The 108,057-nt window shown below is 57.5% G+C and overlaps 1 protein-coding gene across 1 annotated transcript; it reads left to right on the forward strand.

Annotated features, from left to right (window-relative positions):
* The first annotated feature begins 12,560 nt into the window (after positions 1–12,560).
* PHF21B (PHD finger protein 21B) lies at positions 12,561–94,490 on the forward strand. The gene is made up of 13 exons (XM_044228142.1): positions 12,561–12,698; positions 13,615–13,680; positions 70,885–70,977; positions 73,345–73,695; positions 75,797–75,937; positions 83,422–83,473; positions 84,634–84,710; positions 86,030–86,084; positions 86,822–86,844; positions 88,855–89,013; positions 90,678–90,753; positions 91,091–91,194; positions 93,254–94,490. The coding sequence occupies exons 1-13, from the start codon at positions 12,645–12,647 to the stop codon at positions 93,470–93,472; spliced, it is 1,470 nt and encodes a 489-aa protein (XP_044084077.1). The 5' UTR covers positions 12,561–12,644; the 3' UTR covers positions 93,473–94,490.
* The last annotated feature ends 13,567 nt before the right edge of the window (positions 94,491–108,057 follow it).

Raw genomic sequence — 108,057 nt, forward strand, 5'->3', positions numbered from 1 at the left:
GGGGTGCTGGCCGTCCTTGCCGTCCCCCACATCTGTCACCGCGTGGCCTTCTCCTCGCTGGGTGTGTCTCTGTCCCATTTTCTCCACCGTGGAACCCCTACCTTCCCAGGTGACAGAATCAAGGCAGAGCTCGAACAGGGCGGGTCCCAGGAGGCCTCGGCTGGGGCCCCCCACCTTTGCATTCAGGGACTCTGTGGATTTGAACTTTCCTGGGTTGCGTTTTTGTTTTTGTTTTTGTTTTGTTTTTTTAAAGGAAACAAAGCTGTGTCGAGGATTTACTGCCATGTCGTCAGGTGGGTCTGCCATGCTCTGTGACTCTGGAGAGAGCAGTGCCCCCCTCCCCCAGGTGCTCTGCCGGCCCCCACACTCTCGGGGGATGCGTGCTCGGGGTGCAGTCAGACATGAGCGGTGAGCTTTGCTGAGGTGAAGGGAGCTGCCGGGCAGGCCTGGCCCTGTCTCTCCAGGGCCCCATCTGAGCTGTGGGCACAGAGCTGCAGGACACTTTTTTTTTTTTTTTAAGGTTTTATTTATTTATTTGACAGACAGAGATCACAAGTAGGCAGAGAGACAAGCGGGGGTCGGGGAGAATTTTCCCCGCTGAGCAGAGAGCCTGATGCGGGGCTCGATCCCAGGACCCTGAGATCATGACCTGACCTGAAGGCAAACACTTAACCCACTGAGCCACCCAGGCGCCCCTGTAGGACACTTTTTAATAACTCTTTTAAAAATAATACTAATAATAGCAATAGTAAGGACACCGGACATTGGACTTGGGGCTCACCCTCCCCTAGAATGACCTCATCTGAGCTTGGGCACATCTTCAAAGACCCTGTTTCCAAATCAGGCCACATTCTGGGGTTCTGGGAAGGATGTGAATTTTGTGAGGACCCATCCAATCCCATACACGGGGGAAAATGACCACAAACCTCACTTCCCGCTGCCTGCCTACCCCAGCACTGGAACTTGGCCCTTTATGGGTCACCACATGTCCCCCGGACAAGCCCTTTATGGGGGAGGGCAGGGCCTTAACGCCCCACCTCATCATCTCTCCAGCCTCCCCTCCCCCACCCCACTCCCAAGCCCACTCCAGCGTCCAGTCACCCAGGCCAGAGACCGGGTGCTGGCTGCCCTCCTCCTGGGTACCCCAGGGTACCCTCCTCTCCCTTGTCCCCCACCTCGCCTGCCCGCCGGTGTCACCGTCACCCATCCTACCCCATGGGTCCCACTGCTTCCCTCTGTCGTGGATACTGTCCCGTCCCAGCCGCCGGGGTCGGGGACCACCACCCCTTCATGAAGACAGCGCAGGACTGGCAGGTCCCCCTGATGCCAGGCCCTCTGCCAGGTGGTGGCCTCCCAGGTGCGTTACCCGCACTCCGGGAGCCAGCCGAGCCCTGTACCTGCGTTCTCGTGTCGCCAAGGGTGAGGCTCTCCACTGACTCATGTTCGCTCCGGCACGTGGTGCGCCCTCTGCCACCATCTCCAACCTCAGCCCCCCGGCTGTCCCGCTCTTTTACCTCTCAAAAAGTCCAAGTGCAGCGTCCCGAGGGACATCACGGGAGCAGCAGCATCAGCCCCCGGAGAGGCCAATGTCCAGGGAAGATTCAGGGAGCATGGCAGGGACAACCGAGAGCCACCGGGCTCGTCCCTTGGCGCTCCAGACTAAGCTTGCAGCCGTCCGCTCCGCCTCCCACCCAGATGCCCTACCCGTCAGCGCCTGCTCGCGGCCACAGCCCCCCTGGACCGGCCTCTCAGCCTGCCCCCAAGCTGGTGTGGGACGACCTCATCAGCCACTTGGTTTCACAGGCCCGACAGGCAGACGCATTCTGGAACCTCTCGTCCCCGTGCTCGTGTCGACCCGGCCTTCACTCTGCAGCTCCTCACCCTGTCCTGTCCACACCACCAGAGCGAGGCCGGGTCTAGACCACCCCCCACCCCAGCCCACGTCTGAACTCCGCAGACAATAACCCCAGCAGAACCCTTCCCCACTCCGCCGTGTCTACCGACTGTCCTAATGCTTTCGGGGGCTTTCGGCTCCTGTCTCCATTCCCGGCGTGTGTCTAACCCTCTCTCGCTGGGCCGAGGCTGCCGTGCCCTGCCCCATGCCTCCCGCTCTCCTGCCTTCCTCCCGTGTGCCCCGGAGCTTCTACTGGGCACCTCTCCAACTCTGTGGCCTTGGGAGCGGGTATGAGGAAACTCTCCCCCCAGAGAGGCCCTTGACCAACGACGGGCAGGGTGTTGGGGAAGAACTACCCCCGCTCTCTCCCCTTGAGTAGGACAAGGCAGAAGGGAGGCCCACGTGTTCTCCCGGGTAGAGCCCTGGGGCCCACCCTTGTGACTTGCTCCTCGGCTCGCCTGGCCTGGGCTTCCTTCCTCCCCCCGGGGCACGTTCCGTACTTGCAGGTGCTCCCATGAGCACCTCCCAGCTGGACTCCTCCCCTCGGATCCTACTCGGGGCCAGCTTCGGGCTCACATCTGAGCCAAGTCACCACCCGTCTCCTCTCTCGGCACGCCGGTGCCCAAACCCACCTGGACATTCGCACCTGTGTCTCTAAATCCTCGCCGACCCCCACCAATGAGGTGACCAGTTTCAACCAGGAACAGTGGAGGTGACAGCAACACCCCACTTCCTTCTCCTCGTGTTGCAGGGGCCAGCGGAACGATGGTGCGTGAAGCCTGCCAGCGAGAATGGGCACCTCCTCCTGGGTGCTCTCCAGCCCCCGTTCGTACCTCTTGCCAGCATCTACTCTGGGCCCCCCTGTGAGGTGGTGGGAAGGAACCTGTTACCCCCATCAGATTGGAAGCCCCTAGAGGGATCCCATGTCCCCAGAGCCTCTGGCAGGACGGCCGACACGTAGTAGGACCCACACACAATGCCCTGGAATGAAATCCCACTTTCCCTCACTCTATTTCCCAACACGTACTCCCCCGGATGCCCTTTGGCTTTGTCTGTAGAGAGAAGAACCAGGCGTGGGGCGGATAGGGAAACGTCACTTCCGCGATGACTCCGCTGAGAGGTCCCAGGGTCAGAGTCCCCGCGTGGTCAGAAGCCTGGAGGTAAAAACATCACCAAATGTGAGAAAGAAAATCAGAGAAGCAATTCCACTCTTGCGACTTCTGGAGGCTTCCAGGCGTAAAGGTGAGAGAGAAACAAGGCTTAGCCCACCACGTGTTCTGGAGGAATCCTCCTTCTCCTTGCACAGGGCATTCTACATGTATGTGCAACACATTGACTCACTCTCAGAAGAGAATTGAACCTCTAACTTGGAGTCTAGGATGTGGGCGTAAAAGTACTAATTAGGATGGTTCTGCTAATAATAGAAGCTTTGGGACCGAAGCATTCTAGGCGGCACCGGAGCTTGGCTCCTGCGGGGGGACGGCTTCTGTGTCTGCGGCTCCCGCCGTGGGTGCCAGGCCATTTTCTCACTCGATGTCCACATCCACCACTTTCACCAGGAGGAGCCCAAACTCCCCCCTGACCCCGAGGCTGTCAGCATGGTGGCCATATCTCCCAGAAGAAAGGCTGAAGATTTCAAACACCGGGCTCCTCCGGTCCCCTTATCCGCCGCTGCCACTCCCAGCCTGGGGGCCCAGAGACCTTCCCTTTGGTTTCCCTTTGGCCGGGGCTCCTCTTGACTCGACGGCCAACATTTTGGGATCCGGCAGACCTGGACTGAAATGTAGGGCTCCCGCCCGACCTATAGACTGGGTGACTCTGGTTGCTTGGTTCTCTCCTCTGTGAATGGGGCTCTTATGGGATCATCAATCAACGAGCACGTGTGGACAGGCTTCATGCTGCCCCTGGAAAGTTCTCTGTACCGGCTGAGTCTCATTTCCCCCTCTGTCCAGCGCCCACGTCGCAAGTTCTGAACGTCTCTCTCAGCCCAGTCCACATCTCTGTTCCCCATTTTAGGGCTGATTGCATGAGGGAATAGAGACATTCACAGGGGCTGAGGCAGAGGAAGTGAGCTGGGGGGGGCGCTGTCCCCCACAGACCTGTAGTTAGAGGTACCAGGCTGAGTACTCAAAATTCCGTTGAGATTCTAGATCTTACGGGCCCTTACCATGAAAGAAAAAAAGGAAAAAATTTAAAAGTCTTAAATATGAGGTGCCTGGATGGCTCAGTCCTCAAGCGTCTGCCTTCAGCTCAGGTCATGATCTCAGGGTCCTGGGATTGAGCCCCGCATCGGGCTCCCTGCTCAGCAGGAAGCCTGCTTCTCCCTCTCCCACTCCCCCTGCTTGTGTTCCCTCAGTCTCTGTGTCTCTCTGTGTCAAATAATAAAATCTTTGAAAAAAAGTCTTAAATTAAAAAGGGCAGCAGGAAATGTTTGGAGATGAAGGACAAGTTCATGGCCTTGACTGCGGTGATGGTCTCATGGGTGCACACTTACCCCAGCTCACCAGGCCGTGTACGTTGAGGACATACAGCTGTCTGTGGGTTGGTCTTGCCTCAGGAACAGGATTTCTCTGGGTTTTGACTTCTGCCTTTGAAAACTGTACTGTTGTTGGCAGGAGAGGTAAGAAAATGCGTTGGGGGAGAGAAAGTCCCCAAGTAGCTTTTTGACCCTAAACTTGTAATGGCACCAGGATGGAGACCCAGCTAGCAGGGGAGGTGGTTGGGGGCGGTGGAACCATTCTGGGTTTGGAACCAGACATCTCTGAGTTTGAATCCTGACCCCAGCCCACACTGGCCAAGATCTGGGACCACTATTTAGCTTCCCTGGCCTTGCCTTTCAAACATTGGGCAATCACATCTGCCATGCAAGGGGCAGGGCCCAAGGTTGATGGGAATAATGATGTGGTGAAACAGCCCAGTTAGCCTGGGGTAGGCACACCCAGTGAGGGGTGACCCGTCCATGCGGGCTCCTGCCTCATCCTCTTCCTCTCCAGGTACACAGGGAGCCTCAGCCTTGGACCAGACCCACGGAACCTTCCCCAGTCTGGAAAGGGGCACCACGGTGCTCTGCGGGCATTCGCTCAGCCCCCAGGCCGTCCCATTCGTGTTTGAAGGGATTTTGGACGACAGGACCTAGCCGTTCTCCAGTTCATTGTCAGCATATAATCCGTACGTGGAGGACTTGTCCTTCCGCTCTAGCTGACGTAGCAATAGGTATATAGTTTGGAAATGCCCCGTGAAGCCACGTAACCTTTGAGATTCCTGGGAATAACTCTTTGGGGGCGGGGAGTTGAACTGTAGGGGCACCCTGCTGGCTCAGTTGGTAGAGCTCGTGACTCGATCTCAGGGTCATGGGTTCCAGCCTCATGTTGGGTGTAGAGATTACTTAAAAATAAAATCCTGGGGCACCTGGGGGCTCAGTTGTTAAGCCTCTGCCTTCAGCTCGGGTCATGACCGTGATGTCAGCCAAGGCCTCCCCAGCAGCCTCGGTTCCACGTCTCCTCTGTCCGGTAAAGGGCTCCCAGAGCACATGGACGGGCGTCCTGTCTTTTCCATTCACAAACCAGGTGGGACGCGTGGCTCCAGAGGGGAGGGCAGGGAGGTGGGGTGAGAAGGAAAGGAGCAGACTCCCTCCCAAATTAGCAAAACGTCCAAGCTGAAGTCCTGCCAGAGTCCCTGTGCACGCCTGCTAGGTAGGACTAGATACGCAAATCAGGAGCAAGGACTAAGAACTCACAGCACCCGTGCTTCATAGATACGTGGGGAATGAACGGAAACTCAGTGTTCCCCAGAGAGAAATCTCCCGATAAGCCGTTGTGTTGGACCGTGTTCCCCAGTATTCCCGCGTGGGAGTCCTAATCCCAGTACCTCAGCATGAGACCTTATTTGGAAATAGGGTTTTTAGAGAAGTCACCAAGTTAAAATGAAGTCATTACAGTGGCCCCGAATCCAGGGTGACTGGTCCTGGATAAACAGGGGAACTTTGGACACAGGGGCACGTCCACAGGGAGTCTGTCATTTGGAAGCAGAAGCAGGTATTGGGGTGATGTTAAGAATGCTAGCAAACCCCAGAAGCTGGGAGAGGTCTGAACAGAGTGTCTCCCACAGCCTGAGAAGTAACCCACCCTGCTACCCCCTGCTCGTGGCTTCCGGCCTCCAGTCAGCAAGAGCATAGATCTCTGCGGATTAAGTCCCCCAACACGAGGAGCTTTATAAGGACCCTGGAACGAATACACATGGACCCTGACCTGTCCCTTGCAGGTGAGCGGATGCTTCTGGTGTTTAGAGGGGATGGGACTGTGGTTGGGGGCTAAGATATGGGGGCTGTGCTGTGATGGGCTCCTGGTGACCATGAGTGGGTCCTGTTAGAGCATCTCCTTGCCTCAGTTTCCCCCCTGGTAGCCAGACAGCCATTATTCCTGTCCTCCCTGGCCTGGGAGCTGCTGTGTAGATGGAATCAGTTAGAGACATGGAGGGGCCCAGGCCAGCCTGGCGAGGAAGGGAAATCAGAGTTCCCAGTGGGCGGACTGTGTGCGCTGTCCCTTATGTAGGGTTCTGAAGTCCCAACCAGGCTCAGTGTTACACCGATGAGTCTGATGCTCACGCTTGTTTGGCCGCAGAACCTGATGTGAGCTGACGGGAGGTCGTCCAGTGGCTCTCGTTCCCCTTCTGGTGGACATTCGCACATTTGACAGCAGGAATACTGAGGGGTGTGATTGCTGGGTGATGCACTGGTCCCCGGGGGCTGTCGGGAATGTCTGGCAAGTGCATCCTATGACTTCTAAAACCTGACAGGTTCTGGATCACTGTGGACCTGAATACGACCAGCCCTGGGCTCCTCTCTTCTCCCTGGGAGATGCAGGAGTGAGGGTCTGTGTGTCCGCAGGACTGGGGGGGCCGTGGGACGGGGACCAGAGCCTGTCTGCTCATCAGAAAGGCAGCTCCGACCGAGTGTGGGTTTCCCGGGCTGCCATAACGAGGTACCACACACTGGGAGCTTAAAGAAATAGAAATGTATCCTTTTACAGCCTGGAGGCCAGAGCCCTAAATCCTGGTGTTGGCAGGGCTGGTCCTTCCAGAAGAGAGAACCCTTCCCAGGCCTCCTCTCTCTCAGCTTCTGGTGGCTCTGACAATCCTTAGTGTTCCTCGGCTTAGGGACACCAATCTCTGTCTCTGTCATCACGCAGCATTGTCCTGTGTGTGTCGGGTCCTCCTCTCCTCTTCTGATAAGGACGCCAGTCATAGGGGAGATCGGGTCCAGCCTAATCCAGTATGATCTGAACTTGACTAATTACCTGAAGTGCGTGTAACATGGGACATCAGAGAAGAGGCTGACTCTAGGGTCAGTGGCGGTGTTGCTACCCCTGGGGCCTCTGAGCTTAGATCAGGGCTTGGTCAGTGCAGGCGCCCAGTGACCTCGCAGGAGATGCTCCGGGTCAGCGGGCTCCAAGCTTGAGCCTGTCCGTGTCTGGCAGATTCTGCAGCCAGGCTCTGAGTTTGTGGGCAAGCCATGGCACAGGCCCCGACCACCCATGTTCAGGGAGCAGAGTAACAGTCTGTGACGCTGAGGCTCTCCTGGGGCTCGCCCCCTTGAAACTGAGTCCCCTGCACCAGTGCCCCAGGCTTCAGTCCTGACCTCTGGCCACTGCTCCAGACGACGGGGCACCGTGCTGGGCGAGACAGAGCAGAGTACTGGGAAGACGAGGCTCTGGGGCCATGAGACCTGGGTGGGGGTGAATTTTGCCCCAGTCCCTACGGTGAGCTGACCATACAGTTAGCCATCCAGGCTGGGACACATTGCAGAGTAAAAAAAGGACACTTAAATATTACCCAGGACAGTAATCGTGAACGGGACTGCTGTAGGCAGTGTGTGGATACCGCATCCATAGCTATGTAGCTTGGGAAGGTTCTGGAACCACTTTGGACGTCAGTGTCCTTGTCTATTAAGTGGGGATAACTGTTCTCACCTCCACAGGATCACTTGACATAAAGGGTGTCTTCTCCAGAGGGCAGAGGGAAGGCTCTCCGTAAACGGGGCCCACAACAGCACCTAATGAAAAGTCAAGTCTGAAGCCTCCCCGAGAACTCCCCCATAACGGGTGCGTCCTGCACCAGACAGGTGAGTCCCTTCCTGCTGCTCCCCTTCCTTCATCTCTGCAGGAGACCGGGGTGGCCCCAGGAATCGGAACCTGCCTCCTTCTCTTCTCCTTCAGGCCAAGTATGGGCACTTCCTGAGTCTTGGCCTCTACCTCCCAGCTTCCCCCACCTTGTCCACATCCCTTACATCACCATGCAGTAATCTCAGAGCACAGACTCCACCAGAACCCTGCAGAAACCTCGGGCAGGTCCCCCCGCCATCGTGGCACATTGATACGCATGTGATCTGGTCTTATGAACTTTTCTATCCTACTCCTCTCCACCATTAAAGCAGAGCCTTGAAAAGGGTAAAAATTTGAGAGGCTTCTGATGTCTCTGCCTCAGGACCTTGGCTTTCGCTGCTACCTCAGCTACAGTACCTTTCCCTGTCATTAAAACTCAAGCTGTCGTCAGCCAACTTGCCCAAGATCACACAGCTCCTGAGGGGAAGAGCCCGGGTCTCCTCTGCCTCGGTCTGTGCCTCCCTCCTAGTCAAGCCAGAGCCCTCTGCACTGGTCCTTCAACCTTCAAAACTGGGGTACCCGACCTACGTCCTGGAACTCCGCTGAGGGTCAGTGAGATCACAGATTATGGAGAATGCTTCGTGAATGGTAAAACCCAGAACAAAGCTATTCTTACCTTTTCAAGGCTCTGCTCAAATTGCTTCTGGACAAGCCCCTTTCAGACCACCCTTCCCAGAATTAACCCTTCCCTCCCCTACTACCCCCATTCCCTCACTCTGTGCTATCTTTAATGCAGGGTCCCTGGGATAGTCATTCCTCACGTCTGTGTCTTCTCTCTTGGAGCCTCACCACACACCACGGTCCCCCGAGGGCTCTGAGACCCATCTAACTGGATGTCTGTCATACAGCACCCGGTGCAGGGCCCTGTACAATGCAGGTGCATATTAAATGCTTATTGAGGAGCTTTCGAGGTCTTCTTTCAAGATGCACCTTGGCTTTTTATGGGAACCTTTCATGCAGGGGAGAAACTGAAGACCCATTCTTTAGTCCGAGAATTATCACCAACACTTTCAGTTCGTTCTAATGCCCCAAGGTCTTTCTTAGATGTGATCCCATGAACCCTCATCAGAACCCTGTAGCTCTTCCCCATCTTAGCTGGGGGTCTTTGAAAACAGAGACAACACAAACCTTACAGTCTCTTTCTTGGGGTACAACCCTAGGGCAGCAAGATGTGGGGAAAGGGAGGGAAGGCAGGAAAGCAAAGTCAAGGTGATGGATTCCTGCAACGCCCGCCGCTTCACACAAGGTGGGTCCCACCCAGAGCATCCAACCCGCCAAGGAAGGGAGTGATACTGACTTGCTGGCTCCTGCGTGAATCAGCTTCTGGTTGCTTCAAGTTCATTTGATGGAGTACTAGCCAGGTCCCCTGGACTTCCCAGTCTGTGTTCCTTCACCCTTTGTCCAACAAAGGGTGGAGGCCAGATCCATGTCCAAGGTGCAAAGCTTCACTCAGAAACCAGCAGGGGAGGCGGGGAGCAGCCAGGCCCCCAGGGGTCCATAGGGTTGGAGGAGCTGCAGCTCCTGCCGCCGTGGCAGCCAAGGGGTGGAGACCACGCTGCAGGCCGGCCTTCACCTCTGCCTGGTTAAGGCAGCAACGGACCGGGACTGGGGCTCCCCACTGAGCTAGTAGCCAAGGTCTGGGGCTACAGGAGCTGAGTGGATCTGGGGGTGACTGTGGTTGGCCGGATAATTCCCATTCCCATTTGACATCCGAAGAAACAGAGGTAGGAGATGTGGAGTAATTGCCCACGGTCTGAGACTGTTAAGGGACGGACCCAAGTCTCAAACTCAGGTATTCAAGCTCTAATCCAGGCCCCCTGTCCACTGATGCAGGCGAAGAGAAACATGGATGATGGGATGGGATGTAGACACTGCTCACTTCTGTGGCAATTATTAATTGTCCATCTTTGCAGAAATGGACTGTATTTCTCCTAGCATCCAGCCAGCCAGCCAGCCCCCCCCCCACTCCTCCGTTAAGCACTTGCTTGGCTCCGGGCACATGGGGTCATCTGTCAGCACACAGATGCCGGGCTCTGCTCACAGACCAGACTCGGAGCTGGCCTGGGCACCCGTGGGGAGAAAAGCAATCCCCTTTCTTACGGGACAGAAAGCGCCTCACACTAAGGAGCTCCGCCGCCTGGCCGGTCTCCCCAGGGAGGAGTGAAAAACTCATGTGTAGAAACCAGAGTAAGTTTCCCGGGAATGGGGCATTTGAGGTGAACATGGGAGGATGAAGAGGCTTTTTTAAAGGTAGGATATGAGGGAAAGGGCACTCCACACGGAGGGCACAGCATGGGCAAAGGGAGGGCAGCCGGGAGAGCAGGACGGAGTCAAAGAGCGGGATGTCCGCGGTGACCGCACCAGACTCTGCACGTTTGCTCACAAGAACTTCAGCTTCAACTCCCTCATCGTCAGAGCGCGCCCCAGCCCTGGGCCTCCGTTGCTTGCTCAGGAATTAGGTAGCTAGGAAAACAACAGAGGGCCAAGCAGACATCATTACTGCGCCCTGAATTAATTAACAGAAACTTGCAGACAGCATTTCAAAGGCTCCACAGCAGAAAGCGCTCTCCTCTAGCCGGCACCTGCCGGAGCGCGCACCTGGGTCACGGACGCCCTGAGAGTCCTGTCTGCTGATTTAATTACATACATGGCCAATGAGATTATTATGAATTTTTACCAAAAAGCCAGTGACGTTTACAGAGATTACAGTAGAATGCGCTCACACTGGCCAGCTGCCCGGGTCTCTCGCAACACACTGCTCCCCGGGGCCGTCCACTTTACCAGGCTGGGGCCAACTGGCGCCCGGGGCCAACGAAAGGCCTGAAGCAGGAGGATGCCATCCTGAGCTGGGCTGAACCCAGAGTGGAAGGAGCCAGAACTTCTTTCCAGCGTCAGACCTTTTGTTTTGCATTCGGTGAACCGTGCTTGTCCCTGGTCCGTGCTAGACCGAATGGATCATGACCATTTCGAACACACGTTAGTTTGGCCTTGGATGACGAAGCTCACAGACTCACCCACGATTCATTACTGAGTTTTTCCTAAAGGTTAGTGCTGGGGTCAGAGATGAGAGGCCCCTGGCGTCTGGGGCCCAAGGCACCAACACGTAAGTCACTTTTGGCAAAAGCCTGAACGGAGGCCAGAGCCACGCTGGGGTCCTGACCTGAAAAAACACTCCAACAACTTCTGATGGTACAAGTGACATGGGACGAGGGCCCTATGTCGAATGGGGCTTTGGGGGATTGTGTGAGCAGAGGTATTTCTTGGGCTGTGCAGGAATATGAAGTTATAATGATTTATCAGTTTAAACGTTTCCTTTGAGAGAGGACTGCTCAGTCCCCCCAACCCCCAGCGTCTTCCAAAGGTACCGGGACACCGGGGCAGGGCACAGAGCACTGGGATGTTCACTGCGGAGACATCAGCTCGGGGACAGTCCCCGCCCGGCCGTGGGCTGGGAGTTTGGGGATACGACCTCGGCGGCTGCTCATACAATGTCACAACGACCGGGCGCGTTTACGATTTTTAACAACAGCCTTAAAAAGTCTGGTGACATCTGTTGAGAGTTTAACTGTGAGTGTGAAAAAGCCACTACAGGGACAGTCAGGAGACCCGTCTTCATCCCGTCCAGACACTGCGGCGGCCCTGGGGCGCAGGGGGACCCCGGCCACCGCACGAGCGCCACCTCCCCGGGAGCCGCGGGGCGTGCGGGGCGGCGGGAGGGCCGGCAGGCGACTTGAGTGAAGTCGGCGACGGAGCTGCCCGAGGCAGGGAGAGCGGGCAGAGAAGGGCCCCGAGCGCCGGGGCAGGAAAGAAACGAAGAAACGGACATTTTATCCTCCCTCCGGAAAGTACCCACGACCCGGCCTCGGGCTGCGCCGCCCGTTCTCCCCGCGGGCGGCTGGGCTCGGGGGCGGAGAGACGGCGGGGCGTCCGGCCCGAGCGGCCCCGGGGCCCGAAGCCCCCCCGCCGCGGGCCAGCGAGTTCGCGCCCCGCTGCGCCGCCACTTTTGTTCTCGGGTCGGGGAGCCGGGCCGCGGCGGGGCCGCAGTGCGCACGCGCGGGCGGGGCGGGGGCGGGGCGGGGCGGGCGGCGGGCTCCGGCCCCGCCCCCCGCCGCCCCGGCCCGCTCCATCCGGGCACTGCCGAATTAGCATCGTGCCGAGGCACAACTTTGCCGAGGCCCTGCGAGATCCAGGCGCGCGCCGGAGGAAATATAGTCCCTGCCGGCCGGCGGCTCGCGCGAGCGGCGGCGGCGGCGGGGCGGGCGCGCGCGGGGCTGCGCGGGGCTCCCGGGCGCCTGGGGGCCATGCGCCGGCCAGCGCGGGGGGCCCGGGGACCCGGCGCAACTTGCCGGCCGGCCTGAGGAGTTGGAGCGGCCGCGAGCTCGGCGCCGCGGCGGCCGGCCGCCTTTCTTCCCCCTCGCCAGACTCGCCCCCGCCCCGGCTCCCTCCGGTTCGGCCTCGGGGGAGGGGGCTCGTGTGCACCCCCCCTCCGCGGAGGCCCGGTCCGCCCCCGCCGGCTCCAGCCCCGGCGGAGTCGCGCAACTTCCCGGGAGCCGGGGCCAAAGTGAGCGCAAAGTGCTGCCCAAGTTGCCGGGATGGAGCTGCAGAGCCGGCCCGAGGCGCTCGCCGTGGAACTCGCGCGCCACCAGGTAGGCGGCCGGGGGCCCCGAGCCAGGAGTGGGGAGCTTCAGGGACCCGAGCCCGGCGTCCTCTTCCTCGTCGTCGCAGGGTCTCCACCGCTGAAGGTGCCCGGAGAGGGCTCCTCCTCCAGCCTGCCCCGGGGCCGGGGGGAGTTTTTACGAGCCCGGCCCCCCGCCCCCCGAGCTCTTCCTCCTCCTCCCTCCTTTCTCGCAATCTTGCACAGTTTGGGGGGGGTGGGGTCCGAACCCCGTGGGACCCGAGCCCCGCGACTTCTCTTTCTCCACGCAGGGTCTGCAGGACTGAGGGTGCCAGGAAGGGGCCCCTTCGAGAGCCTGCCCCGGGGTGTTTGTGTGGGAGCGTGGACCGACCCCCACCCGGCCCCCACCCGGCCCCCACCCCCGTGCAACCCGGCACAGTTTGCAAAAGTAGTTTTGGCGATTGTTGCTCGGGCTAGCGGCGGCGTGGCGGCCGGAGCCCGAGCGGAATTGCGGCGTGCGCGTGTGTGTGTGTTGGGGAGATTAGGACGCGACTTGAATATTTATGAGCTTTGCTCGACACGGACTCGCCGTGTTTACTTGGCTCTTTGTTCCTCCCCCCTCCCCCGGCACACAGTCACACTCACACTCACTCGCACACGCACCCCTGCCTGCAAACTTGCACGGCTCGGGGCGCGCCGCCGGGTGGCCGCGGCCCCCGCCCCGCCCCGCGAGCTGCCCCGATGAGGCGGCAGCCACAGGTAAGCGGCCCCGCGCGGCACTGCCCGGCCGCCGCGCGTGCAGGACGCGGCCCGGGGAACTTGGGGCGCGCTGCGGACAACCCGGTCCGCGAGCTGTCGGGGGTGGGGGGGCTGCGGCCCGCGGGGCCCCGGGCGCACTCGACCCCCCGGGGTGGCCGGCCTGAGCCCGCTCCTCCGTGTTTCCGCAGAACGGCGACCTCAAGAAGCAGCTCCACGAAAGGCAACCGCGGATCGCCGCGCTCAGCGACAAACAAGTAAGCGAGCCGGAGCCTGCGCCCCCAAACTCCGCCCGCGGTGGGGAGGAGGGGTCGCCCGGCACTTTGGCAGCACCCTAAAAAGTGCCGGCCTCGGCGCCGCACGCTCAGACTCCCAAAGGAGTCTGTCTGCAGCCCTCAAAGTTACCCGCCCCCTCTTTTCTGGAAAGAAAGAGCCGGGCTCTTGGAGGCCGAGGGGGAGAGAGCAAGGCTTCGGCAGTGGCCGAAAGAGAGAAGCTGCACTCAAAAGGCGGCGAGCAGCCCGGCGTCCATTTTGAGTTGGTGGACATGTTTTTGGAATGTGGCAGTTTCTCCCGGCTGGGTGTCCCCCACTTCACGCCGCTGGGAGGGTAGGGGTGGCGGGGGTCGCTATTTCAGGCCTGGATACCAAACTCCTTGGAAGCGATTTCTGGATTCCATTGCAAACCTGATTTAAAGCGTCGTTCCTCCGGGCTCCCCCCTCCCCTCCACTTCTCCAGCATCACTTTTTATTCTCGGAACCTGACGCCAGCTCGCGGGGAACAAAAGAAAGGCGCCCCCAGGACCCCCCAGTTCTGCCCCAACTTTGGCCCCTGGCCTCCAGGCGTAGATTGGGACACCCGAGGAGCTCCTCGCGGCGTGGGGCACGGCCGCCGACCCCCCTCCCGGCCCCTCCGGGGAGGAAAAGTTGTCCATTGTGACTTAGTTGCGCTGAGCTCAGCGCTCGGGGTTTCAGCACCACGAACAGATGCCGCCGCCAGAGCGCGGCCGGCCGCGCGCCCCCGCCCCCTCCCTCCCCGCCGCTCGCGCCCCTCCCCCTCCGCTCCTCCCCCTCCTCGCCCGGCTCCCCGCACACGCGCTCCCGCCCCTTCCCCGCGCCGCCCGGAGCCGAGAACTTTGAGCGGCGCAGCCAATGGCGCTCCCGGGGCTCCGAGGCGGGCGGGGGCGGGGGCGCCGGCGCCCCTCCTCGCGGCCCCTCCCCTCCGCGGGCCCGCCCCCGCCCCGCCGCACCCCCTGGCCATCGATCGCGCTTCCTTCGGAATGCCGGCCGCAGCCGTCAGCGCCAAACTTGGACAGCGTCGCCCCCGCCCCCGCCCCCGCCGCGGCCGCTGATGTGGCCCCCTCCGTCCTCTCCCAACTCCCGGCCGCGGAGCCGATGGCCCCTCCCCGGAGGGGTATTCGGTGGAGGGAGAGACGTGGACGAGATCGGCGGGGGTGGCGGCGACCGCGGAGCCGGAGAACTCGGAAGCCGGGTGTAAATTTCGAGTCTTTAAAGTTGAAAAGTGATGGGAGGGGGCGTGCGGAGAGGAGGGGGCCGGGGCTGCGGAAAGAAAGATGGCTGTCCCCGCGGGTCCGCGCCTGGTCGGGGGCGCCCGGCTGGACGGGAGGGTTGGGACGAATGCATTAACCCCTTTCTGTCGGTGCCGCGCCCCCCCCCCCCCCCCGGCCGCGCGCGCCCGCCCGCCCGCCCGCCTGGCCCGCGCCCCCGTCCGGGCGTGGAAGCTTCCATTCCCGCCGGAGGGGGGTCCGGCGCGCGGCCCCGGCGAAGTCGGGGAGTTCGCGGGGGGAGGGGACCCAGGCCCGGCATTACCATTTTGATTGCTTTGATGCCATTTTTGGAGGGGGAGGGGTTGGAAGACCCTTCGCCGAGCACAAAGATGTTTAATCACTGTGCAGAATCAAATCAGATACTTTATTTTTTTTTTTTTAAGAAAAAAACCCCATCATCAAATCCCGTACGGTGTGATAGCTGAGGGTTGCTAAGCCCTTTTTTCACTGGGTAAAACGGCAAGTTGTTGACTCTTAGGCTCTGAGTGGAAGATTTAAGAGAGAGAGGGAGGGGGGGGAGAGGGAGAGGGAGAGAGAATCCAGTAATCCCGCAGCTTTTATGGCAACAATGTCTTTATGTGTGCTTCTGCATGGCAGTAGTTTCACTATTTGGAGTGGCTTTTCAGAGCTTGGGTTTGATCATTTCGTCTGTATTGTAGCAACTGTTTCAAGGCTGTTTAAAATTTTATGATGATAGTAAATGAGTAGCTATTTATTATCTGTCATGCCGGAATTTAGATGAGGCTGAGGGAAACATTTGAAAATTCTGCTCGGAGGCTCCAGTGCAGCTTCGGGGAGGGAGCTGTCCGACTCCAGGCTGCCTTTGCCTTTAAATCTGAACTCGGGGAAGGAAAGATGCTTGCGAAAGGACTGCACCTCCATCTTTTTGTGTGTGTGAAGTGTGTGTTCAAAAAGAAAGGAAACAAGGAAAACTTTTGTTCTCTGGCCTTTTAAAAATGTTTCTTTTTTAAATGACTAAATATAACATCTGGTAAGCAGCCAGCATTGGGCCTGGCCATCGAAACTTGTGTTTGGAACTGTCTGTTTTTTTTCCCTTTTCCCTTTGTGGCATTTTATATAACAAGGGCTCATAAAAGAGGGAGGGGAGGGGGCTGAGGCCGTGGTGCGGCATGCTAATAAAGCTGCCTTGTCTCTCCCGAGCTCCGAGGTGAAATCTTTCAGAGGTCACCTATGAAATGAGTTGGGTAGACTTAACATTTACTCGTCTCTCCCTCCTTGGGAGAGTTTGGTGGTGATTGGCAGCTCGGCTGAGGAAAGGTCCATGCACAAGCCCTTGGAGGTGATTCTGGGCTGCACCCAGGGTCTGGAAGAGGAACAGTGGGGCTCTGCTTGGTGACTTCGGAAGCTTCCCTGGGAGAAGCAGAAATGTGGGAGCAGGTAGGAAAAGGCCAGTCTTTTCGAGTTTGTTTTTGACTCAACATAAAATGAAAGGTAGTGCTCATTTGTGGATTCGCTCAGGAAGAAACTCAGACCATTCACACTTACGAAGACGTGTTTTTGTGCTGCTCCCGCCTGGAATGGCTGGAAGGTGGGCTGTAAAGGTTAAGTTTCAATTAAAAGTGCATATGCGGGTGACGAGCTAGGTAGTAAAGGGAACCGAGGACCTCGTTACCCACATCTGTTAGAAACACGATAGCCGCTGAGTAATATCTTTTGGTGCCCAGCCATCAATTTCCCATTCATGCCCTTGACACTGGAATTATTTCAGTGATTTCTAGAAACATGAACAAGTGTTTAAAGATGTTTATCAAGGACTCAGAAGTAAATAGGTTGGTTGTTGGTCAGAAGTAGAGAGATACAAATCCTGTATAACTCTCCAGTGTGTCTCCCACCATCGGTGGATGAGGGGATAAGCAGGAAGCCAGCTTCCATAGGACCTTGCTGTTTGAAAACAGAGTTCATATTTTTTGCTTTTAAAAAAAAAAAAAAAAGGTGTGGGGAGTTGGTCAGAGCTGCATTAGTCCAGGCCGCCTTCCCAGGTGTGGCCGCGCCTGGCTGCCAAGGTTTTGAATTCCAGTGGAGGACGGACCCCTCGTCTTTAAGGAGATATGATGTGTGAAGACTCCATTAGTTGCTCCAGTGGTTTTACGCCATGAATTTGCAGCACACGCAGAGAGGCAGGAACATTTTTATCTAAATTGTCAAGCAACAAGCACTTCCATGTAAATAACAGACCCATCATAAGTACTGGGTTGGTTGGTTTTTTTTTTCCTTCCCTCTTTGGAGCTCTCAGCATGACATTTGGGTGCCACGTGTACCGGGCATCTGCAGACTTCAACTTCATGAAGTTCAGCTTCACCAGACTGAGAAGAGCCCCGTGTGTTAACTGCAGACTGCGCAGGTGTGGCCTTGTGAGAGAGGGACCCGCCCAGAGGGGAACTGGGGGCCTTTCGCCCCACTCGACCCATCGGTTTGATGGACTCTGGATTCTGAGGGGCTGTCCTGAAGTGCAGCAATAAAACTATGTCTTCTTGAAAGGTATTATGTATGTGGCACGTACCCCGGGCGCTGAATCATGTCCTCACCGTGATTCACTAGCCACGGTGGACACTGGAGGGACTGCGCCGGACAGAATTGCAGGCTGGGTTTTATTCCGAAAGCTCTCGATTGTTTGCAGTCCCACGGTAAAAGGACAGAGCCGTTTTCCAAGAGTTCCTTCAAGTCCGTCCCTATCCAGGAGGGTAAATTTTCGGCTTCCTGACTTCGATTGGAAGTTGTCACGCTTCTGATATCGCATCATCACATGCTAAAGAGAAAATGTCCCAAAGTTCCACATTCTGTCCCCTGTAGGGAAGAGTACGGACTAGGGTGGCAGCCCCCACCCTGGCTTGCCTCGCCACCACCCTTGCCCTCAGCAGCCCGTGTCCCTCCCACACTCACCGGAGCCCTGTTCCTAGAGTCCCTCTTCTGCTACCCCCTCCCCCCTCCACCACCCAGGCCCCTCCCCAATCATCTCTTAATTGGAAGATTACAGTACATCCCCTATAAAAGCCAATAAATAAATAAATAAATAACCAAACCGAAAAACAAACAAAAAAACCCACCACCAACAAAACCCAAAACAGTTTATTGAAGTATAATGCACCTAGTGTATCACTCACCCGTTTAAGGGGCACAATTAAGTGTTTTGTTTTGTTTTTTAAATATATTCCCAGAGATTTGCAGTTGTCATCACCATCAATTTTAGAACATTTTCATCTTTCAAAAAGAACGCTGTCACTGGCTGCCCACCCCCGCCCAGCCCTAAGCAGCCACTGATCTGCCTTCTTTCTCTAGAGAGTTGCCTATTTTGGTGTTTCCTGTGAATGGAATCACACGACGTGCGGTGTGTATGACCAGCTTCCTTCCCTGAGCGTAGTGTTGTCCAGGCTCATCCGAGCCGTAGCAGGTAGAGGCCCTTCATTCCTTTTCGTGTCTGAATAATATTCCATTGCGCAGAGAGACCACAGTCTGCTTGGCTGTTCACCAGCTGATGGGCGTTTGGGCCGTTTCCTTCCCTTGGCCACATGAATAACATACTGCATCTCCTCTTGCCCCTCTGGTATGTTCTTCTTGGTCTCCACTCAGGGCATTACTCCCATCTCCCTCCTACACATGCGCCGCTGTCTCCGTGGTTGCTTTCCAGCAGCTTCTCCGGCACCGTGAGCATTTCCTTGCCTCTAGAGAGTGCTGGGTGTTGTTTCTCTTTTCCTATCTGCTCTGTGCTGGACTGTAAGCTCTGTGAAGGGTGGGGGCCCGTCTGCTCTCCTCTGACCCTGTATTCTCAAGGCAGTTCCTCGTAGGGATTGATTGCACATTTGCTGAGCGAGCGGAAGACCTTGTAACAAGACAGGCACGAGGATTAGTAGTGATTCACCGAATGGTCCTCGCTGAATCCCCAGCCTGTAGTAGGCGTGCAGTAAATGGCAGGTTATTGTATGCTCGAGAGGAGCGGACAGAAACGAGCAAGACACACAGTTCCCTGCCCTTGGAAACCTCACCAAAGAGGGAGCCGTAGATAACTGTGTTTCCAGAAGAGCCCAGAAGAGTTTTGGGGAAGTCCCGCTGTGGGAGCACCTGTGTTGTTCCTGGCCTGGAGACTGAGGGGGTTGTGGGAGGGGTCCTCGAGGACACCTGGGGTTGTGGACAGGAGAAGCTGGTGGCCAAGCCTGCTGAGGGACAGTGGCTTGAAGAAACCTGCAGATGCTGTGAGCTTTCTGGCAGTAAAACCATGGCAGACATCAGGAGAGGGACATCAGAGAAGGCGAGCTGGGACCAGAGCAAGGAAGGCACCACTTGCCTGGATGAAGGCCTGGATTTTACACTGTAGGTTTTTTTTTTACACAGGCCGAGAGCCCCAGGAATGGTGCTGGGGCACATGGGAAGGGAGGAGGGAAAGGGAGGCCTGACCTGCCTCCCTGCTTGGCCCGGCCAGACCATATGAGCTCTTTAGGTATTTGTCACCTGCGCAGGGAGGATCTCACACGGATGATGGGGGTCCGGGCATGACATGGGGGAGGAGGCTGGGAACCTGCTGCCCCATAGCCCTGGGCAGCCAGCGCCTAACAGGCTGCGAGGGCCGGGGGCCGCTGGGCCCTCTTCCTCCCGCCTTCAGCAGAGTTTCTTCGAGCTGAGAGATTCGTTGGGAGCCGTGGCGCTTCTGGAAACCTAGTTGGCAAGTCTGGCCAGTTGATTTAAAAACAAATACATGTGTGTACGCCCATGTACATATGCACGTATCTGTTAGTCCTGTCTGTGTTACTGCTTTTATTTTGGCTACGGAGCATATGATAAGTGAAGTAAGGAATGAGTCTGTTAATTTGAACCAATAAATACATACACGAAGCATACGTAACCCGTATGTGATGTCAGTTACGGACTTTTCGGGATTCCACACTGAAGATGAGGGGATTCATTTTCGAGCTAAGAAAACGATTACCATTCTCCTGCAGTAAAACCTTAACGAAGTAAGGTGGTGATCACTGTTCTCATCATTAGCTCTCTTAACAGTGAGAAGATAAGAATTCCGCTTTCAGAAAAGTTTTCACTGTGAGAGCAACACATGCTTGCTTGGAGAAAGGCTCACAGTGTGAATCTGAAGGTCTCCCCACCCCGGCCCCCGTCTTGCCACCGCGTCCTCGATTGCGGCTGAGAGCAGGACGCGTTCTGTGCGCACAGACGCCCGAAACCCACGTAACCTGCACAGTGCGGGCACCAAGCGCACCAAGCTCACCGTGCCTCCGCATGCTTCCTACACTCGGCATCATACAGCGCACGTCTGTCTTGGGAAGAACTCGGTTGAATTCCATGAGCCTTGAAGGAGCAGCCACCAAGTGCTGGGGATGTGGAGGGGATGGTGGGTGGGGCGCTGTTATTAGCAACCCGGACGTCTCATTTTGTAAGGCTTCTTACACTTAGAAAGTGCCTTCATTGTCTGCAAACATTTCCACATATCCCTGGGGAGACAGGTGTCCCCAGGGTTTCCTATTTCTTGAAGCCCGGTGAGGCATCTGCTTGAGATACTCAACCGATGGACCAACGCCGGTGGCGGGGGCGGGGGTGCTCTGATGGTGCTTGAGGATCGTTCCAAGGAGGTGACATTTCTACCTGTAGGGAAGCAGAGAGACAAACTGCATAGAGATGGCCATCTGCTGCACCATTCTCTGCAGCGGGTCTGTCTGGCCCATCACCTCTCTGATACTGTCTTTTTATTTGATAGTCAGGATCATCCCATGAGTTGGGGCAGGCCGGGCAGGGGAATCTCTCCTGCTGGACCGATTGGAGAAGGGCAGCTTCCCAAGGTCAAACAGCTTAGGACCACCGAGACGGTGCCTTCTGTTGGTAGCCACTGCCTCATCTCCAACGGGCCCCTGCGTTGTAGAGTCAAATGTCCCGTAGCCACAAGAGCGGAGACCCTAAAGTTCCCCACCTCCGTTCATAACCCAGCTCCCTGCATCCGGCTGAGTTGCTCTGGACGAGTCATTTTGCTGCCTTGAGCTTCCTGTCCGTAAAGTGGGTATAGTAACAGGACCCATCCCAACCAGGAAGCAAAGGGGTTGATGGAAGGGAATTGTGGTCCTTGCATCGGAGACCACAGGAGACACCTACTGAGCCCTGCCCTATGCCTCGGGGGCCGCCACTTTTGCACCGCTGCTCACGACTGTTCCCTGATCCCCACATTCTTCAAGCCAGGGCGTCCTGTTGCCCCGTGGCTCCCGGTAGAGCTGGACATCGGCTGTGCCTTGTTCTCCAGCCAGTCCAAGTTTCGCTTTGATATTCAGCCTCTTAAAACAGCTGCTGACGGGGCTGTACAATTGATTTCAATTAGCTTTGAATTTTTTCAATGAGATGACTCTGATAATAACTTCGGTAATCCCACGATGCCTCATTAGAGCTGCCGGCTATGATGATTAGCCCTGTGATTTAGCAAGTTTTTCCTCTGACACTTTTGTCCAGGACCCGCATCACGGGCTTGCTGCTGCTTTTGCATCACTTGGACGAGCCCACACTGAAGGTGCCTCTGCCTGGTCGCCCGCCGGAGCTCGCGCTGGGCCTGAGCAAGCGCCCGCCTTCCCCGGCAGCCTGGGCTCCTGCCGCTGGGCAGAGTCTGGGCACGTGTCGGTGACACATGGAGGACAGGGAGGCCTGTTTGGGGGTGCAGGTATCGGTTTGCTCAGACTCTGAGGCCCTCACCCCACCCAGACACAGGCGGACTTTAGCGGAAGAGGCGGGTTTCTGCAGGGAATGCAGCGTGGCCACGCGGCTCAGAATGTACGTTGTTGGTGGAACAAGGAGTCTGGGTTTGATTTCCCTCCCAGAAGAGGGCCGCCAAGAAGGCTGTTAACTTCTGCCTCCGAGAGGCACGTAACGAAGAGGTTAAAAAGCACGAGCTTTCCAACTGGACGGGCAGGAGCTGTAGACCTCACACCACTCTCCTGTGGCCACTCCACGTTCAGTGGGTGTGACGCGGGGAGCACAGCCCCTTACAAATGAGGTCGCAGAGCGTGGCACAGGGTAAGTGCACAAGAAGTGACCTGGGAGAGGTGCTCGGAGGGTTCAGCAGGACGATGCGTTGCGCCCGGGGTCCTCAGCAGGTGGGACCTGGCTGTCCTCTTCTCTTCTCCATCTTGAGTCCCAGCTGCCCTGTTCGAGGCTAGCCTGAGCCAAGTCCCTCCGAGGGCTCTCTTGGACCAACCCATTCCCCATTCACATAGCTCATTGGGAAAGGCCTGCTCCTAATTTCCATTTTATTGAGGGCAGGCTGAAGCCCAGAGAGAGTCAGTGGCTTGTTGACATCACACAGACGGTGAGTGGCGGGGCTGCTGTCCAGCCTGGGCCTCATGGTCCTCCTCTCTCCGCTGGAGTGGCGGGGAGAGGGATGACCGCACTTCATACCACGACTTGGAGAAGTGGCCAGGGCGTGCGTTCAGATAGAACTTGCGTGGAGTTAGCACATCAGAGACAAGCGCTGGTGAATTTGAGGTAGCGGGTCCGTGATGATAAGCGGGAACTTTACTCTGGAGTACGAGGTCATAGAACTTTGGTAGGACCCTGGCTCTGCATCTGGTCTCTGCCGGGGCACCAGGATGGGGAGTGGGTGGCAGGCTGGGTGCAGGGAGGGGTCTCTGCAGCGTGGAAGCTGAGGTTCGGGTTGGCCCCTGAAGCATACTGTCCTCCCCACCCTTGGGTGGCAAGTCCCCGAGGTCATGCCCTCCACTCTCTTGGTGCCACCTTGGCCCCCTCTGGCTTAGCTGCTGGGATTCCGGTTTTCAGGGTTAGTCCTCACTGACATGAGGAGACATCTTCTCATTTTGAAACGGCTTCTGTTTTCCAGAGGAAGAGACTTGCTTCCTTAAGTTTTTGGGGTTTTTGTTTGTTTTTTTACTGTGGCTTATTGTTTGGTGGTAGCGGTTTCCAGAGCGCCGTGAGAAGTTGCTCATCCAGCTCCGTCCTGGTTTCAGTGTCCAACGGCCAACAGCAGGCATCCTGTGCGGGCTCAGATGGGCCACACTTCACTTTTTTTTCCTTTCGCTTGGCACCTGTGTCAGTCTTGTAAAACAGCAGAAAGAAGTGCTTCCCCCGGGGACTTTAGGGTTTTTTTGGTCCAAGGCTGAGTGGCTCCTGAACCTCCAAGTGATGACAATAGGAGGGGCAGGTGGCCGAGTCCTTATCTCAAAGTGGGGGTAATGCTGCTTCCCAGGCAAGGTTGTCCTGAGGATGTGCGTCCCAGGTGCGTGGTGTAACTCCCGGCACGCAGCAGGGCGGTGGAGTTAGACGGAGCTCTTCGCGGTATCGCTTGATCGACCATAATGTGCGAAGCCGAAGGCTGGCGGCACCCCATGCTATTGCCATGGAGCAGTAGGGGGCTTTTTGTCAGGACGGAAACCTCTGGGTTGCTGTTGTCTCCATGGATTGGTGCGGCCACAGCTGGGACCGGGTCATGGATTTGGGATTTTGTGGAAAGTTAGGATGTGTGTCCCCCAGACTTGGCATGACAGCTCAAAACACAAGATGGGAGAGCCATGGGGGGGCATTGCGGGGCACCTCTGCTGAGCCCCTGTGTCACATGTGGGAAACTGAGGCCCTGAACGGGGAGTTGGGGATGGCACCCAGGAACCAGGACAAGTCCCAGGGTATGGCGGTCTTCCCAACCACACAACATATTCGTGCAAGAATTGCATGTTGTTTTTGTTCAAACAGTCACATTTCCTTCATCGAAGTGTTTTTTGGGGAAGCATCCTGGTGGGGGTCCGCTGTGTAACGTGCCAGACTCTTGCACAAGATGTCCTTTCTGACAGCAGGACCGCCAAGGAAAGATCCTGGGGCAACACCTGGGGGGGGGTTCAGAGCCGTCCTTAGACTTTTAGAGCAGGTGACCCCCATTTGGCACAAGCAGGGGACAGGCAGCACCGGCAGAGCTCAGCCCATTCCAGGACTGCCGTTTTGTGAATCTCACTGAACCTGATCGCAGCTCTGTACGAGCGGGTTTCAAAACGCTGGTTCAGGCCGAGTCCCTGCAGGGCTGTCCTTGACCCGGGCCGCCCGCCCGCACTCGCGCCCACACTCCCGCCTTCAGAGACTGATGGTGGCTTGCGTGGGGAGAGTCACTCTCCCAAATGGAAAAGGTGCTAAGAAATTGTGAAATGAGGGGAGCCGTCGTCTTTAAGGGAAGCCATGATTGCCTTTTCATCTCTTGTGTGGAAGCAGCAAAAAGTTACTTGAAACAGCGGTTGGGAGAGGTCTGGGGGAGGTCCGTTGGGGTCTCCCTGGGGGGCGCCAGCAGGCTGCCCCAGGTGATACTGTAACAGATCTGGGGAGAGGCTTTTTGCCCCACAAAAGAGAAAAAGGCAGGATGGGGCAGGGGGGAGAGAGAGAGAGAGAGAAAGAGAGAGGAGGGAGATGTGTTTCTCTTTGATGTCACTCAGGCGGAAAGCCAATCTGCGCATGTAAATGAACTTGAAAATGCAATTAAAAATATATACATATTAGAGACTGTGATCCAGAATTTAACGTGAGATGCAAGTTACAAAGTGACGAGCCGCATCTCCTGCAATCAGTGATACCAACTCTTCTCTGTGATTAATGCGTCTCGTCTGGGCAGTAATACACACCCCACGGTCAAATACTAGAGTTCTCTCTTCGACTATAGTCTGACAGTCTCCCCGAATGCAGAGTTTTCATTGCCCGCGTCGCCAGCCCCCTCCCAGCTGCCACAGCCGAGGGGACGGGTGCTCAGGAAGGCCTCTCCAGGGGCTCGTCCTGCCTTGATGGGACAGGAGACCTGACAGTTGTGGGCATCACTGCGGGCAGAGGTCAGAGACCAGAGACCAGACCACGTCCTGAATGTGGTCACGGCTGTGGCTCCAGCCAGTGGGCCTGTCACAGGGAGGTCACAAGGAGCCACCCTATCTGAAGCCGGAGCTGGGATGTGGCGGTGGGGGGGAGGCACTGGGGTGTTCAGCTTGGGGAGGGGGCTTGAAGGGAGCAGGGTGACAGAGTTCTCCGTGACTTAAGGCCTTCATTGAGAAGGCAGTTGTGGGGTAAGGGCCTGCAGAAGCTGGAGCCTCGTGGTTCTCTGCAGGAAGAGTGTTCCAGGCAGAAGTCACAGCCTGTGCAAACGCTCTGAGGTGGGGCGTGCCTGACTTTTCCAGCGGAGGCTGGTGTGGCTGGGAGAGAGTGACAGGTAAGCGTGAGGGAGGTCAGGGAGCTGATGGGACAGGGTTGGGGGGAGGCTGTCCTCTCCAGCACCACTGACCCCTGCCCTTAAATCATCGACTGCCTGTAATGTGTAAGAGGGAGCCGCCCTGGGGCGCCTGCGTGGCTCAGTGGGTTAAGCCTCTGCCTTCGGCCCAGGTCATAATCTCAGGGTCCTGGGATTGAGCCCCGCATCGGGCTCTCTGCTCAGTGGAGAACACTCTCCCCCACCCCCCGCCTGCCTCTCTGCCTACTTGTGATCTCTCTCTCTCTCTCTCTCTTAAATAAATAAATAAATAAAAGAGGGAGCAGCCCTTCCATGGGGCAGAATTTTGAATAGAGACTGCAAGTTACCAGACGGGCAATTTTAACTCCCCAACTGTGGAGAACTTCCCTGATGCGCTGTCCCAGGATAGAACTGGTGGTTCTGTGTCCTTTGTCCACCAAACCAGCATCTAATCAGCCAAGGGAAGCAGCAACCAATGGCAATCGGAGGGGAGACCAGGCCGGTTCTCCCTACGCTGAGATCCTGTTCGGAAATGCTAAGGCTCATCACGGATTCCGTAACTGCCTCATTCCAGTCTGAGACGCTCGCTAACGCAGAATCACAAACTTTGACCCGCGGGCAGCGCGTGGTGCTGCTGAGGGCTGGGACCCCTGCACAGACCATGCCCTGCCCTCTGGTGGGGGAGACACTGTACTGTGGCCTGGCCCCGCCCATCCCCCATCAGCCCATGGCCTGGCCCCGGGCAGCCTTCTCCTTTGACACTTCCGGAGAAACCAGAAAGTCTGCATCTGTGAGATCTCGTGCGGGGTGGATGTGGGCTGTGCACACATTAAGGCCTTTTCTAAACGCTGCTGGCCCAGGGGGGCACTCCTGCAGCCAGCTCTGAGCCGTGTCCTCCGCCGTGCGTCCTCTGATCGCTTTTCCGAGCTCCCTCCCCGAGCCCCCCTTCCTTCTTCTTCATCACCCATGCCTAGCTGAGGTGGGCTGGTGTCCCTCCTCGGGGCCGGTGCCCCTTCACGACTCCGTCTCACTGGGTCGTGATCTAGCAGTGTCCTGCCTCCCTCTCCCCCGGTCACCGTCGCACGTGGCGTCCACGGACTGAGCGCTCAGCTTCTGTAACCTTCAGGGGCTAGGACAGCGAGCCCCGAGAGTCGGCAGTTCTGGACTCTAGAGAACCCCCCAGCCCCCGACCCAGCCCCTGTTAGGGGAAAACAGTCAGTTGCCCAGCTGGAGGGCCGTTGAAGTTCTTCAGGAACATTCAGCTCTCCTTTAGGTAAGGAAGTGGAACTCAAGTCTATGCCCGCAAATAAAACGGGCCTGCAGCGCCGCGCGCCCCGGCCGAAGTCTGTGCCTTGTTCAAGTTATTTTATTAACAGGTTCTGCTGAGTGGGCTCGGATGGGGACTGCCGCCCTCATATTGTCGATCTAATTATAAACACGAGGGACAGGACCAAATAAGTAGCCTTTAAAGGGAGAAGAGTCTGGCAGCTTGGTTTAAAGTGTCCTTTAATGAACTTCTTTGGCACTTGTCTCTTAGCAACACATTTTATTACATCCTGGTGCAGCTGGACGCGCGGTAATTCATCCCCCTCCCCCGGCGGCCCCGCGCCGGCGTGCTCGGGTGACAGAGGGAGGAATGTCCTGACCCGCTTTCCCGAGGCTCCGTGTGCATCTCTCCTGCTTTGTTTGCTTGATGAGAAAGGCAAACACGGCCCCGGGAGTGGGCACCTTGTGGGCGGCTGGAGCTGCCACGGAGGGGAGCCTGGCCTGGTCTGGAAGGTCGGCGGTCCTCTCGCAGCTGGGCTGCCCCCAGGCCAGATGCTGGTGCTGCGGGCTGCTCGTAGAGGTGCCCAGCCTCTCCCGGGTGCTTCCCGGGTTTGGGTATTTTTATCTGGACTCCTTCCCTGTAATGACACTAATTTGGATGTGGTAGAAGCGGGGACGTTTACAGATCTTTCGTGGTCGTCAGCGGCCTGTGAGCGGGGATGGGGAAAAGCTCTAGATGAAGTGGACACGGTCGGGAGGGCACCACAGGGGCGGAAGGAGGACTGAGACTCGGGGCCTGGGTCCACGGCTCAGAAGCCCAGGGAGCCCAGCCCGTTCCTGACCTTCCCGAGCTTACCCTTGTTGTCGGCTGTGTGCGCGTCCTGGGGCAGATGACCACGAACCGGGGGGCTCACAGCCACAGACGTTCACTCTCTCCGTGTGTGGAGCCAGCGCACTGAGACCCCGGTGTGGGCCGGCCGAGCTCCCTCCTGAGGCTCCAGAGCACCGTCCTTCCTCCTCTTCCAGCTCCTGGGGGCTCCTAGACGCTCTAGGGCTTGTGGCTGCTTCTCCCCAGGCTCTCGCCTCCAGCTCCGTGTGGCCATCGTCCCTGTGTGTCTGTCTTCTCTTCCCATAAGGATCCAGTCGTTGGATTTAGGGCCTGCCCTAATCCAGTGTGACCTCGACTTAACCAATCACATCTGCAGACATCCTTGTCCCACATAAGGTCACCCTGAGATTTTGGGTGGACATGAATTTGGGGGAGATCATTCAACCCAGTGCACCTGCCACTTGAGGTAATCACACTGACCTCAGGTGAGAGTTGGGGGACCAGAGTCGATGGTGGCCTCTTGGTGCTGGCCCAGTGCCATGAATGCCCTGGGCCCCCCGGTGTCTGCCCTGCCCACCCTTCCCTGCAGTCGGGAGCTGAGAAGGGAGCCGCCGAAACCGTGCTCGTCGTGAGAAAGTGGCCGTATTTTCTCAGTGCGTCACCCGGCAGTGGGTGTGAATACTGGACATAGGGACCATCCCCGGAAAACCTACGTGTGTCCTTTGTCATGGCTGGCGGCTCAGCAGAAGTGCAGAATTGGACGTGAAACTCCGGCTTGAAAACCAGCCGGCTGGCGGTTTCACTCTGATCGGTTCTCACTCGGTTGCAGGGAAAGGGCGCTCTAGCGCACAGTGGACAGTGAGCGGGAACGCGCGCCTGCCCGGCGGCACGGGAGCCCCTCTTGTCCTGTAGGAAGGTACGGGGTCCCCGGCTGGAGCCCGAGGCTCTCCTCCTGTGGGCTCCCACCTCCCAGGAGCTCTAGGACCTGTGCCAGGCATGCGTCTCCACGGGCCTCAACCTCCCCATCTGTGAAATGGCTGTGATGAGGGACCCTGCGTCTGAGGCCCCTGGTGGGGATGGAATTCACTACGCGGAAGCCCGCTGTAAACCGCGACCCGCCACGTGTGGGGGTTGGATGGGCCTTGCTGCCCCGAGGCTGCATCCACTCTCTTGGACGTTCGGGAGGCCCCTCTCCGGGCCACTCTAGGGCCATCGTCACCGGCAAGACGATGGAGCCAGTATTTCCCTGTGACCGGCCGCCTGCTCCCCGGCCTTCCTCCAGCGACCGTCACTCCCGCTCGCACTCCGGTCTGCCAGGCGAGGACGCCGCGGCTCGGGCGCGGGGACCCAGCCCAGCTCAGCTCTGCAGCTGCGGTGTGAACCCAGTCGGCCTCCGGTGCGAGCTTGAGCGCCGGCACGGTCTGTGTGTCACGCTGGCCGCCACGCGCCCCAGAGGCTGGGGACGCTGCTCGTGGGTGTGGCACTTGGGGTTCCTACGGGTCTTCCCTGTACCTGGTGCCTTGTGGTGGGAGTGGCGGGGGAAGGGGGTGTCCCAGGGGACTGAGTGAAGAACTGGAGGCCCCCAGCGCCCTGCTGGGTCCGGCGTCGATCGTTCCGCGTCATTTTCTGCGTCTGTGAAGTGAGGACGAGAGGTCAGTGTGTTCTCGGCAGGGTCATTGCAAAAGCAAAATGGGGACTCGAGGGGAGGTCTGGGGACTCGGAGGGCTGGGCGTGGGGCTGCTGGGGCCACGTGGGTGGGCTGCAGTGCCCGCTGTCTTCCCCTCCCCATTTAGTTTGCACCTACTGTATGCCAGGTGTCTTCCACGCTGTAGTGCTCTTACTCCCTGGAACAAAGCTCTGGTCCCTGTTTGCGGCGACAGGAAGTGAGGCCGGAGCCCTTCTGTAAGGGTGTGGAGGGCGGCACTGGGCCAGGCTCAGACGGAGCTGGTGTGAACCCTGTAGCCCTTCCGCACCTCCACAGGCGGCTTCGTTCCTGATGCGCGAGAGACGCTCAGCAGCGATCCCTGGGCCACCGGAGGTTTCTGGGGCTCCGTGGGGGGGCGTGGCCCGTCATCACCCTTGCTTTGCAGCCGCCCGCAGTGGAGCAGGACCCGGAGACGTGGCTGGCGGCCCAAGCTGTGGGGTGGCTGTCTCCCCGGCTCCCTCGGGCCGGCTGGGGGCTCAGGTCTGGCAGCCTCTAAGACCAGGCCGACGGGCGCGCTCGGGTTTGGTGGGGACCCTGATCCTGACTCCAGCTCCTGCTGCCTGAGGCCACAAAGAAGCAAAGGAAGAAACTGCTGCAGACCGTGGTTCTGGTCCTTTTGTTCCAACCCTGAGCACCATACGCCGTGTCTGAAAATTCTGCAAGGCTGGCGTGTCCGTGGCTAGTTGGTAGGTAACAGAATCCGGAATTGTCCCCTCACCGAGCGGGTCCGGAAGGGGCTGGTCATCCATGCTCTAATGGAAAGACGCACTGTGTTCCCACTGCGTCCCACATGGCTCCCGCCGTCCTGGGCGGCTCGGGCTGTGCTGCTCCGAGGGGGCGTGGGTGCTGTGAGGCTGTGGCAGTCAGGCCCCCCGGTGTCTGCCCTTGCTCAGCACTTTCATCTGGGGCCTCCAGCCCTTGGCCTGTGTCCCGTGTCACTCTAGCCCCCGTTCCGTTAGCCAAAGCCTGCCGCGTGGCCACATTTGCCAGCAGAGAGCCCTGAGAGGGCAGGACGGGGGACAAAGGATCATCCCTCCCAGTCAGGCAGCTGTCTGCCACACGGCCGCCTGCTCGTGTGGCCCCTCGCACACCCACTTCCCAGCACCCCTCTGGGGTCGTGGAGCCTACAGTAGGAGGCGGTGGGAGGGCTTGGGAGAGCGAGGCCTCTGGAGCCCCCAGACGCGGGTCTGTGTCCTGCCCCTGCCGCGACAAGCCGTCGGTCCTGTGGAAACCATCCCGGCCTTGCTCCCTGCGCCCTGCACACGTGTGCTCTCCCCGCTCCCAAATCCGGCTCGCCTGTCGGGCCGGGTGTGACCGTGTTCAGGCCGTGGCTCTGTGACCCCCCAGTGCCCGGGGCCCTGTTCCGCGCCGGCGGCTCTGCGATGACTGGTGGAGCGGGAGCTGCGGGAGGCAGGGTGGCCGGGCCGGCGGGGGACACGGCTCCCTGTCGTGTGTAAGGGAATCCTTGTGCACCCCAGAGGCGGCGAGCCTTTGAAGCTCTTCCTTAATTAAGTTTTTCATCGGGGCCCGCGGTGAACGTCTGCTGTTCCGTCGGGGCTCGTGTGAACCTCGTGGGAACCTCGTGTGCTCTGGCCGGGGCAGGGGCGGGGGCGGCTGGGGATTGGTGTCATTGTCCCTAAAAGTCTTCGCCCCGGAAGTGCTCGTGTGGCCTTTGCCACCTGCGCCCGCCCAGTCCGGCCCTCCCCGTTCGCTCGGTCCCGGCCACATGGCAGGGGTCGGCCTGCCGGCCTCCGAGGGGGAGACAGGGCGACTCGAGACGATGTGCTTCGGCCTCCCGGGGACGGTGGCCACTCCAGGGAGCAGCGCTCGGTTCTCTCTGGGAAGCATCGCGATGTCATTCTCCCCGTAGTGCAGATGAGGAAACTAAGGGCAGAGAGACGAGCGACCTGCCTGAGGCCCGTGCTGAGGGAGCGGCTGTACCAGGATTCTGGAAACATCTACTTGACCCCAGCAGGCACTCGTGTCCCCATTTTACAGATGAAGAAACTGAGCCCCGAGCGGTCAGCGACTCTCCCAAGTCACCCACCTCCTAGATGGCGGTGCTCAGGGCCGCAGCCCCGTCTCCCCTTCCCCGGACTGTGCGGCTCCCAGACACATGGGGGCGGAAGGATGCGGCGTGCGGCCCCGGGTCGTGACCTCTTGGCTGGCGGGCACGCTCCCCGCCCTGCCCCCGCTGGGTGCCCCACGTCCCCTGGCGGCCGAGCCAGAACGTACTTGTAGAGGGCTGAGCCCTTCCGTGACAACCCCTGGCTCAGTGCTCACCACGCACGTGCGGTCTGAGGACGAAAAGAGGGATTTGGTGGGAGAGGGTTTGGTTTCTGTTTCAGATCTGGGCCTCCTGTATTGGTTCCGGGTCCTCTGGGTCCCGTTTTCCTATCCGTCCATCCACCCCCCGGGGGAGACTGTGGTGAGCCACGGTGAAGTCCTGGGGGCAGTCCTCGTGGAATTAGGAGACAGCCGCCCCCCAGGAGCTCTGCTTCGCCCCAACACAGGCGTAGAGCAGCCCGGCGTGCGGCGTGGCAGCCAGCGACAGCAGCTCCTGGCCATCGGAGGAGGGGGACGCTTGTGGTTCTGGACCCTGACCCTGAACAGCTCTCCATGGGTTCAACCCTCAGGTCCTGTCTCTGACCATGTAAGTCTCGTGACCTTGAGCAAGGAACTGGCCATCTGGACACCTCCGTTTACGGCCCACGACAGAGCTCCAGAGCTCACGCGGGTGTCAGTCCCCGGAGTGGGGCTGGGGCTGGACCGCGGTGCAGCCGGCCTTCTGCCCAGCTGCAGGGCTGTAGCGAGTAGGGGCCACATGAGAGTCCAGGGAACACAGTGTGGAGGCCAGTGACTTGGGGAAGAAGACTCAGAAATTCTCTGATGGCGGGCGTCTCGTCTGACCTCAGATCACGTCTTCAGCCTCATCTCCCCCGACGGAGCTGCTGACCATGTCTCAGACATGTGAAATGCCTGTAGATTGCCCTTTTCTCCTTAGCAGGATCTGGCAAGATCCCCCCAAGGTCAACATCATCTCCCCGCTCCCGAGGAAGGCGCCTTTGGATTCACTTGGATTGGATTGTGGGGCTGGGGATGGCCGCGCTGATACGGGTGCGGAGAATGGGGACACAGGGTCACCGTGAACGGTGACGATGCCGAGGATGACCCCGGAATGACGAAGCCACTCCCGTGCGGGTGGGAGTGTTTCCGAGCTACCTGACCTGTCGTCACCCCACGTCCCTGCGGAGACGTCTTGTCTCCACCCTACACTGCAGGAAACCGCTGGCGTCCGGGGCCCGTGCGGCCCGTCTTGGCTTTGCTCCTTCCGGGCGGTCAGACGGCTCCGTAAAATGAAGGCCGTGCAGGGCGCTGTCTGCGTCTGACACGTCGGCGCTTAGTAGGTCTCTTTGTAACTGCCTGTCCCTATTCTGACCAAGCCTGCCATCCTGACGGTAACGCTGAGTTCTGGAAGGAAGTCCCAGGAACAGAAAATAATGTGATTTTTCTTGGAAGCTACAACTTAAAAGGAAAAAAAAAGATTCACGTATTTATTTAAGTCTTTTCTACACCCACTGTGGGGCCCAAACCCGCAAACCCGAGATCAAGAGTCGCACCCTCCCCCGACGGAGCCGGCCAGGTGCCCCTTGAAAATTAAAACTTTAAATGAAAAAGGACAAGATAAGCAATCCTACCACCCTACGAATTTAACTGATGGTTTACGGCGAGAGATTTAAATAAACACAAACATACATGCCCTTCACTGACCCACTTGCGACTTATCCCACTTAACCGAGGTTTTTTTTAACTCTCGGACGACTCTTTTCCTCTCCACAGCAGTGTTTTCGTGCTTTGTGAAAACTCGGGCCCTGACTGGACCGTTGTTCAGGGTCCGCTGGATCCCGGCCCCGTGACCGTCTGTCTGCGTCTGGATCTCCGGGGAGCCCCAGCGGCCGGCAGGCGCCTGGCGCGCTTCTCTGCTTGCGGAAACCGAAGCTCCCCACGGAGCCCAGAGGTGTGTGTGACGTGCGCCCCCCCCACCCCCGCCACGAGGTTCCGGAGCCTCTGAAGTGTGAGAACCAGGCCTCTGAGCGCGGATTGCCCTTCCCCTGGCCGCCTGACGCATGGAAAGGTGTGGACGGCGCGCTGCGTCCTCTTCCTCTTCCGCGGCGCCGGTGGTGGTGGTGATGGTGTGGGTGGAGCGGACGGCGGTGCTGCTGGCCGTGCTGGGACAGTGTGGTGACCATGACAGCGATGCTGGAACAGCCGAGGCCGTGTGGTGGTGACAAAGACGATGACGACAAGGGTGGCGACTGTTGTGATAATGTGGGTGACGGTGGTCACGGGGGTGCTGATGGGGACTTTTGTCAAGATGATGGTGATGGGGTCCTGCCTTGCTCCCCTCAGGGAGAGGCTGGGGCGTTTGGGGCATGGAAGAGGCGCCCGGTACTCTCCTGCACTCTGACGGTACGGAAGCTTCCGGAACGTCAGTTTCCCTGCTTCTAGGATGGAAGTAGCCGTATCTTTGTAAGCTCTCGAAGCCTGTTCAAATATTCCTGGTTTTATTATAATTAGAGGATTGGGCTCAATTTTACGTAAAGGGGTGGAGGAGGAAAGAGGACTGTTGTGAGAATGCTTTGTGGTGTTAGACTGTTTTCGCTTATACTTTATGTCACTGGTATTTAGACATTCGTGTCTGCGTTCATCTTTCTTAGGATGGACTTTAAAACCTGTGTCCTTAAAAATTTTTAAAAAAAAAAAAACACAGAAAGTAACAAAGGATCGGCAGCCCAGCCTCCATTGCCTGCCCCTCGGTGTGGTGTTGGGAAGGGGGAGAGTCCCCCCTTCCGTGGCCCCTCCCTGCAGTCTTCTCCCCGGTCTCCCCGCGGGGCACCTCGGCCGGGCGCCTCTGCCTCTGCAGCCTCTGCCCTCGTCGGCGCGCTGCCCACGCCGAGTGGCTTGGACGGCTGGACTTCCGGAGAGCTCCCGGCCGAGGCTGAGAAGCTCTCTTTCCCCATGGTAGGTGACTTTGCCTTTGCTCCGTCCAAATCAGATTTTGTTTTATCTGCTGGAGCTTCGTTTCATAATTCTGCTGGCTTTGATCTCGTTGTCACAGTTTAGACCTCTTCCTTTGCTGACTTTCCTTCTTAGCCCCAGGTGCCTCCTTCCTGACACAGGCCCTGCTGCTCCCGTAATACACACTTACCCCTAATGAGCTACTTAAAAAATAAGCATTGATTTCTAGATAAAAATCACAATTAATTTTAAATGCCCTCTGTAAACCTTGTTACAAATAATTGCCAGAAACACACAAAGTCTGAAACTAATTAAAATCGACAGCCTCATTTGACGCAGGATGTGCTTCTCATTTTTTAGTTATGTATGTGAGCCACATGGCTATTGCTTGGGCAGAAGCACGTGGCTATTGCTTGGGCAGGCGGTGGAGGCAGGGGTTGCTGGAGGAGCAGCTGAGCTGCCCATTCCCAGGTCTGGGTTCGTCCGGTCCCGGCTTGCTGGCCTCTCTCCTCTTTAGAGCAGCTGGCTGACTTTCCACGCCTCCAGTTCCACATCCGTGAAATGGGTTTACTAATGCCGGCCTCCCAGATGGCTGGTGGAAGGGGACGGCGAGCCAGTGCCCGCTCAGAGGCTGTGGTTCCTGCTTAGTCTCAGCCTTCTGTCCTCCCCACTCTCCCTGCCCCTGACCAGCCCTGGGAAGGTTACCCCACGCATCAGTTGTTGGGGTCATATCATTGGCTCATTCCCTCGCTCACTTGTGCCGTGAGATAAACGGAAGCTGATGGGCACGCATGGCAGCGGCACAGGGCAGGCAGAGATCCTGTCCTCTGGATGAAAACCCCAGTGCTGAGGGTGGGGAAGCCTGGCCGGATCAGGTGTGAACCTTCCACGCTCCCACACTGCTGGCCTTGGGAGGCTGGCGGGGTCGTCGGGAGTCGGCCAATGCCAGGGCAGAAGGAGCCAGCCGAGGGCCCCAGCTCTGCGATTCCCCTGCCCGCCCCACCCCTGGAGTAACACAATCCCCTTTCTCAGCAGTGGAGGGGATGTGCAGGGGTGAGTCCACCAGCATTGCTGTAGTAACAGGAGCGTTTCTGTCCCTCGCATTCGTGGCCAACCTTCTGTCAGTTTCCATTCCAGAATTCTCAGAATCACTCCAGCGTGTCCTTGAGCCCAGAGCCCCCAGCCCTTCCCAGTTCCTTATTGGTCCCTGGGTGGCTCTTGTCGAGGGCCACGGGGGAGCCGGGGCCACCTCCCCTGACCCACTTCCTGAAGGAGCACAGGTGCAGGGCCAGACCTGCCCAGGACTGGTCCTTAGGAACTGTTGTGCTGGTAACGGACACTGGGCGGTGACCCCATGTCCCTCAGCACCTTGGTTTCCTCATCTGCAGGCAGGAGAGTAACACTAACCCGGCTGTTCTGTTTGTTCACGTCTTAATCAAGGAGGGGTTGGCGTTTCCTGAGCAGCTACTATGTGCCTGACCTCAGGTGAGGGCTAGGAAAACAGACCAACTGCACGGGGCCCCTGCCCTCTACAGGCTCGTAGCCAGGTCTGGAAACACATCAGGGTACCCCATCTTGGGGAGTTAAGGGGGGAGCTCAGGTCTGAGGGGTCCCGGCCAGGGGACAGCATCCCTTAGAGTGGAGGTGACGGAGGAAATGGGCTTCATGGGTCGTGCAGGCTGTTGGGACAGTGTCTCGCCTCCCTCGCTTCCTCTCCTCCTGCCCCCCCCCCAGCTCCTGATATCTCTTAGCCCCTCTCTCCCTGGCTCTTTGGAAGCTTTTGGTCAAAACGGCCAGTTCCTCCTCAGATTTCTTCTATGCCTTGGGTCCCGGAGACAGATAAATGGATGCCCCCGCCATGTCCCCGCAGACGGCAGCTGCAGAGAACACAGAACAGAGCTCGGGAGTCATTTATTTATTTCTCGCTCTGCAAAAATGTGTATTTGGAAGCAGCTTGGCAAGGTGGATAGTCTGATTTGATTAGCAAGTCTAAATGTATTAGCAGCAAGACAGAAACGATATTACAATTAGTGGTAATTAGCGGTGCTGACGGCTGGGTGGTAGTGCGGGGTGACAGTTGTTGCCTCCTGGTCCTGGGAGGCTGGCTGGGAGGTCACCTTACCCTCTCGAAGGGACTCGGCTCCCTGGAGACATGGGACCCCGGCCCCGCCGTCGGCACGTCTGAGTCACAGCTAATTAGTCACTTCCCAGAGACAGGTGTGCCGGGCCCACTTGCGTAGTGACTTCGTGGTGTTTGTGGGGGGGGCAGTGGGCCTGACTTTTGGGGAACCAGAACCTTCCAGGCTGTTTCACTTTGGCACCATCGGTGACAACAGCAGTGAATTTCTTAGTACCCTCCTCCTCTCTCTGCACGACTTGATCGTGGCCTGGCCCCGCGTACCCCATTCACTTGGGTTTCCCCGTGGGCTTTCTCCCTGAGAGCAGGGCCCAGGCGGTGTCCCAGGCCCGGTCCAGGCTGCAGAAGATGCCCGTGGTTACATTTGCTGTGCATGGTGGGCGCGTGGGGACACAGGGAAGGTGCTGGGCGTGGACTTCAGAGACGCTGACCCGCGTGCCTGTGTCTTGACAAATTAGTTTATCCTCCGCCCTGTGTTGTCAGTGACTTGGACCAGGCTGTGGGGTGGGGCAGGAGTTCCCCGCCTCCCGGTGGGGGCCTCAGTCCTGATGGCATCCTGCGGGAAAAGCCAAGCGCTGCTTGTGGGGTAAAGAGAACGTTCTGGAGGTAGGTGGGTGTGAGTGTATTGAAGGCCGCTGAATTGTTCACTTTAAAATAGTTCTTTCTGGGGGCGCCTGGGTGGCTCAGTGGGTTAAGCCGCTGCCTTCGGCTCAGGTCATGATCCCAGGGTCCCGGGATCGAGCCCTGCATCAGGCTCTCTGCTCAGCAGGGAGCCTGCTTCCTCCTCTCTCTCTCTCTCTCTGCCTGCCTCTCTGCCTACTTGTGATCTCTCTCTGTCAAATAAATAAATAAAATCTTTAAAAAAAAAATAAAATAGTTCTTTCTGGGTTATGTGAATTTCACCTGAATTTTTTGAAACTGCAAATTGCTAAGACGTGTGTCTTGGAAGCCCAAACCCTGTAAACTGAGCACATCTCAGAGGCTTTAGGGAGATCAAGTTGCTGAAAACACAGAGCTGGTATTGGAAGTGATCACAGATACTGAGTGGCTTCCAGGATGGAGGGAGCGCAGGGGTGAGGAGGGGAAAACCCCCCACCCAAGCCCCCAGGGACATGGGGAAGACCCAGTGCAGAAGGTGCGATCCTTCAGGCAAGAGTGAGGAAGAGGAGGAAGAGGAATGAGCCCAGGTGCGACCATGTTAAGTTTCCGCCTCTGGCTGCTCTCCAGGGGCTGCAGGAAGGGGCAGCGGGAGCCTCCGTCATGCAGGGGATGCAGCCCCACCTGCTTGGTCACCACCAGTAGCTCTTGTGCCTGTTGGAGACCCCAGCAGCCTCTGGAGTGTGCTTGTCCTTTCCCTGGCCTCAAGGTGGACTTGGCCTCAGCAGTGGCATCCGCCAGGCCTGCTTGGAGAGGCGGCCCCAGACGGCAGCTCTGTCCCATCCCCCATGGCCTCCCCACGGTCAGGAGGATCCTCCAGGTTCCAGATCTGTGCCAGGCCTGATGTGGGCATGACAGGTGCAGCAGGGTGAGACAGGTGTGGTCTGCCCACGGGAGCCATCAGCCTAGAGCCACCCAAGCTTGCGTGGTGGGTTGTCTGGGGGAGCCGGCAAGGCATATAGCTCGAGAAAATGCTTTCTGAACTTAAAGTGTGAGTAGAGTTTAGGGACTCTTGTTACTGATGGGGAGGCAGCAAGAAAGCATTGAGGTACATAGTGGGAACATGGGGCTCTCCTGTGAGGTGAGGAACCCTGGGCCTGCCTCACTTGGGGGCCTCACTCGGGGACTCTGGGCAGACCCTGCACAGCACACCAGCCTGTCCAGTCCCTTAAAGGACATGTATTTGGTCCCTCGAAATGCACCTATGGTCCACAGCGCCTTTTGACAGAATCTTGAACCCAGTACCCAGGGGTGCCGAAAAGATGCTCAGCCCTGCCCATGTCCAGGAAATAGCGCCTGTAAGAACCACAGTGAGATTCTTTCCCCCCAAAGACGCTGATGGTGCCGGTGAGCACACAGACCAGCCCAAACTCCTACATGTGCTGAAGGGCTAGAAATTGGGGGATTTGGAAGACAATTGAGTCATCCAGTAAAGCTAAAGCTAGACACCCGTATCCTGTAAGCAGAAGTCCTACTTCTGGGTGCATGGCTCCAAGAAAGTCTGATGCTGGCGACCCAGGACGTCAGCACGTTCCCAGCAGCCCAAACCAAGCAAACAAACGTGTGCTGACAGTGGATGGGTCAGTAAGTACACGCGTGGGCCGTAGGGCAGCAAGGAGGGCCAGCCAGGCCATGTGCAGCAGCCGCGAGTCTGAGGAACGTGGACTTGCCTCCGGAATGGGTGTTGCAGAGCACTCTGGTAGGAATCCATCTATGTAAAGTTCAAAAACGTGTGGAACAAAGCTGTATCTTTTGATACCTCTATTTTGATACAAAAATGGAAAATTCACGGAGTGAGAAATACAAAATCACAGTTACCTGTACGTGGGCGAGAGTGGGGAGGGCACGGGGAGTGTTTCAAAGCTTCAGAGAGATTCCTTTTACTTGGTGAAGCTGGTACCAGGTACACAGATGCTCTGCTATTCTTTAAACAATACGTGTGCTTTACCATTTCTGGTGTATCTTCAGCGCCAAGCAATAACATGTGTACATTTCAGTAGTGAGCCTGCAGGTGTGGAGGGTCCTGCCTCAGAGTCACGGTGAGGTGTGCTTTAGAGCAGGCAGACGGGGGGCAGGGCTGTCCTTGGCCATAGAGCCTTCAGGGACAGGGCATTTCCAGCTTCCCAGAAGAGAGCTGTGTAAGTTTTGGGAGACCGAATGGTCAAAATGGCATCATTCCATATATGTAAATTGTGAAATGTAAGTCCTAAATCAGCTTTTTTTTTTCCTCCAGAGGTGGATTCAAGGCCACATTTTTTTTTAAAGATTTTATTTATTTATTTGTTAGAGAAAGAGAGAGCACAAGCAGGGGGGTGGGGTGACAGGCAAAGCAGGCAGAGGGAGAAGCAGGCTCCCCGCTGAGCAAGGAGCCCCATGCGGGACTTGATCCTAGGACCCTGGGATCATGACCTGAGCTGAAGGCAGCAGCTTAACCAGCTGAGCCACCCAGGCACCCCATAAAGGCCATATTTTAAAAGTTTTGTTTTTAATTAGGATAAATTCTGTGAACGCAACAAAACCGCTTAGCGCCATCTCCTGGGCAAGGCCCGGTGGAACCCCGTGTCCCGGGTGGAAGGACCGCGGGGCCCCTGTTGCTTCAGCACCACGGACAACACCAGCGCCTTTGGTCCCACGTTGCCCAGACTCGCCTCCCCAGTGGGGCACGATGACAAGCCTGGAGATGACGGGTTGGAATCCTGCTTCTTGCAGTTGTGAGTTGTGTGGCCTTGGACAAGTCTCTTAGGAGCCTTGTCGGGGAACATCAAACGAAGGAAGCTACTGCCACGGCACCCAGCACAGGCTCTGTGCTCCAGAAACGGTCATCCAAGTTAGAGAACCCTTTGTGCTGTTGAATGGGAAGGGGTGAAGGGTGGTCAAGGCGCCGGGATGGGCAGGCCAGAGCATATGGCGCCAGATCAGTCCTGCTGGTTGGAACCACATGACTTGTGAGGGACTTCTTTGTCACCACCGTGAGTGGTGACTCGTGTGACCAAGCTCTGCACATGCTTCTAGGCTGGCTGGTAGGGGACAGGGAGTGGACAGGAGCTCCACCGTGGCTCTGTGGGACCTGCCCCTCCACCACCTGCACTTTAACCTCAGGGCGGCCAGAGGAGGAGTGAGGCCAGGCGGGTGCAGGCATTGCCTTGGGGTTGTCTTAGTGGTGAGGCAGAGGGATCTCAGCCAGGAGCTTGGACCCTTGGTGCTCAGTCCCTGGAGAGAATGCGGTCTGATGGACTTGGGGAGGGTAGTGGGATCGTGGTGGCGGCGGCTTCTGGAAAGTCATTTGCTCTGTTCTCTTTTCTTAGTGAAATGAGAAGCAGGGCCCTCAGCTGAGTGTCGGGCTGCAGGGTGGATGGGGAGCAGGTGGAGGAGAGGGGTGAGCAGGGAGCAAAGGGCTCTGGGCTGCAGGAGAGGCAAAGGCGAGGGAAGATCTCGGGATTCTCTCAGCTTTAGATTCTAGGCCATTTGTTTCCAGCACAACACCACTCATTTGTAAAATCACATTTCTTTTTGATTTATTTATTCAGTGATTGGGCACCGAGCAGTGTTCTAGGATCTAAACTTTTAGTAACAGTAAGAACGTTATACCATTAATTGGAACGAATTGGTTGGCATCTGTTTCTCCGTATACCACCCTGATCTTATTAAATCTAAATCACTCGGCACTCGGCAGCTCTGATTTGAACGGTAAGCCCAGCATGGTAGAAGGCTACCTGCTGTTTGAGGAGCGATCTTTCTTTCTCCTCCGATTTCTGGCTTGATTCGACATACGCAGTGCAGCATCGGGGATGCCTGTGGGCACCCGAGGGGCAGCGGCAGGTCCCAGAAGTGATCTGCTGTTGGCACCGTGCGTTTGTCTAGTGCAAAAACTCGCCGTAACTTGGGTGAACATAGGACCTGGCGCTGTGGAGCCGCAGCTCGTTCGAGTACGTGGGTTGTGTATGTGCAAGTGTAAGCGTGAATCGCACATTGGGACATTCTTATGCAGACCGTTCTGTCCTTAAGCCCATTACGACTTCACACACCAACACTCCAGGGCTGAGAGCGGCGCTGCAGTTTCACTCCTGTCTGTTGTCGTGACTGCTCTGGCCCCAGCCCAACACCGTCTGTGGTCCTGAGCAAGGAGGTGGGTTTAACCTAGTCCAGGGGTCTTGGGACGCAGTCCCACCCCTCTCCCCACAGGCTCTAGACTTTGGACGGGTCACCCGTGTCCAAAACGTATGGAGTTAGTATTGTTTTTCTAATTCTGTGTTGTCTTTTCTTGCCTCTTCTCCTGGCTTATTGCTGCTAATCCTTTAAAAATTTATTTGGCACCTCCTCCTCCAAGAAGTCTTCCCTGACTTCACAGTGCTGGGCTTGGTCTTCCTCAGCTGGTTGCACAGCTCTGGGAGCAGGGACCACACAGTCTCCTCCCATCGTGCCTCGCCAAAGCTGGGAAAACAGTAAGTGACCAATACATGTTCATTATATTTCCGAATGGTTTCTTTCCCCCTCTTCCCCGTCAAGCACAAGAGGATTTCTCTCCAGTATTTACTGTGAGAACCTGATGGGGTTCCTGGAGGTAAACCCGCACGGATCCGAGGGCCCCTTTGGACTGAGCCCTTAGGAGACTAACTCTCGGGCTCGTCCACGGCAGTCCTCGGCGGTTCTCTGAACTCACCTCCTGAGTGTTCTTCCAGTTCCTGGCCGGCGGCTTCTGCTCGCGGTTGGCTGTGAAGATCCGTAGCTGCCCGTCTTCAGGCAGCCTCCCGCCTCCCTCTCTTAGCTTGCCGGATGCCAGGCCTGTGCCAGGGCGGAGTCTGGCAGCAGAGAAACAGCCCCTGCGTGGGAGGAGCTCCCTGTCCGGGGACCGACACATGCGGCTCTGGTGCTCACTTCTCTGGGCACAAAAGGGCTGGAGTCGAACTGGTTCCAGGACAAGGTCACTGCCGGGCCCAGGCACGGAGGAGCGCTCCTTCGGTGTTGGCCGACTGGCTGAGGGTTTGAGGTGCTGCCTCTGTGCCTCGCTCTGCCGGAGCACCCCGCGCTGACCCTCACAGTGGAGTCCCCACTCGGCACTCTGAGCCACGGGCGCCCCCAGTCTCCTCCTCCTGGTCCCCTCGGGAAGCTGCGTCAGCCAAGACTCCAGGATCCTCGTACTCACCCCTGTACCGCAGTGATGGAAACGCACATTCGGCCGAAATGCCCAAATCCGTAACTCATTGTACATTCTCCCAAAGTTAAAAAAAAAAAAAAAAGAAAGAAAGAAAGAAAAAGAGTTCCCCTTAATTACCTTTCATATTTTCATTAACAACATCAAAGCGATTAGCTCTGCAAAAACCAGTCTGAGTCCTAGTCATCTTGGAAGAAGTGGATGAAGAACACCACGGAATTTGAATTTCAAAGCCGAGCCTTTATCTCTCATTAATACTTTCCGCTCTGGGGGCTCCCCCAAGACCCAGCCGGTGTCATCCGTTAGGGGAGCTCATGAATTTGTGCAAACGGGGAATCTTCGCTCATTTTAAAGCATTCGGGGCCGACGGTGTGGGTAGCCCCACTTCCAGGCCCACGTGACCACCCCACTCCCCACCCCCACCTAGGGACCTGGGGACAGAGCTGCGTGGCCTCCTGAAATGGCTTCCTTAGTCTCACTTGTTTGTTAGAAGCCGTGGGCACCTGTTGCATGCCCCAGTCTGCAAGGAGCTGGGAGGGGTGCAGAGGGAACATGCTCCCGGGAGGCTCCCCGCCCAGTGGAGAGACATCCCCAGCCTGCCCTGGAACAGCGAGCACAGACTCTAGGCAGGACACGCCGTGACGAGGAGGATGTTGTCTGCCGGGAGCCTCTGGGCTGGGGGGTGGGGATCCTGATGTGGAGGTCCTAGCAGGTGTGCGCTCTCCAGGGGACGGGACAGCATCTGGAAGGCAGAGCTACCTAAGGGCCAGACCCTGTCCCCGCTGCACGGAGTCACTGCACATCCCAGAGTTCATTAGAGCTGCGCTGGGGCCTACGGATGTCTGCAGGGACCCAGGGACACAGTGGGTGGATGCACATAATTGACTCCACGTCTACCAAGGTCAGCCAAGCTCTGAGCGGAAAAGTGAAGCCTCTTCGTCCCGTGCCTCCGACTCCGGAACGTCAGCCCTGTGTGCATACCGCGTGCTCGGCACGCCGCCTCTCCCACCGGCCCCGATGGGCTCCTGAGAGAGCCCGGCAGCCTGCAGAACGGAGCTGCTTTCCAGCACGAGGGCCTTCTGTCCTCTGGAACGGGCTGGAAAACTCAAGGCGGGGACAGAGCCATCTCACCAGGTGAGCGGTACTGGTGAGGACATCGGGGCATCCCCACTGAACAGGCTTTGTCAGCACCTAGTGGCGGGGCTGGGGGTCCCCTGATGGTGACTTGCTGCGTGCATCTAGCCATGAATGCGGAGATGCCCTGAGGTGTCTCAGAACCCCCTGTGCCCCGTCACGCCCTGGAGGCAGGAAGGGGTTGTCAAGGCCAGATGCAGAGGCCTCAAGTTCCAGAACATGCTACTTGGACATGTGCCAAGGCCCTCATTCCTCAGAGCTGGTCTGAGTTGGCTGGAGGGGGCTGTGCGGCCGCAGATCAGCAGGGAGGGGGTGCGGCGGCTGCTCCTCGGCTCCGAGGGCTGGCTGTGCGAGGAGGCATGAGTGGCAGCCCCACGCCCACCCCTGCCCGCTGCTCACTCGCTGCCCAGGGTCTGCCCTGCAGCGTTGCAGAATGAACGCGCAGTTGCTAGAGTCTCTCCTGCAGAAACAGCATGTGTGCGGGAGAGGATGTTTCTGCCCTTCCTGCCCAGCAGGCTGCGTGGCCAGCCAGCCGGAAGGGGTGGGGCAACACCACCGGGTCACACTGTCCGTGGGCTTGGACAGGGGAGGGCCAGGACTTACCAGCATGCTTCCCCTCTGAGGTGGTTGTAATCTTTCTAGAAGTAGGCGTCCTGGGCGGGGAGGCAGGGATGTCCTCTTAGCTCTCTGGTGAGCTAGCTGTGTGGCCTTGGGCTGGCTGCACAGCCTCTCTGGGCTCTGGTGCCCTGACGTAGCAAACACTGGGGTGGTGCTGTGATCTCTGGGCCTTTCCAGAGCTCTCCGCCGGCGGTTTCACGAGAGGACGGTGCTGCCCGATGGCATGAGGACAGTGGAGCAGTGACTGAGGCTTTCCAGGGTTTCAGTCTCAGCTCCAACATGTACTAGCTGGTTGTCCTTGGGCTGGTTACTTAACCTCTGTGTGCCTCCCATTTCCTCATCTGTAAAATGGGTACAGTAAAGGCTCCTGTGGGATTGTGGCAAGGGTTGAGTGAAACAGTAGGGGAGCGCTTGGGTGGCTCAGTGGGTTAAGCCTCTGCCTTCGGATCAGGCCATGATCTCAGGGTTCTAGGATCGAGCCCCGCATCGGGCTCTCCGCTCAGCGGGGAATCTGCTTCTCGCTCTCTCTCTCTCTGCCTGCCTCTCTGCCTACTTGTGATCTCTTTCTGTCAAATAAAAAAAGAAAAGAAGAAAGAAAGAAAGAGAGAAAGAAAGAAAAAGAAAGAAAGAAAGAAAGAAAGAAAGAAAACGAACCAGTGGAAATTCTGCGCTTGTGGCCATGCCAGACAGAGCAAGACCCAAACAAAAGGGTAGACTTTATTCTTTCTAAGCACGAGCTGGGTTCCAGCCTCTCACATCCAAACTGTTATCCTCAAGCAGCTCCGTCCTTCTGTTGAGCCCCAGGCCCTCCCGACTCGCAGCTGCTGTGGCTTGTCCGGCCTCTGACCCGGAGCGGGTCCTGCAGGCAGGGGGACAGCGAGGGGCAGGAACCCCTAGTGGTTGGTGGTTCGTGCCGCTGCCTGCGGAAACAGCCTTTGTCAGGGGGACGTGCTGCTCACTGATGTGAGCGGGGGCCCTGCAGCCTCGGCGCCACGTGGAGACCACGTCACTGCCCCTGTGTCAGCTCCAGGAAGCCAGGGCGGCTTCGGAAGCCAGGGTGGCTCTCGGAAGTGTCTGCGTCGTCCACGGCAATGGACAAAGGGGACCCAGGGCTGAGCGTCTTGCTGTGCCGGAAAGAGACGGACAAGATCACAACCACGGGGCTGTGACCGGGGGCGCTGGAGCCAGCCCGGAGCTCGCGCGGCCACAGCTGGGACTGTTGGGGCCCCAAAACGTGATGTTGGGGTATAGTCCCAAGTATAAAGTAAGCGTCAGCTAGTTCGTACGGATGGAGATAAGCAGTTAAACAGAGAAGAGACAAGTCTCCCGCACGGAAGAATTCCAAGTAAAGTAGGGAAAAGCTCGGCCCTGGAGGGGCTGGGGCAGGACCCCCCACCCCCGCCTCCAGCGTGGGCCGTGCACACGGACTCCCTCCGGACGACAGGTGGGTGGAGGGGAGGGGACCTTCGCGGAGGAGAAGCCTGTGGACACGCGCTCCTCAGCCCCCGACGGCGGTCGACACTGGGGGTCAGTGAGGCCAGAGGAGAGGGCGCTGCCGCCTGGGGGCTCCCTCCCAGCCCCGCGACCCCAGTCCAGCCCCGGGAATATAACTTGACTGGGAGTTCGTACTGTCTTGGCAACTTTTCTGTATATCGGAAACTACTCTAAAATTAAAAGGTTTTTTTTTTTTCTTTTAAATTAGAATTAAAAAGAGCATTCAGGAGCCGGCCCTTGTGCTCCTTGGGTGGTGGCCCCAGCGCCCTGCCCTGCTGGTCCCAGTGCAGGGGGTGTCGATGGCTGCCCACCCCCCCACCTGAGCAAGGGGACGCTCCCGTCATAGGGGACTGGCCAGACTAAGTTCCTGATTCAGTCGCACGTGGCCTCGCAGGGGGAGGCAGTGGGGGAATCGCATGTTCTGGGGAGCGCACTTGGACGCGCTGCCTCTGCCTGGGCCTTTCTTGCGTGCGCACAGGGGACTGCGTAAGTGTGGCGAGTGCGCTTCTCCGGGGAGGTGAGGACGCTGGCGCCCGGGGAGTCCGTTGAGATCGTGGCGTCCCTCCTTCCAGCGCGGATTTGAGAGGGGAGACCCTCTCGGGCCCTCCCAGCCCACGCCTCGCTGATTCCAAGTGGCCTCCGTGGCCACCTTGCCGTGGCTACAGGGGGAATGTCCCCTCACTCGGAGGCTGGCACAGTCAGTTGCTTCCCACGGACCTCAGCTTGGGGCCCCAGGACAGAATGGCCTTGGACCTCTTGTCTCCCCCTACCTGCCTGGGGACTCCCTGCGGACTGTGGCTGGCCCCGACCCCTGCTCGTCTTCGGTGCCCAGGCCAGCCCTTCCCGCATGACCCAGAGCTTCCCTCCAGGCTGCGCTCCGAGGCACAGGAGCCGGGCTTGGGACCAGGTGGGCCTGCTGCTCCCTCTGCAAGGCCGTGGGCGAGTGGCAGCCTCCCTGCGAGGCTCAGGCTTCTCCGTGAAACGAGCTGAACCGTCAGGTGTATGAGGTTTCTCCAAGGCCACGTGAAGGCTGCCCAGGGCCGAGCTGGGCATGCTTGGGGCTCTGGGCCTGCTCTTCAGCTCCCCTCTCTGCCTGTGCTGGGAGGCCGGGGAGAGTGCTCCTAGGGGGCCCAGGGACACTGGCGGGGAGCGCAGGTCAGACACACGGGCTGGGACGTTATTGCACATCGTTTTTCCAGAAGTGTGCCTACTGGCCAGGCAGGTTTCCAGCACCGAGCCCTGTCCTGGCAGCTCCTGACCCCAGCAGGAGGAGGCCGCACTCGTGTCCTCAGTGGGTAGAGGGGCACAGGGAAGCCTGGGGGTGGCTGGCAGGCTTCGGAGGGAGTGGGGTGAGTTGGGTCTTTGATGCAGCCGGTACGAGGGCTGCCCTCGCTGCCCAGGCTGAAGGGACAGCAGGAAGGCTGTGAGCTGCCGTATCTAGAACCATCCGGAGCCTGCCCTCTGTCCTCCTGCATGTGGGGACAGAGCCCTGCCTTCATGCTGGGTGGGTGAGCAGGCATGTGGAGGCGAGGCCTTTGGGATTCGGAGTTAGGGAGGGGGCCGCCTGCTGTGTGGGGTTGGGGGGTGGGTGTCAGGATGAAGGTGGGCCTTGCTGTTTGGCTCAGGGCACCTGTGGGTAAATGGCTGGTGCTTGTGCCCAGACTCCGGGGCGGCTCGTCCCCCCACGGCAGTGGGCGGGCAGGTGGCCCTCAGCTCCCTCGGGACCAAGTCAGAGCTGAGCAGGGCTGTGACAGAGGGTCCGCCTGCAGGAGGCTGGCCAGGGTCACACCGCTCCAGGGCCCAGAAGCTTCCTTCACCGCCCTGCTGCATTTCCGCTGGCACGCACTCTGGCTCCAAAGCATTCCCTGTCCCCCTCTGCCCGCCAGCTCCCTGGGCGGGCAGCAGCGCTCTGGCTCCTGTCTGGAGGGAGAAGGAGCCGTACTCGCTGCCGGCCGCATGGCTCTGAGAGGGAGGGGAGCTGGAGTCGAGGACAGACCTTGCTCAGGGCGCGGGGAAGGGAGCTGGGGAGGAGACACTGTAACGCATCTTTAAGGATAGATGGGGACTCGTCAGACCAAGACCAAGCAGCACCACAGAGTGGAAAAAGCCAGAAGCAGCAGGACCCGTGGGGTGAAGAAGAGGCAGGGGGTGGGGGGCACTGAGGTCTTGGCTGGAACGGGTGCCTCCCCCACCCCCAGAAGGGCAGGGACGCCTGCACTGGAGATCCAGACAGAGACGGTTACCGTGGTGGGGGCGGGGGCGTGCGAGGGGCTGTGCTGTCCGCGGCCGTGTGCCAGGCCACAGGTCCCAACGAGAGGGCATCTCGAGAGAGGAGGGCAGTGGCCAGCCTTGCGGGCATAGCTGTGAGCCTGAGGCTGGGCAGGGCCGTGGGACGGAGAGCAGCTGCTCCGGACGGGGGTGGCCCGGCTGGGGACAGCCAGCAAGCCCATCGCCAGGCTGATGGAGCACAAGGCTGAGACTCAGAGTGGCCGGTGCCGCAGGCTGCTCTGCTTTCCAGCCACGTCCTCTCCAGCGCATGGACGGGAAGCTAAGGACCAGAGAGGTTAGGGTGCCTGCCCAGGCTCGCACAGCAGGGAGCGGTGAGGGCAGGTTTGGGCCACACCCTCCACTCCGAGGACCCACCAGAGAGGCAGTTCCAAGCTCAGCAGAGTCTCCAGGAGGCCCAGGAAGCGGGTTGGGCTGTAGGGGGCTCAGGCCTTTATCCACTCAGCCAGATAACTAAACCGAGGAGAACTGTTTCTTGTCTAAAGTCACATTAGACCATTTGCTGCAGGCGAGAGCTTTCCCCCCAAAGATCTCACCCTGGGAGGTATCTCCTCTTAAAATGTAGTTATTAATCACTGTAGCCGACATTAGCATAATCCATTTGTTTAAATGCAGAGCTCAGTGGGTGAGACTCCCCCGTGGAGTGGGGGGGTGGACGTCCTCTTACTGCTGGAGGTCGGTGCAAAGGGACTGCCCAGGGGTCAGGCCTGAGCTCCCGGTGGGAGGGGCTGGGTCCAGGGTGAGGTGGGCCGGGAATGGGGGACCCAGGTAAACTGCACCAGCTCCTGCCCTCTCTCGGGGCTGGGGCTCTCCGTCAGAAGAGTGACCGGTGTGTTCCGCGTGCTCTGGGCTCGGCGTCTGGAGTTCTAACGGTAAACCTCCGCGCGGTGGGACCAGAGGCGGCACCCAGGTTGGTAGTAACGGTAAGGAAGGTGTTGGCTTCTCATGGGTCCGCTTGTGTGGAAGGGAAGCTGGGGCTTGTGGGACCCCCTCCCCCACCGCAGGCTGGACGGGGCTGGGATGTCGTCTGGCTCTGGAGCCGGTGCCCTTCCAAAGGACACCTTCTGATTGTCCCCTGCCCTCCAGGCTTTTCTCCATCACAAGGAAGTCAGTGGTTTTTGTCCCCAAAATTAGTATTTAAAAATGCCTCCTGGCCCGCTGAAACACCTGGCGGTGTTTGCTGGCTCTACCCTAGGGCTCAGGCCTGCAGGGGCTTCGGCAGGCCCCCCCCTCCCCCGGGTTTAGTCAAGGAAAGGTTCTCGGAGGTTCTTGGAGTTAAAATGAAGTCCTTGGTTCATGTCTGGACGCCTCCTTGCGGTCTAGGAAGCACCTCCGTTCTCTTCATTCTGTAGCTGAGTCGCACTTCCCACGCGGGATGACAGTGGCAGTGACCGTGACAGGGATACTGGTGGCCCGCAGAGGCGTGGCGACACCGCGTGGGTCGGGCCACCTTGAATCCTTAGGAGCCAGCTCTCTGGGGAAGTCCCCGAAGCAGCCACTTTCTGGGTAAAAGCAAAGCAGGTGTGTTGGCCCTGAGCAGCCGGAGCGGCTCTGCCCTTGGTGTGTACGTGTCCCGTGGGGTGGGCCAGCGTGATGCCCACCCTCTGCCCGTCAGCACGTGGCCTCGCTCCCTGCACCACTGCCAGCTGCCCTGGAAACAGTCCCTGTGCCCGGGGTCACGGGAGAGTTCCCTTCTCGCTCACTCAGGATGAGGGGGCCGGCTGCCCACGTCTCGCTGGTAGAGTCCCCCTGGCAGGGCGCACTCGGCTTGGAGCCAAGACCTTATTCTGTTACAAGGGGAGCCGGGGTGAACCCCTGTGCCCCCAGACAACTCAAGGTCCTCCCCTGGAAAGCATCTGCTTCAGGGTTGCCAAGGACCCAGTGAGAATGGACGAGCCGATCATTGTGGCCGCCACACACGCCGCAGCTCTGGGCGGTCGTGATTAGTTTTAGCTTCATCACCTCGGTGCTTGGAACAAAGTGGCAGTACTAAGGTCTTCCGGGGGCTTGTGTCCTCTGGCCACGTGGAGAGCAGGGGAGGGCTTCCTCTGTGCCCCACTCCTGCCACTGTTCTAGGGGGAACAGAGGGCCCTTCCCCCATTCATGTGTCCTTGATACAGGCATCCCCACGAGCAAGACACGGTGCCTGGGACCCAGCTCATACGAGGGTTCCCCAGAGAAGCAGGACCAATAGGACGGAGCTGTTAACGTGTGCACGTGTATGTTGTGTGTTTGTATTTATATGATGCATTTACACGTGGTGAACACGCGTGTATGTATACACATGTGTGTGTTCGTACACACAAGGGTGTGTATACAAGAGATTTGCTACGAGGAATTGGCTCAAGTCTGAAGGCCTACAGTTTGCAGGCTGGAGGCCCGGGAAAGCCAAAGGTACAGGGTCTGGCCCCAAAGCCAGCAGGCCCGGGACGCTCGAAGGGCCACTGTTTCACTCGGAGTTGGAAGGCAGGGAAAGACCGTGTCTCCTTCGTAGGCAGCCTTTCCCTTGTCTCCAGCAGACTGGATGAGGCCCCCCATCAGAGAGGGCCGCGTGCGTGACTCCGCCGGCTCACCTGAATGTTCCTGTCACCCGGACACAGCCCCCCGGGCACACCCAGGATAGTGCTGCGCCGAAGTCTGGGCAGTCCTCCAGCTGACACGGGGGATGACCCGTCACTTGCCCTCCCGGAGACCAGACGTCGGGAGACGCGGCCGCCCCAGGCAGCGCAGCTCCAGGCAGCGCGGGCACAGCCCCTAAGGCAGCCGGGAAGCGGGAAGGAGCTGGGAGTGACGCCGCGGGAGGGCCTCGGGCCGGGGACGCGATGCGACACTGCCCTGTGCCAGCGAATGTCCAGTTTGTAGGGCAGTGAGAATGAAAAGGTGCCTCGACGTTATCTTTTAAAGACAACATCTGACTGCGAATTTAGGAAGCCACGGAGGGAAGGGGTGTCTCTGCAGGGCCGGGTTAACTACGAGTAAACAGCGGGAAATGGAAACCTGCATCTGGGAAGGGGGTCCCTTGGCTCTTCTGGGAAGACCCGGGCTCTCCCTGCCCCGGGGAGGCACTGGCTTTCCTCGTGACCTGCCGTCCCCACTGGCCGCCGTCCCCACCGGCCACCATCCTCTCGGCCAGAGCCCGCCGCAGTCGAGTGTTGGAGATGCCGGCTGGGCGGGGGAGCACTTTGCCGGAGGGCTCGGGGTGGGAGCGCTCTTCCAGACCACAGTCAGAAGAGGGAGAAGGCTCCGGCGGGAGCACAGGCGTGGAGGCACCGAGGGGCCCAGAGACCGGGAGAAGTTCAGCAGATGAAGCACGAGGCCCACAGCAGGAGCGAGATGGAGGAGGACAAGACGCCGTCGTTCCTCGAAGATTTCCATGACCCCGCGTAGACCCGCGAGACTTTGGTGCCTTGTCCTGAAGCGGGAGCAGGAGTCAGGGATCAGAGCAGATTCGAAGCTTCCAGAACCTTCCACAACTCCATTTAAGCGTAAGTAAGAAATCCAGCCATAGGGAGCATCTGTGGGATCAGAACAGGCACTAAGGAGCCGAACAGCCCCAGACAGCCAGAACCGCCAGAAATCGGGTATATGACAGTGGGATTAGATAATCCGAGGAGGAAGGAGGGCGTCCTCAAAAGGTAGAATAAAGCAATAAACAGACAAATGGATAAGAGAACGAAACGGAGGAACCTGTATCAGACCACGATGCCTTCCAGATGAAGCAGGAATTTGACAGAAGGTCAAAGAAATAGGATGTTCTCCATCATTAAAGGGCCCAGCTTTCCAGCTCTCTGAGTTCTTAGCACGGGTAGGAGTCCACACGGTGGCACATGATGACGAGATGCCAGACACAGGGTTTGAACCCAGGGAGCTGGACCACGTGGTCACGGAGAGATGTGGGAAGGCGAGAGCGGCCCCAGAGGCCAGAAGGCAGCCAGGCAGTTAGCATAAATGCGGATAGGCCGTGATCTCCAAGCTAGAGCTCCGCAAAGGACAGGCCAGGGCCTGGCATCTTGCCTTTTTCACTGAACTCTTGAGGTCCAGTGCTCCACCAAAATAAAGGAATTAAACCCAGGAAAATGAGATCTAAGTGCAGGAGAGGGGTCCAGTAGCCTCCAGAGAAACCCATTTAGGTTGGAGCAGGAGATGGAAGCTTCTGGGGGAAAAAAAGGAACCAGTACGAGGTTGGTTGTACAGAAAAAGGACTTGTAATTCAATCGGGGAATTCCAGAAAAATGAGCAGAGGACCGTAGCAAGCTGGGCGACCGAAAAGTCACAGCGGAGAGAGAAAGCAGTTCTGCAAGAAGGTGGACAACGGATTAGGGAAGTGTGTTACTTCAATACGAATACAGTGAATTTGGAAACCGCCCCCCCCCCCGCCCCGGAGGAGCAGCCTGGGCACCGGACATCGCACCAGCCCTTGACAGACCAACCGCCAACCGGGTGAACCTGCTCTCGGATCTTCACGTTTTCACGCACAGCATCCGGGAATAGAAACGTCAAAGACAGTTAATCCTTGGAAGGTACATGGACCAGTGCCCGGCCCGTGAGAGGGCTATGTGCTCAACCTGGCGGGGGAAATGTCCCTCTGCAGAAGGTCAAGGGCCGGGCCAGGCCAGGCGGTGGTCATGGCCAGCAGGACGCGTCCTTGGTGGTGGGCGTGTGGGGTCGCAGCGAGCGAGATCGGGAGGTCACATGGACGGGGCCGTGGTGATCTCAGAGAGGAGGGGCGTGCCCAGGTGGCTGTGGTGCCAGCGTGGGAGGAGTGTGGAAGGAGGGCATGTGCTGACACTCTTGAATGCCCCAGGGTGCATGGGATGCTGCTCTCCCAGAGCCCTCCCCCTGTCCCAGGTCTTAGTGACATGGGGTGAGGGAGATCAGGGAACCTGGAGGGACCGCCCATCCCTTCCCTCGGCCTGTTTCCAGTTTCCAGAGGGGCCAGGTGGATTCCAGGAATGGGAACCACCGCCTTGGGTGGACACAGCCGTGGTCCCTGGGAGAAAGCTTCCCCATGGGCCTCTGGGCTCCCAGACCAGTGCAGGGAGGTCCCCCGAGGTCTCCACCCCCGCCCCACTCGCGGGGACAGTGGCCGCCTCATAGAGAAAGCCCAGCAATTCTGAGAGCCATAATGTGTGATAAATCCCAATATTTCTGCCATTAAACAGTAGCGTCACGAGGGCTGAATTGCCACCTGCAACGAGTAAATTAAATATTGACGATTTCATTGACTGTTAGATTTAATTTGGAGCCATCTTGCTGCGGCCGTAATGGGGCTAGAGATGACTTACTATTTAATCCCGGCTGTCATCCCCGTTAAGAGCTGAGTGATGAGGAAAAGATGTACTCATCTGGGTGAACAAGTCCGGATTCTCAGGCCTCTGCCCTGTAAATCTGGAGGCCGAGTGGCGGGGGCCGCCCCCTAGCAGCCTTACCTCCTCCCCCGGGCAGGACTGAGAAACTCTGTCTTCCTCCCTGGAGACCTGCCCTCACTTCGTTTCCCGAGGGGGGGAAGCCGGGATCACCCACTGGAGGCCGGGAGCCTCGGCTTGGTGCCTTGGGGCTGAGGCACTCAGCGCCCTTCCTTGTCTGGGATTTCCCTTTTCCTCCCCGCGGCAGGGAGAGCTCTGCTCCATCCGTCAGGATCTGCCCCTTGGGTTCTTACCTCTCCGTTAGTTACTCCGTAGACCTGCGTCGCTCAAGGGAGGCCAGACGGATGTTCCCGGAGAAGCGGGAGGAGATGGAGCGAAGAAGGTGACATCGAGGCAGGACTTCGTGCAGAAATCTAAGCCCACCAGGCTCAGGGGGGCTTGCTTGGGGGAGGGGTCCTGGCCGCAGAAGCTGGGCTGGGGGAGGGGCGGCGGGCTGCCCTGTGCCTTCCCGATGTGGCTTTGAGCACTTCCCGATGGCAAGCACCCGGATGAGAGGGAATTCAGAAAGGGGCTCAGACAAAAGACACCCAGCATCTCTGAGACAGAGATGTGTGGGCCCAGAGCGGGAAGGGAACCTTGTGTCCTGGTGGCCTGGATTCCTTCAGGGGACTGGAAAGTACAGAACAAGCACTGAGTGCTTGCAGAAGTATTTTCTGAGCGGATTTGGGGGGGGAAAAAAAAAGCTGTATCTGCTCAGTGCACTCAGGGGGCCTCCCCCAGCTCAGGACCCCGCTGCAGTGGGCTGTGACCCATACACGTGGACCCCTTCCTGGGCTGAGGAGCGCTGGGGGTCACACCCTACTGCAGTGGGGTCCTGAGCTGGAGGAGGCTTCCTGAGAGCCGGAGGACTCAGCCTGACCCCTGGGAGGAGCAAGGACGCAGGGAGGAAGGCTCCAGGGGCAGCCCCAGCTGATGGAAGAGGGGGCACCTTCCGAGACTTGGTTTTAAATCAAATGGGGCTTGAAGCTTCGGGCCCCAAATCCACACACCTGGAAGCTGTGGGTCTCAGAGGGAGGGCTGGGGGCCTCCCGGTGGGAGGGGTTCTCCATGTTAACAGGGAGCCCCCTCTTGTCTCCCCCACTCAGAGATGTTGGCTGTGTTAAAGGAGCCACGCCAGGGCTGGGATGATGTCGCGGACAGAGAGACTAATTAATGAATTAGAACAGGAAAAATAAAATGAAAGAAAACATGGGGAATGAGAAGTGATCACAGCAGGAAAGCCCTGTGGAGCCTGGGACCTGTTGGGTTTGCGGGAGACTGAGGATGGTGGGGGGTGGGGTGCTCACAGGAGCTGCCGGGACCTTCGGGATGGTTGCAGGTTACATTTCCAAATGGGTTGAACTTCCACTTGAGACGTAGCAAGCTGGGAAGGCACACTCGGGCTAGCAAGTTCCTCCCGTCCCAGGTGCAGGATCAGGTCCTCAAGAGCATCTCTGGCCTGGCTGGGGTCCTTGGTGTCTGCGTGGAGGGTGCAGTGGGGTCCTTCTCTGGCTCCAGGCTGTCCCGCCCGCCCCACCTGGTGCCTGGCCACGGCTGCCTGCTGAGGCTGAGATGGCAGGGACGCGCCCCCGTCCTGCCATCAGTATGTGGAGGAACCTTGGCAGGTGCTAGAGATGAGGGATCCCGGGATACCCCCATTTCTGCCTGTCCCCCCAACTCAGCCGGCTCAGAGGCCCGGGGGCAGGAGCAGGGAGACAAGCCACTGGCCTGAGGACTGCCACGTTCCTCCTAGAGCCGTAGAACTCTGGCTCCCCACTCAGGTTAGGAGGGGCTCAGATTCGAGGCTTGGGCCTGCCTGGGAAACCCCCAGACCTCATGTCGTTCAGCCAGAGGTAAGTTGCCGCATTTCACAGAGGACCTGGAGGGACAGTGTAAAATAGGGAGGAGGCTGGCTGGCTCAGTTAGTAGAGTGTTTGACTCTAGATCTCTGGGTCATGAGTTCAGAGCCCATGTTGGGCGTGGAGCTTGCTTTAAATAAAAAAAATTGTCAAATAATTTGCACGTGAATTAGAGCTTGATAAAACCCAGTATTTCGGCAGCACCCCACATGCACGAGTGCTCTCCCTCCTCGTGTTTTGTGTCATCACCAGCAATTTACAAGACATTGCGCAGGAGGGGGAGGGGAGCGCGCTGATATTAACCGCCATCTAGACCGGCAGTCGGCCCCTCGTGCCTGAGCCTCCTGATCTTGCAAGGAAAGGGTCTCCCTCCCCAGTCGATGGAGGAGAAGACTGAGGCTCAGGAGGACCTCTGCCCGAGTGAGTGCCGTGCCAGAGCCCTGCTCTCTGCTGGACTGGAGAGCCTGGACGCCCCCTTCCCCTACGTCCCTCCTTCCACGTCCACGGCTCCATTTTTCACTTTAGAGCACGCCATGAGGTGAGCTGCGTGAGGCATTTGTTGTTTCTGGCGTCATTTGCTCACTCATCAGGAGATCGGTCTTGCTCCTGGGCCCTGGGGACCCTCTCCCCAAGCACACTTCCCCATTCAAGGTCTTGTTCCCTGCCACATGGCTCTGGATGGCCGAACCAGGGTGAGCCAGCCGAGCCCCTTGTCGCGTCAGCTTGCTGGTTGGCGGGCTGGGTTTGGCAGGGCGTCTGTCTTACGGGATGGTCAGCGCACTTTCCGGCTCTGCTATTGCCTGCTTTGAGTGCCCAGCTTGTCCCTGTCCAAACCTGCAGTTGGTGGCCTCGCGTTGGTCAGCGCCTTTAAGGGACAGGGGAGTAAGGAAGGGAGGAAGTGGACGTGAGAAGCGTGTGGCAGGTGGAGAAGCACGTGACAGGTGGGCTGGAGTCGTGGCTCTCCCGATGTGAGTGTCCAGGCCCGAGGAGCCCATGCCTCGTGCCACCAAGCCCGGAAATGGGATGCACACGGGAACGAGCTTGTTTCCTCACTCACCTTCTCTTGAAAGGATGTGGTTTCCAGCGTCTGCAGCAGAGCGCGTCTACCTGCCTGGGGGCGCCTGGGGCCTCTGTCAGTTGAAGAGCCTCTGACTCTTCCGCTCAGGTCATGATCTCAGGGTCATGAAATTGAGCCCCACGTCGGGCTCCGCGTTCAGCAGGGAATCTGCTGGAGTTTCCCTCTCCCTCCGCGCCTCCCCCAGGTTGCATGTGTTCTCTCTGTCGCAAATAAATCTCTTAAAAATTTTATAAATAAAATCTTTAAAGATTTTTTAAAAGATTTTATTTAACTGACAGAGAGAGAGACAGCGAGAGAGAGAGCACAAGCAGGGGGAGCAGGAGAGGGGGAAGCAGGCTCCCCGCTGAGCAGGGAACCGGATACGGGGCTCAATCCCAGGAGCCTGGGATCATGACCGGAGCTGAAGGCAGACACTTAACACTGAGCCACCCAGGCGCCCCCCCAAAAAAATTTTATTTAAAGCTCTAACAACCTAATATGCAAGGGATTGGTGGGAGCTGCCCCATGCTACGAAAGGACAAGTCCGTCCACGTCCACGGTCTACAAGGCACCTTGTAACCTGGGTCCCCTTGAGTCTGACCAGCAGGGAGCAATAGAATTCCCATTTCGCAGATGAAAAACTGAGGCTCACGGGGCTTCGCATGTTCCCGTGGGTGAATGGCGAGTGAGGAGGCAGAGGACTGGCACCTGGGTGAAGCCGAGTTTCCTGACTCCAAGCCCAGTGCTCCTCCTTCGCTCGAGTTCAAGTGTACGGTCTTCTGGAGCTGTCAAGGCCAAAAGACCGAAGACATTTTCTTGAGCACCCACTGTGCGCTAGGAACCAAGGGTGTGCCTCCACGTGGGATGCAGTTGGTCCCCCCGGTGCTGAGACGTGGGCTGGAATGCGGGGGTTGGGGTGTCCTTGGCGCCGGGGAACCTGCATGGAGCAGGTGCGTGGCCGGCCTGGATGTGGAACCTGGTGCCGAGCCTCTCTCCGCCTCAGGTGGCAGTTGTCACGTGTGTCCCTGCCCACGGGGACTGAACTCTGTCACTTGATTGAATGTTAGGTTTCCAAGGAAGGGGGCTTGGAGTGGGCACAGTGGTCACAGTGCATGCCGGGGGTTGCAGATGGCATGGGGGGTCTGCGGGTACCGCAGAGATGGCCGCTCTGGCAGTCAACCCAGGTAGACCTCTGGGTGGAGGTGATCTCCACCCACTCACTGTGCGCTGTTGGGGGACAGACACAGGGACCTGTCTGGTTCAGCCCCGTCTCCCTGCTTCTAGGCAGAGAGCATGCCGGGAGGGAGGCCTGCAGGCAGGGTTGCACCTGTAAGGGAAGGAGAGGGGGAGGGGTGGGGTGGACATGAGGGCCCGGCTGCTGTGTGGTCAGGGGCCTCACTGAGCAGGAACTCACTCCGAATCTTTCCTCTGGGACTGGCAGGACCGGGCTGTGGCTCCAGGGCCCCTGCCCCAGCCCTTCCAGCTCTGCGTCTGCCTCCAGCTTGTGTCCCAAGGTTCTCAGATGCTTCCTCCCTCTCTGAGTCAGACCCACTACGCTGGACCTCGGGGATCAGCCCCACCCCCATCATGCAAGTGGGGAAACTGAGGTCCAGCTGGACCTGAACCAGGCAGCCCCTGCATGCCCACCTCCCGGTGTTCTCCAGAGATGCGTTGTGATTCCCGGGACACGTAGCTTCCCTGCGTCCTTCGGGCCTCGCTCGAGCTGCAGGTGCCCGGCTGTGACACTGAGCCTTTGTCCTTTGTTCTCTGGGCCCTGCGCCTCTCAGAACTGGTAAAGCATGCTTGGTCTCTCTGGCCAGGCTGCCTGGTTCTGACCCGGCCGCCCCCACCTCCTGGCTCGGGCAGGTCATTGAAGTGTCTTGGGGAAGAGAAGAATGATCTTCTCTTCAGCTCGTCCAGGGAATGAAATCAGCCATGCCCATGAGGGGCCTACGTCAGCATGGCCAGTGTGCCCAGTATCCTGGTAGCTGTTCTCGCCCCTAGGGATCTGTGTTTCAGGGTGCCGGGGCCAGTGGTGCCCCCAGGTTCTGCCATGGCTCAGGAAGCCTACAGGGTCTGTATGTGTGCCCCGCGCCACACAGTCCCCGGGAGGTGGGGGAGGCCGGGCGGCGGGGACCCTAGAGGGGCTGGGAGCCGGGTGAGCCTCGGGGTTCCCGAAACATGGAGTCCAGTCGGGGCTGCGAACCCCGCAGCAGGGGTTGGTACATAGGGGGATTGTTGTCGTCAATCTGTGATCTCTCTACTTGTTCAACAAATGTTGTCAGAGCTGTAAAACTTGGACAAGCTGGCGTGTTCTGAAGTTGGTATAGTAATTCAAAATTAAAGTCCATGAAAGCACAATAAGTTGGCCACCGCTTGGGCTTTGCAGGCTGGGTTGGGGTGTCCCTGCCTCCCACCCCCTGTTTGCCTCCTTCTGCCCACGGCGGACCTCAAGTCCACCTCTGCCCCAAACCCTGGAAGTCCTGCCCCACCTGGCCTGGCTGGAGCTTGCAAGCTGGAGGGGGAGATCCCAGTGGTGGGAGGAGTCCTGGGACACTGAGGCCAGGAAGCCTCCATGGGTGGGCTGGGCCAGCCCCTCCACAGGGGTCCCAGACTGCTCTGTGCCCCCTTAGCCCCGAGGATGTGTGTGTGGGTCCATCCGTCCTTGCCTGGGCCTCCTGCCCAATCCTCTCCCTCCTTGAGTGCTGCTTGGTCCTCATTTTACCTTTGGCACTTTGGGGGCTCCAGGGAACCTCCCTTCTGCACCAAGGACAGGCTTGCTGCACTCAGGAGTCTCTGGCCAAGGGCAGCCTTCCCTTTCCCCCGGTCTCTCCAAGGACCGAAGGGATAGGCTTCCTCCGTCCACATGCTGTGTCCTGGTCCCCAGGTGTGTGCTGGGATGGTGTGACAGAGGGGTCAGTCCTCACTCCACCCCATCCTCAGCCCTTGCTATGTCTCAACCCATCCCCTGGCCCTGTCCTCTCCTAGTCTCCTGGGTGTCCCTCCGTATCCCCACCAGTGTCTCCATCACCTTCCCCTCGGGGTCCGCCGAATTCTGTGGTCCGGCTGTGAGCCGCTCAGAGGTCTGTGGGAAGGCGGGACGCCACCATGGGTCAGGGCCCGGCCTATGGGTCTGCTTCCTGCAGGGGCCATGTGCGCCCAGCCCAGAGCCATGTGGGGTCGGGGGAAGCCCCTGGTCTCTGCAGCTTCAGGTGCTTCCCACGATGATCAGAGATGTGGGATCAGAAGTCTTCAAAGCCCTGTCGGTACTCAGTGAGGCCAGTGTGGGTTTTATCTAAGTGAATGGCTCCTAGAGATTCCCTCCGACCCTAGTCCCACTGATCCTGTTCCTAGGATGGCTCCTTCCTTGAGACGGCACCTTGCTTTTTAGGTGCCGTCAAACACTGTTGTGTCAAACACCTGTGGCTTGTAGGTAACCACCAACATCGATTCCTCTCCAAACGCAGCTGCGAAGCCTCCAAAATTGGGGGGGGGGGTCCGGCATCCCAGCTGCGCCCATTTTCCTTCCTGTCTTGGGGGTTGGAGCTGCAGTCCGTGCCCTGTTTTAGGCATACAGCTTTCTCCTTTGAAATATAATGTACACACACTGAAATGCAAATCTTAATTGTGTTGTGCCACGAGTTTTGACAGTGGTCCACCTGAGTGGCTCACACCCCGAGATCCATAACATTCCCCGCACCTCGGAAAGTTTCCTCGTGCACCTGCCCCCCGAGCGCCTGCCCGTTCCCGGGCATCGTGTCCGTTCAGTAAGTGGCCCTCCTGTCTCGCTCCGTTTGCTCAGCTCGAGTGCCCGGCACGCTGCAGGTGTACCTGCCCTTGACTCCCGGCCGTGGCTGAGGGACGACCCGTATGGCGTGGGTCTGCTGCCCCCGGTGTGCCCGTTCACCCGTTGATGGACATGTGAGTTGGTCCCACGTTCCGGCAGTTATGAACAAAGCTGCTGTGAGCATTGCGTGCACCTCGTTCTGAGGGCACGTTTTCATTTCTAGTGTCCGTACCTAGGAGGGAATTTGCCAGCATCGAGGGCACAGGTGTGTTTAATTTCTTAAGAAATCACCAAACTCTTTCCTGGGGAGGGGGAGGTCGCCTCCTTCCCACTCCCCAGCTGCTCCGGCTTGCTCGGCGGACTTCCGGGCTCCGTGCTTCCGTGCCTCGGTCCTTGGCAGCCTTGCCCCTCTGTGCACCTGTGCTCAGACCGGGCGCCCGCCGCAGGAGCACAAGTTCTCGCTGCACATCCTTCCAGCTTGGAACTTGGTCTTTCAAGCATGGTGTTTATTCTGACTGTGCTGACCGGCCGTGTTCGAGTCATGTGTCCCAGCCCGCCACCCATGCAGACCGACTGCCAGACCGGCTTCCTCCAGCGCCCGGCCGCCCCGCGTGTGAGACGGAAAGGGTGAGGAGGGTCTGTGGGGCCGGACCGGCTGAAGACGCTCCGCGACGGCTGGTTCCTGGGTTGGGTTTTTGTTTTCATTTTGAGATTTTTGGTATTGCAAGGGAGAGCGAGAGTGTGCCCGCGCCAGCAGGGGAGGGGCGGGGCGGGGGCTGGGACGCTCCAGCAGGCTCCACAGCCGGGGTGGACCCCCTCCCCACTGGGGACTCGAACTCCCGACCCTGAGATCATGACCGGAGCTGAAATCGGGTCACGGGTCGCTTCACCGACTGGGACACGGAGCACCCCTGTTGGTTCACACTCTTGTATCAGAAAAGCCTCTTGTCTGAGGCGTGTGCCCGCGAAGTCAGAGCTGCTGCCAGGCCTCTGTCGTGTGAGGGGCGAAGGTTACACGTCTGCGTGGCACAGAAGTGCCCGGAGATGCCTTTGCCCCTTCCTGCTGGCTGCAGGGTCGCAGGGGATGCTCGTGCTCCTGAGAAGAGTCCCTGGGGCAGGGCGGTAGCCGGAGGGAAGGGTGTAAGAGAGCCTCGGCCAGCTGAGCCTGCGGAGGGGGACAGCTGTGCTGAGTCTGCGTGGCCCCGTGCCTGGGGCCCATGAGAAACCCACCCCGTCCCCTAAGCCGATGCTTCATCCTGGGCAGGTGGGGAGGCCGGAGAGGGCTGCAGCCGGCCCTCCAACCGCGCACTCGCCCTTACCTGTGGCAGGTCTGGGCGAGGCTGGGCCCTGCCCAGTCGTGACCTTGTGGAGCCTGTCGGCATCCAGTGGGTCTGGCATCCAGAGACCCCTCGGGAGCGCGGATCACGTTGGGGGGTGGGGGGTTCTTTCCTGCAAAATGAATGTGCTGGCCCAGGGGCGGCCTTGCCACAGAGCCGCAGAGGCTGTCCCGGCACGTGGAATGCTCTGTGGCCAGACTGTCCGCGCGCCCACCGCACGTGTGCCCTGCCCAAGGCCGGACTCATCAATGTCAAGTTCAGAAGAGATCTTCTAGGGCTCTACCTGACCAGCTCCTCTATAGATGCTGGTGACCCCATCCTAGAGATGGGGAAACTGAGTCAGGAGAGGAGGCAGTGGTCTCACAGGTTACTCTGAGGTGGAGGCAGCACCGGGATTATTTCCATTTGGTACAAGAGACCCTGGGACCCTTCCCCTCCTGCTACTCAGGGCCATGTGCTAGAATCCCCACCATGGCTGCCCCCTCCCAGGTCCCCAAGCATGGCCACCAAGTGTCACAGTTCCCCCCTCTGCCCTGCCCTGGACAGGCTGGTGCTGGGACGTACCTCTGAGGGGGAAGGGGTTTGGCTTATGCCTTATTAAGCATCTTCTGGGTTCCAGGCACTGTGTTCCTCTGTCTTCCCCAGTCCCCCGCTATGTGTCCAAGATGGCCATACTGAGCCCTCGGGGAAGCTAAGCTCCTCGCTCCGTGTGTGCGCTCCCTTCCCCTCCCACCCACAGCCTGGTCTCTTACTGCAGGACAGGGTCAGGAGGAAGAGAGAGAGGCAGGGACCAGGTGGTGGGAGAGCTGTGAACTTGAAGCCTGGAGGCCAGGGTCCCCTCCCAACCGTCTCTCCCCAGCCGCCTGGGGCAGGGTCACTTCACCCCCTTATGTTTTCATCGTCCACACCTCCATCTGGGTCCTGATACTCAGCTCCCAGGATTGTGGAGACCAGCTAGACACAGTTACTGTATCCACATCAAACCGCACCCCACACCCTTCCCTGCTGGCAGGAACCTCCCATCCACCGCCGTCTGTGCTGGCCGAGTGGGGACCGGCTCGCTGACCGGGACCTCCAGATCTGAATTCACATCCTGACCCAGCATCTGCTTAGGGCCTGTTCCCCCACATGCTGGGTGGGAACCTTGTCTTGCTTACGTCCGACCACACGGGACACTGCTCCCCCAACTAGAACCCTTGTGGGAATGCATGGCGCTGCTTTGAGGGTCACTCAGGAGCCCCTGGCTTGCTGGAATATTCCGTATCTCGGTCTGGGTGGCGGTTTCTCGGGTGTAGATGTTTGTCCCAATCTGTCAGGTTGCGCACTGAGTTCTGCAACAGTCCCCGAGAGTAGACTGGATCTCTGCTTGATGCACTGGGGCCCCCTTTTGGAAGCCGAGAGTGTCTGGGCCAGGGCCTGGGGGAGGCTCCCGGAAAGATGGGGGGCGCTTCCTGGGGCTCCAAGCCGATGTGTGTCTCTTAAATTAGATTCCGGGGCATTGGAGGTGGCGGAATGAGGAGGCTGAGGCCAGCGGGAGCGCGTGATCCCCAATCACATGTGGAGATTAGATTTCCTGACCAACTGTGTATTTTCCCAAGTTCTGCAGGCCGGTGGGGAGAGCGTTCCCCATCGGAAGCACCCCCATGGACTGCATTCGGTGTTCACTGGGATTTGCTGGAGGACACAGCGGCCTTTGGATCGGAGGGCCCAGGCAGCTGCTCCCAGGCCTGCTGCCAAGGAGCAGATACAAATACTCCACGTCCCAGATAGCGGGGGCCATGAGGCCAGGGGGCAGGCAGTCTGCGGGAACCAAGGCCCAGGACAGGGCAGGTACCACCCATTCCGTGTTTCCTTCTGGCCTTGGGCTCCTGTGCCCCTCTCCTGGCAGCTTCAGAGACAAGCCCCTGCCCCAGCCCCTGCCTTCCCTCCTGCATGTTCTCCATCGTCTCCATCATGGCAGGGTCCGGGCTACAGAGGAAGGAGAAGGAGCTCTGGACTCTTCCCGGAGGTGCGAGGCTCCAGCCGCTGTCCCTGGGTCCCCTGTGCAACAGGCCTTGCCCGGCCCTCTCCAGACCTGTGAGGCTACATCTTCCCTGGGGCTGGGCTCCTCCCTGAGGGGACCCCTGCAGTGGGAGAGGGGCAGCCTACTCTGGGGGCCTTCCATCCCGGGCTACCATCCTGGCAAGCCCCCTTCAGGGAACAGGGCTTCCTGCTGGGCCAAGCAGGGGGCCCTGGGCCAACCCCCTGGACCTGATTGGCTTTTGCTCTGAGTCCGGTGCTCTCTCAGAAATGGCATTTCTTTCCCAGTTTGGGGGATGTGATGCAGCTGCTTTGGTTGGTCCCACAGAAACCCCCACACGGAGCAATGGGCGTGGCTTCCGGAGGCTGCCAGCCGTGGGGAAGTTTCCAGCACGTCCCCCACCTGTGGTTGCCAGGGACTGGTGGCCGGCTTTTTGGCTTCCCCTCCAGATCACAGCCCCCAGTCATCAGTCCACGATGCCATTTAGAGTGTGTATTTCCTACTAAATAGCATAAAATTACACCCTTTCAAGTTAATGAAACCACTTTGCAATGCAGGCTGCTGAGAGGGGGTTTTAAATGTCAGCGCCAAGTAGCCGCTCGAGTTTTCTGGTACTTTCCGATTAAGAACGGCCTCCCCAGGAAGGACCTCTGCATTGGTTAAGTGGCCCTGGGCAGCCTACCACAGCTGGCCCGTTCGGTCAGGGTCACCGGGACCCAGCCGGGCGGGAGCCGCCCCCGTGGGGCCGTACAGGTTCCCCCACGGCGCACTCAGTAAATGGGTTTGCTCGGAGGGGCATCGTGTGCAGCATCTCTGGGTCTGAGCTCCGGAAAATGTCTCCCGGTGGGGTGCGGAGAAGCCGGTTTCCGAAGAGCTTTCTTGTTTTAATGACCCAGTGTTTCAGTCTCCTGAGAGCCCCACTGGGCAGAGCTCCCGTCTCCTGGGAGCTGCTGTGCATTGGGGACGGACCCCTCTCAGAACCCAGGAGAGAACAGAATGCCCAGGGCAGGGTTGGCAGGTGTGGGTGCCCCTGGGCAAGAACCTCCCAACACGGCCAGTCCTGGGGGAGAGCTGGACAGGCCTCTGCACCGCTGTGAGCTGCTCAGAAGCTTGGCCCGCCGGCGATCCATCACACGAGGGGAGAGGAGATCCACATCCTGTCTGCCCCAGAGGACTCTGCCATGGCCTGTGGTCTGCACCTTACCAGCTGGCCTCCGGTCTGACCTCCACCCAGAAGTCCCCGTCCTGCCCTGGCTACACCATCCAAGAGCCTACCATGGCCAGTGGCTCCCAGGCACCCATGGGGGATGGCCAAGCTCCTGCGTGTGGCATTCAAGGCCCCGCCTGGCCCTCCATTCCTCCTTCACTACCCGCTTTTGGCTTTGTGGTCCAGCCCCCTGTGCTTAGAGCCCCTTGATGCCCCTGCTTCTGGTGCCCTCAACCCTCCTACTACCCACCTGTCCCTCCTGATTACCACACACTTAACCTGACTGCCCACCTGAACATTCTGGTCCATCCTTCAAGGCCCAGCTAAGACACCACCTCCTCCAGGAAGGCTTCCCACTTCCCTCTGCAGAGCCCTCTCTGCCTCCGTTTATGCTTATTTTTAAACTACGGATACACAAAGGGAACTGCAGTGAATTTTCATGTGGTCTCTGCCCACGTGGATAAACAGGCATCTTGTCACGTTTGCTCTGATCGTTTTGTGAAGAGGTGAAACACACAGAAGGAGTAGGTGTCCTCCACGCACCCCCTCCCCTAGGCAAGGGCAGCTACGATCATGAATCGGTTTTGTGTGTTTACTGTTTATCGGCAAACCTCAGTCAGGTGGGGCTTGCTAGACGTGAACGGTGTGAGGTGGTTGGGAGCCCTTGTGCGTGTCACCCGGGGCATGTCCCCAGGCTCTGTGGTGATGTGTGTACTTCTGGCTTCTCTCTCTGGCTGCTGGAAGCCGAGAATGTTCCCCACCATGAGGACATCGGAGCTGCTCCATCCCTGCCAGTGGACAGTCCGTTTTCTCCCCGAGGCAGGTGCTGTCCTGAAGCCACTCCCATCTGTGTCCCTGGCACGTGGGCACGTGTGGCCCTGGGGTGTGTGTCTGGAAGGGGAACTGCAGAGCTGGGCATGCGTGTCTTCCCATGATCAGGCAGCCCTGCTGCCACCGTCTGCACGCCAGCCTCTCCCTCTCTTCTTGCTTGCCTCGGTGGGCCCTTGGTGCACATCTGGGAATGGAGGAGTCATTGGAGTGATCCAAGCCTCCTCCCGTTCCCCTTGCTTCAGAGCGGAGGGACACTTCTTAGCACACAAGCCTGCAGGGGAATGAAATTTGCACGCAGGCTGGCTGGCCCGACGGGTGCCCGTGGCCCCGGGGCGTGTGCCCAGTCCCAGGTGTAGACCCAGACGACAAGGCCTGCGGGCAGCCGGGACTCCCAGGATGGGGCAGCGAAAAGAGGTGTACGTTTCCCTGGGCTTTCACACGAACCCCCGTGGCCCCTGAGGGTCCCACGTGTACGGGCTTGGGGTCAGCGGGAGCTGGCATGGGGGCCACAGGCTGGGAGGGCGGTCGCGGCCAGACGGAGCGGAGTCCTCCCCCGCAGCGGTACAGGCGGCTGGTGGAGTTCACTGGTGAGTAGTAAACCGCTTCCCCCCCACAGCGAAAGTGGTGCCTCGGTCATATTCGTATGTGTTGGCGCTTCCCGACGTTGGCGGTCTGTTGTGTTGTTTGCCCCACGTCGTGGCCGCTCTCGGAAGTTGGGAGGAAAACCACAAGCGGAGAGGACACACAACCACGGGGCTCGCGTGGAGGGGCGGGAGGCCAGGCCACCTTCCGGGGGGCTTTTGGGTGGCTCTGGAGGCCCAGGACCGCCGCCCCGCTTTGTCCCCCAGCTGTGGGAGGTGGGAGCCGCGTGGGGTGCAGGAAGCAGGAGCATGGCCTCCCTGCTGTCCTCAGAGCTGTGTCTGAGGACACAGCAGGGGGCGTTCTAGACCTCCTGGTGTCCCCTCCTGGAGGTCCCCCCCCAGCTGAGGTGAGTGGAGGTCACAGGGGACATGTGTGGACACAGGCAGGGGGCCCCGGGCAGCTCCTACCCCTGGGTCCACCGTGGGTCCACACTGGGCAGAGGGCTGTGGGGGAGGCCCCACCTGGACCCTGGCTCTGTCGTTCACTGACCCGGGTGCCCGACAAACCATAGCCCCACTGGCCTGTTCCCTCCTCTGTGACACATCGGTTCAGATAAGGTTCAAGCCATGCCCGTCTCCGGGCAGTGTACCCTCCTTCCACGAGGCTCCTGTGATGAATTCCGAGGTCCTTAAGGGTCACCCTGTGACCCGGCCCTGTCTCGGTCCCCTTCACAGGGTCCCTTTCCGTTCTGGTCACTGGCCACCCCGCACACACACAACCTTGCCACCCGGCCGGTACTTGTGCTGGTGGTTCCTCCTCTTCCCCGTCCCTCCTGTCCCTGAAGTGGTGTGGGGGAGAGGCTCCCTGGGACCCCGTGCCCGTGTCCCCTGCACCATTCCTGGCTCGAGGAGCTGCATGGATTGTCCTCTTCTGCCCTGGAGGTGGGGCAGCCCCCACGGCTGGATTTCTGTCTCCTTCGGGAACACATTTACATGGCAGGGACGGGGTGACCTCAGAAACCCCGTTGGTCCCATTGAGAGGGCAGCTCTGTGAGGCCTGGAGTTGTTTTGGGCACAGGAACCACAACCAAGGCCTGGAGGGCGGGGAGCAAGTTTGCACGTGTACGGAGAGTGGGCTCAGGTCTGCTGCCCATGGGTGGCAGGCCCACTGCGTTAGTGAGACTCTGGGTGGCCGTGATTGCAGGTGTGAAGAAGAGGCCCCGTCCCTGCAGCTGCCTGAGCACTGCTGGCAGGGTCACCGGGTTGGGCCCTGGAGGCCTGAGACCCTCCCTGTCTGATGACCGACCTCCCACACCTTCACCACGCTCCCAGGTCTGTCATCAGACCTCCCACACCTTCACCGCGCTCCCTCTTGGGCCAGAACCTGCTCTGGGCCTACCAGAAGCTGCCATCCCCGCGGGGATGAGGTACAAGCCGGTTCTGATCCATCAGGTCTGGGGCTGGGACAGGAGCAGCCGTTGCAAGGCCGGGCCCACCACTCAGTTCCCGGGACCACAGAGATCCTGGGGGCCACGTGCTGTTGGTGTCAGATCCGGCCTGTCCCCAGCACGCGGACAGGCAGCGGTGACCCCCGATACCTGTCTGGCCGCGTCGGAGCTTCTCCGAGGCTGGCCCAGGGACTCCACCGACGCAGGAAAAATTTGAAGTTATCTTTGACTTTTATGGCCCTTTTTTCTCCTATTAAGATGCTTAGAGCGGTAAGTGTAGTGGTCGGGAGCTCGTTTATCTTGACGCAAGTGTGGCTGTAAACTGCGTGAAGCTCGTGAAGGAGCCGCCGAGATGATTGTTTCTGCTGGTATCGATAAATTCAGACGCGGAGCAGAAAGGTCAGCCCCTGCCGGATAAAATGTCCTTTCAGCTCGTTAATTAAAGCTTTGTAAAGACGTGGAAGACCGCGGTCCGGGGCCCGACCTCAGAGAGAAGCGAGTAGATGGGCCGGGAGAGGGCCTGAAGCCTGCCTCGGGGGTGGGGGGAGCAGCAGGTGACGCCGGTGTTCCCGGACGAAACGCACCGTTCCCGGAAGCGGGAAGTGGAGGGAGCCGGCTCGGCAGCCCCGCTGGTTAGCAGACTCCTCCTAAAAGCCCGGGACTTCGGGCTTCGACCCGGGAGCCGTCCTGTCTTCAGGGCCCCTCCCGATGCCCTGGCACAGAGGGACCCCAACATGCCGTGGCTAGGTCAGGCACCCCAGCTCGGCCCCGGCAGCAGCATGCCTGCTGCCATCAGGCTGGGGTACGGTGGGGTCCGCAGGTGAAGGCCGTTTGTTCTGTGGGTGGCCCCCAGGCGTCCACGGCTTATTGTGTCTCTCGGTAACTGAGTGTGGAGAATGAGGTCAGCAAAGCTCCCCTTGTCCTTCCCTCCCCGCCCCTACCCATCCCGACCTCGGGCCTCTGCCTCCATCCAGCAGCTTCCGTCCACCCGAGTCTCTCCGGGTCCCCGTCCTTCTGCTCCCTGATGGTAAATTCCTAAGGCGCGCGCGGATGAAGATCCCCAGCATGGTAGAGAGCTAAGTGCCGACCGGGAATGAAGGGCTTGGAGCCCAGGGCACGTGGGCAGAGAGCCGGAAGAGTGCCCAGAACAGAGACACGTGCACCAGAGTGGACACCCAGAGCAACGAAGGGCTGTGCACAGGGACACCCCCAGAACAGACACACGGCGGCGCTCAGCTCTCATCTGCAAGGGCTTCCCCACCCCTCAGAGGCAGGCGGCATCTGGGGGACTTGTTTGGGGGGCATTCAAGCCAGCAGAATTCCCAGGGAAAGTCGATGGGCGCCTGTTCTTCGGTTTCTGTCGGTGATGGACGTGTGTTTGCCTAGTTCTGTCACCCAGGATCTTCTGTCCACTCCCCATCTATGCAGGCGTCCCTTGCTCCCCGGGGACCATACAGCATCGTTCCCTGGTGACATCTAGCACCCCGTGTGGGACTCTGATGCAGAGCCTGTGAGAGGGGACAGGCCGGCTTCCTCTCAGCCTGTGGTGCCCAGGTTGGCAGAAGGCTCTGGAAGCTCGGGAATCAGACGGGACTCTGTGCCTGCCTCCACCCGGGCACGCCTGGGTCGGCCCAGGGATCCGACAGTGATGCCGGTTCACCCGCAGGCCTGCGCTGGGGGCGGCAGAACCTTCTACATTCGCCCCCTTGCGGAAGGTGGAGCAGAATCTTTAAAAATGTGGGCGTCGGACCGCGAGATGGAGGCGTCCTCGCGGGGGGACCACGTCTGCTTCAGTGCTCTCCGCCTTGCACGTAAAGCTCTCTTCCGACGAATGTCCGCAGCGGATTCCCAGTGATCCGTGGGGGTTTGGCCCCGCGCAGCGAGGCGGGCAGCGGGCTTGAAGGACGTGAGCCCCCGTGGGGCAGGTGGCAAATCCAAGAGGCGGGAGGCGCCGTCCCACAATCGGAGAAGCTGCCCCGTGGTTCGTGGCGGCTCCGCCGTGTCCTCCGGGGACGGACGAAACTGGCACCAGGATCAAGATGGTGAACAGGTGCCCAGTGTCTTCCGTCATCTGTTCCTCCCATCCCCCCACCTCCACTTAGCCCCGACCCGTCTCCCGGGTCCTGGAGATCCGTTTGCCGCTTCCGGAATGGTACAGAAATGGCACCCTGTAGCCTGTCCTCCTTTTCTTAAAAATTTCGTGCCTTGCTCCCTCCCTCCCACCGGATCGTTCCGAGGTTCCTCCCTGCGGCTGGGGCATCGGCAGCTCCTTCCTTTGGGTCTCCAAGTGACATTCCTCTGCAGGTGGCACTGGCTGTCGGGCTGTGGGCCCGTTCCCGTGCCGGGCCGCTGCGGGCGGAGCTGCCGCCAGCATTCCCGGGCTGGTCTGCTGCGGCACGTCCCCCGTGGACGCTCCGGGTCTGTGCTCGGGCAAGGGCCCTCTTCGCGATGGCAGACTTCTCACTGCGTCCCTTGGGGCCAGGGACTTCTGGTCCCCCTGGAGCCTTGTTTTTACAAGACATTGATCCCCTTCCGTTCATAAGACTCCACCCTCCTGGCTTAAGCCCCTCCTTGATCCATCTCCCCGCTGCCCAGAGGGGGTGGGGGCGGGAAGCAAGCCTCCATGACCCATCCCCTCTCAAGGCTCCTTGTCCACATCCATCACCCCCAGGAGCCTCAGAATTTCAGCACAAGAATTTTTGGGAGGGAAATACAAACATTCAGCCCATAGCAGTATACGTATGTTGAATTTTCTGAGAAATGGCCGAGCTGTTCTGCCGTGTTCTTGTACCATTTTATGTTCCCAAGGGCCGTGGACGAGCTGCCGTACGTGGTCGCCAACTCCTGATTCGGGCCGTCTTTCCAAATGCGGCCATCAGGAGGCGAGGAGGTGGTCGTGGGCCCTGGCCCTGGTTTTAACTCGCATTTCCCTAATACCTCACGCTGTTGGCGCCTTGTCGTGTGCTCATTTGCCGTGTGCGCGTCTTGCCTCGCGAAGGGTCTGCTCAAATCTCGTGTTCGTTGTTTTAATTGGGTTGTTCTTTGATGACTGTGTTTTTGTTTTTAAGGCATTCGTTTGAGGTGTGGGGAGGAAGCACAAGCTGGAGGGAGGGGCAGAGGGAGAGAGGGAAGCGGGCTTCCTGCTGAGCTCAATCCCAGGGCCCCGGGATCATGACCTAAGCTGAAGGCAGACGCTTAAAGACTGAGCCCCCCAGGCGCCCCTGGATGATGGTGTTTTGAGAGCTCTTCTGTGCAGACCAGGTGCCAGTCCCTGTCAGACACGTGACTCGCAAGTGTGTGTTCCCCGTCTGGGGCTTTGCACTCTGTTCACACATAAGCTTCAGGAGCTCCTAAATTCTCCTGTCATCCAGGTCGTTGATTTGTCTTCTATGGTCTGGGTATTGGGGTCACAGCTAAGGCTCTCTGCCTAACCTAGAGTCCCACGGATTTTTCTTCTGTGTCTTTTTTCTAGTTTTGTCATTCTTCTAGTTTTCTAGGCTCTACCTTTAGGTCTCTGTTCCATTTTGTTGTTTTTTAAAAATAATGGAGCAAGGTATGGATTAACGTTAATTTTCGTTCGTTTTTTAGTAGACGGGTATCGATATAAAAAAACCTTACTTGTAAAAAAGGAAGCCAAGGGCCAAGTGTCTTTGGGACAGTGCCATCCTGTGTCTTTGGCTTCCAGAATGTCCTGTGTGACAAAAACATACTTCTGTGGTTGTGAACTCCTGATGTAGCCCGGTTTATGCCTCCGGGGTGCTGTCCCCCATACAGCCAGGTGGCGGGAGTCATGCACCTGCCAGGTAGCCCCGGTGGCCTAGCGCAGCGTCCCCGGTCCCGGCTCAGCGCCCCCTCCTGTCTTCCAGGCTTTGGGAGCCATCACTGCAGTGCCTGTCACAGGTCCTCAGGTCAGCTCCTTGCAGAGGCTGGCCGGGCAAGGAGCCGCGGTGCTACCTCAGGTAAGCAGCTCGTGGGAGGGCCCCGGGGGGGATCTGTCGTCTGTCCCCAGCCCCCAAGCACTGAGGTTTGAGGTGGCCACTGCGCTGGGCAAGGACCTGCTTGGGCGTGTCCCTTCACCGTCCTGACTCGTCTGCCCGTCAGAGGAGGAGACATGTTCCAGTGAGATCCGGTTTTTATCATGAGGAATTGCAAAATCATTTCAGTGGGTCAGGACCCAGGATTTTTTTTTTTTTCTTTAATGGAATAAACAAAGGCAGACTAGAGTACGACAGAAAATATCAAGACGCACCTTCAGTGGGGTTTGGCGAGCTTATTTCTGGAAGGGGTCACGAGGTAATAGAGATTCTGAACCCTGGGTCGGAGTCAGGTTTAGACAGTGCAGGAAACCCTGCACAAGATGGTTCATCTGGGGAGGCAGCGAGATGCTGAGCCAGGCGCCCTGGGTCCCGTCCACGGCATCCTTGACCGGGCTCCACGCTTCAGACGAGTCTCCTGGCCTCTTAACCTTCCTGGGCTGAGTCTCCCCTCCTGCAGAGGGGCTGGTGCAGGGGCCTCCTTGGTGGCCATGAAGCTGAATCAGGTGGCCCAGTGCCGTGAGACCACGCCTGCTGGCGATGTCTTGTTGAGCGCGTGCTGTGTACTCTATACACTGGGGGCTTGGAGGTGAGGACAGTTCCTGACAGACGCCCCACGCTCAGGGATGATGCATGGCAGCTCTTGTCCGAGGGGCAGCCTTTCCCAGGAACCCACCTGTGCTGACTCCCACCAGGCCCAGAGAAGGAAGAGAGCATGGAGGGCAGGGAAGGCCCCCCAGGGGCCCCCATGGGAGGAGGCCTGGCCTGGGTCTGCACCCAGCTTGTCTCCAAGTGGCACCAGCTGAAAGTCACAAGCTCTGGGGTCCCCTGAATAGGTTTTCTCTGGGTTGGAGGCCCCCGTGCTTGGAGCCCAGCCCCTGCAGCCTGGGACGGCTCCCTGACGTACAGAGTTGGGGTCACGTGGTGTTGAACCCAGAGTGACTGGGGTAGGAGAGACCGACAGCAGAGTACTGCCTCCCTTGACCTCACAGCAGGTGATTCTCCTTAACCAGCCCTCTCCCCATCTGTCCCCACCTGTCCCCTGCAGAGTCAGAGCACAGCTGTCCCCAAGTTGGCGGCCGTCCAAGGTTCCCACGTTCAGTATTGGTGTTGGTGTCAGGCTCTGATCCTGACCCCACGGACCAAGGACAGAGCAGGACAGGATTATACGACTTGGCGGGTCCCCTGATGGTGGGAGGCCCTTGTAGTGGAGACCCCACCTGGAAGGGGAAGGGAGGGACCCTTGCATCGAGGCCGGCTCTGCAGCGGACCCTGGAGAGGAGCAGGCAGATAGGATGCCGGCTTGCTGAGGGGCCCAGGGCACCTGACATGACCTATGCCAAGTCAGAGAGCCCCGAGGGAGCCACCCTGACCCCTCCCTCCACGGGGTCACTGGTGATGGGTGAGGGTGATGGGTGTGACCGACACCGCCAGCCCTTGTGGACACGAGGCAGGCCTGTGGGAGTCCTGAGTGTGCGTCCCACTACCCCAACAGTGACGTCTGGGGCATCATTTTTCTCCGGGGCTAAGTCACTTCCTCTCCAGGGCTCCATTTGCTCATCTGTAGAATCGGCCGCATGGCAGCTTGGCAGTACGGTCACAGCGGGGCTCACAGGAGGCAAGACAGGGCAAGTCCTCTTCGGCCTGCTCGTCGCCAAGGAGGTGGCCCTGGCGCAGATCTCACGGGGTCGGCGTGAGCCTCGTTTCTGGTCACAGGAATGCTGGGACGCACACAACACTTTGTGTGTTCCCCCCCAACCCCCCGGCGCACCGAGGAGGTGCGTGCCCGACACCACGGGCGCTGGAGGGGGGATCGGCCCAGATCGAGCCGTCCGGAGCCCTGGCCTAACCATGTCCTAGCCTCCTGCACCGGCTTTAACTCACTGCATACCCCGCCCAGACCAAGGAGCCCACCCAGTGGGGCCAGGAGCCCCCATGGCCTCTCCTGGTCACCACCCCAGCAACATGGCTCTGGGCTTCTGGCGTCAGAGGGAGCTCGCTGCTTTGCCGCTGGAGTCAGAGGGCCCCTGACCTGTCCACGGGCACCTTTCCCATCCCCCCTCCCCTGTTCTTCACCGTCTTGTCTGAGTTGAGCTGAACGTGCTCCGGCCCAGAGTTGAGCCCCAGGGCCTCTCCGCTGCTGTCCCCTCCCCTCTAACATGGGAAGTCTCTGAGCCTGGCCATGTCAGTGCCCGGGGAGGGGGCATCTGTCCCGAGTGCCGGGTCTGTTCAGGGCCGCCCCCTCTGCCTGCTTGTGTGTCTGTGACCGTGCACCTGTCCCTCTCTCCCCAGGTTAGGCCAAAGACTCTGATTCCAGACAGCCTCCCCGTCACCCCAGGCCGGGACCGGCCACCCAAGCAGCCCCCAACGTTCCAGAAGGCCACCGTGGTCAGTATCAAGAACCCCAGCCCAGCCCTCCCCACCGCCAACAACACCGTGAGCCATGTGCCAGCGCCCGGCAGCCAGCCCCAGGCCCTCGCTGAGCCTGCCGCCGTCGCCTCTCCCCTGAGCAGTGCCGGGGTGGCTTACGCCATCATCTCCACCGCCCCCAGCAATGCCGCCGCCATCGCCCCCAGCACCGCGGTGTCTGTGGTCAGCGACAGCGTCAAGGTCCAGCCCCTCCTCATCAGCGCCGACAAGAAGGTGGGTGTGCGCCGGCTCACGCGGGAGGCGGCTGCCCGAGCAGAGCGAGTGCGTGGTTGGCGGAAGGACCCAGGAGCCCCTCGAATGAATGGGGTGTGAGTGGGCGGTCCCTGAGGGTGTCCGCGCTGGCGGGACTGGGCTGCGGAGGAGTGACGGAGGGAGCGGGCGACCCGGCGGTCGGGGGGGGTCGGTGTGAGCGGGAGGGGAGGGGACGGGTCGGCACGTGTGTGACACGATGCAGGCGAGTGTGTCGCTGAGGGAACGCACGGCTGGACGGTGAGCACCGGGGGAAAACGGAGGACTGGTCCGTGAGGGAATGACTTTCCTCTTCGGGATCCTGAATTAACAGTAGGAAGGGTGGCCGGACGATGCCTGTGCAGGTGCGGGGCCTCTGGCTGGTGTGGTCAGGTAGCCGAGGACTTTGGGGGAAGCCCAGGGCCGGAATGGAAAGTCCGTGATTTCTTGCCGAGATTTAAAAGGAGACTGAGGTCCTCTCCCTGTCCCCCTCTGAGCTCCGTGGAGGTTATAAGGTCAGGCCTTCGGGGCTGTGGGGCTGCGAGAAAGGTACCACCTCTCCTAGCCTCCTTTCCTCTGTGCCCAGTTTGGGGCCTGCCAGGCTGCACCCCCTCTTGTCTGGGGCCAGCGTCCCTCCTAATTCCCAGCCTGAAAGCTGGTGCTCCACTTCCGAGGGCCCAGATTTTACGGCACACGGTGTGTGTCTGGTCGCACTAGGCTTCTGGGTCCTCCCACCTGTGGACGGGAGCCCTGGGGGTTCTCAGTCATCCCAGGATGGGAAGCCTGGTCCCCGGGGGCAGGGGTCTGTGGGGTGCCTGTTGTGGGACGCATGTGCCCTTTACACTGCAAGCTCACCAGCATTCAGTGCTGTCATTTTAGACACATTTTGCTTATTTAATTGGTGCAAACAGATGCTCGCTGTTCAAAGTTGAATTCCTTGGGTTATTAGGAAGCTTGGATGTCTTCCCCATACTTTTCAAGAATTCTGTCTCCTTCTGTGTGACATGTTTGAGAATATTTTTTGCCATTTTCTACTGGGGATCTTAATGGTTTTCTTCCTATGAATATAAAGAGGGGCATTTTTTTTTCCATCCAGAGAATTCTAAGGATTTAAAACTGTGACAAAAAGGAGAACAAAGAGTCTCCCATACATGAGCAGGAAACCGGGTGCCATTTTTCCTTCCTGTTTAGAAGCCTCAAATTCACAAGATGGTCACATTCTTAGGGGAAAAAAATACAAGGTTAGGTTATTCTTGGCTTGGGTGCGACCCCGGTTGACTGTTTCTGGTGAATTCCTTCCCCTGGATCCATGAGAGATTATGGTTCCTCCCCAGTTTCCCGTCTAAAAGATGAACAAAGTCGTCGAGCCCCCGATGGAGGGGCGTCTGCCGCAGGGAGCGGCTGGGCTGTGTGAGCTGTTTTCAGGTTCTCAGCCTCAGACCCTTCCCTCAAACCAAACGATGGCCGTGACCCCCGAGGACAGCTGACAACGTAGGGCCACTCTGGGCCGTGCTGAGCAGGATCTGGAGTCCACCTCCCCCTTCCCCACCCCTACCCCCCCAGGCCATGTTTGAAAGCCTCGGGCACACGGCAGGCTGGGGAGGGGACAGACCGGGCAGTGTACTCGGACAGACCCCTGATGACCTCAGGTGGCAAAGCTGAGCCCTCTTGGCCTCAGTTTCACTGCACTTGAGCTGGGGATGAAGAAACCAAGCTCCCCTGAGTCTTTGCTTCCTGCATCTTCACCACCGCCCTGGAGGGGGGACTGCGAGGAAGGTGAGGCTCAGAGAGGCAAAGTGACCGCCCTGAGGTCACACAGCTGTGACGCGGTAGCACAGGACTGAACCCAGTGCCCTCGGGCAACCAGGCTCATTCTCGGGCAGACCCTCCTCGCCGTGTGAAGGGCTGTCCGGAGGCGCCCACCCCGGGTGCAGGCGCCCACTGGACGGGAGGACTTGGTGCAGGCTGCCTCGCTGCTCTGTAATCCTGCCTTCCGAGGCCCCGCCCCGCACCGCTCCGGCCCTCCCGGCTCCCCTCTCCCTCTGCGGCTGCCCCCCTCACCCCGCGCCCCTGCCCCGCCTTCCAGGTCATCATCATCCAGCCTCAGGTGCAGACGCAGCCCGAGAGCACGGCAGAGCCGCGGCCGCCCACGGAGGCGCCATCTCAGGGAGCTCCGGCGACCAAAAAGAAGGAGGAGGACCGGCCCCCGAGCCAGGAGAACCCCGAGGTAGGGTGGCTGGGCTCCGGGCGTCGCTGTGGGAGGCGGGGACAACAGTGCAGGACACAGCCGGGAGGCTCCATGGCTCAGGGTCTCCTCCGGCAGGAGGCAGGGCTCTTGGCACCACGTGGCACTGCCGTGACGCTGCCTCTTTTCCTGCCTGTGGCCGCTCTTGAGCATCTGAGGGCAGGCAGAGCGAGACCGCAGATGCTTTACAAGTCAGTTGCAGCCGGGGCTGGCGCGGGAGAGGCAGCTGACTCCTGGAAGTACCTGTAGAACTTTCCAGAAATTGTGCATTGGTGCCATCTCCCCACCTACCCCCGGAGGGAGGAGGGATACGTGGGCCCTCGTGGTGCTGTCCTAATCCATGGTTAGCACAGAAGCCCCTGCTCTGTGGGGGTATAGAGGCCAGTAGCTCTTTGGTAACTTCTGGTCCTAGCAGGTGACCCCTCTTGTGTTCCCCTTGTGTTCTCTGCCCTCCTGGGTCACAGTCAATGCTTTGGGCCTTTTCCCATGCATTTGGCCTCACCTGCCCCCCCCTTCTCTCCCTACCCAATTCCCATTCATCCTGTAAGATTCACTTCACATGTCCCCTTCTCTAGGCAGCCTTCCCTGACCACCTCTCCTCAGTGGGCAGAAGAGGCCCCACGGGGCTCCTAGAGCTCCTAAGGATTCTTTTTATCAGTATGCTGTCGGTATCGGAAGAAGTCAGTCTTTCAACCCTTCATCATTCATCAGACACGTCTTAGGGTTGTCTGGGTGCCAGGTTCCATGCTGAGGGTCGGGATGCCGAGATGGGGCGGATGGGGTTCTGGCCCTAGGGGACCTCGCTGCTCCTGGTATGACCACTAGGACTTCAACTTTGACTAAAAAAACTCAAGTGTCGTCAGAGAATCGCAAATCCAGAGCTGGGGGAGGAGGGGCAGGAAGACGGGGAGAGCGTGTTTGCAGCCAGGAGGACCGGCGAAGGCTTTGCAGAGGAGGGCTGGGATCGGCAGGGCCCAGGGAGTAGGTGGGGCTTCAACAGAGGGGGGCAGAGGTGTGGGGGACGGTGTATGGTGCAGAGGGCGCTCCCCGGGCAGTCACATGGAAGGTGGGAAGGCCCTTGGCAGGCTCAGGGGAGTCAGCTGGTCTACTGGGAGCCCGGCAGCACGAACGCATGAGAAATTCTGAGCACAGGCTTGAGGGGCGCCAGAGCCTCATCCTGCAGGACCCGCATGCAGGCTGCCAAGGTGGAACTTTAGACCCTGGGCACTGGGGAACCACAGAATGTCTTGGAGCGGGAGAGTGTCCAAAAAGCCTACAGGGAGTCAGAGCCCACCACTCGCTGAGGCTGAGATGCAACAAAGTTTGGTCTGCAGCCCCAGCCCCGTTGATCTCCAGAGGCACTCGGTTCCATCCCTTGGTGCCGTGGGAGCACCTGCCATCTGCACGGTGAGCCCCGGGCCGGCTCACAGCCCAACGCTCCCCCACGCACCCCTCCGTCCTCCCGCGGGGCTGCCTCGTGCCCACTGCACCGTCGTAGGTTTTCTGGGTGGATCCTCTGCGCTCTCCCAAAGTACATGGAATCCAGCTATGGTGCGTTTATACAATTAGCATAATTACATTTAACAACATAATTAGTGTAAATACATGTAATGACTTACATAGAACTTGTAATTACAACATGTCCTGGCGTAAAAATCCTTATTAAACTTTCTTTTTAAAGAGGTCTGGGAGCATTGTGTGGTGCTGACGCGGGGCTTGGTGGCATCTTTGAAACCTGTTCATGAAGAACCCAAGTCAGGAGCCCTTGAGGCCGGAGCGGCAGCTGCCCCAGAAACTTCCTCAGATGAGCCCTTTGGACCCCTGAGGTAGCTGGTGACAGTCGGTGGTTCCCGGGGCTGCGTGAGCAAGCCCGTGGCAGGCCAGCCTGGTGGTGGAAAGGAGCCTCAAGTTTACCAGCACCCAGGACAACTCCAAGGCTCTGCCCACTCTTCCCTGTTTCAAGGTCCATGGCCTTTAGGACAGAACTGTGGCCTTTTCTGTGCCACCCATTATCCTGGCCTCAGGCAACATCCGACTGAGACTGTGGCCCGCCCTCAGACCAGCATGTGCCTTGCAGGGGAACAGCCAGAACAAGGGCCCAGCCACCTCCCGGGGCAAAAGGTGTGCACACACATGCTCCTTCCCTCCACGTCATCCCTGTTAGCACAGTCCCTGTGCCTGCCCCCGGATGGGGTCGCCCCCCATGTATTCTCCAGACAGCTAGAAAGATTTTCCTAAAACTCAGAAATAACCGAGTCACCCTCCCCTTCTTGAAACCCATCAAGGAGGGCTCAGGATCCTGATGTAGCACTCTGCTGCACACACAGCAACAGCAGATAAAATGTTAGAATGTAACCAAAGCAATGTGAGTTCACTTCTTGGCAAATTAGCTACGCCAGGCGGAGTGATCGCACAAAGTCAACTTTATTTGCAGCCAATAAGGAGGTCACAGGGAGTCACTTTCCATGCAGTGACTCCCTAAGACAGGGTGAATGGGTACCTTTTGTTTAGGGTTAGGATGAATATTTAGATGGGGAAGCCTTGTCATCCTTTGTAGAGGCGAGCATGAGGTCACGCACACATGTTGAAGGAACACATCTGTATGTACATTGTATGTTATGTACATGCGGCTGGGGCTCCTCCGTGAGCAGAGATGTTAGTTAGCTCTGTAATCATTTGGGTTCTCTCATGGAGCACTGTCGTTCCGTGGCCCATCTGGGCAGGCGTGGGCCAAGGTTTGGTTCAGATGGTCCAGGGCAGTGGCCATCCCACCAAGGGGCAGTTTCAGGTCATATTTGCCTGAGTTAAGAGGTAATCCCAAAAGAAGAGCTTGGGGAAGAAGAGAGGTTATCGAGTACAAGTGGATTCAAGGGTGGATTCAAGGGCAGGTCTCGGGGTCTGGCTGGCGACAGGAAGAGACCACAGAAAGACAGCTGTTTATGGCTGTTCCCCAGAAACACAAGCAGTGAGCAGGACCGAAGCCAGGCCCCCGGGCTCGGGTGAAAGTGACCAGGCCAGAGGTTCCCAAAAGCTTTCAAAGAAAGAAAGGAGCCAACCTGAGCCGGAGGCCACAGCTGCCCCTGGGGAGGAAGGCAAGGCCAGGGGGGATGGCAGTCCTGCCCAAAGGGATGGGAGAGCAGGAGGCAGAGAAGACAGAAATGCAGAAGGAAGAGGAAAAGGAGTTGTACCCAAAATGACCCTGTGGACAAAATTCTGGAATCTGGGCAGCAACCCCTGCCAAGGATGGCAGGCACAGTCCGCGTCTGGAACCGGAGTTCATTCCGGAGGAAGTTGATTTGTGGCGTACTCTAGCAACGCCTGACACGGAAGCACGCGTAGGGTACTCACGCAAATTTTTCTCAGAAAGGAATAGCATGCACTTGAATTCAGTAAGGAATAATGAAGCAAAAAAATACCATGAAAAACAAAGTAAGATCGGGTGAATATAAAAATGGTTTGAAAAATCTGAGAATGAAAAACGTAATTTGTTGAAATTTAAAAAGGTACCAGACAGAGTGAACAGGGTTAATGGGTGCTTTGGGGGCACCTGGGAGGCTCAGTCGGTTCAGCGTCCAGCTCTTGATTTCAGCTCAGGTCATGATCTCAGGGTTGTGAGATCGAGTCCCTCATCAGGCTGTGCACTGGTCATGGAGCCTGCTTAAGATTTTCTCTTTCCCCTGTTCTTCTGTTCTACCCACCCTACAAAAAAAAAAAAAAAAAAAAAACAAATAAGCAAAAGAATACACCACCACAGACACAGCACAGAGATACAGAGAAGCAATAATTTATAAATATAAATGGAATGAAGTCAGTTCACTTGAAGGAGCTTTTAAGTTGTTTCCCACCATCCCCTGCGCAGAGCCGATCCAGGAACAGTCACCTCCTTCAGTGACCTTTAACAAAAGGAGGCATGGGGCAAAGCATCATTGCAAAGCCATTCAAAGGAAAAAATAGGGGAAAGAGAGCATTTTTACCATAAGATAAAGGATACTCACTAGATTAAAAAAAAAAAAAAATCAACACCTTACTATGTATTCAAAGAAAGAGAACAGAAAAGAATCACCACTAATAAAGAAGTTACAAGGCTTAGTTCGGGGGAGGAGAAGGCTGAGTGGTCACCGTACCAGAGAGAATGAAGCGTGAGCTGGAATTATGCGCGGAAATAAATCTGAGTGGATAAGCTCAGGGGGCCCTGGACACGGCAGAAGACACAGTGAGGGACGGAGGAGGCAGAAGTGAGTGAGCAAAGTACACACAATAGAAAAGGAAGAAGGAGTTTTTAAATAGTCAAGAGTGATCCCTACGAAGTTAAGCCAAGAGGACCCAGCTGACGTATAAGTGGAGGCTTCTGAGCCAGAGCCCAGAATTACGGAGCTGAGGAGATAAAGTGGCACTTCCCACCACGTGGGTGGGTGACGTGGGTTTGGCTCTCTCCATGGAGGCAGTTTTCTCCCATTTCCTGTCCTCCAGCCAGTGTGGACTCAAGTGACCTCCTGTGGAGGATGGGGTGGTGGGCGTGGGGAGCATGGTCTCCACATTGCTGGTGTTTGCTCAGTCCAGTCTTTCCTGGTGGGGTCAGCGAGGCAGGCACCGGTACTGGGGGGGCTCCCCTAGAGTCTCTGCCACCGTGTGGTCAGCCCCGGAGCCCAGAAACTGCACTGAAGCCAGGTGGCCCCGAACCGCAGCCCGGACTGCCATCGGCTGAATCTGCCGGAGCCCAGAATCTGCCCTGTGGCCGCGTTAATGATTTTGTTAGTCTTGCATTCATGTGAGTGCGCACCTGCCAGGAGCTTACGGGCCCCCCTTTCTATGGCTTGGTGGTGCGTCCCGATTTTTTTAACCTTATTTGAGAAAAGTTGACTGAAATCAAAGATGAAAGACTATGTACGTGTCAACGGGCTCTGTCCCGGGTACTGGGCACCAGGGAAAACGAACACATGCGCCAAGGGTCCACACTGCCCCGTCACCCAGCACAGAAGCATCCGGAAGGCATCCGGGCAAAAGCGATCATGTCACTCTGCAGGGAAGAATGTCGGCAGCATTCAAGCCCAGAATACGGTAGAGCAATACCTACCCCATCCTGAAGAAAGAAAGGAGAGCCTTTATGTCCAGCCCAGCTGTCCTTCCAGCTGAAAGGCTGGGCATGCCAGGGTTTAAATCTGCCCATGAACTCAGGAGATGCTGCTCTGTGGGCCTGGCTCCCCACCCTCCCCAAGAGGCAGGAAGCACGCCGGGCACCACCGTGTCTGGGGGACCCGAGTGGAGCTGAAACTCCGAGTGTAGATCCTACGTTCTTCCAGCAACGTCCAAAGGCCTCCCCTGTAACCCCGCGTGGACGGCACGGGAGAAGGTGGGAGGCCGCGTGAGCTCTCGGCTGGGCTTCTCTGTAGTGGCTGAGGGTTTCAGTGACTCAGAGAAGATCACAGAAAGCAGACAGATGGAGGAGTAGAACTGTTTTGAACAGCACAGAAGTGAAAAAAAAAAAGAAAGAAAGAAAACAAAGGAACAGCGGGCAGTCACTATTTGAAATGATGTAGAAAACCCAAGAGAATCAATTAAAAAACAAAAACAAAACTACTCCCAACAGAATCGGGCACAGCAGGGTTAATATTAATGCAAACCAACGATAATTGTCACAGACACGCAGAGCAGCGTGTTAGAAGCCTCACAGGCGCCCCTCCTTGTGGTAGCGGCAACAAGATAAAATACCTGGGATTGGGGCATCTGGGGGACTCGGTTGGTTGAGTGCCCAGACTCTTGATTTCCGGTCAGGTCATGATCTTGAGGTCGAGAGATCGAACCCCACATTGGGCTCTGCGCTCAGCAGGGAACTCCTTGAAATTCTCTCTCCCTCTCCCTCTGCCCCTCTCTCTAGAGGTATCTCTCTCTCTCCCTTTCTTAAGAAAAGAAAAAAAAAAAAAAAAACCTCTAGGGGCGCCTGGGTGGCTCAGTGGGTTGAGCCTCTGCCTTCAGCTCAGGTCGTGATCTCGGGGTCCTGGGACCCAGCCCTACATCAGGCTCCCTGCTCAGCGTTGAGTCTGCTTCTCCCCTCCTTCTATACCTCCCCCCTGCTCTCACTCTCTCTCTCTTTCTCTCAAATGAATAACTAAAAATATTTTTTAAAAAATCAACACACTAACAACAGTGGACAGCCACTGGAGGGTACATTTGAAAGCCCCGGAGGCAGAAGAAGAACGGAGAGGCGCACCGTGGTTCCGGAAAGGAAAATTTTATGTGCGAAAGTTATCGTCCTGACCCGAGTTAATGTATTATCATTTTCACATCATCCTAGTAGACACAACTCGGTGTCCTTCATGGTTTCTGAGTTTCGCAAGAAGACCCAAGGAAACGCTGAACAGGAAGAACAGGGAAGGGGTTCGAATTCTGCCAGAACCCCATGACGCCTGGGGACCAAAGGTGTTGCTGTCACTCCCGCACAGCTAGGAACGGGAGAGAGGCATGGAAAGACACCACAGAGACTCAAGATAATTCAGCATATGATTAAAACGGCTCCTTCAACCAGCAAAAAGTGGAATGATGGAATTTTCAGTAAGTGGGATTGGAAGAAACCAGGGCAGGATGGAATGAAAGGAATCCATCCTTCACAGGGTTGACCCAGGGCCAACTCCAAACGGATCAAAAATTTGAATGTGAACCATGAGGGCCTCCAGCAGACTCGGTTAGTGGCCATGGGACTCTCGGTCTCAGGGTCGTGAGTCTGAGCCCCACGTTGGGCGTGGAGCCTACTTACAAATAGTAATAATGAAATAAATGTAAATGGTGAAGTTATAGGTTCTACACTAAAACACAGGCAGCTTGCTTTGTAACCCAAGTCTGTACGTAAGATTCAAAAAAGCCAGACTGTGAAAAAGAGAAGACTGGTAAATTCCACTACACTCAAGATTTTCCATCTACGTGGCCAAAAAAGCACTGTTCCCACCTCCTGAAGTGTGAGTGGTGCACAGCCAGGTCCTCCCGACGAGGACAGTGTGGACGGGGGACAGAGAGGGGATGTGTCATGGAGAGGGCGACGCCCCAGCCCCACGATTGAGGGCAGCGTGCGACAGAGGAGTCACACGGCTGACGTGTTCCCGGATACAGTGGGCTGCGAAGGGGTTCACCTCTGTGGTCTCCCGCCCCCAAGCCCATAACCCAGTCTCATCATGAGAAACCATCAGACCGGTCCCAGCTGAGGGGCGTCCTTCCTGCCCAGCCCAAGCTCTAAGCGGTCAAGGTCACTAATGACCAGGGCAACCTGTGAATCTGGCACAGCCCCGAGGAGCTAAGGGGACACAGCAACTTAATGTAGCGTGGGGTCGCGGGTGGGGTCGTGGGACGGACAGTAGGTGAAAACGAAGGAAACCCGAAGCCGAGAAGCCAGCCCCGTAAGGAGGCGCTCCGCCAACGTTCACTGAATCAACAGACGCCGGAGGCCGTGTTAACGTTTCTCTGTTTCCTTCCCTCAGAAAATCGCCTTCATGGTAGCTCTGGGCCTGGTCACAACGGAGCACTTGGAAGGTAAGGCTCTGCGCGGCGGCAGGCTGGGGTGCTGGCCGGTGGGAAGGCAGCGCCCACCAGTGACCCGCCTCCTGGGGGGTCTGTCCCAAGTGCCAGGGTCGTCAGCGCAAAGACCAAGAAAGCCTTCCTGCTCCCCCCGGTTCCATGGCTGTCTGCACAGAGCCCGCCTTCTGGTTTTGGCAAAGGGACCGTGTGCGTCCCGTGCTTGTCCCGTGCTCCCCCGTTGCACGCAGCCCGGGGAGGTGGTCGCTGGAGCCCGACTGCCTGGCCCTGCCGCTTGCTAGCCACTCGGGCTTGGGCCCTCCCGGTCACGTCCGAAGGTCTGCGTTTGAGTCCTGCTCATGCTGCTTCGAGCCCGGGGACCGTGGGCAAGTTCCCTCCACTCTGAACCTCCGTTTCCTCTTCCCGCAACACGAGGGAGGCTGCACCTTGAAACATTGCAGTGTCATCGTGAGGTTGGGATGAACAAGCTTTCCTGATACCTCCTGACTGGTTATGCTTTTTATAAGTAGCTCTCCTTGTAAAAATTCTCCCCCCGCCCATGAGTCCCCAAGGATTTATTTATTTGGAGCCTGGTCTGGGGTGCCTTACAGGAAACACATGAAAGATACTGCAAAGATTTACAAGGAAAAACTGAGTCCAAAAGACAAATTAGAAAAACACGTCAAAACAGCTGTTTTCAGAGAAACAGATCCCAGGTTCCACGTGGTAGGCAAAGCAGAAGGCAGGAAAGCGGGGGACCATGCGTGTGGGGTGGCCACGGTCACTGCGGGAAACACCACACCAGGGGCCCTCTCGGAAGGATTCGTGTGGGAGGCTTCACGTGGGCAGAGCCCACCTGAGCGGCAGGTGGACCTGGTTCCTGGGGCTGCCCTGAGCCTCCCTGCGCAGCTGGGCAGGCACTAGCCTGGCCGGCAGACATCCCCCTGGAGACGTCCCCGGGCTGGATGATGGCACATGAGGGTTCGCGTGCCGAGAGCACACCTGCCCACCCGTCTGCCCCAGAGTGAGTGATTCGGAGGCCACTCTGGGGTGGGGACGCCGGGCAGACGGGCTGCAGAGCAGGGGAGGGGACCGGGACACCTGGGGTTTGCAGAGGTAGAGTTTGGGGTTTCCAGGACAGGAAGGATCCAGTAACCGCTGTGTCTGTGCCTTCCCAGAAATCCAGAGCAAACGCCAAGAGCGGAAGAGAAGAAGCACAGCGAATCCCGCCTACAGTGGCCTCCTGGAGACAGAGGTGAGGCCCTGCCCTCCCTCACATGTCCCTCCGGGGACTGGCATTCGGGGCATGACCATGAATGAGAAACAGACGCACATCAGAATGGCAGGTCCTCACTCGGGCTGCACCGGGGAGTGCGGCTTGGGTGCAGGTTACAAGGTTTCCTGGTTCTTCACCCCGATGATCAGGTGTGGAGCCCTGTCAAGGCCCCGGGGAGCAGCCCCAGAATCATCCCCTAACAGGGGAGCCGTTTCCTTGGGGCCCGTGGTCCGGCAGCCTCGGCAGCTCTCTGAAGCCGAGCGAGGTCCCCAGAGTCCGGTGTCTGGCACGTTCCAGACTCGGGCTGTCCCTGCCAGGGGGACAGGTCCCAGGAGGGCCTGTGGGAGGGTTGAGGTCCTGCCGTTCTCCCCTCCCCAGGGTGTTGGTCAGTCCAGGCTGCTGTCCTGAGTCCCTGTCAATGACTTGGAACTCGGTGGGGAGGGCGCAGGGGTCTTGGCCAGAGCGATGGTTGCCCAAGTCGGGGGAGCCCACCCGCCCCTGCCCTCTGCTTCTATCCCCCCGGCTCCTGCACGGAGAACGTGCCCGAGTGTCCGTCTTCATGCCCCTCGCTTCCCCACTCTTCCTGAGCGTGCTCTGTCCCTGAGATGGTGTCCCAAGCACTGGGCCCCTTCTGAAAGATTGTCACGGAGCTGTTTCTTGACCAGCACTCGAGGAAGCCGAGTGCCGCCTGCCTGGCGAGGGCCCTGTCCCCTTTGCTGTGCTCCCCGATGCAGCCATCCACCGCTCTGCCGGCCCAGCCACACGGAGTGTCCCAAGTCTGTGGTGGCCGGTGCGAGACCACCTGATTAGCAAGTCCGGAGTCAGCTCGACGCCGTGACCCTTGAGCCCAGGACCCACCGTAGCTCCGGGGCGGCCCTCCACGGGCCTCGCCCTTGGCTGTGAGCACAGCCCGGCCCGACCACATGCCGGGAGGAGGGAGTGACGCCACTTACCATCTCCCGTCCACAGCAAAGCCACCCCGAACCAGGGTCTGAACAGGCTTGGCCTGTGGCGGAAGCCCCCTTTTGGAATGTGCCAGAAACCCGATTTGGGATCTCTAGGGTGTCCTTCCTGAGCGAGGTGGAGGTACCCCCAGGGGACAGGGGAGATTCCGTGCCTCCCACGGGGCAGAGTCGGCTCCCCCGCCGCTCCCCCACCCTGCTGCCCCCGTGTCCATCCTTGTCGTGGCCTCCGGAGCCGTGGGTGGGAGCCTGTCCCGGGTGCGTCCTGGGCAGGAGCCGTGTCCCCGAGGAGGGCTCCAGGTGAGATGCCTTTGTTTTGTTTTCCGTCCGCTACAGAGGAAACGGCTGGCGTCCAACTATCTCAACACCCCCCTGTTCCTCACAGCAAGAGGTAGGTGCCCGAGGACCGCGGCTCCCCAGGGCTGCCCCGGAGCCCGGGGCCAAGGCAGCGTGGGTGACCGCTCACTCCAGGCCTGTGTGGGGACAGAGCTGCTTTCTGGTGGATGGTGCTTTCTAGCTCCTGGGCCCTCCTCACCGTGGCCTCCTTTGCCCCGACATCTTCTGTGGGGAGGAGGAGGGCCGGCGGAGCCTGTGCCAGAGCCGGGATGATGACGTGAGGGCTGGACGTGACAGCCTGTGGTAAACGGTCGAATAGTCCTTACACACAGAAGCTCTGCTCCCTCTGGACAGTGTCCTCTGCGGACAGCTCTGAGCCAGCAACTGAGAAAAACCATGTTTTGTGATCATTAAATGTGTGGTTTGGCCTCACTTACTAGAAGGAGAGTGGGCTATGGACCAAAAAAACCACACACACGGTTGAAAATGAGTCCCTGTGAGGGGTCCGTGGAAGGACGGCTTGCCTGCGGGGCGGCCTGTGGGGCAGGACCCAGGGTGGGTCCTGGCCACAACCAGGACAGGGAGCCTGACTTCCGCCGTGCCCCAGGTGAGAACTGGGCGTCCCAGGGCCCGTGATGCTCCTGTCCCACCCCAGGTGAGGACCGGAGCCTGGGATGCTCCCGCCTTGCCCCGGGTGGGAAGCCCTGCCTCCCCGGGCCTGGTGGCCTCGGTCCGGACTGGTGCCCCTCCGGTGCCCACTAACGTGTTCTCCGCCCTTCTTCCCTGTGCTAGCCAATGAGGACCCCTGCTGGAAGGTAGGTGTCCCCTCGCTAGCAGGTCGGGGTGCGGCGGGTGCAGGCGGGGTGCTCCTGGCAGGGGTGAGCCGAGGGGAGGGCCTTCGGGTTCCGTCCTCCCTACCGAGAGCTTTGCAAGACCACTCGGGTCAGCCCACAGGCGCCTCGAACACGACCTCTCTCCACCCGCTGCTGAGGACGCAGGGACCCCGGGGGCCAAGAAGGCCCAGGAGGTGACCGCTGACGCCAGGGCCAACCAGGCTCTACCTGGCTCTGCTCGGCCCTGCTGTGTGACCTCAGGGGCAGCTGCTCTCTTGGGTCTGCACTGCCCACCTCACGAGGGTCTAGACCCCATAATCCTCAGGGTGTCACCCCTCAGGACTCCGTTTCAGTGATCCTGTGAGACCCCGACGCTCCATGCACACTGGTGTCCCTGCTTTCCCAGGACACAAGCTGGTTGTGACCTCATTTTTTTTTTTTTTTGAGATTTTATTTATCTGAGAGCGAGAGCACAAAGAGGGGCAGCAGTAGAGAGAGAGGGAGAAGCAGACTCAGCACTGAGCAGAGAGCCCGACGCAAGGCTCGATCCCAAAACCCTGAGATCATGACCTGAGCCGAAGTCAGATGCTCAACCCACTGAGCCGCCCAGGCTCCCTGTGACCTCATTTTCTAAATAAGTTTCGGATCAAATCCTAAAAGAGCTGGTAGCCCCCACATGCCTATGACAGTCAGGCCACTGAGCAGCAGCAGGCGACAGGCTTAAACTCCAGTGATCCTGGCCTTTTCACCCCAGAACCGTGTCGTGTCAGACTGGTGCTGGGGCCTGTCGTTCTCATCCACAGACCCCTGTGCCCAACAGCGGGGGCACAGGATGGGCCTCGAGCCTGAGCCCCGCCTCCGCAGACCCAGGCCTGGAGGGGTCATGGCTTCGGGGAAGGGGACCCCGCCACTGGTCTGGCATCCACCTCCGGCTCACTGAGCGATCTTGGGCACATGGCTCACTGGCCCGGGGCTCCTGCACTGACGTGAGTGCTGGCAAGGGACCTCTGAGGCTTCATCTCTGTCTGCTGCCCCTTCCATCAAGGACAGCCTGGGGTCCGGGGTCCTCGTGGTGTGGGTCACCCCCATGAGAGCCCTCTGGTCCTTTGCAACCGTGAAGTCAGAAGGCACTGTGGCCACACGGGCAGAGAACAGACCTCCCGTGCATGGAGAAGGTTTTCTAGTGGGTGGTGGGAAATTGTTCAGACTCTGCAGGTCACGGGAGGCACGGGGTGACGAGAGGCTCCTCTCTGTGTCCACATTGCAGTGAGCTGGCTGGGAAGGTAGTGAGCTCCCCGTCCCTGTAGGTGTGTAAGCAGAGGTCAAACAACCCAGGCGGACGACTCTAGAAGGGACGTCTGAAGTTCCTTTAGCCCAGGGAAAGAGGAAGCTGCCCCTTATCAGGCTCCTACGTGGAGTGTGTTCTGTGTGTCCTGTCGGGTCTTCCCAGCATCCTGTGGGGCAGGTGGCACTAGCCCCTGTTACAGAGGTGGGCACAGAGGAGTGCAGGAACCCACATGGGATGTTGGGAGATGCCAGGTTAGACCAAGATGCTATCGAGGACTGGAGAGCTGTGACCGCAGACCCCCCCCCAAGGCAGTGGGCAGGAGGGAGGCTTTGTGAGCGCTGGCCTGCCCCCCCCCCAGGATATGGGACAGTGGGACATTAGGGGCCCAGGCGGACTGTGTCCTAAGCCCCAGCGGGACCCCCTGCCCTGCGACCCATGCCTGGCGTCTGGGTTCCAGCTGGGCTGAATCAGGGTGCCGGGGTGCCACACCCTGTCTGACTCTGACTCAGTGGCTGTGGCCCAGGTGGTGCCCTGGAGTCCACGTGCCGGGCAGCCACTTGTCCTCCCAGTTCCTGGGCTCGTCTTTCTCCCTGAGCTGCTGAGAAACACTGGGTCCCGAGCAGGTCAGGGCGGCAGCTGCCCGGGGCCCCCCCAGCTCTCTCCCAGCCCCACCGACCCGCCTCCTGCCCTCCCTTCTCTTCCAGAGTGAGATTGCCCATGACGAGCTCTGTGCTGCCTGCAAGCGAGGGGCCGACCTGCAGCCTTGTGGCACCTGCCCAGGGGCCTACCACCTCAGCTGCCTGGACCCGCCCCTCAAGACCGCGCCCAAGGGCGTGTGGCGGTGCCCCAAGTGCCAGCAGAAGGTACGGGAGACTGTGCTGCTGGGTCGCGGGCCCTCCCGCCCCCCCACCGACTCTCCCTGCACCGAAGGACCCTCCCCAGCACAGCATCGGAGGCTGGGGAATCTGTGGGGCTGCCCCATGCACTGTAGGGTCTCAGTGCCCCCAGGCTCTGTCTGCTAGATGCCAGGACACCCCCCATAGTGACCATCTCAGACATTGCCAGCAGAGGTCCACTGGGGACGACTGAGCAGAAGTGTCCCCTCTGCAGCGATCTGACCCAATGACTCCAGCTCTGAGCTCCAGATTCCCCCTGGGGAGAACCTGAACTAGCGTCGCAAGCCGCAAAACAAAGCTAGCTAAGCAACGCGTTCCATCTCCCTGCCACCATACATAGGAAAACCTAGCAGGTTCGAAAAAACAGAAACACTCCCTTCTGGTGCTGATGCGGGGAGGTAGACACTCTTTTATCAAGAGCCTTAAAAATGTATATATATCTTTTGAACGCAGAATCTAGCTTTGGGGAATGTAGTCCCAGGAAGGAATCCAAATACAGATAAAATTCTGTGCACGAAGAAACCCCTTGCCCCTTGTCTATAAAGGAAGAGATACAGCTGCCTCGTGGCAGTAAGAGACAGTGAACTTCATCCCGGCAGGTGCGGTCAGGGCCTTGTTACATGGTCACTGGAGATGGTCGTTACAAAGAGTTTGTGACCCTTTGAGGGCGTGTTCTCTATGTGGACCTAAGTTTTATTTTTTATTTTTTATTTTTTTAAAGATTTTACTTATTTATTTGACAGAGATCACAAGTAGGCAGAGAGGCAGGCAGAGGGAGGAGGAAGCAGGCTCCCTGCTGAGCAGAGAGCCCGATGCGGGGCTCGATCCCAGGACCCTGGGATCATGACCTGAGCCGAAGGCAGAGGCTTTAACCCACTGAGCCACCCAGGCGCCCTGCACCTAAGTTTTAAAGAAAGAAGGCGCCAGGCTTTATAGTGGTTTCTTAGCTCCGTCAGCTCCCCGAGAAAGCTGCAGGTAGAATGAGACACGGGGGAGGGCAGCCTTCCAAGTGTTACAGGCACTTGGGAACTTTCCTATGCTTTTGTGTGAAGGATGTTTTTCTACATAATGTGTATGTGTTACTTGTAAAATCATAGGGGAATCACCTTTATTTCTGAAAACACTGATTCTTGTGGGTTCCCATCATCCCCGGGGACTTAAAGAGAGGGTGGGTACAGTGGGCCCTCTGTCACTGTCTCCTGTGGGGACCACCAGCCCCTGCGTCGTGGCTGCCTGGGGGCTCGCAGCTCTTCGAGGGACACAAGATTATCTTCCCCACCTGGGCATGGTGGTGGGGCCTCACTGGGCCCTCGAGGTGTCCCCATTTGCCTGGGGCTGCTCTCGGGTCCCCAGGACATGGGAAGAAGGCAGGTGGCCATTCGTGGATGCATTCGGTCAGGAAGAATTGGGGCCTCCATGACAGCACCGTGGGGGGCCCTGGCAAGAAGCAGGTTCCTGCCCTTGAGGAGCCCTGTGAGCCGACCATGAGGCAGGGGCGGCCCCATCCCATCATGGTTGAGGAACCTGCTGCGCAGAGAGCTTGTTCCGCACCGCTGCTCCCCTGGGGGGCACGGCCAGGCCGCGGCAGGTTCTGGCCCGTCCACTTGCTCATCTCCCCGTCTGCCCTCTAGGCCTTAAAGAAAGACGACAGTGTGCCCTGGACCGGGATGCTGGCCATTGTGCACTCCTACGTCACCCACAAGACGGGTAAGACGGCCTCGGGGAGTGGAGAAGGGCACCGCCTTCCTTCTCTCCAACCCCAGCCCCATCTCTGGACTCACTCTGGGCCCATCCGAAGCTGTTCCGAGCCGGACCCCGGCAAAGAGGGCCCCCAGGACTGGTCCTGGGTGCTGGGTAGTTCCCGTGGGGGGAATGGCGCTCCCAGCCCCTGGGCGTGCAGCCAGGGCCCCTGGCTTCCGCAGGAGGATATGGCAGAACGGCCTGGAGGTGTAGACCTTGGGTTCTTACTGCTTTTCCGGCTCACCCGTGGCCCAGCCTTCTGGCTCACCTGGCTTGTGTCCTCACCTGGCCTTCTCTTCGCCAGTCAAGGAAGAAGAGAAGCAGAAGCTGCTGCAGAGAGGCAGCGAGCTACAGAGCGAGCACCAGCAGCTGGAGGAGCGGGACCGGCGCCTGGCCTCGGCCGTGAAGGTTCGCTGGGCGTGGGGGCAGGAGGCTGGGGGACCTTAGAGCCCCAAGATTTAAGTCCAGAGCTTCGCTGCTCTGTTCTTGAGGCCCCAGAAGACAGCGTCCGCAGCATCACTCAGCAATCCAGGAGGTAGACAGTGTGGCTCTGTGACCTGCTCAGCAGAGAGCATCAAACAGCTGAGGCCCTCCAGCTCTGCTCCCACCGAGCTCTTCGTCGGTGGCAAAGCCCTGTCTCTGAACCTGTTTCTTCTTGCGTAAAGTGAACATAATGATTTCCTTTCTGTAGTGTGGTGGTCCACAAGACGGTGGTGAGGGCCGTGATGATGGTGATAGTCATGATGGTCACTATGATAGTGATGATAGTTGTCATGGCGATGATGGTGACGGTGGTGGTAATAGTGATGTCAGTGATGGTTGTGATAGTAGTGGTGGTGGTTGGTGGTGACGGTAATGCTAGTGATGGTGATGATGGCAGTGGTGATGGTAGTGACGGTGATGGTCATGATGTTCGTGTCGAGGTGGTGATAGTGATGATGGTGGTGATGGTGATGATAATAATGGTTGATGATGGTGATAATGGCAGTGATAATGGTGATGGTTGTGATGGTAGTGATAGTTATAATGGTGATGGTGGTGATGGTGATGGTAATAATGGTTGGTGATGATGGCGGTGATGGTTATGGTTGTGATGATAGTGGTAGTGGTGGTGATGTGATGATAGTGATGATGGTGGTGATGGTGGTGTCGGTGATGATGGTAGTGATGGTCGTGATGGTTGTGATGATGGTGTGATGGGGATGGTGGTGATGGTTGTGATGGTCATGATTGTAGTGATTATAACGGTGGTGATGTTGGTGATGGTGGTGATGATGGTGATGATGATGGTGGTGACCGTGATGATGGCAGTGGTGATGGTCATGACAGTGTTGAGGTCGTGATGGTGATAATGGTTGATGATGATGATTGTGGTGATGGTGATGATGGTGACGGTGGTGGTAATAGTGATGTCAGTGATGATAGTGGTGATGGTCATGATGGTTGTGATAATGGTGGTGGTTGGTGGTGGTGGTAACGATAGTGATGGTGATGATGGCAGTAGTGACTGTAGTGATGGTGATGGTCATGATAGTGTTGAGGTGGTGATAGTGATGCTGGGGTGGTGATGATGGTGATGATAATAATGGTTGATGATGGTGATAATGGCGGTGATGATGGTGATGATTGTTGTGATGGTCATGATTGTAGTGATTGAAGTGGTGGTGATGGTGATGATAGTGATAGTGATGATGGTAGTGGTGATGTTAGTGATGGTGATGGTCATGATGACAGTGTTGAGGGGTGCTGGTAGTAGTGACGATGGTGATGGTGATAATGGTTGATGATGGTGGTGGTGGTGATGGTGGTGGTGATGGTGGTGATGATGGTAGTGATGGTGATGATGTAGTGATGGTGGTTGTAATGATGATGCCAAGGGCAATGCCAGCTCCTAGTCTCAGTCTGAATAACCCAAGGGGAGGCTCTGTGATTATTCCTGTCGCAGAGTTTGGGTGCAGTCTCAGGGAGTAGAAGTGATTTCCCTGAGGAGCAAGTAGCTTACACTCCAGCTTGGGCCCCGTCCCGGCTGCTGCCTGCGCTGCCATGATAAGTATAAAGCCAACTGAAAGACGAGAGCCCGGCAGAGCAGAGAGCGAGCTGGCCATCTGCAGCTCTCCCGCCGCTGCTGTGGTTGAGCCAGAAGTGGCTCCCAGCTTCCTCAGCAGGAGGAAAAATGACCTGGTCAGCAAGGTAGCATCACAGTCAGGAGGAAGAACGTCCCACGCTCCCACACAGGCGCACCCTTTCTAGCCCTGAGCTCTGAAACAAACTTCTCCTGGGTGTCTGGCTGCAATTCCAGTCCTCACGGCTGCCTGGTTTGTGGAAGGCCCTCGGGCTGGTTTCTTTCCGGCTCTGGCCGCAAGAGGGGAGGAGCGGAGGGAGAGGGGCTGCAAGCGGGGCAGCCCCAGGCGGCCTGCACGGTGGGATTCTGAGACGCCGCCCCCCAATCCTTCTCTCTCCCTGACAGAAATGCCTAGAGCTTAAGACGAGCCTGCTGGCCCAGCAGAGGGGCACCCAGTTGTCCTTGGACCGCCTGCGGGCCCTCCTGAGACGGATACAGGGCGGGCAGAGGCTGCAGGTCACCATGGCAACCACCAGCCCCGCCCCGCTGCTGGCCGGGGCCTGGACCAAGCCCCCAGCCGCAGCCATGCACTCTGCCCTCCAGCACCCCCAGGGGCACAACTGACCCCGCGGGACCGGCTTCACGCCCACGGAAGGTTCCTGGGACCCCTCTCAGCAGACCTGAGGTTTCTGTCCGCCTTAATTCATAAACACTATGAATTTCAGATGAAAATAAAACCCAACAGAGAGAGAGAGAGAAAAGAAGGGAGAAGGAACCAGGTGGAAGTCCTAGAGCTGGGCCCGGTGGGGATGGAGTCCTCCTGTCCCTGTTCAGACGGGACGCCAAGGAAGCCAGGTGGGCACGGGACGGCCAGGGACGCAGTCAGCCCCCGGCTCTTTGGGGGCTGCCCAGGCCTCGGTTTCCAGGCACCGCTGTCTCCTCGGCTTCGGGCTGCCCCCCGGGAGAGAGAAGGGCAGAGGTCGGGAGGGGAGCCAGGAACCCGAAGCCCTAGCTAAGTAGTAGCAGTAGTTGGGACGAGCAGTGGGTAGCGAATCTAGGTAGGACTCTGCGCCCCTCCCACTCAGGGGCCCGGGGCTCGAGGCCGGGGTGCCCCAGCGCCTTCCTGGAACGCGGGCCCCGCTCTGTCAGTGTTATTAGCGTTCAGAGTCACGGCTGTCCAACTTGAAAGAGACTACGAGGTGGGTCCCTCCGGGGAGGGACTCTGCGGTCTCCACCTGCCAGGGCCTCCGCACCCCGGGTCTCCGGAGCGCCCGCGCTGTACGCCTCCTGCCCTCTGCTGAGCTTCTGGACTCCTTGTGCCATCGATGTGGTTTTCTCGGAGTTTCTGGGCAAGATGGAGCTGCAGGCTGCAGGGGAGGCCTGTGGCGGGTTTTCTTTCTGGGGTTGAATCCCTCCACTTACGACTGAAGCCTTTTCTTTTCTCCTTTCGAAGAGCCGATCAAGTGTTCCATTCCTCTTTTCTTGCCAGTACAGACATTTATGCCAAAAAATAACTTTACATTTTTGTATGGCGTTTTTATTGTAAGATATTTAATGTGAAGGGGGACGCTTGCTGACTTCTTTTCCTGCTTCCAGTGGTCTCTGCTGCAAGGTACGAATGCGGAAACCCCTCCTGGGGGATGGCCCAACCGGAGAGATCCGGAGGGTCCTCTCAGAAGAGGGGGAGGTGAGGGCGGGGAGGGAGGGGGGCAGTGGCCTCGGGAGGGTTTGGCCTTCGGAGACGCAAGAGTCCCTCTTCTTGCTGTCTCCTCGTGATCCTGAGAGCTGGGGGCACGCGTGTCATAGAAGGGCTCCCGCCTCCCGAGGTGGGAGGCCCACCCCCCAGCCTCTCCGGTCCTGAGGGACATAGCACAACAGGATAAGCATCCGGAAGCCACCGGGCTCCCACCCCAGCATATCACACGGTGCCCAATTGCATTGAACACACGTGTGCGTGTGCACACACAGCCCCAGACACACACGCACACGTGCATGCCGACAGGTGCAGAACGGGGAGGCTGGCCGGGATCCCACAGACTGCCATGGTCCCTCCCGTCATTTTCTCGACTCCGGGAGAAACTGTGCTGTACGATACAGATCTATTTTAATACACTTAACACTGGGTTGAACAAGATTTTTATATTCTTTTATTGATGAACAAAGTGAACTGTGAGACACACGTCTTCTATATTGGTTACTCTAGATGCCAATTACGCATTCCCACGTGGCTTGCGATGTAAATGTCTTCAGAATCCTTTTTGTTGGTTTGTTTTTCTTCTTGGATGGATTGAATTGAACTAAATTTAAAAAAAAAAATGTAATGGGAGAATGTGGAAGGTTGGACCCAGGAGGGGTAGCTGCCGACGTGTCTTGAGACTTAGTGTTTTTGGACCAAGGAGGACCGTCCAGTGGATAGTGAGGGTAGAGAAAAAGTGTTTGTCTTAAATATGCCGATGTAGTTTTCCTTCTGTACGACGTATTAAACTCGACTGATGATTTCAAAGCTGCGTGGTTTGCTTTGTCTTCAGCAGAGAGACCTCCAGGAGCACGAGGGGCAGAGGTGGGGCACGTTGGAGAGGTGGAAAGTCAGGGTCCTGCCCCAATGGGAGGCAGGGAGGGACGAGAGAGCTCATGGGCACCCTCTACGTGCTGATCCCGGTGGCAGGTGCACCTGTTGGGACTGGGTGATGGTCACAAGCAACAGAAAACCACCCAGCTGAGCGCTATGCAGTGTGGATACTGCTCCCTCCCTCTCCCGCGTCTCAGCCCCTCCACAGCACCCGCTTTTTTCTGTGGCACATGAGCCCCTACAATCACTCCGGGGCTTTGTCCTTGGACTTCCAAGATACCAGCCCAACTGGGGGGCCAGACCCCTGCATCCTGACCCCAGGCCCTTCAAAGGCCTCCAGTTGGCCCAGTCAGGTGAGGAGCCCGCCTCTGGACAACCAGATGTGGCCAAGGGTGGAATCAAATATGAAGGGATGGGTGGGGCTGCAGGGGTGGGCGGGGCTGCACACAGGTGGGCGGGGCTGCACACGGCCCAGCCAGCGGTGGTCTCTGACAGTCCTGTCCTGTTTCCAAGCTGGTCCAGAATCCCGTAGTTTGGGTGGGGCCTAGAGTTCAAGGCGCCTCTGCCTGACCCTGGCTGCACCCTCTGCCAGCGCCCCACTGCCTCCCTGAGAGCCGGCCCAGTCTCAGCCCCTGGGGCCCACGAGGAGCCCCTCCCCCAATCCTGGGGACTCACGGTTCCCATTGTTCTCAGTCTCCTGTTTTCTTCCCACCCTTTCGTGTCCTTTCCAACAGGCTGCCCCTCGCCCCATGATTCCCCTGGGGCTGCCCAATTCTAGGTCAGTCGTGACCTCCCTGTGGCCAGATCTAGTGGGGGACGTGTTGACCATGGCCTCCCGCTGAAGGAGACTTTCAGGACCCCCACCTGGTTTTTCCAGTTTGTCTCTTCTCCTAGGTCTGTGCTCTGACTTCTGTCCTGAATTCCTAGCCTCCTGGTTCTCTGTCTCTGGGCTGATCGCTCCCGGCGGTTATCTCCAGGCGGGGCCTCTGCCTCACACCCCTGCCCGTTGGGCATCAGGAAGCATCTGACTCTGCCAGGCCCACCCTCCTGCCCCTGTCCCATTTCCGGTAGATTCCATCTTCCTAATACACACACCTTTCCCACCCCTGGCCGTTAGCACTGTGCTCGGAATATAAGCGGGGGGTGGCCATGTGTCACCGCCCACACCAGCATCACCGTGGTCTCAGCCCGCCAGCGCAACCGTGGGCGCAACATGCGCTCCACCTCCGTTCTCAGCCCAGCACTGCCAGCATGACAATGCCTCTGCCGAACCCTGCCATCCCTGCCCATCTTGCTCAGCAGCAAATCCTCCAAGGCCGCAGTCACCGCATTCTCTGGCCCTTTGGCTTCCTTTCCTGCCTCTCTCCATTCTCCTCGCTCTGTTCCAGCCACATGGCCTCCCTGCTCTAGCTGGAGCCCACTTGGGCATGCTCCTGCCACAGGGCCTTTGCATGTGCCATGTCTGCACCAGGCGTGCCCCACCATCTCTTGGACTGGCTTCTCCACTTGCTTGGGAACTGGTCCATAGTCCCCTTGAGGTGCAGCTGTCCCCAGCCCCCTCATGAGGACAGCATTTCCTCTCCTCCCCCCTTTTTTTTTTTTTTTAAGATTTTATTTATTTATTTGACAGAGAGAAATCACAAGTAGATGGAGAGACAGGCAGAGAGAGAGAAGGAAGCAGGCTCCCTGCTGAGCAGAGAGCCCGATGCGGGACTCGATCCCAGGACCCTGAGATCATGACCTGAGCCGAAGGCAGAGGCTTTAACCTACTGAGCCACCCAGGCGCCCCCTCTCCTCCCCTCTTGTTTGATTCTTCAGGCCGACAACTTTCTGTGACTCACCTTTTTGCTTCTGCCTGCTTCACGAAGGTGGGGAAGCTGGTTGGTTTTACTCACCAGTTCCCAGCAACCAGCAGAGGGCCTGGCACCCAGGAAACAGGTGCTCAGTGAGGAGTCATGGAATAAATGAAGGAGGCTTTTGAGAGACAGAGCTGCTGGGCCTCTGGGCTGCCTCCGTCCAGGCTCAGGGCCCTGCCCCCATAGGCCCCACTCCCAGTCCAGCTGCAGGCCCACTTGTCCAGTGAGGGTGGGGGCAGGGGAGGAGGAAGCTGAGGCTGGGGGAGGGGCGGGATCGCCAGGGACCTGCAGTTGCAGAGGTGAACCCAGACTCCGTGAGGTCCTTGTCCTCTAATCCCACGGAGGTTCCAGGACAGCCCACCTGGCTCCCGACAAGAGAGGCGGAGGCCTGGGGGGCTCCAGTGCCCCAACACAGGGCAGGAGTTCCCTGCAAGTCTGGATGGGCCCCCACCACCCCTGCTCCGTGATGAGAGCTCCCTCTCTCCTGGGGAAGCCCCTCCAGGGTTAGCTCCACCATTAGGAAGGGGCCCCAGAGTGTGTGCACAGCTGCGGTCCCTCCTGTTCCTCCACCACCACGACCAGCACCCCGCGGACCCCTGCCCACATGCGGGGAAACCCGGGGTTCCATGGGGTCTCCAGCACCTTCCGATTCCCCGGCTCCATGTGACCCGGCGCTGGGGAGCAGGGCCCATCAGAGCTCGGCAGTGCACACCAAGCAAACTCAGGGGTGGGCGACTCCCCGATGCCAGCCTTCAGGATGGCCATCCCCCCGGGTGGCCTCTGCTCCCCAAGGTTATGGTGATGGGGAGTCGCCACTTCCCAGAGCGCTCCCCCGGGGGCACTTAGTTTCCAGAAGCTGCCGTGACCAAGCACCACAGACCATGGGTTTAAACCACAGAAAGGAATTTTCTGCCAGTTCAAGGCATGAGCTGGGCCGGTACCCCCCACCCCGGGGCTCGGGCCACTCAGGCACGCCTTGGCGTCGGGGTGGCCCTCTCTCCCCGTGTCCTCTTGTTTTCAGTCTGTGCAGCTTTTTGGCAACCTATGGCGCTCTCCAGACTGCAGACCCATCACCCCATCTCTGCCTCTTCCTGTGGCCCCCCCGTGGGCGTGTCTCAGGCAGAGTTCCTTCCTTCACAAGGGCAAGGACACACACTAGGGCCACCTTCATGATTTCACGTAAAGTGAGTCATCCTGCTTCCAAATAAGGTCCCGTTCACAGGTCCTGGGGGTTAGGACTTCGGCCTCTTTTTGCAGAACGCGATTCAGCCCGTAAGGGACGCCTTTCTGCGGGTTGTGTCTGAAATCTGCTTCCTTCTGGCATCTGCCCCACCCTCGGGATGCTCAGTGCCACCCCCTTTGCCTCCTCGGCCCCCACACAGTCCACGGGCTGGGAACACCATGGAGCTGGTCCACCGCATAGCCCACTCCCTGGCCCCCCTGCTCTGGGCCCGCCCCGCCCTGCCTGGCTTCCTCCTCGGACCCTCTGGTACATGTCACAGCCCCTCATCGGGCACTGAGGCACGGGGACCTGGCGTGGTGCTTAAGGTCACACAACTAGCAGGTGGCTTCAGCATGGTCTGTGGCTCTGTGCCCGCGCTCCCAGCACCTCTGCTTCTCTGCCCACTGGACCTTGGTCACCTCTCAGGGCACAGGTGGACCGCTGGAGGCCACCCTGCCAAGCCACAAGCAGGCACACTCCTGACCCAGCCACCTCGCCAGTCTGGGGTTGTGGATGGCGACCCAGGCCCAGGGTGACGCCGTGCGCAGGAGCAAGGGGACAGATAGAGGAGCACAAGCCCACTAAGCACCACTGACCACACAGGCCAGCACGGCACCCAGCTCCTGCCCATGTGTGTCCCCAGTGGTGGGAGGGCGCTTTTTAAATTGAGCTCGGCCTTGGCCCCAGCTGCAGCTCTCAGAGTCCCCCAAGGCTCCCCAAACACCCGACAGTGTCTGGGTGGTGTTGTTGGGTCTGGTGACGGCACTCTGCAGGGGGATGGGGCGCCCCCGGGGGTTCCCAGGCGCATACTGGGGAGAAGTCTGAGACTGGAGAGTGTGAGATCACCCACAGAGCCGAACCTCAGGCCGCTGGGTGCAATGGGGCCCCTCCCCCAATCCAGGACCCCCGGGAGGATCCCACACCAGGCCACGGAGGGTGCTGGCCGGGGCTTGCACTCGCCCCCTTCCTTGGGGTGAAGCCCCAGCTTCACACAGAGAACACAGGGTCTCACAGAGAACACAGGGACTCCCTCCCACTTACGGGACAGTGTGGCTCCAAACTGTCCATTTTGAGGTCAAGTGACAGAGATTGACTTGTTCCAGGGGCAGCAGGCGGTTGCCTGCAGTGTAGGACAGTGGAGCTGTGGGAGGGCGGGCTGGCGGCAGGAGGGCGTGGGTGGCTAAGCGTCTACTCCCAGCTCCCTCCCTCCCCCGGGGTTACGTCAGCAAGAGTGGTCCTCACTGCCTCCACGGGTGGGGTCCTGGCAGGGGCCCCAGGGCTGGAAGGGAGGAAGCCTGGTCAGGAAGGGCCATCACTCGTATGCGTCTCCCCCCAAATCCATGTCCGGTGACCTGGTGTCAGTAGCTTGAAACGGTCCATGGCGAGTGCCCTGATGCTGCAGGAATGGGCACACGCCACAGATCGGGGCCTGATGTTCCTAGAGAGCCAGTAGTGAAAGGCTCACCAGCACGCTGCTGTGTGTGCACGTGTGCGTCTGTGTGCAAACGCGTGTTTGTACATGGGTGCCTACGACAGAGAGACGGGGGTGTGATGCCAAAGGACGTTTAGGTCCAGGATGGGCCAAAGGTGCGGGATTTGCAAATGCGATGCTAGATTCCCTACATGATTTCCAGACACAAGCGAAGCATCTGGTTTTAACTGCTGACCGGAGGGCATGGCTCTAAACTGCACGGATTCCCCAAGGAGGCTCCCATGGGGTAATGAACACCTCTTCCTGCACGGATAGAATCAGATCTGGGCAAATAGCACAAAAACATGATTAGACCAGCCTTTCTGGGGGATCAAAAAAATTACCCAAAATTTGGACAAAAGGCATGCCTTTAAGGTCATTCTAGAGGAGCAGTTCTCCAACTTGAGTGAGTATTGGAATCACCTGCGGAACTGGCTGAAACTTGAGATTGCAGGGCCCAGCTCGGCTCCATGGGCTCGTGAGACGAGGGGCCGTACGAGGCAGACCGTGCAGTCAGAGAGCTCCCCGGGACCCTCGCTGGCACATCAGGAAAGAAGCTGCCAGCCCTCAAAGCCCATGTGAGCCTAGAACACCGAGGGCCCTTCTCTCTCTCTCTCTCTTTTTTCTTCCAAACTTTTAACTGAAGCTCCACTTCCCTCTGTATGTCTCTCCACCAGCCTCCACTTACCAGCAACCCACACGGGTGTGTCCTGCATGCCAAGTGACTGTGGGCCAGCTCTGTCCAGGCAGGCCAGCACACGTCACCAACCACAGGGCCATGACCCCATCTTCTCCAAAGGAGTTTGCATCCCAGCCACGGGGAGGGGGAGTCCTCCCAAACTGGATAGTCCTTGGTTACTCTCATGCAGCCCTGCCCTCTGACACTTCGTGGTGGTTCATACTAACGTCTCAAATTATTGTGTGGTTTCTTTCCCTGATCGAACCCTGATACGCCTTGTGTTCTGAAACCTTGCTATACCCATTAGTTACAGCAGCTGTTTTGTAGATCCTAGCTGGCTTTCTACATAAACAATGATGTCATCTGCAGAGAATGTTTTACTCTGACTTCCAATCTTTGTGCCTATTATTTTTTCTTGCCTTATTTCAATAGCCAGGACCTCCAATAGGATTTGAATGAAAGTAGTGAGACTAAGGACCTGGGTGTTTCTGAGTTCAGAGAGAAAGTGTCAATAGTTTGACCATTAAGTATATTGTTTAGCAGAGAAGAGTAGTTCTTAGTTTGCTTACATTTGAAAAAAATCCTGAATGATAGGGGCGCCTGGGGGACTCCATCGGTTAAGCGTCCAACTCTTGGTTTCAGCTCAGGTCATGATCTCGAACTCATAGGTTCGAGCCCTTTGTAGGGCTCTACCCTCAGTGTGGAGTCTGTAGTTTCGCTCTCCCTCTGCCCCTGCTAAAATAAATATATAAATTTTTTTAAAATCCTGATTATTAAATTCTGCCAAATGCTTATAACTACATTTCTTTAAAACCACGTGAGTTTTCTCCTTTATTCTGTAAATACAGTGAGTTATGGTAATCTTTAAATGTTAAGCCAACCTTGAATTCCTTAAGTAATCTCTACTTGGTCATTGTGTACTACTTTCATAGTGATTTACTGGATTTGCTAACATTCATGAAGTATTTTTGTATTTGTTTATGAAGGATATAGATCCATAGATCTATGGATCTTTGTCTTTGCAAAGTCTTTGTCAGATTATGGTATTAAACAAGTTGGAAAGTATTCTCTACTTTTTGATAGAACATCTTTATGTTTGTTAGAATTCACCAGTTAAGACATCTGGGCCAGGAGTTTTATTTGGGGGAGATATATTTTGTAATTTAAAAATTTTCATGTATTTAATATACAAGGCCACTAGAATACTACATTCCATTTTTTGGGTCAGGTTCAGTTCAGCTGAATTATTCAAAGAATGTGTCATCTCATCTACCTTGAATTTTTGGCATGAAACCGTGCATAATATTTTTACTTATTTTACTATTTGCAAACTCCAAAGTGATAACTGCCTTTTCATTCTTAATTTGGGGTTTATTTTAATATGCCTAGAAAGGGGTTCCTGAATTTATCTTTTTAAAAAGCTAACTTTTGGGGCTTTGTTAATTTTCTCTTTTTTTTCCTCTAGTTTTTAATTTTCTGTTTATTTCTGTTATTATTTTCTTCTCTTTACTGAATGCATTACTTTGATACACATGTATATCAGATTGGCTCATTAGGGTGAGAAGCACCTCCCAGTCAATCAGCTGTGACCAGGGTTGCGGTCAAATATACATACACACACATATATACCCATACACATATGTGTGTGTACATGTGTGTACACATATATACACGTGTATATACAAATATATAGCTTAAGTTAGAACATTAGTTGTTGATTTTAGACTTTTTATTTTTATTTATTTTTTATATTAGCATTTAGATTTTCCTCCAAGTACTATTTTTAATTGTTTACCAAATGTTGATATATATATTTTTAAAGATTTTATTTATTTACTTGACAGAGATCACAAGGAGGCAGAGAGGAAGGCAGAGAGAGAGGGAAGCAAGTTCCTCACCAAGCAGAGAGCCCGATGTGGGGCTCAATCCCAAGACCCTGAGATCATGACCTGAGCCGAAGGCAGAGGCTTAACCCACTGAACCACCCAGGCGCCCCCCAAATGTTGATATTTTGCATGAGTCTTCAGTTCAAATTATCTTCTCACTTCCGCTATGTTTTTCTTCTTTGACATATGAATTATTTAGAAGCGTGGCTCCTTTTTCTTTCTTTAAAAATTTTTTTTCATATATTTAGGTTTTCTCTAGATAGGATTTTTATTACTACCTTGATCCCATTGTTGTAGTCACGTGATTTCAAATCTTTTGAACTTAGTGGAACTTATTTTATGCCCCAGAATCTGGTCTATATTGGTGATCACATCGTGTGCAGATGAGAGGAGTGTGTTTTCCGTTGTCGGGGGCAGTACTGTGTAAGCATCACGGAGATCAAGGTGGTAGGTAATGTTGTTCAGATTATCTATCACTTTACCAACTTCTTGTTGAGCCGGTCTTTTGGCTGCTGAGATAGGGTGCCCAAATCTCCGGCCATGATTATGGAAATGCCTACTTATCCCTCAAATCTGTTGTGGGATTTCTTCGTCCAGGTATCTAAAATCCCATTATCAGGTGCATTCCCATTTATGACAGCCACGTCCTCTAAATAAACTGACCATTTTGTCATTATAAAAAGGCCATCTGGATCTAGTAATACTGTCTTAAAGTCTGTTTTAGGTGGGAGGGGGGCTGAGTGAAACAGGGGATGGGGATTCAAGCGTACACTTGGGCGCTGGGGGACGCATAGAATTGCCCAATCGCTGCCTCATACACCGGGAACACTGTACGCTAACTGTACCAGAATCAAGATAAAAACTTAACAGAAAAATGAAAAACAAAAGTAAACCAACCTAAGTTCCTTAAAAAGTAAAGTCTATTTTATATATTATTAGTAGAGAAACCCTGGGCTTTCGATGATCACTGTGCGTGGTATGTCTTTGCTTCTGTCCACCTTCAACCTCTCAATAAACTGCACATAAATAGACTGGTCACGTCTACCTTTCACACCCATTTGACACTATCTGCCCTGCCTCGTAACTGTAGAGTTCAGTACACTAACATTAGAAGATAATTACTGACACGGTTGGATTTAGGCTTACTGGTTTATTATTTTTTTGCTGTTTGTCCATTGTCTTTTGCTCTCACGTTTATCCTTTCTTGCCTTCTTTTGTATTTTTGAAAATTGTTTGGAATTCACTTGCAACTCACCTATTTTTGAAGCGGTTATCTTTTTGTTTTATTTTTTGGTAGCTGTTCCAGGGCTATCATACACCCGTACCTTTTTAGTTTACTTGGGATGACTTCTGTCCCACTCCGCATAAAAGGTAGAAACCCTGAACCCCTGTTAATAGTTAAGGACCTTTTCGTTCCTGTTGGACCCAATGCTATAGCTACTGTAAGTATAATATCTACCTCGATCATAAAACCTATAAGACAATAACTTCTGCCTTAAGCAGCCCTGTTTATTTCTTTAAAATGAAGAGGGAAATGGATTCCTTTATATAACCCAGATGTTCACCATTTCCAGTGATCTTCATAATTTCCAAAATATCCAGGTTTCAATCTGTTCTCATTTCCTATCACCTTGAAGAATTTCCTTTGGGGGGGTACCTGGGTAGCTCAGTGGGTTAAGCCTCTGCCTTCAGCTCAGGTCATGATCCCAGGGTCCTGGGATCAAGCCCCACATTGGGCTCTCTGCTCCTCGGGGAGCCTGCTTCCTCCTCTCTCTCTGCCTACCTCTCTGCCTACTTGTGATCTCTGTCAAATAAATAAATAAAAATCTTAAAAAAAAAAAAAAAAAAGAATTTCCTTTGGCATTTTTTCTGCAGTGCAGGTCTGCCAAAGAAAAGAATTCCTTAGTTTTCTTTTACCTAATAAAAAAGGTGTTTCTTTTAAAAAATTATGTTCAGTTAGCCAGTGTATAGTACATCACTAGTTTTTGACGTAGTGTTCAATGATTCATTAGTTGCGTATAACACCCAGTGCTCATCATAACATGTGCTGTCCTTACTGCCCATCACCCTGTTACCCCCTCACCTCACCCTCCAAAAAGTTTTGATTTAACCTTCAGTCTTAAACATTTTTGGCTGACAGAGAATTTGGGTTTTGACACTTTCCCCCTGCTCTGAGCAATGCAGTATTATTCCTTTCGGACTGTTCCTTGGTATCGTATTGGAACAACGTATTGTTCCACTGTCTTCTGGCCTTCATAGTTTCTGCTTGTAAGTCAGGTAGTCTCAACTGCTGGTCTTCTGTTTCGTTTTTCTCTGGATACTTTTCAAGATTTCCTCTTTGGGGCACCTGGGTGGCTCAGTGGACTAAGCCTCTGCCTCTGGCTCGGGTCATGATCTCAGAGTCCTGGGATCGAGCCCCACATCGGGCTCTCTGCTCAGTGGGGAGCCTGCTTCCTCCTCTCTCTCTCTCTGCCTGCCTCTCTGCCTACTTGTGAGTCTGTCTGTCCAATAAATAAATAAAATCTAAAAAAAAAAAAGATTTCCTTTTTATCTCTGGTTATCAGAAGGCCCACTATAGCATCCCTGTGTGTAGTTTTCTTTGTCATTTATCCAGCTTGGGGTTCACAGATGATTGAATGTGACAATTTATGTCTCTCACCAAACTGGAAATATTTTCAGCCATTAATTTTTAATTTTTTTTGTGTGTGTGCTCGAGTCTCTCTTCTCTAGAACAGCAATTACACATATATAAAATATTCTGATACTGTCTCACAGGTCCCTGAGGCTCTGTTCATTTTTTTTTTCAATCCTTCTACTCTTTATTTTTTTATTTAAGTAATCTCTACACCCAACGTGCAGCTCAAACTCATAACCCCGAGACCAGGAGTCACATGCTCTACATACTGAGCCAATCAGGTACTCCCAGCTTACTCTTTATAGATTGCGTAATTTCTATTAGGCTACGTTCAAGGTCACCGACTCTCTTCTGTCATCTCCATTCTCCTATTAAACACAGCCAGTGTTTTTATTTTGCTTTTGGGGTTTTTCTTTTTTTCCCGGTAATGGAGATGACAGGATATTTCAGATATTGTATTTGGTTTTCTAGAATTCCCCCTTTGTTTCCTATGATTTCTATGTTTATCTTTTACTGAGATTTCCTATCTTTTTGCATTTATGGTAAGCCTATTTTCCTTTACATACTGAGGATGTGTGTAATAGCTACTGTAGCATCCTTGAAGCCACTCCAAACACCCTCATCACTTTAAGGTTGGTATCTGTTGGTAGTTTTAGAGTACCCTGCATGTTCTTGGTTCTCCATATAATCATTTTCATTGTGTGCTGGACATTGTTACTACTACGTCACAGAGGCTCTGGGCTCTGCTGGGGTCAAGCCACAGACGCTGTAAATTGGGAGCGCAAACCTCAGGCTGGGTCTTTTATCCAGAGCTGGTGTCTGTCCCACACAGGTGTGGCTCAGCAATCAGGCAGAACTTTGAGCAGAGTGCATGCACAGAATTCAGGCTCCCCAAAGCTGGCTTTCTCCTGTGTGGAATTCCCTACCCACTTTCTAGTGACTGTTGTTTTCCCAAACTCTGTCCTCTGTTCTTCAGGCCAAAGAGACTGTGAATTTCTACTGGAGATAAAGGCGCTCGAACAGAAGGGCCAACTTCACCCTGGCTCAGCTTCAAAGCTACATAATGGAAGCTCGTCTGTGCCATTGACTTTTCTAAGCGTGGACTTCCCTCCAGAATCTGTCCTTGTTCGTTCTCCAGGGCCTTCAAGTCATTGCTCACTTTCTTGTTTGTTTGTTCTTTTGTGTTCTGTCCAGAGCTCATAATGTTGTCTGTGAAAAGGTCAAGTCCTGTAGGCGCGATTCAGCCACATGGAAACAGAACACTTACATATATAAAACATGACAGAAACAGTTAAGGACCCTTTGGTTCCTCTCCTCTCTGAGGAATCTGGTATGTCTCCTGCCCCTTCACTTTTTTGCAAAGACATTTCTACGTATATTGTTCAAAAAGTGTAACACTGGGGCGCCTGGCTGGTTCAGTGGGTGGAACACGTGGCTCTTGATCTTGCGGTTGTGAGTTCGAGCCCCATGGCAGGTGTAAAGATTACTTAAAAATGAAATCTTCTTTAAAAAGTATAATACTGGGGGCACCTGGGTGGCTCGGTGGGTTGGACCTCTGCCTTTGGCTCGGGTCATGATCCCAGGGTCCTGGAACTGAGCCCCGCATCGGGCTCTCTGCTCAGCAGGGAGCCTACTTCCTCCTCTCTCTCTGCCTGCCTCTCAGCCTACTTGTGATCTCTGTCTGTCAAATAAATAAATAAAATCTTTTTTAAAAAGGTGTAATACTGTACAATTCATGAACTGCCTGTAGGATGGGGACCTAGCAGAGCTTTACACAGAGAGAACACACAGCCTTTATCATTCTCTGGTTTTCTCCCTCCTCTCGATGCACTATTCAGAGACCCACCCGCGCTGGGATACACGGATCCACCTCATTCATGTTTCCTGTTTGGTCACGTGGATGCAGCTCTTTGATCTGCCATTTCTTCTACTGACGGACGCTTGGGCTGTACCTAATCATTTGCTCGGACGAGAACACTGCGGTGATGCTCTTGCCCCGACCTCTTCGGTTCCCTGCCTGGACACGCGGTTGCTGGAGCAGCTTCACCTTCACCAGCTTGCTGAATTGCTCTCCGAAGTGACCAGACCAATGGGTACCTCCACCGGCAGTGGAGAGAAGTGCCCGTTCCCAAAATAAGAACAGTGGTTATCTATGGGCAGGAAAATTTCAAGTGATTTTCACTTTCTGTTTCTACACTTCCTGTCACTAAGTTTCTTCCCCCTTCTGAGCAGCGGTTCTTACAACACAACAGCAGACCTTTTGTGATCAAACCAGCAGAACTTGCCCTTCCTCTCCCAACCTCTCCATGTCAGGGAAGACGCCGCCCTCAGCCGCCGTGAATCTCAAGATGGGAAAGCTGAGAGGTGCCCGGACTCTCTCTTCTGTCCCCTCCTCGCACCTGCCTGTGTCCTGTGCACACTGCTTTAGCCCTCAATATGCTTCTTAGTGCATTTCTTTGCTTATCGACTCGCCAACCATTCTGCAAGCCCCTTGAGGGCGGGAAGTGCATTCTCTTGTCTCTGTATCTGAGAGACTGGGGCTGCCTGGCCCAAAGCAGGTGCTCGAAAGCACACAGGGGACTGCAGAGCGGGTACCGCCTTTTGCACTGTACCAGCGAGAAAAGGCTCAAGGAACGTACCCTGCTCACAGTGGCGGGGACAGAACCCCCACAGTGGCAGGGACAGAACCCCCAGAGGCAGAACCCTCTGACTTTGAACTCCCCGTGCAGGCCGAATGACTGGCCCAGGGCCACACAGCAGTGACTCTCCGCTGGCGGCATAAGTGAGGGTGCCCGGTCCTGGCTCCCCGCACTGTGGCGGCAGCCTGGCTCTCTCTGGGGTGCATCGGCCACTTGCTTTGCCACCGACTTTCATGTTCTGGACGGGATTCA

The sequence above is a fragment of the Neovison vison genome, chromosome 12, assembly GCF_020171115.1.
Source record: "Neovison vison isolate M4711 chromosome 12, ASM_NN_V1, whole genome shotgun sequence".
Taxonomy (NCBI): Eukaryota; Metazoa; Chordata; class Mammalia; order Carnivora; family Mustelidae; genus Neogale; species Neogale vison.

Excerpts from the sequence above, each read along its gene's own strand:
- PHF21B (XM_044228142.1), top strand. The coding sequence starts at position 12,645 with ATGGAGCTGCAGAGCCGGCCCGAGGCGCTCGCCGTGGAACTCGCGCGC. Across the intron at positions 73,696-75,796 it reads TCATCAGCGCCGACAAGAAG|GTCATCATCATCCAGCCTCA; the intron begins GTGGGTGTGCGC and ends CCCGCCTTCCAG. Across the intron at positions 90,754-91,090 it reads CTACGTCACCCACAAGACGG|TCAAGGAAGAAGAGAAGCAG; the intron begins GTAAGACGGCCT and ends TCTCTTCGCCAG.